Source organism: Salminus brasiliensis, chromosome 21, assembly GCF_030463535.1.
Source record: "Salminus brasiliensis chromosome 21, fSalBra1.hap2, whole genome shotgun sequence".
Taxonomy (NCBI): domain Eukaryota; kingdom Metazoa; phylum Chordata; class Actinopteri; order Characiformes; family Bryconidae; genus Salminus; species Salminus brasiliensis.
The window spans coordinates 30,989,725-31,133,903 of record NC_132898.1 but is presented as its reverse complement, the minus strand read 5'-3'; the positions used below and the strand labels follow the sequence as shown (position 1 = coordinate 31,133,903).

General features: G+C 41.1%; 6 protein-coding genes and 1 long non-coding RNA gene across 10 annotated transcripts in view; 3 read left to right on the top strand and 4 right to left on the bottom strand.

The window, feature by feature from the left end:
* dyrk3 (dual specificity tyrosine phosphorylation regulated kinase 3) overlaps positions 1–97 on the top strand; it is an 8,299-nt gene extending 8,202 nt beyond the window's left edge. The window contains exon 3 of the mRNA XM_072666282.1: positions 1–97. This exon is cut by the window's left edge and continues 4,302 nt beyond it. The gene's annotated coding sequence lies outside the window, so the exon portion shown is untranslated.
* A 37,218-nt stretch (positions 98–37,315) lies between these two features.
* Positions 37,316–84,485, top strand: mapkapk2a (MAPK activated protein kinase 2a). Its single transcript, XM_072665734.1, has 10 exons — positions 37,316–38,028; positions 71,242–71,381; positions 80,411–80,475; positions 80,559–80,638; positions 80,754–80,880; positions 81,017–81,092; positions 81,212–81,336; positions 81,437–81,522; positions 81,637–81,717; positions 82,007–84,485. The coding sequence occupies exons 1-10, from the start codon at positions 37,795–37,797 to the stop codon at positions 82,151–82,153; spliced, it is 1,161 nt and encodes a 386-aa protein (XP_072521835.1). The 5' UTR covers positions 37,316–37,794; the 3' UTR covers positions 82,154–84,485.
* A 6,113-nt stretch (positions 84,486–90,598) lies between these two features.
* Positions 90,599–93,602, bottom strand: il10 (interleukin 10). The gene is made up of 5 exons (XM_072665706.1): positions 93,423–93,602; positions 93,151–93,210; positions 92,671–92,826; positions 91,350–91,412; positions 90,599–91,229 (listed from the first exon to the last, which is right to left on the bottom strand). The coding sequence occupies exons 1-5, from the start codon at positions 93,588–93,590 to the stop codon at positions 91,140–91,142; spliced, it is 537 nt and encodes a 178-aa protein (XP_072521807.1). The 5' UTR covers positions 93,591–93,602; the 3' UTR covers positions 90,599–91,139.
* On the top strand, positions 92,098–95,847 carry LOC140542778 (uncharacterized). Of its 4 annotated transcripts, none has more exons than XR_011978158.1 (4): positions 92,098–92,224; positions 92,705–92,927; positions 93,660–93,757; positions 93,920–95,847. It is a non-coding gene; the product is annotated as an uncharacterized lncRNA (long non-coding RNA). The 4 variants fall into 4 exon arrangements; XR_011978157.1 differs by having other exon boundaries at positions 92,695–92,927; XR_011978159.1 differs by having other exon boundaries at positions 92,098–92,927; positions 93,920–93,980; positions 95,228–95,847.
* Positions 95,848–106,469: 10,622 nt separating this feature from the next.
* il19l (interleukin 19 like) lies at positions 106,470–110,126 on the bottom strand. Its single transcript, XM_072666536.1, has 7 exons — positions 110,074–110,126; positions 109,071–109,123; positions 108,416–108,582; positions 107,647–107,709; positions 107,143–107,295; positions 106,742–106,816; positions 106,470–106,553 (listed from the first exon to the last, which is right to left on the bottom strand). Exons 1-7 carry the CDS (start codon positions 110,124–110,126, stop codon positions 106,470–106,472), a joined length of 648 nt encoding a protein of 215 aa, XP_072522637.1.
* Positions 110,127–117,005: 6,879 nt separating this feature from the next.
* Positions 117,006–125,333, bottom strand: prelp (proline/arginine-rich end leucine-rich repeat protein). Its single transcript, XM_072666375.1, has 3 exons — positions 124,966–125,333; positions 119,720–120,699; positions 117,006–118,636 (listed from the first exon to the last, which is right to left on the bottom strand). The coding sequence occupies exons 2-3, from the start codon at positions 120,693–120,695 to the stop codon at positions 118,470–118,472; spliced, it is 1,143 nt and encodes a 380-aa protein (XP_072522476.1). The 5' UTR covers positions 120,696–120,699; positions 124,966–125,333; the 3' UTR covers positions 117,006–118,469.
* Positions 125,334–143,994: 18,661 nt separating this feature from the next.
* LOC140543327 (lumican) overlaps positions 143,995–144,179 on the bottom strand; it is a 7,664-nt gene continuing 7,479 nt past the window's right edge. The window contains exon 3 of the mRNA XM_072666402.1: positions 143,995–144,146. Within this exon, the coding sequence (XP_072522503.1) occupies positions 143,995–144,146 (152 nt within the window). The remainder of the gene's footprint in view (positions 144,147–144,179) is intronic.

The window sequence follows — 144,179 nt, the reverse complement described above, 5'->3', positions numbered from 1 at the left end:
AAACTGTGTATGTAAAGTAACCAAATGAGCTTGTATTAGTTTCTTGTTGTTTTTTTTTAAAGAAAAATAAGAGGAATTAAACTGTTATTCACTGAAATTTGAGTTTTGGTTATCAACTTCTGTCCTGTCTTGAGTTGCTGGGTTTGCTGGATTTGCTGGGGTCGCTGCGTTCCTCAATGTCTCCCAGGTCAACAAGAAGAGTCCTTCTCCACTAACCAATATTTGATTAATTTTTGACTCCACAGTCTGTACATAAAGAAAGCGAGTCACTACGAACGCAGATTCATATTTGCTGACATGAAGTTTCACTCCATGGCTGCTTTCACACCATGTTCACCTCTGAAGACACACCCGCAGCAGCGATACTCAGTGAGTTTGGGCTGGCGTTCAAACCGAAAGCCTTCAGGAATTTGTGGACAGGTGCATAATTATCATACCTAGTGTATTACAGCACAGCTTTAGGTATTCATGTCGAGTAGAAGAAGCTTGAATGTAGAAGCTCTGAAGCTCTGCTGTACTGGAGAAGATCCTGTCGTTTGACGCCATCTCCTGCTGCAGCCAGGAGTGTTGTAAGGGGGCGAAAAGTTTCTAGGGGCCTGTGACTAACGGGATCCCTAAACTGCATCAATTGAGTGTTTTGACAACTTGTTAAGAGCTGTGGGGCCCAGAGTGTAATGTAGCTTCACGGGGTCCAGAATCCCTGACAGTGCTCCAGACTGTGGGAACGAGTAAGGGACAGGACAGCCAGGCCAATCCGATTGATCCAGACTTCTTCCTCTGCAGGAGAAGTGAAGTTATTGTTAATACGGGATGAAAATGGCATTTTGGTTCACAGCCTCAACAGCCTCCCAACCTCTGGCCTCGTGCTCCTTGGGCCCCTGAGTTAACATCATTAAGCACTTTTCCATTCATCTCCTTTATAGGAGCCTGTTAGCGTTTTATCGCTGATGCAGCGCGCCTGTAAATGACCGATCTCTGTGTTTACGAGCTACAGCATCTACACCATCCGCCACTGCCACCAGACCCTTCGAGAGGGGTGTGTATGTGCGCAAGATGTGGAATCGAATCAGCGAGAAAGGCGGGCGGGCGGGCGGCTCCTGTGACCTGCAGGTCGTAATCCATTTCATGTGGATTTGGTTAGGCCTGTGCTGATTTCAATGGCTTTATTTATAGACGCCAGCTGCCTTCATCTTCTGCTCTTTTCTGCTTTGTGAGTAATTGTGAACCTACAGCTCTGAGCCAGGTACTGCAAACCAGCTAAGCTGAATGCTAAACTAAAGCCGGGGTGACACTAGACTAGGATTTCGTCCCCTGAGTCTCTGCTGGTTGGCTCTAATCTGCAGGTTTGTTCTGGAGCTGGAGCGATCTATAGCCAGGGTTCACACTTAGCACAGGAAGTGCCGTTTTAGGCAGTACTTAGGCTGCGTTCCACCTTAAATGACGCAGCAGCTACATTCTGGGGCTAGTCTATGGGGCTATGTCCCATACTGTAGCATTATGGCATTATTTAAGGTGGGATGGAACTTCATATAAGAAGCCCTCATCATCTGCCTTGTACGTAGGGCTGTAGCCCCCAACTCCACGCGTCTTCCTACTCACAAGCTAAAGCTACAGCCAAAGCCAAGGCTAAGGCGCTCCTAGCCAAAAAACTAGTCTGTCTAGTAAACCAGTCTTTTTCTAATCTGCTGGGACTTTAAATGTCCTGTAGTCCTTTAGCTTCACTAGTAGCAAAACAAAACAAAGTGTCATGGAGTGAGCAAGTAAGCCAGCAGTGTGAATGAAGGTTTCGCAACCCTGGCCGTGATCGGGACGTGCCTTTTTCAGACCGCTGCTTTGGCTAATGGAAAGATTAGATGACAATCCAGAGAAGCAGGGAACCGGTTGGTTGAGTGTCTACCTGACTACCAGACATTACAAACAGGTCTATCCTACCACCATGCAGTTTTTACGTCACAACATCAGATCAGGTTGAGTTTCGGGCACCAGCCTGCTGCTGCCTACGCTCTACAACAAAAAAAACAGGGTTTTTCAGGGGTTCTTTAGCAAAGGTGACATCCATGACACGTCAACGAGCCATCTGAGTGGTTGAATGGTTGTTCAGATACTGGGAAATGTCGAAGTAAGACGGCCTTATTGTTCTGAGTTAAGAACTTTTTTGCTGGAGGTAGTTCTCGTCTTTGCCAGATGGACTTTAGCACATTTGGGCATCATTATAAATAATTCTAAATAATTAAGATGCATCCAGTGGCTTTTTTTTTTTTTTTTTTTTGGCCTATTTCTTTGCGTTGCATGTGTTGTAAAGATGGCATATGCATAGACATGAGGTGGCAAAATATTCAAATGAAATGACGGGAACCTGACTGATATCATCTTGCATCAAAACCCACACTGAGTTCCAGCTAACTGGGACTCTGCAGTGGTGTTTGCCCAGGCGTGTAGCTTTCCCGAGCTAGAAGTCTGGCTTTATTAGATCAGATTCAGCATTTAAGTTCAATATTTGCTGCTCTTTAATTCTCTGCTAATGTTTGCTTTTGATTGTGTCCTAAAGATGACAGTATGAGTAAAGATTGCTCACTCCGAAGGTCAAGTTTACGCAGTTTATCCTTTACTCCTACTGTAAGCCATCAATTAGCATTTCTGGACATTGCATTACACTCTTAATCATCACAGTTAATCAAACAGACTTCTGTATTCAGAGTACATAGTACATACTGGGTGGGGCCAACCTGTACTCTAATAACACCCTCAGCTCTTCTTGGCATGGGTTCCACAAGATACTGGAGATGTTCCTTTGAGATTCTGGCCCATGTTGACATGACTGCATCCCAAAAATCCCTGCAGATTTTATTTAGCTTCACTGTAGCTTCACCTACCACATCCCTTCTGGGTTCAGAGCTGGAGACTGGGAAGAACCACCATTAAATCACTGAACGTTTGCTGTGTGTTGGAAATTAGAAGTAGATAGAAGCCGTTAGAAGATACAGGGTAATCTGTGGTCAAGAAGGGATGCACATGGTCAGCAACAATCGTCTATAGTCTCTGGCATTCAAGCCATGATCGACTGGTATTAACCTCCACCACCTCCACCAGCCAGGACTGTTCACACATGGCCGGTTGGGTCTATGGATGCTGATGCTGATGGTGCCAAGTTCTGACATCAGAGCAGGCTACGTTTCTCCAGTCTTCAGCTGTCCAGTGTGGGTGAGCCTGTGCTGAGCCACTGCAGCCTCAGCTTTCTGGTCTTGGCTGACTGAAGTGGAGCTAGCTTCTGTTGGGCTATCCATGGATGAGCTGTCTTCTGCTCACCACAGTTGTACAGATCGGTTGTCGGAGCTACTGTACCCACTACTAATCTTTATTCTCTACTATTTTTTAGTGTATTTTAGTGAGTGTGGCCAGGAAAACACTAAAACAGGGGGTACTCCAGGACCCAGGCTGGGAACCTGTATGGTAGATGATAATTGGTAAGCTAGAAGCCTCCGCTGCCTGTTGGCTACATCAGCTCCAAGCTCATTTTAGACACTGGATATGTTTGGTGACATAGATACTGTATTTGAGTCCAGGATCACTGCTAAGACTATCTGACAGCAGCCTCCAGCACCTCACAGGCCACTATATCAGGCTCATAAAAAAAAAAAAACGGGTCCAGTCTGTCAAGGTTCTGCCCCGTCCCATCTGTCTGTATTCTCCCTACTCCCTAAGATGCAAAGTGCAAGGCAGTCGTGGAGGAGAGCAGATTAAGGCAATCCCATTATGAGGTCCAACACACTGAACGCAACGCCCATATGGGCCCCTGGACGCACAGACAGAGAGTGGATGGCCTGTGCTGCAACCCCTCCACCCTTGTCCCATCCCCCGCCCACTCACAGCATCAGGGGCAAGTCCTACAGGCTGAGGGTTTTACAAAGACTTAGTCCTGTGGCCATATGGAGCCTTCAGATGGGATTGTGGGCCGCCTGTTGTGACCCGTGTGTGTGTGTGTGTGAGTGACTGCTCATTAGCGTTGATCAAGTATATCATGAGGGCATGAAGTGAAGCTCCCTGACGGGATACTGATCGAGTGTGACCTCTCTCTCTCCAAATGCAGGAGAATAACCTCATGATGAAGTCCTGATTCTTTCAGATGGTGCTCTGTATGTTCTTCAGAAAGCCTGGAAAGGTCAACTGGGGCCTGTTTTTATGCGGATGGTGCATAATTTTGACCATTGCTAAGCAAGGGATGTGATCTGTGTATCCGTGGTTCGAGTGCCTGAAAATTGAGGCACATTTAAGTCTAAGGGAAGGACAGAAAGTAGGCCAGAATCAAAACACCACGTGGGAGTTGTTTTCTGATGGTGACATTTACCTAACACACACCGTTCCAAGAAAAGCATGGCTTATTTGAAACCCTGCTAGCATCATGTGCTTTAGGTTGCTGATGCTCCTGGTGTCCTTTCTGCTCCGGTGTGTATTCTTGTCTTGTTTATGAGCTGCATTTATGACGTTAATAGCTTCAGTGAGGTCTCCTTAAATTCATGTCCTGAACTGAGATGCACCAACTGAGCACAGTCTGTCTGTTTCCTGGCTGATGATCACAGCCCCCTGGTTATGGTTTCTTTATGCCGACAGCCCTGTCACAGCGAACATGTCCATGTGCGGCCTGTATGGGCAGCCCAATTTGGAACCAGAAAGGTTTGTTATTGGGTTCCACGTTGGCCCTACATGTGGATGTCTACCAGGGTCAGTGATTGTTGGTTCCAGGAGGGGTTAGACATGGGTTCCTTCTGGGTTATACACTGCAAATGGGGCCTGGATGGGATCCATGTGAGATTAAGGTGGGCAGCCCAACTGGGGTCCCAGTATCAATGCATGTACAAACACATTGAGAGCCCAGGTCCACCTGGAACACACCTAGTGCATGTTCCACCCATGAGCATGTTGCTTGGGGTACAGGGTCAGGTTTTTTTAATACCCTTTTTTTCCAGAAGAAACAAAGAATGAGCCGATGTCCAAATACTTTTGTCCATGTAGTGTTTTTTTTAAAGGTAATGCTGGTTACCTACATAGAGACTTAATAATGAATGCATAAGCACTGAATAATAGGTTTGATGTAAGTCAAAGGTATTAAAACTCATTTATTGGAGGAGCATTGCTGTGAGGATTTGATTGCATTCAGCAACAAGAATGCTAGTGTGTTCAAGATGTTGGATGATGATGATCACCACTTCATCCCAAATGTATTGGGTGGAGCACCACCATCATCACCATTGTGTGTGCATTTGCACATCTGTGTCAGCAATGGGTGCAACTTCAGTGCTGCTTTATAAGTACAATATTCAGTGCCAATGCATGTGTCATAAAGTCCCTATATATAATTTTTTAATGGTTCAAATCAGGCATCAGTTTTACCAAGTAAATGACATAAGATACCCTAAACTACAGTGACGGACGTGTTATTACACTATGACGCATCATTTCCAAGTAACAGAACTAACAATACCTCGAGGCCTAGTAAAGAAAACCACACATCAGTTTTGTGAAAGCTGTCTGCGATGTCTCACATCATATATGCATACTATACACAGTCATGCCAGAACATTATGACCACCCCTGGTTTGGACTGAACTCATTAACCCATCCGATCAGCTCCACCTCCCATACAGGAGCACAGTGTAGATCTATAGTTTCAGACTGTCTCCATCTGTTTCTCTGCAGACTCTGTTATCAGCCTACTTTCACCCTGTTCTTCAATGCTCAGGACCCAACAGGACTGACCACCACAGAGCAGGCAGGTAGTAGTTGAGTGGTGGGTCATTCTCAGCACTGCAGTGACCCTGACTGACATGGTGGTGGCGAGTGTGTGTGTTAGTAGTGTAAGTGATTAGACACTCTTACCTAGCTGCTCCACCTTGTAGATGAAGGTAAAGTCAGAGACAGAAGCTCTCTGTATCTGCTGATGCACAGTTTGTTTGGGTTGGTCATCCTCCAGTCCTTCATCAGTGCTCACAGGACGCTGCTGCCCATAGGGCGCTGTTGGTTCGATATTTCTGGTTGGTGGACTATTATCAGTCTAGTGGTGACGCTGAGGTGAGGTGTTTAAGCACTCCAGCAGCACTGCTGTGTCTGATCCACTCATACCAGCACAACACACACTACTAACACACACACTCGCCACCACCATGTCAGTCAGTGTCACCCACCACCCAGATATCTGCTCTGTGATGGTCTGTCCTGTGGGGTCCTGAGCATTGAAGAACAAAGTGAAAGGAGGTATGTGTGTATATATATATATATATATATATATATATATATATATATATATATATATATATATATATATATATATGGTCAGTTTCTCTGGTTTTACTATTTATAGGCAGTGTGTTTTAGGATTGTATTTCATAAACATTTACCCTAAATTCCAAATAAAAATATTTGCTATTTAGGGCCTTTATTTGAAATGACAACTGCTCAAATTATGCAAAGAAATTATAATAATTATAATGCAAATAAGTTATTATTCATATTTAAACAACACAGCACTAATATCTGAACATTCAGAAATCACTATGGTGAAATAACCTCGACTGACCAATCACAGCTCTCATGTCTTGGCCGGCTCTCCGCTAGTCTTTCATATTGCTGTTGGAATGACTTGGGTGTCATCTTTTAGAGAACTGCTTACTGTTACAAAGGACAAATAACCCACACTTGGCTTAATGATTTACCTTATATCTCATTAACACTGCCATACACTGTTCCTTAATTCTACAGTACTGCCTTTAATAATAAATATACAAATGAATCATTATATTTAATAGTATATAGATCTAGTCATGCTTATGTTGGCTTTCAAAAAAATAATAGTTTGTTGCCCTGACATCGGGTCACCTTCACAGCCCGAGATTTACAGGGTTGCATGACTACAGAAATTGTAAATAGTGGGTTGTGATAGCGATCAGGTCAGCTGTCAAAATAAACAGTTGTCATTTGATGCACACCTGGGTGGGAGTTTATAGTCACATGGCTCAGGCCCAAGCTGGCCGCTCCGAATGAGTCAGTGTGGTAGGCCGCTTGTCTCAATAGGACATGAGTAACCGTGTTGTTGATGTCACTTCTGCAAAGCTGTCTGCTACACAAACTTCCTCATACCAGGGCAGCTGGAGGGAAGCCTGTCATTAGACTGCACTTACAGAAAAGGCGAGTTTGTTTTTTGCCTTGTGTTTATTGGATGATCCAGTCCAGTCCAGTCCAGGTCCAGGGTCAATATTACACATACAACCACTTAGAGTGTTAATCCAGTGGAGCTAAATGTCTTTTAACTTGCCATGTCAAGCTTTTAACATCCTGCTAGTGATCATGATTGACTACAGCTGGTAGCTTTTCTTTGCCCAAATAAAAAAGGACTTATTTCACAGCACTGTACATTGAACTGTACAATGGCAAAGGCCAAGGAGCCTAGCTAACATGTTCATGTGGGGCCTGTATGGGTAGCCCATCTGGAAACCAGAAGGTTTTGTAGAGTTCAACGTTGGTCCACTAATGGATGCCCACCAGGATCAGTGATGGGGCCTGGAGGAGTTAAACATGAGCCCATCTGGGTTGTACACAGCATATGGGGCCTAGATGAGACCCATGTGAGATTAAGGTGGGCTGTAATGATGGGGCCCATTTGGAAAGCTCAACTGGGTCCCAGTAAAAACGAATGTACAAACCCACTCATGCCAAAACCCACCTGGAACCCACCTGGCCCACATCCCACCCATGTGAGTATCATGTTGGCTGGGTATCTGACAAGGACTCTATACTAGATTTTGGAGGAGCATTGCTGTGTTAGTGAGGTCATGGTGTTGGTTGATCACCACCCCAAGTACTGGATGGAGCACCAACCATTTCACTGCTCCACAGCTCAATGCTGGGGGGCTTTATACCCCTCTAGCCCACACCTGGCATTAGGCAGCATGATGCCAATAGGTTCATGATGACCTGCTCCAGAGAGTCCTATGCATTTGCACATCTGTGTCAGCAACGGGTGCAACTTCAGGTAGCTGAATTCATTCATTAGAAGGGGTGTCCACAAACATTTGGACATGTAGTGTGCCATAGTTTAGATCCCCTTGTTCACAGTAAATGTGTCATAGATCAGCATGACGTTTCTTGTTTATGGTGCAGGTGCTTCGTGGGCGGGCTAGGTCTGCTCATGCTGATGACAGATACGGGTCACGTAAAATGTGAACCATTAAAGATCAGACCTACGTAAAAACCCAGCAATAAGTACTGAAATATGATCACAGCCATGTAAGAAGTGGCATGTCTCCATTCTAGTAATGCTTTAGTAAGGCTTTCTACTGGGTGGGGGGCATTCTTTGTGGCCCCCACGCCCCAGTCCTCACCATAACAATTATTCCCAACCACACAAGTGTGCACATGCACGGGCAGCACCGGTGTTACGCAGGCATCTGCCATTTAGAGATGCGCACAGCTGCAGTGCCAAATGTCTTCAAAGGTGGGGCTGTGTTTTCAGCAGCATTTGTCCCACCAGTCCCAGCATTCCACATTCCAGCGCAATAACTCCAAGCTCGTGGAAGCAGAAGAAACTGTTGTTCTTGGGGCCTGGAGGCGTGCCATGTGCAGCACAGTACACGGGACAAAGGCAAGCAGGCTTATGGGTTGGGGATGTTAAGAAAGAATCAATAATGGGAATATATATATAATATTTATATGTATATATGTATATATATATATATATGTCTAAATATATTTCATATATATATATATATATATATAGTGTGTGTGTGTGTGTATATACACACTCTTAAAATGAGCTTTAATTGGTTCTTTTGAGCGACGCTATAGAAGAACCATCTCCATAAACAACCATGTTTAATAGAATACAATATGTCTGAAGAACCTTCACACCATATTTGTATATATGTATATATATATATTCCCATTATTGATTCTTTCATTACATCCCCAACCCATAAGCCTGCTTGCCTTTGTCCCGTGTATATATGTATATATATTGGGAATATATATATATATATATATATATATATATATATATATATATATATATATATATATGGTGTGAAGGTTCTTCAGACATATTGTATTCTATTAAAGCACAGTACACGGGGCAAAGGCAAGCAGGGGTATGGGATGGGGATGTTATGAAAGAATCAATAAAAGGATATATATATATATGGTGTGAAGGTTCTTCAGACATATTGTATCCTATTAAACATGGTTCTTCTATAGTGTCACACAAAAGAACCAATCAAAGCATCTTTCATTGTAAGAGTGTGTGATATGAAGTGCTGAAAATGACAGACAGAGTGAGAGACTCAAAATAAGAAGAACCACTGGGCCTTGAAAGGCTCTGAAAATGATTTGGTAGAGGAGGATGTGTATCCAAAGCAAACAAGAGAGATTTTAGTTGGGACAGTTTGACAGCTTGTTCGTGTTCAGCCCTGCGATTTGTGCATTACTGTTGTTTTTAGAGTGTAAAACTAGAAACGGCTTCAGACCTCAGCTTCCCCAGATCTTAATTAGCTTGTTCAGGCTATGAAGAACTTTTCAGCAAATGTTCTCCATGCACGAGATGCACGTCTCCTCTTTCATCTAACCCTAGCCTCCTTGTTCTTCTCTCGTTTTCGGTGATTTGTTTACTCCTCAGAGCCACGTGCCTGGCCTGGCTCCGAAACAGCACATGACTGCTGCTGTGTTTCTCCACGGTGTCCGGCGATGTTCCGCTCTGGCCGTCAAAAGGGCTGCCTGGGAAAGCTCCAGACGGCAGTATGTCGAGTGAAAAAGGGGTTTCTTCCATGTGTTTTTTTGTGTCATTTTTTTTCCCCCTGTGGATCTTCATAAATAAACCACAAGGTCTGCTCTCGATTTTCTTGCCTTGTCCTGGTTTGCAAACTACTGCCAAATATTTCCTCCCTCCCTTCCTTGTTTTCTTTCCATCCCTTTTTCTCAAAGCTCAGCTCTAGCCATTGTCGCGCTGCATGTCCTGTCAAAACTCAAGCATGAGCTCCAGGGAAACCATAGAGAAAATGAAAAGGGCTTTGATTGGGTGGACTCCTTGGGGATCCCTGGGAGAAGAGGGTAATGGATGATGTGTTTTCCAGTGATACAGTGTAGAATTGGATGTATTAAGAAGCTGTAAGCTTTGGCCCAAAGCAGGCCCAACATTTTCTTCCCCAATTTCTTTTTGTCCAAATTGGTCCAACGGAGACGAGGTTAAGCAGCCTGAGGTCGTCAAAGCAGCAGAGGCTGGAGTCTCCGCCTAACTCGCTCTCAGCTAGCCTTCCCATGGCATCATATTTCGTGCCATGTAAACAGCTTCAGGTTCTGGCACTGGTGTCTTCAGCTTGAAGATCTGTCGCAGCATCTTCCATCAGCACCTTTTTCTTGCTGATATTTTACAGGTGTTATTATGACACAAATAAACCTGGACCGCACTGTTTATGGGCAGGTGAGGAGGGAGTTTCAGGTCACAAATCCAGGGAGACAGATCGCAGCCTTCTTCATGGTGACAGAGAACAGATCCTGGGAGAGTATCAACACAGACGTGGCTCGTGAGTTATGGTTGACCTCTCTGTGCACTGAACACAGTGAGTGCTCATTGGGCTGGAGCCGTATTCAGCAGTTCTTCCCTCAGGAGAAGCCTTTGTTCGGGCGTGAGTGGCATGAATGTTGCCAACAGCGTCCACTGTGTGCTCTTGTTTGTCCTTCTCGACAAAACACTTTAATAGAAGGAGCAAGAGGGAGCCGTGAATGAGATAGAGTTAGAGTTAGATTAGGCTTCACAATATAAACCTGTTAAACCTCAATTTAGGGGAAGTTATATTGGGCCTCATTCACCAGTATCTTCCTATGAATTTTAATTAAATTAATCAACTATGTGATATGAGTGAGAGACTCAAAATAAGAAGAACCACTGGGCCTTGAAAGGCTCTGAAAATGATTTGGTAGAGGAGGATGTGTATCCAAAGCAAACAAGAGAGATTTTAGTTGGGACAGTTTGACAGCTTGTTCGTGTTCAGCCCTGCGATTCGTGCATTACTGTTGTTTTTAAAGTGTAAAACTAGAAACGGCTTCAGACCTCAGCTTCCCCAGATCTTAATTAGCTTAGAGATAGTTAGATTATCTAGAGTTAGATTATCTAGAGTTAGATTATCTAGAGTTAGAGATAGAGTTAGATTATCTAGAGTTAGAGATAGAGTTAGATTATCTAGCGTTAGACAGAGTTAGATTATCTAGAGTTAGATAGAGTTAGATAGAGTTAGATTATCTAGAGTTAGATTATCTAGAGTTAGAGTTAGATTATCTAGAGTTAGATTATCTAGAGTTAGAGTTAGATTATCTAGAGTTAGATTATCTAGAGTTATCTAGAGTTAGATTATCTAGAGTTAGATTATCTAGAGTTAGATAGAGTTAGAGTTAGATTATCTAGAGTTAGATTATCTAGAGTTAGAGATAGAGTTAGAGTTAGATTATCTAGAGTTAGATTATCTAGAGTTAGATTATCTAGAGTTAGATAGAGTTAGAGTTAGATTATCTAGAGTTAGATTATCTAGAGTTAGATAGAGTTAGAGTTAGATTATCTAGAGTTAGATTATCTAGAGTTAGAGATAGAGTTAGATTATCTAGAGTTAGATTATCTAGAGTTAGAGTTAGATTATCTAGAGTTAGATTATCTAGAGTTAGAGTTAGATTATCTAGAGTAATTAAATGTTATTTAAACTACGTCAGATTCGTTCAGAAAATATTGGTTACAGTCTGAATCTTAGTATAAATTGGTTTTAAGAAGGCTTTTCTTCTTTTCTTAGAACGGTTAGTGAATCAGACCCATTCATTTTGTTCTTAGTCACAGTTGTGAATGTTGTACAGTCAGAAATTCCATTAGTCAGCCAGTTAGACCAGAGGCATCGGAACAAGGGTGCACAGGTGGGTCACATCCTACTCAGTATTCAAATGGATAACCTTTGTACCCCTCGACTACAAGACTTAAGTCAATTTCTTTTTGCAAATTACTTGTTATGCCCCATGGACTAAGACATGCCCCTGAAAAGTAAGAAAAAGATAATCCATTGTTTATGAATATAGTTATATATTCATAAATAGAATATATGGAATATATATACATTCATGGAAGTTTTTATTTATTTATTTATTTATTTTAGTATTTATTGTTTTTAATTGATTTTGCCAGCATAGCATCTCTTTAGTTATGTTTTGAACAAGATAGCATGGTGCTTTGCATGTTAATGGCCCTAGCCATTCCGTGATTGAAGTTTGATTGGGATTAAACTGATTTATGCTGAATAGGTGGACATATATAAATGCGTCGGTTTCTGTGACATCACAAAAACATTGAATTAAACTGGACATTTCTGCAGCTCAGTCACTGACTGGTAGTCTGCAGAGTAAACAGTACTGCTGAGTATATTTAACAATGTTTACAAGCTCTGTTCTTACTTACTACAGAAATCAGGAAAACACATGTTTAGATCATATGGGCCCTTTAATATTGTTCATCAGTCCACTGTGAGTTTGATATTTGGCCCGAGCTCCACTCCACTCTTCTGTTGCTTAACAAGGCTCTGCTGCATGTCATGTAAAAAAAAAATCTAACCACATTCAAAGCATACACGGCCTGGGAAAAGGCTGGAAAACAGAAAACTCCTTAATTCCCTGTCCCTGGAGAGTGCTGGGACACTGGGCTTATTTCTACTCTGAATCGCTTAGCAATGTATCTTTCTTCCAGGCCATAACTAGCCTTTAAATGATGAGGCGTGCTCGGTGATTCACCCACGGTTTCACCCAAAGCTGTGTACGAGTGAATCGGGGTTCTGTGGTTTATCCAGAGGGGCATTGTCTCAGGGAGATTGCAGCATCGAATGCTTGTTACCAGGGCTTCTCTGTTGCTAGGTAAACAGTTTATTTCTGGCCAGTGTCAGGTTTCGCTGGAGGGGGGAGCTGTGCGGGAAAACCATCTTGGGCCAGATTACAGGTGACATTCAGCCATGCCTACCTCCACCGTGATGAGTTTCCTGCTAATACACACACACACACACACACACACACACAAACACACACACACACACACACAAACACACAGGTGTGTCCTGTTCTGAGAACACTTTGGACAGTCAGGTGTCACCAGTATCAGCACACTGTAAACACATACACCGACTTTAGTCTTTTTTGTTGCTGACAACAACAAGGAAAAGGCTTCGAGCATCAAAAAGTGATGCTTGTTTACAGAAGGACTGACTCCAGAGGGTCCAAACGATCTACACGTATCAGTAGACTGATAAATCACTGTGCTGATCAGTTATTGATCTCAGTGTTATTGAGCTCTACTAAAGCCTGAGTAGACTGATAAATCACTGTGCTGATCAGTTATTGATCTCAGTGTTATTGAGCTCTACTAAAGCCTGAGTAGACTGATAAATCACTGTGCTGATCAGTTATTGATCTCAGTGTTACTGAACTCTACTAAAGCCTGAGTAGACTGATAAATCACTTTACTGATCAGTTATTGATCTCAGAGTCACTGAGCTCTACTAAAGCCTGAGTAGACTGATAAATCACTGTGCTGATCAGTTATTGATCTCAGTGTTACTGAGCTCTACTAAAGCCTGAGTAGACTGATAAATCACTGTGCTGATCAGTTATTGATCTCAGTGCTGCTGAGCTCTACTAAAGCCTGAGTAGACTGATAAATCACTGTGCTGATCAGTTATTGATCTCAGTGTTACTGAGCTCTACTAAAGCCTGAGTAGACTGATAAATCACTGTGCTGATCAGTTATTGATCTCAGTGTTACTGAGCTCTACTAAAGCCTGAGTAGACTGATAAATCACTGTGCTGATCAGTTATTGATCTCAGTGTTACTGAGCTCTACTAAAGCCTGAGTAGACTGATAAATCACTGTGCTGATCAGTTATTGATATCAGTGTTACTGAGCTCTACTAAAGCCTGAGTAGACTGATAAATCACTGTGCTGATCAGTTATTGATATCAGTGTTACTGAGCTCTACTAAAGCCTGAGTAGACTGATAAATCACTGTGCTGATCAGATATTGATCTCAGTGTTATTGAGCTCTACTAAAGCCTGAGTAGACTGATAAATCACTGTGCTGATCAGTTATTGATATCAGTGTTCAGAAGCTCTACTAAAGCCAGAGTAGACTGATAAATCACTGTGCTGATCAGTTATTTATCTCAGTGTTACTGAACTCTACTAAAGCCTGAGTAGACTGATAAATCACTGTGCTGATCAGATATTGATCTCAGTTACTGAGCTCTACTAAAGCCTGAGTAGACTGATAAATCACTGTGCTGATCAGTTATTGATCTCAGTGTTATTGAGCTCTACTAAAGTCTGAGTAGACTGATAAATCACTTTACTGATCAGTTATTGATCTCAGTGTTACTGAGCTCTACTAAAGCCTGTGTAGACTGATAAATCACTGTGCTGATCAGTTATTGATCTCAGTGTTACTGATCTCTACTAAAGCCTGAGTAGACTGATAAATCACTGTGCTGATCAGTTATTGATCTCAGTGTTACTGATCTCTACTAAAGCCTGAGTAGACTGATAAATCACTGTGCTGATCAGATATTGATCTCAGTGTTATTGAGCTCTACTAAAGCCTGAGTAGACTGATAAATCACTGTACTGATCAGTTATTGATCTCAGTGTCATTACCAGTCTCCACTTTTAAAATACTCAAATAATTACATGAAGACAATTTCTGAGCAGTAAGACTGTGGATCAGTGTGAAACAGGTATAAATGAGTACATTCAGTACAGCGTGTTCAGTTTACAGTCGTCACCAGTATTTCAGTGTATCCTGCCCAACTCTGCTGACGTGGTTGAAAATAAACAGGCAAGACACAGACAGAGGGAATCAGCTTCTATTACTCACAGGTACAGAGTGTTCACACAACAAGCCCCCGCAGAAACCTGTACTGAGTACATTTAGAACCAAGTATTCAGTATTTTAGTCAATAGCACTGTTTCAGTGTATCCTGCCCAACTCTGCAGATGGGGTAGAAGATACAGAACCAAGACGCAGATTGCCGAAGCTCATCCTGCTCTCAGGTACAGTGTGTTCACACAACAAGCACCCACAGAACCCTCCTTACAGTCTAATGGAGCCAATTTATGATTTTATGACAGTGTATGTTTTGTCTGGTCGGCCCAATTGCCTGGAAAATCGACTGTACTTTCCTCTTTCAGAGTTTGTGACACATTAACTGGAGCTATTGATGCTGATGTTAATACCTGACTCTACTGATATGACCTGATAAAAACAAGCAGAAGATAGTCAAGGTATATTTATTAATTTATTATATCGAGGTTAGCCTTATCACATCTTTTCGGGAAGGCTTTGGATCGACAGTTTTGCCTCTATCAGAAGGAGATGGTATTCCTATAATTAGCCTTTTAGTCCAGGCAAGCTCTTCCCATTAAAAATACCCAAAGCTCTCATCTGACGAGGCTTACCAAACCTCATTGGCCTAGGAGTGTGTGCATATGTGTGTCTGTGTGTGTGTGTGTGTGTGTGTGTTTGTGTGTGTGTGTGTGTGTGTGTGTATCTCCTGCTGTTTACTTTGGTACGTGTGTGTTTGAGAAGGGGACAGGTGGGCCAGAGAGAGGGCCAGACCTCCTCCCGAGCAGCTGCTGGCCTGCTGAGGGGCCTATCCAAGCTTTGTTTTCCGTCCTCGCTGACCACTGAGTGCTTTTCCATGTCAGCAGGAGCCGCCCAATATCCCATCTGCACGTGACAGGGACAGGAGTTCCCCTTCCAGGGTAATCAGTTTTACTGCTGCTCTTATAGGGTTTTTTTCTCTTGCGAGAGTTCCAGTAAGGTAAGCTGGTCCCAGGTCAGTGCAAAAGGGCACTATGCTAGAGTGAGGGAGTGTGCCCTATTAAACTCTGAAAGGCATGGCAGCCTCGGACACCTGATCAGGGATTAAACAACACCTACTGGACAGCCTCGTCTGTCTGTGTGTTGACTTTTAGCACTAGATGCTGATGGATCCTGCTTTGAGATTTAAGGATTAGAGCAATTACAAAAAAACACAGACTAAGGTCAATGAGGGCAAACGTTATTGAGTGTATGATATTTACTTCATGAAGTTAGGATATATATTTTATTATATATATTTTTATTAGTATTATTATTTTAAATTATTTTTTAAGGTTTTAGACACCAGTGAAAATCTGAATAACATACATATATATTTAAACAAAAATATTATATATATTATATTTATATTTATTATATATATTTTATTTTATTTTTTTACTTTGACTTTGACTTATAAAAAATCTGGTAAAAAAAATGGTCCATTCATCACGAAGTTAAGATATATATATATTTGTATTTTATTTATTTATTTATTTATTTTTGTTTAGGCACCAGTGAATCAATCAAATCAAGCTGCTTATCTGGCAAGTAAGTGTTTACATACACTTACCTTTTCCTCAGTGGTTTACTTTCACAAGACATTAGAAATTGTGGTTCTCCATCACTGTGTTCATCATTAGAACATCTCCAAAGTTCTCCTCATGGAGTCTAGTATTATTTAGAGTTCTCCTCAGATCAACACCTGGTTTGGTGGTAAATCAGGGCTTAATGATGGTAAATCAGGTGAGCTGCTGCTGCTGCTGCTGCTGATGATGGAGTTGCACACATCTTCACGCTGTGCTGGCTGAACTGGGGGGCATCCAGGAGAAACCTGGAGGAACCGAGCTCTGTTCTTCAGACTAGCTCACAGACAAGATCTCTCTACTTTCTTTTTTCTTCAGAATGAGAAGCTCTTCTTACTGTAATTGTATACTGGAAGTATGTTCACCTGCACCTGTTCTGATATGACAGTATCTATATTTTAATTTGGATTTAAACCAAGGCTGGGTGTTTTGTGTTTAACAGGTCCTTCAAGAAAATCAAGGAAAGGACGGCTCTGGGTGTGGCCCCAGATGCACAGTATTTTTTTTTTTTTTAAAGGTCCTTGAGGCGCTTTCTCCTGCCGGCCCCTCTCTGAGCAGGGCTTCACCTGGTGGGGTAGTGTTACTCACATTTCTCTCACTCATCATTTAAAGCACCTGTTTTTAAGCGTGTATCTTATCAGTAGATTCAGCTGACGGTACAACTGTTGCTAGATGTTCTGCACCACTTCCCCACAAATCATATAAAACCAGCACAACAGAGGACGAGACAGGACGCAGCCAGAAAGGGCCGCAAGAGAGCTGACTCGAGAAAGTGGAAGAGGAAACAGCAGAGACCCATAAACAGAGATCTTATAAATAATTTATCTTTCATAAAGATGTCCACAATTGACCTAGCTGGCTAATAACCCATGCTGTAACTGAAAACGGTGTTCTATTTTAAGAAACGAGGGACGAGGCACGAGGCGAGACGAGGCGAGGCAGCTATTCCATTTGGGCCTGCATCTTTAATGATAATGTGAATTACTGTTCATTTGTTCTGCTTGTGCTTGCATTCCTCCATAGCCATTGCGTCCAGTTCCCTTCACACCCAATTTCCCCATAATACAGTATACATTATATGTCCAAATGTTTGTGGACACCCCTTCTAATGAAGGCATTCAGCTACTTTAAGTTGCACCCATTGCTGACACATGACACAGATGTGCAAATGTGTGCAAATGTACACACACAGCTTGTCTAGCCCCTGTAGATAATAGCAATAGATCTGCCAATAGAATAGGACTCTCTAGTGGAGATAAACATGAACCTAATATTGGCACCATGCTGCCTAACGCCAAGCGTGGGCTAGAGGCGTATAAAGCCCCCCAGCATTGAGCATTGAGTATTGTTCTCTGGAATGATGGTCGTGCTCCATCCAATACTTTTTGGGATGAGTTGGGGATGATGAGATGGGGTGGTGATCATCCAACATCCTGAGCTCACTAATGCTTTTGTCACTGAATGCAATCAAATCCTCACAGCAATGCTCAAGCTCCAAAGTGTAGTAGAAAGCCTTCTTCTCTGGACAGTAGAAGAGAGGTTACTCCAACAAAAGCAGGATTATTTTTTATATGCTTGATTTTGGCTGTAAACGAGCAGGTGTCCCAATACTTTTGTCCAAGTACACTTAGTGTTCTTGCAGAGATGGCTTGAGCTGCTTTATGCCAATCATTTGTAAGACCAAGAAGTCCATATGGACTCTAATACAAGCTCTATCCCTCTATCCTCTCCTACGTCCACATTAGCGCTTAGCATTAGCTTGTAAATATTAAAATAACAGCTAAGTGAAATGGTTTGTTTTGGCGTCACTGGGTGCAGTGTATTCTCGCTCAAGGTTAGACTAAATCGAGGGCAGTGTGTGCATATCCTCGCCACGATCACATGCTGCTTCCCTGCTGCGGAAAACCTGGGAGACATCTGCGTGTGCTATTTGAGGTGAACTCTTAATTGGCCAAGAGGCCTTGAGTGGGGGAGAGGGGGTAATTTGGCTAGGCTAATCCTATTAGGCAGTGAAATTTACACTGGAAACGTGAGGCCAGTCCATAGCAATATCGGAAAGCGGTGGCGACAGGGACTTCGGCAGCGCTGGTGGTGTATTTATACTTCTCCCTTCTGGAAAGACATGAGGAGGGATTAGACCTCTCCCTCTGTGTCCCCGCCCACCCCCAGTCCTGGAGGATGGAAAGGGAATGGACCAGTTGGCCTTTGGTTCATATGTCCCAACATGGTCACGGATCAGGCGTGAGCAGAGGCCTGAGGCTGCAGGAGTCTCGTGCAGCTTGTCTAAAGGGGAAGCAACCGTTGCCAACTGTTTGGGCTAAAAATAGTTTGGGGAGCAGAGCATGCAAAATGCACCCACTTCAAAAGAACTGTCCAGTTTCTGAGCTCAGATCTATGAATCTATGGAGCCATGCATTTGGGGTGTCCATGGAGGAGCACTCAGCATGGCAGCAGCTAGCGGGAATTTCGCTATAAGGCCAGGACCGATTTGCATGGAAGTCATAGTAACATGCAAACGAGGCTTGAGCTCCGAAAAACAGACGACGTTATCAGTTTGAAGAGGTGCACAGAAAAGGAAGCATTATCTGGGGCAGTAGGCTGTGTTGTGGCAGCTGAGGGCCAGAAGCGTTGAAACCTGACAGGGATCAGACAAGCCAGGGGATTAGCGAGCTACCGCACTGACGTAGCCTCTCAGAGTACAGAGCTAGCTACAGTAGACCACCAATGGAGAGGGGGGATAAGGCCCCGGCAGGATCCCTTTAGACATGGGCTTCTGCAGAGTCACCTACATTATATGCCCAAATGTTTGTGGACACCCTTCCTAATGAATGCATTCAGCTACCTTACGTTGCACCCATTGCACACACACAGTTTGTCTAGGCCTCTCTGGAGTAGATGAACTTAGATGAACCTATAGGCACCATGCTGCCTAATGCCCGGTGTGGGCTAGAGGGGTATAAAGCCCCCCAGCATTGAGCTGTGGAGCAGTGAAGCTATGTTCTCCATGGTGAATGATGAATGAATGATGGGTGGAGCTCCATTTAATACTTTTGGGATGAGTTGGGGAGTTGGGAATGATAAGGTGGGGAAGTGATCATCCAACATCCTCTCCAACACTGCTGTTGCTGAATGCAATCAAATCCTCACAGCAATGCTCCTCCAAAATCTAGTAGATAGCCGTCTTCTATCATAGTTACTCCAACAAAAGCAGGATACACTCTTTTTTAATACCCTTGATGCCGAAATTAACAATGAATAAGTAGGTGTCCCAGTACATTTGTCCACATAGTGTATTCATGCTAGCTATGCTAAGATCCTGGTTCAATATCTAACCCTCAGGGCAAACGATTAACAGCATGACGTACCCCACAGCGCCATATGTGGGTGACTGATGTTTCAGGGGTAATCTTGCTCACAAAGTGGCTCTTTCACCTCCAGTAATCTAAAGGCAGGATCAGGAGGTTTAGGAGGATTTAGCGTCTGTGCTCAGACGCCCAGGGGCCTAGCGCACGGACCAAGATGGAGCCAGCGGCTCGTGTTTCCTTTCTCCCGCACCTGGCCAGGCCTGGGATGGGATGGGTGGGAGGGTGGGTGTTTGGCTGGCTGGCTGAAGGGGAGGGAGAGACGACAGCAGGTGTGTGGGCCTGCAGTGCGTCAATGCTGACACGTCACTGACCATACAGACGACGGACGGTGCCAGCAGGCTTGCACGTCACATGCGAGTTTCCTTAGTTACGTTAACGTAAACAGCACATGTATGACACGAGCGACAGTCATCATACCGAAAACAGATTGATCTGCGATGGCCGCTGCGTCCAGATGACGAGGCCTAGCCTTTTTAAATGTCTTGCTGGACAAACAGGGACACGCTCATGAATCACCTCGTAGAGGTCGAGGAGTTTTTGTGATTTGAGCGCGATGAAAGAAGGCCTTCTGTGATTGCTCGCTGACCAGACACAAGTCTGATCTTGTTTGTGTGGCCAGGCCTGTTTTGCCTTCGCTGGGCCTGCTGGGGTCTGTCCAGAGTATTGGGTTACTGTGGGTGGGTGGGGTGGGGGATGGATGGGGTTGGCTGGGATTGTTGAAACGGGTGTGGATGAATATTTTGCTTGTTGGGACTTCTTGGGCCCGAATTCGGTTGTATGTGACAACTGGAGCATCTTAGTTATGCTGTGTGTGACCGAGCGGTCCGGGCTAAAGTGGGGCAGTTCTTCCACTCGAGGGGCCCGAAATGACCTGGCACTGAGAAGTAGGCCTTGTTGTTTATGGGGACGACAGAGGGAGAGGATGACGGGAATTTCCATGTGACTCAAACGTGCAAGCATTGTGGTGCCCTACTAACCCACCTACCTATCTCTTTGGAGCAGTACCGCCAGTACCGCCATTGTGGGACCCCTGGGAATGTGACAGAAATCACTGGTTCAGTCTTTGCTCATGCAGTGTGAGAGTTAGGAGAGCAATGAAGTGATCTAACTTGTTTTTGATCATAAAAGACATCAATATGTGGAGGAGGAAGCAGAGAAATCAGATAAGCACACTTTTACAGTGGTGTTTTTACCGTGGCCGAGCCATAAAAGCACACTGCAGATCACACAGTGAACCTTTTGCCTCTGTTTATGGAGAGGGAAACTACTTATATATATATATATAAACCAGTTTAAGAGACGTTTGCTTTGGGACATGGTGCACCATCATGCTGGAAGTAGCCATTAGAAGAAGGGTGAACTGCAGTCATGAAGGGATGGATGCATGTGGTCAGCAACAATACATTAATATTAACGGCCCAAAGAGTGCCAAGAGAACATTCCCAACTCCATTACACCACCTCCACTGGCCCGGACTGTTGACACAAGGCAGGTTGGGTCAGGGATTCATGCTGCTGGTGAAAAATTCTGACCCTGTCATCTGTGTTCCTCAGCAGAAGTCGAGATCTTGGCTGACTTGGCCCTAGTGTGAGGATTACTACTAACTTTGCTTTGGCTGGCAGAAGTGGAATAATCTATGTATAAAATAAGTCATAATTATCAATATAATAATATACTAATATATTTGATACATGCAATATATATATATATATATATATATATATAGCTTTTCAGTCTTCAACTGACCAGTGTTGGTGAGCCTGTGCCCCCTGCAGCCTGAGCTTTCTGTTCTTGGCTTCTGCCGTCTGAAAAATCTTGTTTCTTCAAAATGAAAGTCAATGTTAAAAGCATTTCTATTGATCCATTCATCATGAAATGTTTATACAATGTAAAAAAAATGGAGCAAATGGAGATAGAAGGTTTCTGTGTGATAGTGACTATATGCATTTAACAGCCAAGAACTGAAAGCTGAGGCTGCAGTGGCACAGACTCACCAACACTGGATAGCTGAAGACTGAAAAGCTATGTATATATATATATATATATATATATATATATATATATATATATATATATATATATATATATATATGGCATGTATCTAATATATTATTATATTTATAAGATTCTAGATTCTTCCACTTCTGCACTTCTGCCAGCCAAAAGCAAAGTTAGTAGTAATCCTCACACTAGGTAGGGCCTCCCTTTACTGTTAAAACAGCCTCAATTCAGCCAAGTCAGCCAAGATCTCGACTTCTGCTGAGGAACACAGATGACAGGGTCAGAATCTGTCACCAACAACATGAATCCCTGACCCAACCTGCCTTGTGTCATCGGTCCGGGCCAGTGGAGGTGGTGTAATGGAGTTGGGAATGTTCTCTTGGCACTCTTTGGACCGTTTATACCAATGTATTGTTGCTGACCACATGCATCCATTCCTTCATGACTGCAGTTCACCCTTCTTCTAATGGCTACTTCCAGCATGATGGTGCACCATGTCCCAAAGCAAACGTCTCTTAAACTGGTTTCGTGAACATGGCAATAAGTTCGGTGTTCTTCAGTGGCGGTTCTTCCCAGTCAATGGATCTCAATCCAACAGTGAATCCAACCAATTCACTTTTGGGATGTGTTAGAAGATTTGCAGCATGAAGATTGCAGAAATCATGTCAGCATGGTCTGGAATCTCAAAGAATTCTCCTTAATGATCTAGACCCTTTAAAACAATGCCAGTAATCACTGATGAGGACTTCCATCCGGGATTTCCGGGACTTCCATCAGCCTGGCCTGTGTTAGCTTTCTCTTCAGGTCACGAGTCAAACTGTAAAGTGCTCTGATTTGCTGGGATGTTATTTTTCTTTTGTTCGTTCTGGGAAGGTGACATTCGTGTTCTTACACCCTCCCACCCTTCCCCTCTCTTCTCTATCTTTGGCTCAGGCCTGTGACAAAATGGCCAGCACACGGGAATCACAATGCCTTTCTTCCCCAGTCCCATCATCACGGGGAAATTCCGCACACATGACCACATGACCACATGACCGGCCAGAATGACGACTAGCAGTTTCATGGATGAGGAACCTCCTCAGAGGTTCCTTATTTCTGAGATACTATCATTTATGTAGGCCCAATTGTGGCTTAATGCTTAATGACCATTGCTGTGGGGGGTATAAGGGCTCTTTTGCTCTCGCTCTCTCATGTGCATGATATAGTGCAGCTATTTTTGCATGCTTGTGTACGTTTGCATGCTCCTGGAGTAAGCACAGGGCTTTTAAGGGATCAGCTCTGATGCAGAGCAGTAAAGGAAGCCTTGATTAGCGAGAAATCAGACAGCAGCGAGTAATCGGCGAGCATGCTCTATTGGAAAATACATTAGCACAATAAATAAATGATGCTCGCTTGGAGCTGGCCTGCACTTTCACGCAGCCAGCAGTTCACCAAGGAGACATTCCACTCTAAAAATGACACAGTATCCCAATGCAGGCTGGAAAGTGGAGAGCAGGCCCGATCCAGTTTTACACCATGCACACAGTGTAAAACTCAGTGGCCTTGACTATTTTTTGGCCGATTTATTGCTGGCTAATGGTGGAACGGTTTATGGCTATGCTGCTGCTTCTGTCTTTTGTCTCTTAATGCTAATATATCTCTGTCTCTGATGCCACCGGGCCTAAATTCCTCAGTCTCCAGAGAAATCGGAACACGCTGAACTCTGCTTCATCACTGAGGAGGCCTGTAATAAATCTGAACTGTACCTGAACCGTGATTGGTGGAGCCACTCTGCCCTCTTGTCCCTAGGTGGAACCGGGGCGGCTGTGGCATGCAGACAGGCAATGTCTGGATTCTCGGGTTAAAGCTGCTGCACAAACAAAGCCAAACATGCTATACTGCCTAAATGATCACTGCTGTAACGACGTGCATATATAAATCTATTTCCATTAAATGGAAAACTCGCATTTCTACCTGTACCACATATGCCAGGTATGCGGTTAAGCTTCTAAGGAAGCGTATAACCACTAATTAGCATTTTTTTAAACCTACAAAATACATTGGCCCAAACATACTTCTTGCAGGACTTGATAAAACAAGTGATTTGTCCAGTCAAAAATATTTTATGCTAAAATAAAGACACTTTTGCTGTGTCCGACCGTGCTAGTGTGCCCCCAAGTGGTTGCTGCTGCGTCTGTAACTCATGTGACACAGCTTAGTGAAGTGGTATTGGGACAAGTAGGTTGCTGGTTCAGTCCTCTGGACCAGCAGATAGTGGGGCTGGGCTAGAGTGAAGGAACAGCCCTTGAGCAAGACACCTAACCCCCAATTACTTCCTGGGAGTGGAGTTGGCTGCCCATTGCCCTGAGTGAGTGAGTGAGGGAGTGAGTGAGGGATTGAGTGAGTGAGTGAGTGAGTGAGGGAGTTAGTGGGTGAGTAAGTGGGTGAGTAAGTGTTCACACAGATGGGTTAAGTGGAGAGGTTGAATTCTGTTGTACTGCTGTGCAATAGGGATGTGACCAACATGATGAATCCCTAAAATGAGGCCTAGTGGTGTTTTAGCGTAGCTTTTAGCTCTTTGGGGCTGCTGGAGAGAATGACATATGATGAGGTTGGGTGACCGGGTGCAGTGGGTTCACAATGGTCTGTCCACACAAGCTAGTCTGCTCCCTGTATAGACTACACATGAAATCAGATCTCCTGCTCGACCCAGATATAGACCCAGAGCCTTCAGCCAGCTGGGCATGTTTTGGGCTTTTGGGAAGCGAGCGAGCCTGGACGGAACTTGCCGTAAATAGAGGCTGCCGAGAAGGCTCTAGGGGCAGCCGAGAGTTTCCCCCACGTGCCAAGTGATCACATCTGAAATAACAGAAAGAACGGCGCCCCCTGGGGCTCCTTTATATTTTGAGAAGTTGTTTACACTTCGGAGGCGCATTGTAATGAGACACGTAGAGAGGGCATTAGAGGATAGGGAGGGTATTACGGGACGTGCAGGTAAACAAGGAGGGGTCTTGGTTATAAGATCAGTTTGAAAAGATTGTAAATAAGTGTTTTTATTTCAAACTGCAGTAGCTGATATTAGTGGCAGACTGTGACCTCTAGACCCAGGCCTTCAGTTTAGGCCTCAAATGGCAAAACAAGTTTAAGAAAAAAACTAAACTAAAAACAATGTCAAGGCAAGTCAAGTCAAGTCAAATGTATTAGTATAGCACTTTTTACAACTGTCGTCGTCACAAAGCAGCTTTACGTTATTAGTAATTAATAAAAGACCGAAAAAAAATCACATAAGAAGACATGAAGGATCAAAGACCCCCAGTGAGCAAACCAACGGTGACAGTGGCAAGGAGAACCTCCCTCAGAGACTCACAAGGGGGACCCGACCCGTCCTCCTCTTATCAGAACTATTTATACATTATTGTTAAAAGTTACCAAACCATCTAAACTGTTGAACTGCTCTGATCATAATCATAATATTTTAATAATGTTCTAGATTAAAAATGAACATTTAAAGGTTGTGAACGGCATTTTATGTTTCATTTGGAGCCTGAAACAGACATTAACATTGAATTTGAATTAAAAAAATATTTAAAACATATATGTTTACAAATGTATATGAAATAAAAATAAATAAATAAATAAATAAAAATATTGAAATTAACTTTAAAAATATATATATATATAAATGAATAAGGATAAAAATAACATATAGAAATAAAAAATATTATATATATACATATAGAGGATATAGAAATAGAAATCTAAGAGGTTTGAGATGAAGCTGGGTGTATAAAGAAGAAGGCTTTTAGCTTGTATGTTGTAGTTTAACAGTGACTCCTTCGAGAAAGAACCCTGGTGCAGAGCTGCTACACTGTTTTCCAAAAGCTGATGGAATCAGTGATGTATTTTGGACCTCCATAAGGCCTATAGTATTTTCCCCCAGAAATAACTGGTCCCATCCACTGGGAAGTAGAAGGCCATTGGTTTCACACTCTCTCGGCTCCTACCTGTTTTTAGTTGTTTAATTGTTGTCAACCAAAATCCTGAATAAAATAAGAGCAGTACAGTAATCATGCAAAGTTTATACAGAAAAATTATGAACTACTCAGAGATCATTAAGTCTTCTCTGAAGGCCTTGAAGGCCCTGAGGGTTCCCCGCTGCAGAACAGGAGTCGTGAGGTGAATGTAGTGGCTGAATTTCACAGTAATTCAACTAGTTTCACCGTCTGCTGCAGCCCGGATGATGTTGTCTTCTCCAGTCTGGGATCCTCTCTGGATTTCTTTCTCAAGCTCTCAGGGACTTTTTCACTGGACACACCCACAGCTTAAGGGTCTGCACCTGAACTTCCGTAAAGCCCCTTTGGGACAATGCCTGTTCTAACAAATCTGGGCATCCCTGGTTAATTGTCATGTTTTGGTGATTATTGTGAGAATATATACGTATAAGTCATCTACTGAGAACACACTTCTCATGCACGCTCATTATAGTGCTCTGTTAATAGCATTTGTACTTGCCACATTTATATGTATATGCTATGGCAAACATAAAAGCAATGTTTATTTGTTTTTTTAGCAAATAAATATAAATTGAGCTTTGAAGGGTGTTTAAAAAAATGTAGATTTTTTTCATGTAGAGGATTTGTTCACTTATTTTCAACAAATCTTGAAATTTGACATTTTAACAGAGCTGAGCTATTGTGTTTTTGCCATATTTGGATAAAAATTGGATCAGAATTTAACTGTTTAATTGTGTTTTATTAGCTTTTCATTCTATTAACTGCCTCCACATATTGAAAAGAACTATATATGCATGTATTTCTTTATTACATTTCAAATATTGTGTATTGTTTAATTTAAATTGTATTTCAAACAATTACAGCCCAAGGAAATATATTTATGTCCATTTTCATACGTCCATCTACATATTTTTATTTTTAGCGTTGGAATACCGACTCATTTTCTAGCAACTCAAAACCAGACTGTATCGCATCGGGTTGCGTTTAATTTAGCCGGCTGGATCGGAAAGCAGCTGTTGTGTTTGTATTTTTGTTGGATTTTAATTTCATAAAATTTGTAATTGTGTGTACAGCTCTGAAGAAAAAACTGTCCTTATATTTTGGCCATGTGGGCGTGTTGATTCCTGATAAATGGAACAAATACAAAGAGTCAGTCTCAAACTTAGATACAAATGTGATTGACTATCTGCAATTAGTTGTGTAATTCATGGTGTAATTTTATTTATTTATGCATAAAGTATAGCAAACTCAAAAGTAATAATTCCCAAATTCTTAGCGTCCGCTCTGTTGTCCTAAGTGGGTCTGTAGGGTATAGCTAGCGGGTTTAGACTCCACCAGAAACTTTTAAAAGACCACATTTCAATTAATTAAAACAAATTTAATTGAAGCAGAGTGTTGAGCTTCAACTCCTGATTCATTAGTGTGTCAAACCCACGTAACACACCTGGCCGAGAGGAGAGGGCCGACAGGAGTAGACTTTACCTATCGGCTAATCAGCGGGCCATGCAAACTTTACAATGCAAAAACCTCTTTTTGAGAAGTTTAAACACAACATACACGTAGAGTAACATTTAAATAATACTTTAGTTTGGCTAAAAACTTTCAAACCATGAACAAAAACCTGGTATTCACCATTTACAACTGTATTTACTTTTGTTGTTGTTAGCTGTGCAGGCTTTAGCCTTTGTAAGCATTTGTAAGCATTAATATATATAAAAACAAATGTAGTGGTTTGAATGTTATGATTTTGAAATAGTTTGAAGTTGTCTACTACTAAAAACATAACTTATAAAATTGTGAATTTATTTGGGAAAGGAGGTCATGTCAGATAATGACAGATCAGCTAGCATAGCTGAGCAAGATCTGCTGCTGACGTTAGCCAGCTGACACTTCCAAGGGCTCCTCTAAGAGACTTTTAGCCATGCCCTTAATGAGCTGTGGCCCTTAAGACGCTGTGGAGGGGGTCCTTGAGGGGAAAGGCAGAGGCTTAGTAAATAAGGGCTTGTTAAAACCAGTAAAGGCGATGGGAAATCTGGTTTGAAGGCAGTTAATGACTAGGTAGAACGTGGTCTTAAATAGGGTCTTGGCTCAGTCTCGCTTCCTCTCTTTAAACTCGGCTTTGACTATGATCTTGAGTAGTTATACACCGATCAACCGTAACCTTTTTAAGCACTAGGTGAAGTTAAAAAAACATTCATTATCTGCTTTTACTGTGGCATCTGTCGAGGGGTGGAGATATTAGGCAGCGAGTGAACGGTCAGGTCTTAAGGGTGACGGGTTCCAAATGGACAAGCATAAGAATCCAAGACAAGAACCAACCTGTGATGGCTAGGCGACTGGGTCCGAACATACAGGAGACTTTATTTTGTGATGAGTCACACACACACATTAGTTACTGAAAAAGTCAATTAGTAAATAATTTATAGTAAATTATGGATAATTTATTATAATAACTGAGTCATTAATAGTAGTTACTGAATAATTTATAGTAATTAATGGATATTTTTATAGCTCTCTTCAATTAAAAACCCCATCTGTCGAGGGGTGGAGATATTAGGCAGCGAGTGAACGGTCAGGTCTTAAGGGTGACAGGTTCAAAATAAGATAGGTTCAAGCATAAGAATCCAAGACAAGAACCAAAATGTGATGGCTAGGCGTCTGGGTCCGAACGTACAGGAGACTTTATTGTAATTTGCATCACATGTGGACCGAAATTGTGATCTCAAGGTGCCAGTTACACCCAAAGAGCAATATTAAATAAATAAAACAATACATTATAATAAAATACAGAACAGATAGACATAAATATAATTTAGACATAACATAATATATAAAAGGAGTGTAGCAGCATGAATGAATAAGTAGCAGTTACATAATACTCATAATCCAAGTGTAGCAGAGCTTGTGGGGCTTGTATATCTAGCATGCAGTGGTCAGTGCCTATCAAAAGTGGTCCAGGGGAGGTCACCCGGTTAACCAACAACCTAGGCCCCACCTCACACTTCATCAGGATCTGCTGCTGCTAAGTTAGTCTTGATGCCAGATATCACAGGACACCTTCAGAGGTCTTGTGGAGTCCATGCCTTGAATGGTGAGATCTGTTGTTGTAGCGGCACAACAGGGATCTACTCAACATTAGGCAGGTAGTGTTAATGTTATGGCTGGTATAGCCTGTAGCTAACAGCTCAATGTGGTTTAAAACAAGTACACTGCTGACACACACCACAGTGATTTAGCAATTATGAGCTTTTCCCTCCTTTTCTTTCGCCCAGCTGTATGTGTGAGAGGCCTTAGAGAAGGACGCAGAAGGCCTCTCTGTCCAGTACAGGGTGTTCTCAGTGGTCACCTCTTCTGCTTCATTAGGAGACGGACAGTGTGAAATGCTGCTGGTTCAGTAGAGGGGAGTCGACCTTTTGACTGCAGATGAAGGCCGCAAAAGCTTGTGTGCCTTGGTAAGTATGTTGTAAGTTGGGGAAAAAGAGAGAAAGTGTGTGTGTGTGTGTGTGTGTGTGTGTGAGTGTTTCAAGACTGAGCTGAATGTTCAGTGGAGCATGTGAGGCCTGGTTACATAATTGCTATCATAACACTCAAATCTGGCCAACAGGGGGTACACAGTGGAAAGTACGCTGTGACAATAGCGGCTGGGCTTGGGATTCTGTGTAATCTCGAAGGGTTACAGTCAAGCTCTTCCACGCCAGCTTTTCACCTCAAGCGCTCTCTCTCTCTCTCTCTCTCTCTCTCTCTCTCTCTCTCATAATGCAGGTTCGTTCTTCAGTGATACTCAGGGCCGAGGGCATCAGTGTGATCAGCTAATGGCTGCGTCACAAAAAGGTGAATCTGAATAGAAGTTCAAAACTGGGCATAAATCTGTAGACATAACCTCGTACTGTAGGTTTATGTAGGCCTATGTTAAATGGAGGCCACTTATTTTTCGTAAAGTCAACAAATGTAATAAGTCATTTGGAGGGGTTTGCTGTGATTGGTTTGGTTAATTGTAGAAACCGTGCTGACCTGTAGGTGTTTACAGTGGGTTGTAATGCCTACAGCAGAAATATAGCCATTTTATTTACTATCAAAAACAAACATGTGAGTTTTATATGTAATGTATTATTATATTTGTATATGTTTATGTGTTATAGTATTATGTAGTATATGTATTAGTATATGTATATTTATTGCAGGGACAGTGTTCCTATAAAGAACCATGACAACCTAGACAATCATTTGGATGCTTAAATGGTCCGTCTGGTTGCATTCATCGTTACAGTGAAAATTCATGTGCTTTATGCACGTTAAATGACTGTGTATATTTAAAGGTCTGGAGTTCTCGCTCTCAAACGCCACAATATTTTTTTAAGCTTAACAGCAGTAGCTGAATTATTTACAGTAGTCACAAAATTAACTATTATAGTAACTGAACAGAGATTATTTATTAGTTTATAGTAGTTACTGAAAAAGTCAGTTACTGAATCATTTATAGTAAATAATATATATTTTATATTAATAACTAAATCATTAATAGTAGTTACTGAATAATTTATAGTAAATAATAGATATTTTATATTAATAACTAAATCATTAATAATAGTTATTGAATAATTTATAGTAAATAATAGATGTTTTATATTAACTAAATCATTAATAGTAGTTACTGAATAATTTATAGTAAATCATGGATATATTTTATATTAATAAGTGAACCATTAATAGTAATTACTAAATAATTTATAGTAAATAATATATATTTTATATTAATAACTAAGTCATTAATAGTAGTTACTGAATACTTCATAGTAAATAAAGGATATTTTATATTAATAACTGAATCATTAATAGTTGTTACTGAATAATTAGTAGCTGTTGAAAAAATTGCTGCTGGTGCTAAAATTAAAACTCAGAAATAAGCATATGGCTTAAGTGGTTAACCATTTAATTATGCAGAAATTAAAAATAAATAAATCAAAACTATATTTTTTAACAACAACAGTTATGCTCTACCCTTAGCCCAATGTAGCCCAGCACAGCGGAGCACAGACAGACAGGAAATTGATTATACTGTAGCCTTACTTCATTAGTTACTGTATTTAGTACTGTATTTCTGAATAAGGCCTGCTTTGTTTGTTGGTTCATTTGACAGTTAAAGTGGGAAACGTCATGTCTGTGACAGAATTAGCTCATTCGTTTCCCTGTGTCTGGTTCTCAACAGTGTCATAATATGTACAGTATTTATTGGGCTCCTCTGGTCTGACCTCTATTGCACTGGACTCATTTCACACTCATTAAGACATTAAGACGTCCTGAAACAATACAAGCAGTAAACACACTACAATCAGATTTCAGAGATTTCTTAATACAGAACAACAAACTACTTGTCCCAATTAACGTCAGTTTTGATTGGCTAATGCTGTGTTGTGCGCACCCTCTAATAATGCTGTTTCATAACCAGAGGTGTGGAGAGAAGCCTAAACCTCTACTCAAGCTATTACGTCTGTTCTGAGAAGAAGTGGCTCAAGTAAAAGATCAATTACCTTTACAATTAAGAAGCACAAAAGTCAGTAGAGTCAATAGAGTCAGTACACTCAGCACCAATCAGCAAAGACTCTGGCTTTTTCAGGCCCAAAATAAAATAAGTCTTAACAGTTTGTGTAACCAATCAAAGAAACATGAAAAAAGGGCTAAAATATATTTGTTAAAAAAAAATTCATGTATTTAAAAAAAAACTAAATATTTTAATATATTTTATTTAATGAATTTTAAATAATTTGAATATGTATTTGTTTTTGGTACATTAAAAATTGGCCAATTGTTTATTGTTCATAAATACACTTCAAAATATGTTTCTTTTAAATGTGGATTCAAACAATAACCAAAGACAGATTCAGCCACATCACTTTATTCATTTGTATTATTTTAAATTTGAAATAATATTTCAAATCCTTCCAATTTATTAATTGATTATATTTCTATGGATTACTGAATTTAATAAATTGTACTAACTTCAGTGTTGGGTATTGAACTTTGCATTGACCCCTGTATCTGGTGAGAATGACCTCACACTAAATGTATGTAAAATAGACAAGCTCTCAAATCATCCAACTTCATCATCTTCAGTCAGTGCACCTGTACACCCTTCAGTAAATGTTAAAGTATTACCATTGGCCATTCTCACACTTATTGGGGTAAATTAGAGTTTCTGTGAGTCCAAACAACCAGAAAGTTATCTCAATAATATCCTGGGAGTCAGAGCAAAGACACGGTGTAAAGCGCCCTCTTGTGTCTGAGTGCATGGAGAGTCAGAGGCTGGGCAGAAATTGACACTGGGTTAAATTGGCCTGATCTGTAGGAGTCTTCTCACTTTAGATTATTTGAATTAAAAAGTGTTTAATTTGTGCTTATATCATTTTGTAATAAATTGAGAAATGTTAGCATATCTGATGAACCTAAAAAAGGTTAAAAAATAGTAGCTTTTAAAGTTAGGAGTCGAGTTTTTGATTTAGGAGACTATGAAGGCCATTCCTTTAGCTAATGCTTCTCGAAAGAACTCATGATGGCTATACAGGTATGTTTTGGATCACTGTCCTTAAGCAAGCCTGGCTGTTTGTTGAATAGGTCACTTTTTCTCTTTATTTATGCTCTTTATTACTTTTAGTACTTTTTTAACGTATTGTTCTTATCCTATTTATTCTGTAGTGTATTTTTATCTCTAAGTGTAAAACTTGTTAACAGTTTGTTTGGTGGTTAAATGTCATACCTGTGTTGCTCACACTAAGTAAAATTCCTTGTATGTGTAACAAACAAAAGCGAAATAAAGAGATTCTGATTCTGGGTATTGCTAGGGATTTTTGGCCCCCATGAAAAGATATTACACTGGGTCCCACAACTTCCCACAACAGCTATTTTTAGGCCCTCAGAATCATCCTCCCCCCTATATGGGCAGCCTGCCTGTGCCACTGGCTGCCGCACAACCCCAAAGAATAATAGATTCACGCTCATGCTGTAACAGTTGGTAAGGTGTTCTTTGTATGCGATGCTCCCCAGCCATTGTATACGTTTGTTCAAAGCCAATGCTGAAGGCCCAACCTTTTGAAGATTTACTTAATTAAGCTTATTAAGATGCTATACTTGGCTTCCTTATGGAGAGATTTGGATATGTTTAGGGGAACATAATTATTACTAATAATGAATAATTACTAATTATTGTAGTAATGTTATTTTTTTAGACAATGTTACTAGTCCTGCCAAGATATGTAGCTTTTTTATAAGGTTAAGATAAGATAGTCCTTTATTAGTCCCGCAGTGGGGAAATTCTCAAATAATTCCTAATTCCTAATTCCTAAAACACATGAGCATATTTATGAATATATAGTATATATAGTATATATACATATACTACTGTCCTTAACTGGACACAAATCAAGCCTGTCCCATGTTATACTGCTGGGATTATTATTATTATTATTATTATGAGACCAAATGAATCTGTGGCTCATGTGAATGTAGGGCACTGTTGTCTACATGCACACAGCGCCATCGTGTGGTAAAGCACATTACTGCTCTCAGAGATCAGTGCCAGACACAGGCACCTGTTCATTCAGAATGGGCCGAGTTCCCGGAAAGGGATTAAGTCTAGCCATGGACAACATTTTTCTTTAAAAAGACAATTTCCATTCAGAATGCTGTGTAGTCCAGGACTGGGCTCAAGCCCTGTCTGGGAAACCAGCACTGTATGGCCAAAAGTATCTGGACGTATCTTTCCAGGCATACCCCCACAGTTTGTAGAATCTCCACAGGAAAGTACTGCCAATAGAATGGGACGCTGCCATCTGGAGCTCCCACACCAGAGCCCAAGGCCACCAACCGGTATTAAAAAGTATCAGGAATTACAGTTATGTTATTCGTGGTGTTGTGTTGTATTCTGTACCACAGCACTGTACCTGGCGGCCTTGTCGGCCTGACGGAATTCACAATCTCTGCTCTTTCTCTATACTAAACTATTGGGACCCCCCCCCACACACACACACACACAACAGTGATAAAAAAATCCACTGATGTAGAAGTGATACTTGCTTTCCAACTAGTAATGTTAGCTATCTGTCCCTAAAGTCCCTCTCTATCTGTTAGCTAAAGTCCCTCTCATCTTCAAGATATGTCATCAGAAGAAAAGGAGGGGAACTTCTTTAAACCAGAAAATCTTTTGACAGAAAATATGACACTGCTGTAAGATTTGAAGTAGGAGACTCCCTTAAAACTGGTCTCGAGAACAAGTACTCATTACTTCAGTGAAATCCCCCTTAAATAGCAGTTACAAACTGAAAGTCTCAGATTTACGAAGTCGCAAAGTCAGCATGTTGTTTGGTCTGATTGTCAGACTTAGGCTTGTCTAATGCCTTTTGATCAGACATACAGTTTCTACAAAGCATCATTTTTACCCCTTTGTCCCACTGAAACGAGTCCTCTTATGTTGCAGTGACACAAATACACTATGTGGTTGGTGTGGCGCAACAGATAACACCATCACCTACCATTGCGTTACAACAACACCATGTGGGAGACCAGGGTTCGATTCCCGGTCTGGGTGACTGGGTGCTGTGCTACACCAATAAGAGTCCTTGGGCAAGACTCCTAACACTACATTGGCCCACCACCTCTGTAATACGAGTAACCTTGTAAGTCGCTCTGGATAAGAGCGTCTGCTAAATGCCATAAATGTAAATGTAAATGTAAATATGTACACCCAACCAACCAGATGGAGTACCACAGCGACAACTTGGGAACACCCTAGCAACCACCTGAGACACCATAGCAGCACCTGGGATAACATAACAACTGCCTAGCTACTACAACCCAGCAACAACAGCAACTTCCTGCGATACCATAGCAACCCTATTGCAACCACCTAGGGGCTCACCTTAGTGATGACATAGCAACAGCCTAGCAACTGTCTGAAAGTGAGAACCACTCCAGCTGTGCAGCTTGAAAGTGAGACTTGTAGGCCGGAGTAAAGCAGCCGAGGTGCCACAAGCAACACAACAGGATGAAATAAGGTGAAAAAGGAATTAGGGATTAAATATAGGACTATGATGAGCCTAAGTGAACAGTTCTCATCTTTAAGTAAGGGTATTATTATTAATTTTAAAATATTTAAAATAATATTTTTCTCTACTTACTTAAAGATGACAACTGTTCACTTAGCTACATTAGCTAGCTAGCAAATATCTCTGAACGTTGAAAACGTAAAAAAAAAATATATCAGTATTTTTTATAAATTAAAAAGAACTGTCCAGTATTTCCCCCACATATCTATTTTTTTTAATTTAGCAACCAATTATTATTTATTTAAAAATAATGTTGAGGGGAGAACATAGCTATATTAGCTATATTAGCTAGCTAACTATGTTCACCCCTCGACATTTGTATTTATTATTATTTATTTGTTTTTTAATAAAATAATAATAACTGCTTAAAGATGACAACTGTTCACTTAGCTACATTAGCTAGCTAGCAAATATCTGTGAATGGTGAAAACAATATAAAAAATATATAACAGTATTTTTATAACAAAGTATAAGTGTAGCAGCGTAAAATTCCATATGTCCAGTGTTTTCTCCACATATCTAATTTTAGTATTTATTTAGAAAATATATATATATTGAGGGCAGAACATAGGTAGCTAGCTAGACTGGCTTGCTAGCTATGTTCTCCCCTCTATATATTTTTAATTATTATTATTTATTTATTTTGTGGTAAATAATAATTTCTTTAATTTCTTTAAAGATGACAACTGTTCACTTAGCTGCATTAGTTCTAGCTAGCAACTAGCAAATATCTGTGAACGGTGGAAACGATATAAAAAATTACCAATTTTTTTTTTTATAAATTAAAGTGTAGCGGCGTAAAACTTCATATGTCCAGTGTTTACCCCACATATCTCACTTTAGTTTTCATTTATTTACTGTTTTTAATTTAGCAACCAATAAATAAATAAATAAGAAAAAACATCAATATGCCCTCGACATTTTTATTTATTATTATTTAATTATTTTGTGATAAATAATAATTTTTCTTAGCTAGTTGCATTAGTGTTAGCTAGCGACTATCTGTGAACGATGGAAACGATATAAAAATATACCAATAATTTTATAAACGAAAGTGTAGCGGCGTAAAACGTCATATGTCCAGCGTTTCCCCCACATATGTAATTTTAGTTCTCAATTATTAATTGTTTTTAGCAACCAAAAAATAAATAAATAAGAAAAAGATGGATTTAATATTTTTTTATATTTTTTATTTATTTTAATAAAAGGGTATTTATTTGACAACTGTTAGCTGCATTAGTGCTAGCTAGCGACTCTCTGTAAACAGTGGAAGCGATATGAAAAATATATATATATATATAAATATATATATATATATATATATTTTTTTTTATAAACAAAAGTGTAGCGGCGTATAACTTCATATGTCCAGTGTTTACCCCACATATCTCATTTTAGTTCTCATTTATTAATTGTTTTTAGCAACCAAAAAATAAATAAATAAGAAAAAGATGGATTTATTTATATTTTTTATTTATTTTTATAAAAGGGGATTTATTTGACAACTGTTAGCTGCATTAGTGCTAGCTAGCGACTATCTGTAAACAGTGGAAGCGATATAAAAAAATTAAAAATATATAATTTTTTTTTTTTTTTTTTTTTTTTAATAAACGAAAGTGTAGCGGCGTAAAACTTCATATGTCCAGCGTTTGCCCCACATATCTCATTTTAGTTCTCAATTATTAATTGTTTTTAGCAACCAAAAAATAAATAAATAAGAAAAAGATGGATTTATTTATATTTTTTATTTATTTTAATAAAAGGGGATTTATTTGACAACTGTTAGCTGCATTAGTGCTAGCTAGTAAATATCTGTAAACAGTGGAAGCGATATAAAAAAATTAAAAAATATATAATTTTTTTTTTTATTATTTATTTTAATAAACGAAAGTGTAGCGGCGTAAAACTTCATATGTCCAGCGTTTCCCCCACATATCTCATTTTAGTTCTCAATTATTAATTGTTTTTAATTTAGCAACCAAATAAATAAATAAATAAGAAAAACATCGATAGGGGATCATAGCGAGCTAGCTATGTTCTCCCCTCGACATTTTTATTTATTATTATTTCTTTATTTTGTGATAAATAATATTTTTTCTTAGCTAGCTGCATTAGTGCTAGCTAGTAAATATCTGTAAACAGTGGAAGCGATATAAAAAAATAAAAAATATATAATTTTTTTTTTTTTTTTTTTTTTTAATAAACGAAAGTGTAGCGGCGTATAACTTCATATGTCCAGCGTTTCCCCCACGTATGTAATTTTAGTTATTAATTCGGGGCAGTTTTCTCCGTTTTCTCGCTTCTCCTTTAAGAAGCGGCGTGACGTCATGCGGGAGAAACGGTCGAGGCGGAGAAGCGCTGGTGGAAAGTAGCGAAAGGGCAGAGCGAGCGCTGCTGCCTCCGTGCGCCATTGTCGTCTTTTCTAACAACATAGTGCGCGTTTTAATGCCGTTCCACTAATATTATGAATATCCAACGGGAGCTGGAAGCCACCGGCCTCTAAAACGCGTGGTAGTGTTAGTTTTTTCGCTTCTCCTCAGGCGGGAATCGGCGGTTTCACTCTCGAAATGGATATGAGCTAGCCGGCTAGCTAACGAGACACCTACCGAGAAACAAGTTGCCTGCGCCGGAGGAAGGAGTCGCTTTCCTGCCTTTTTTTTTAGCCGGGTACAGTGAATGTGTGGAGAAAGTGGGTCTTCTACTCGGGCCTTGTCTTTTTTTTGTTTTGTTTTCCTGCTGTTGGGTGGAACGGAAACTTTAGGAAGCCGTGTTAGCCTGTTAGCTAGCTCCTCAGCCACAGCGAAGAGGGAAGGAGCGTCGCCTCCTCGCGCCTCTCTCCGGCCACGATGTCCAACTCCCAGAATCAGCCGGTGTTTCCCAACCAGCAGCAACAGCAGCAGCAGCAGCAGCAGCAGAACCCGGCTCAGTTTCTACAGTTTCACCAGAAACCCTCGCTCCAGATTAAGAAAAACGCCATAACTGACGACTACAAGGTCACCAGCCAGGTGCTCGGCTTGGGCATCAACGGGAAGGTGCTGGAGGTCTTTCATAAGAAGACCCTCGCCAAGTATGCGCTGAAGGTGAGCTGTGGGGGGCTGTTAGCTAGTTTAGATATCTGAGAAATAACAGCTGGGAGTGTTTTTATTTATTATTATTGTTATTATTATGATGTATTTGTCTGATGTGCCTCCATTGTTGCTTGAGTTCAGCAGTGTCTTTAGGAATTTTAGGACCTCTATGGATTTAACGAGGGAATAGGAAACTCCACACTGGTCAGAAATGGGCTTAACATCTTGCATCATCTATCTATCTACATTTGGCCATGAGAGGAAGCACCTCTCAAGCCAGATGTTTCTGATTTGACGCCTTGTGTGATTTTGGCCTCGTTTAACAGGTGAATGTCTGTGGAGAGAGAGGTCTGCTTGGCTTGTCTTCTTCAGGGGATTTGTTTGGTGGAAATTCACTTAATCGTTCATTTGAGGATGGCGGTTCCTGTCGAACGGCTCGAGTCGAGTCTTCATCTCCGGTCCATAATTTGCTGCTGCGTTTCAGATCGGTGGAGATCCGACCAAGGATTAGCAGGTCCCGGGGAGAGTAATGAATTGCAGACTTCGGAAAGACGTTTATTTGCTTTAAAGTGACGCAGATCAGAAGGTTGCGTAACTGGGAAGTGATTCGGTGTGTTGGAGCACGGACTAGATGGAAGCTTTGACTTTTCTTGGGTTTGGAGCTCCAAGAGAGTCCACTGCTTATCCTTTCTCCATTGGCTTTGGCTTTGAAAGCCCTACGCCTGCATTGTTCTTCGCAAAGCCGCCTCTTCAATCGCGTCCCTATTAAAATAATAGCACTCCATTTGAAAATGAGTCAGGTGCTGCTTCCACCTGTGGGTGTTTTTGAATAATCAAAGGTCAGTCAGCCGGATTGAGGACACAATTTGTTTATTTGTCTCAAAGGTCAAAGCACTTGCACTGCTGTGGTTTGCCTCCTCCCACTGGCTGTCTGCTCCCAGTCGCGGAGTGAGGAAAGCAGAGGCGTTCATTCACTCCTTCGCTTCTAAATAAAACATGGCGTTGGCAGACAAGTGATGTCTGATGATGAATGCACTTGATTGCACTTGTTTACCGCAGCGGGAGAGTTGTTGTCTCCGGGTCTCGTATGTAAAACCTCAAAGCTTAGGGTGTGACTATGGATGTAGGCCGCCAAAATTGACTTTTCCCCCCGTCGACTTCTTTAACAATTAGGACTCAAGCAAATCGATTGGAAGTCGTCCGGCGGAGCCAGCGCTGGCCCGTCGAGCTGTTGTTTGGCAAGTCACCGTGAGCTGCTTCTAAAGGGAAACCCTGTTGCTTTAACAGTGACAGTGATGATGTCAGGGCCCTGGCTCAGTTTCTGTCATCGTGTGGGAGCTTTCTGCTCTCCGGTGTCAGATCTGGCTCCTCACCACATTCATCACCTCCTCCAAGCCTGGCTGTTTTTAGCTGCAGAGAAGCACTGCATACCACTGTGTGTGTATATCGGGGGAAAGGGAGAACGAACGAACGAACGAGTGAGGGAGAGAGAGAGAGAGAGAGAGAGAGAGATTAGCCCGAGAGATAGGAAGAGAATGTAGATGGGGAGGCTTTTGGACAGTATGTGTTTCACAAGTTTCACTAGAAGGAAGGAAGGAAGTCGGTAAATCTTGAATGGCTGTGTGCTTGGGGAAACGTGAATTACAGCTTATATGAAGTTGATTTGTAAAAACTAGTTTTTGAGTTAAAGAGCGCGCTACAGCCTTGAGAGACCGTAAACACATGACCATGTGGATCGTGGAGAAACACTGGAGAGCACAGATGTCAGTCAGGGGTAGACTTTTTGGTTATTGTGTGGTCCACCGGCCCATAGCATGTCACATTTGGGCTCCTACAAATGCCCAGTCTGTGGCCTGAGTGGCCCCTATTACCGATTAGACCAGTTGAATTTTTACAAAAGTACAACGCATCACCAACGACAAGTTCATACCAAAGATCGGCTTCTTTCTACAGCTCTAAGCATTTCCTCACAGCATGTTTCAGTGGCTGTGATATTAAAAAAGGCAGTATTGTTATTGGCAATGCTGAGAAGATAAATTATATATGTTTTTATATTTAAATCTGTTGATTTTGGTCACTCAATTCTTTGGCTTTGGCCCGAGTGGCCAGTGCAACCCACACCAGAACTTGCAGTCCCACCTCTTACCTTCAGTTTCATTAGTTGATGGGACAACAACAGTGGCAGTGAGTTTTCTTTAATTAAAATTTGCTCAGAATATCACTAGAATATCTAAGTGTGAACCCACTGTTGGGGTTCACCAAATTGTGGGCGCTTTTATGAATCTGGCAGTTGTTCTTTACAGTGAGCCAAAATCTCCAGTGTTGACCAATTGGGATGAAGTCTTATACATTGGCTTCCATTGAAAGCTTTTCTCTATCCTGTGAATATTGATTTTTGCATTTGTAGATGTGAAGTAGGGATTATAGTGGCTCAATATCTGGAAATACGTTGAATTCATTATACACGCTAAGCAAAAAATGATTCTATATAGTACAAAAAAATTGTTTTTTGATTTGTAATAAGGGTGAAAACTTTCGGGGATTATACAGAACCGTTTTCTTAAAAACAGTCAATAAAGAACCATCTACAGATGTTTAGGAGAACCCTATAACCAGGCAAAGTTATTTGAAAATGTCTTTTTTCACACTTTAAAATCAGCCACCGTCCAGAGTGATGTTTACAGTGAGGACTTGGCTAGTGGGAATGTAGGCTTTAAATTTGTAGGTAGGTAAATCCTTCAAAACCCTTCATAAAGCCCATCCCATGTGTGTTGAATCACTGGGACAGTGCTGCTGCCAAGGAAGCTACAGTGAAGCTGTGTTGCATGTAGTCGTGTGTGTGCATGTGGCACCTTGTTTAGACTTGCGAAGACAGTTATGTGTTCTCGGATGAAAACCTGCTGGATGGAAGTAAAAGGCTTGCCCTTGAGTTGAGACCTCACAGGAAACCACAGAAAAGGAGGGATGCGTAAAGCCCCTGAACTCGGACATCACTGCCGTGGGCGTTGAGTGTCAGAGGTTGTGCTCTTCAGATAGCAGGTTGTGACCTGACTCATGCACGCCCATCCTGATGGGTGTTGCACCACCAGGAATGCCATTCTCCCTTTCGATGGCCCGCATTGCCAACCAGATGAACTGGTTGCATAGCTGCATGCGCTCCAGACAAGGTCATGTATTTTATATACAGTATTGTTTTGGATCGTGTCACATGCAATAAAGTCATCTAAGCTTCTGTTTTTTTACACCCCTGATTTGAAGTTTGACTCAAGCCTCTGATCTATTGAGCTGATTAAGCAAGGGGATTAAACAGCCGTCAGTTTAAGCTTGTGTGTGGTCATCACTAGCGTTCTTGATTATCTGTAGTTAGGACAGTCCAGTGATGCTCAGCTTTGAACTTAAGCTGTGATGGATCCTGTCCTCTAAAGCCTCAGCTATGTTACTCTTTGTGGCTTATTGCCATGAAAAACAAATGCTGGACTTTGATTTTTTCATTAAATATTCTTTATAGCCAGTAGTTTATTGCGCTTTCAGAGGCACTGACATTGTCCACGATATCCTCAGTCCTACTACTATTATTCTATTGTTGACAACTTTTGGTTGTCAACAAAAAGGTAAGATCGAACAACTAAACAGAAAATTATGATTAAATTGGTCAGATGTATCTATGTTGATGTAGTTAAAGTTAAAAGTAGCGCTCTCGTTGGTTTGGGGCGAGTGGAGGTGAACGATATCCACAATTAGGGATGCACCTATAACCACCCTCTCATTTCTGAGACTGAGTACCGAAACTGATACCCGAACTCGACTTAATTACTTAATAAATGGTTGTAAATGTTGATATTTAGTGTTCCACTTTTTATTGGTTGTATTTTTTGTATCTTATCCCAAATAAAATATAATAATTTTGAAAGAAAAGCATTTACTTGTTGAGAAACTGCACGTTTGAAAAGATTCAGAATGCAGAAATTTTGCTAAGCTTCACCAAACAGCTTTTTAAATAGTGTTTAAACTTCACATTTCAGAGCAGTAAAACATGCTAATTTGGAAACACAGTGCTTCAGAACCAAAAAAATAACCCACCACATGGTAACAAAGTGCTAAATGTCTAATGTTTAATGGTAATAACTTTGTAACTGGCTTTTACTATTTGTTAAAATGTTTGGATTCATAACAAATTATGCAAACAAATGTTACACGTTTATTAAAAAAAAAAAAAAAAAAGTGGCGTCAGTAAGCTTTATGGTAAGTGCCAGTGTTTGTGTCGATACCAATACAGTATTGCTATCGGTACATCACTGTCCACAATATAGGTAAACTGTGACACAACAAGGCACACAACAAAATTACCCCAATAGCTGTAAAGTTCCAGGTTTATCTTGTTGCACTGTAACAGACAAGGTAAAATGTCTGTTTTAGAAGCTTAATATAAAGCTCTGAATGATTGTATTTGATCTAGAACAGACATAACATGTTAATGTACATTGCTGTTAGCTTTGTGTTGACGTACTACTAGAATCCCTGATACTGGCCATGAAAAAAACAGAGAAAATCTCTGACGTTTCTGGATGTTTGCATTTTGAAAATATTCAAAGTATGCGGTGATGGTGATACAAGCGATGGGCGCAGTACTACCTTGATTGCTGTAGATTTTTGAATGAACTTGTACCCAGGGTTTGTATGCATGAGTGAAACTGATACTACATTCTAGTCGGGCATGTAATAACCTCTAGCATGTGAAAACGTGTGCTCACTTTGCTTTTTGCTCTTTATTATAATTTGTTTACGAAAGCTGCACTGGAGACGAAGGCATTGAAATACAGTCCTTTAAGCATGGTGAGAAGAAAGTTAATTTATTAGCTTATTGATTAGGGTTACTGGTAGTGATCGGTTAAGGGTGTATGCAATATGTGTGTGTGTGATTATAGTCTGGCCTGCAACCTGGCTCACCTTTTTATTTTATTTTATTATATATAAGTGATGTAAAGAATGACTTAAAAATAAATAAATAAATTAAATGTAAATAAAAATATACATTTCTAATCATTCTGGCTCTGGGAGGTTGCACTAAAGCCATTTGGGCATCTTATTTAGACTTGTGTAAACTGCCAAGGCACATTCTAAGTCTGGTCGGTTCTGTGATTTATTTTTAAATGATTTAATTTTATATTAATTATAAAAATTATTATTTATTTATTTATTTATTTATTTATTTATTTGCGAAACTCTAGTAACTACTTTTACTCCAGTAGCATCCACCCCCTTCCTTGACCTGGCCACATTTATAGTTAAAGTTTGTCTTTTAAAGTGTGTTTTTCTATTTTTAATATACGTATTAAAAAATGTATTAAAATATATTAATATTTTCAAGGTTCAAAATGTCTGGCTACTCTTCATATGTTTGTCCCATCCCCTGCAGAAAAAGCATGGTAAATAAATGTTAAAACCTCAGTAAAACTGCAGTCAGAATTGTAAAATAACTTGTGTGCTTATGCACACTTCTTTGTCCAGCATGTGTTGGACTCTAGACTATGTGTCTGACATGTCCGAGGTTTTTGTGGTGGATTTGATTGCGTGTTTTTACTGACAAAACAAAATAATTACTTTATTTATTATTGAAATTGAATGTGCTTTATCAAAGTAGAACATTTAAATGATCTGTATAGAAATAAACCTACTTCTGTTAAAGTACTTAAATGACTTTTAAACTATGTAAAATTGTATATTTATTTATTATTATTTATTATTGTGTTGCCATTGATAAGTTATTAATGTGTATAATGAGATTTTGTTAGACTGTATGCTTTTTGGATGTTGCGTAGGTGCTGCTTGCATTGAATTCTTCAAATCCGAACACGTCTGGCCATTAGATCATCAGCACTTGGCTAGTTTCGATTGACCTCCCAACTTTGAAATTCGCTTCCGATTGTGAAAGTTTGTCATAGTGGCAAATTGTTAAAAATAGTGTGTGCTTGGCTTTGCTCAAATTTCTGTAGAAATAGTGCTGCAGAGGTTTTTTTTATTTTTTATTTTTAAAGCAGTGCCATGGAAGAACCACTAAAGAACCGTTTAACTAAAAGAGATGATGCATATGTGAAGACCCATTTTTTTTAATGAGGTTGATGTAGAAGTTTTCTCACAGTTGAAACACTCTTCACGTTTTACACTTTTAATTTTTAAACAATTATTTAAGAAACCAAAAGTGGTTCTTTATGGCATCACTCAAACAACCCTTTGTAGCACCTTTACTTTTAAGAGTAATTGTGACCTGGTCAGGAGTATGCAACAGCCTCCACTCTTTTGGAACATGGCTGTGAGGAGTCACATGAGTATTGGTGACAGTAAGTGCTCTGTGCAGGACAGTCTGGTTCTTCCACTCCAAACTTTTTGCAATCTTGCTTTGGGCACAGAAATCCTTGTTCCTGCTTTACTTTACTAAACACGTTACAGTTGTCTCTTGCAGTCGTCCAGGAAGTGTTCTCCTGGCATCTGCCAAAAATCTGATTCATCTGTCAGACTGGCAGATGGTGAAGTGTGATTCACCACGCATTTTCACTTCTCCAGTGGTGGTGTGATTTATGCCACTTCAGCCAACGCTTGGCATTGCACATAGTTATAGTTTAATGTCGAAGGATTGGCATCAGCCAATTATTTTTTGCTTTGGCCGAACTGCTGTAATTTTATATCCTGATTGGTGAGCAAGGACTGTATTGCAAGGACGTGTTAAATGCATCTGTCATTCTGTTCATTGTTTATATACATTTTAAATTATATATATTTTTATAGTTAAAGAGCAAAGAATTATCTTTTTCACAACAATTTTACAACAAAAGGGCAAAAATTGTGGCAGTGTTTTCTGTGTTAATTCATTCCACATGAATTGAGTGCCCAAAATTGTCCATTGGCCAACTTGGCTGTAAAGAAACTGGAATCTGAAAATTCATGATTGGTGTATCTCTGGTGTTTGTAGGTTAGTTTGTGACCTTTAGTCATAAAAACGTTTTCTGTGACTCTCTTACTGAACCTTTATGTCTTACAAATCTTACAGATTTTGTTATTGTATAGCCAGTGTTGACCTAGGACAGCAATGTGATGTAGTAAAGTAAAGTTCTAGACCCTTCCCCTTCTAAGGTAGCACTTACAGTTCACTGGGCAGCTCTAGCAGTAAAATCTTGACTTGTTAGGTCAGGTACTGTAAGTTGGAAGGTCTGTCCTTTGCAACTTTCCAATATGCTGGCTTGGTATCAGTGTCCTTGCTTTGAATTGTGCATCTACATTGAGATGGGAGGCTATTTCTGTTGGGGTCTTGTGATCATGCTTGTTTATTTTTTGTCCTTGCCTGGGGTCCCTATGTTGCTTGGCACTTGCCCATAACTGAGACTTTCTGGGACAGTCTTGCTCTCCTGCTTTCTACTCTGTTGTTCTGTGATCTTAAAAAAATTGCAGATTGATTACTGGTTTTTGGTGAGTCGACTTTATTAAGTCTTGCATCTCTAGAAAAATCTAAATTTAATATGTCTCGCTTGTTAACGTTTAGTGAGATGCTGAATCATTGACATGGTAGGCTTTTTATTGTATTTTTTTTTTTTTTTTTTTTTAATCCCTACCTGTTGATTGAAGTGTGTCCAATGCGATGTGTGTGTATTATTACTTTCTTTTGGATGGGATCAGTTTTGCATGGGAATTTGGGACGGTGTAATTTTTACCATGGATGTCTGTGATTGTTAATATTCACAAAGAATAAGAAATCAATTTTGATAGAAGACCTTTGGAAAATGTTATGGGGTTGAATGTTGCATCATCTAAAGCTTGAGGTTTCTCATATTGCCTTTGTACTGACTTGTAAAACACACCTGCTTTGTGCTACACAAGTTACAGGTTTCACTTTTTTTCAATTCGCCACGTTCATGACAATTAAATTCCAACTCCAGCACCTCTCTACTTGGGAAAAACCTTAGACTCCTTTTTCACAGAATTTCCACAGAATATTTACCAACATGTCAGTTCACACAGGATTTATATAAGCTTTTTTATTATTATTTATTTATTTATTTATTTTTTGCACACTATGCTGGACGGCCATTTGTCAGTTCCAGTCTTATTGCCTACATGCTCTGCTGTTTAAGCTTTTTACTGGCTTTGTACTGAGAGATTCTTGCCGAACTGTTTGTTGTACGCTAAAGCCAGGGACTATGGTTGATTTATGTTTATTTTGTGTGTCAGTTAAAATTCCCTTCCTGTCAGTGCAAGCATTTTCGCCACATTCTAAGCCACAGCTTTCTCCTTCTCTGCTGATAAGTCGTGGTAAGTGTCAAAACGGATGAATAGCATTCATCTTAACACGTGCTTACAGATGTCATTTGATTGTAAGCTGTTAAATCAGCTGGACTGGATGTTCACTTAAACCTTTACCCTGCTCACAGATGTTGAAATGCACATTTTAACTATATATTGCTGATTAGCATTAGTTTAGTTAGCAGGATAACAGTTTGCTCACCTCAGGACAAATTCAGTTCATTTGATAAAAGCCTACTTACAAACATTTAGACGAGAATGATCGTTTTGGATCGGTCACCACTCGCTAAGCTAGACCTTGCTTAACTAGCTCTGCCACAGCTCCACTGACTATCAGAAAGCCCAGAGCACTATCTGCTGAGCTGGGGTTTGGAGGAACAGAAAGACTCCTAGCTGTGTTTGGACTCCTAGCTGGCTGTCTAGGCTTGGAGAAGTTAGCTAGCAGGCTAAACCACAAAGCACAGACCGTTTTCCAGCTAACTCGGGCTCAAATCACACCTGTTTAGCAGGTAAAGCCTCAAACCGGAGAGCACAGAGTTGAGTAAATAATCTTAGGGGTATATTCCACCGTTCAGGCACTTTGGTTCCCCTCATGGTTTCCTTGCTCTGCCTTTCAGTCAAACTCAGCGTTGCCAAACTTGCAACTACGATGGGCTTGCATTCAGGGTGTGACCTCACTAATCGGCGAACACCCACAGTACCCTCACCCTGTGCTCTCTTAAATGCACATGGGGAAATGAGCCTATTTGGCCATGTACTAGATCTAGACACTGCCAGAAATCTGACACATCAGGTGTGTTGTAATTTAGAAATACCGTCCTCATTTTGAGAGGCTGTCAACATTTTATGTGGTGTTATTCTGCCCAAGCCTAATATATACGTAGTTTTGGATGTTACCATTATGTGGTCGTAATGATCTCCCACTTTTGCCAGGCTGGAAATGTGATCAGCAAGCCAGTCTGTGGGGCCATCTGGTTGGCAAGGTGACTTCATCAAAAGGAAGTGATTGTTGCAGGGGTTGCAAATGATCGGGCTTCAGGAGTGCCTTTGGCTATAGGTAGCACTCCTTTGTGTGGTTACTCTGACAAATGTTTTGTAGACTACACAGATGACTCCACTCTAGTTCATCAGCTTGAGGGCAGCCTGTAAAACTTTACAGTTGGCTCTACTGGGCCACATATGAGAGAAACCCTGGTTTGATCTGGGGTAGATGGTTAAATGCTTCTGGATGGAAACTGGCCATTAGGGATGACCTAATTCAATCTGAAGGATCACGATCAAAGCCGGTTTAGGCTCATTTAATGGATCGGTATCTGCTATGTGAAGCCTAATCCAATTCTGAGCCTTTGTGTTGTGCGTCGCCAGTGTGCCAGTGTCCTGCTGTGCTGCCGTTGTACCAGCCATGCCATGCTGCATTTTCAAAGTTGATACAAATAATGTTGTGAAGCTGAATAGGTTGTGTTATTATCATCCACTTGTCAGTCTAAGCTTGGATCCAATGTGTTTATTCAATCTTTGAACTTAACACAAAGGAAGGTATGACTTTTGCTTTGATAATTGTCTTGATAAGGAGTCAGTTCTCACAGTCCAGGAAGGCAGAGGAAGGAAGGCTATTTGTTAGATTCTTGGTTAAGGCCTGAAATTGGCACCAACAAGCCAAAATACAACACTTTGAAATAGAGATTAAAGGGCCGATCGGCTGCGTATTGGTATCTAACTTGTCCGATCCTGAAAGCTGATCTGATTGTATGATCCGTTAGAGAGTTGCTGCAGCTCTGTTGGTGGACTTTCTCACTACAGCGTGCATGAGGCAATACAGACCTGTATTGCATGGCCTGCAATGCATGCAACCAGAGATGGTCAGGCCGATCAGTGTTTTTGGCACCAAATGCTGATCGTCTTTCAGAGGGCGGGGCTGTCAAACTCTATAAATTAGAGTAGCTCAGTGTCTTTAGTGTGGTTTGCTATCTCTGCTAGTACTCACTGTACAGGGCTAAACGGATGTACTCTCTAGAGGCACATTAGTATGTGATTAAGAAGAAACAGTAAAATAAATAAATAAATAAAATCATTCTGTCCACACGGTGAGTGTCCACACCCATTGACTTTAATGGGTGGCCATGGTTGATTGAGGAACTGCAGGGTCCTGTGACTAAGGGGCTTTGTGCAGCACTGCAGCAGCTCGTAAAATATGGATCTGAAATATGGATATGATCTGACTAGCTCTCAGGATCCACTAAATTATCAGCTCATTGCTGAATATCAGCCGATTCTGATACATAGTCGACCGATCATTCAGTCTCTGCACGTAATATTACAAAAACGATTCACAGTGGTGCATTACGAAGCTGTCTGGAAAGGTTAATGTGCCCAGCCTTCGATTGTTATCGAACTGAAAGGTTCAAATAAGAACGTGACTTTTTTTTTTTCTTTTCTTTTTTTTTATGTAATGCTTTTTAGATATAGAATAGCACCAAGATTTGTTACCAGCAATGTAGAAACATTGGTTTTAATTGTAAGAAAATATGCTGTCTAACTTTTAAATGGTGTTATGGGTCATATTGAATGTGTGTCAACATCTGGCCTTGCTAAACGAGAGCGGCAGGGCGGTTAATGCCATATGACCTCAAACCGAAAGCTCAAATTTTGCTGAAAGAAGTACTAATGCCTGTTTACGTTGGAGTATGTTCACAAAACCCAACACTTCTCAAATGGCTGGGAGTCTCTTGTTATCATGGAATGTGTAGTATCTTGTCTTGGGCAACGTGGTGCGGTGTGTGTGTTTGGTTGATGTAAAATATTTCTAGAAACGTTAGATTTTCTTTTGGTTTAGGTTCTGAATTGCAGTAGAATAATATTGTATATCGCATTAATATTCATATTCACTCCCATGCACATGTCCTACGCATGATATGCTCTCAGCTGTGGACTCTATTAGCACACAAGTTGCAAATATAGCATCAACAGGAGATCACTAACGCCCAGAACGAGTTCCACAAAGGGAAGGTCCAAACAAACATGTTGGCACGTCGTTCACTGAGGAGAAAAAACTGTATATTCCTCATTGGGATCTACTTATCAAAAAATAGTTGGCTATAAGAGTAGCTGGACATTTGAGCGGTGGAGGAGGCTTACCACTCTTGCTCCTGCTGTGTTGATTTAGGCTCTGGGTTGAAGCTAACAGCAGCCTCTTTGTAATAGCATCTACTATTTAGATGTTTAACATCTTTTGCCGCACATTATCCACCTGGCTATAGTTCCTATTCCACCTTAAGAGACCTTGCAACCTTATTCAGACACTTGCACAGTGTTTATGTAACTTCGGCTCTCTTTAAGGTGGTGTGGAAAATGCAGATAACGCGCTGACTTCAGCCTTGTGAAACGAGGAACAGGAAATGTTCAGCTGCTCCAGGATGAGAACTTTAGTGGTTTTCTGGTATTTTAAAAGAATTTTTACTACATTTATGACTTCCTCAGTACATTCCTCAGTACAGTTCCCCTTCACCCTGTAGCTGCTTGAACTTGCGGCCCCTTCATATCAGCTTGGTTCAGGCTTTCACCAAAGCTTGAGGATGGATTGTACGCTAAATGCAACGGTGCAACGTTTGTTACATATGCTAGCGTACATAACACGTTAATGACTGTAGATGAGTAGTGTGCCGAGTCATGTAAAATGTTTAATTGGGAAGTAAAGGCCAGTTTGTGCTTCTGCGGGTCGAATCTACAGCGTAAGCCGTACACTGTGCTGTGCCATGCAGATCATCTCCGACGTCGTCTTGTGTTGCAAAAAATGGACAAATTAAACCCCTATTAACAGCTCCTATGTAATCCGCTCAGTTTAAGCCGCCATTGATTGTAGTGTGCCAAGGAAGTCGGCACATTAACATAGAACCTCTATCGCCAACTAGTGTTTCGACGGTGTCATTGCAGAGTGACACACACACACCAATGCACAAGTATGAATGCTCACAATGCCGTAGACCGCTTGCTTGGGTTACAGCGTACATTCTACATAGTTTTCGACGCATTAATCAGCCTTTAAGGGTTGTTGTTTATTGTTAAATTCTTTTAATTTAAGGATCTCTCCTTAAATCAAATGCCCTCCCTCCGTTATATACCTTCACTATAGGGCTATATTTATCATGATAAATGTAACATATATATATATATATATATATATATATATATATATATATATCAGTATGTCACAGACTGAAAACATCACTAGCGACAGATCCTTACTTTTCACTTCCCCTCCATTTCTGAATTCAGTGATTTCTACTCAACATCTGCTGCTCTTCTTCTAATTAAACCAGTCTAATTACACTGTTAGTAATGAAAACTGCTGCTGATCAGTGTTTATTAAGCACCTTATTAAGCATTAAGTCTCTTCCATATGCTTAGAAAAGCTTATCACAATAACAACATTTATAACGATACAATAAAATATTATAATAATATCCTATTGCTCAGCTCTACTTCACTGTTTTAATTCTCCATCACTTTACTACTGTGGTGCAGCAGAACTGGCGGTAGATGTCTGCAAGTTAAAGGTTATGTGGCTGGACTGGAAGGAACCTGGTGTGCTAATGTCAGCAGGTCTTCACACCTGCTACAACTCTTCCCCTCCTGAAATCAAAATAATAAATTGTAAAACCCTCTTTGGTTTCTAGATGTAATAAGACTAAAAGTTTGTGCACCGCAGCTGTTCTTCCTGTGGAAAGGTCATGGGCGGGGAAGTCCAGGGGTAGGGCAGTGTTCAGGATGTTTGTTGGTGCAGATTTGAGTACCCTACTTTTTTGTGAAAGCAACACATAGACTAGGTCAGTGTAGCCCAGACTGTAACATGCTGCTGAGCTGAAATGCAATATCCAGAAGGGTTTGATGGTGTACATAGGGATACACTGATACATAGGGACGGAGAATATTAATGAATGAGGCTGAAACCAAAAATTAGTCACTCTGCAGTTTGCAGAAGTTCAATAAATGAGGTCATTTTATTTGTTAAATGCAAGGCAGGATTTTACATGTATATGGTACAAGTAAACAAGTTTGTACTTGTTAATGTTTGAATAAATAATATGGGAATTTAAAGGGAAATATGATTGGGTAATTCTGTTAGAATGTATTTGTTACGTTAAGCATCTAACCTTATCTTGTATGTATTTTTTTCTTATTTATTTTTCAGACATATTTTTTTGGTGTAACATTTTAATGATGTAACATTATTACATCAACTGCAGCCGTAGCTTAACTGTTGAACGTAATAGAGTACAGTAAATTCACCATGTTTTAATTGTTAAACTAGGTTTCTATCCTGATTTTGTTGGAGTAACTATCTAAACTGTCCAGGGAAGAAGGCTTTCTATTTTTAATTTTCGATTTTGGAGCAGCATTGCTGTGAGATTTTGATTGCATTTAGTGACTAGCATTAGCGAGGTCAGGATGCTGGATGATCGCCACCCCACCTCTTCCTAAAAATTTTTTTTTTTCTTCCACTGCTCCACAGCTCAATGCTGGGGGCTTTAAACCCCTGTAGTCCACGCCTGGTCCTTTTCTTTTGGCAATACCTTTACAGAGACTAGACAAGCTGTGTGTCTGAGTGTACATTTGCACATCTGTGTCAGCAATTGGTGAAACTTAAGGTAGCTAAATGAATGAATTAGAAGGGGTGTCCGCAAACATTTGGACCTATAGTGTCCTAAATTGTTTTCTGCGTACAGCCATGTCTCTCCACTGCTGTGTTCTCTCTTCACTGGCTTCCTGTAGCCGCTGCCCGCATCAGATTCAGACCCCTGACTCTGGCCTACAAAGCCAAGACTGGACCAGCCAGCCCCTCCGTACTTGATGGCAATGGTCAAAAGCCGATCCGCACCAAGAGCCCTTCATGCTTCAAGTACGGCTCGGCTTGGCTCGACCCGCCATCCCCCAAAATCCGCGGAAGACAAGCGTCCAGACTTTTTACTGTCCTGCACCAAAGTGGTGGAACAAACTTCCCCTGGGTGTCCGAACGGCCGAGTCGCTCGCTGTCTTCAAACGCAGACTGAAGACCCTCCTCTTTAGGGAATACTTGGACGAATAGAGTACTATTGTCACCTTATTGTCTTGTGTTTAGTAGAGTCTAAGCTCAGAGGTATCTTTGAACTATTCTAACTAGCTGAGGTTTTCTTGGGTAAACAGTGAAGCACTTTGTAAGTCGCTCTGGATAAGAGCGTCTGCTAAATGCCATAAATGTACAACTATTTTCATGAGTCAATTAGGGTCCCGTGCTGCAGATTCAACTGAAGGCTGTAGGCTGACTGTGAAGACACATTCATTGAAAAGAGGAACCGTTTCCTTCTGGTTGCTTTTGGTTTGAGGCAGATAGGCCAGAGAAGCACTTCCTCTTTCTCAGGGTTAAATTTGTACTGCTAAGTGTGTTCCGTCTACAGCCCCCCCGGCGTGACAGTTTTGTTTCCACACAGGCACATTTTTGTGAATGGCTAGCCTATAAATCAGCGCTCGGAAGTATTGACTAAGGTGAAACGTGACTTCTGTGCTTACCTGATGCCGTTCGTTGGAAGTGGTTTTGATAATGTGGTAATCTATTTACTTGTTTGAGACTGGCCACAAGCTTGGCAGAGCCTATACCGTACTGATGTGTCACCGACTAGAGCCGCAGTGGTATGAGATTTTCACTGTATGATCACCATCTCAGAAAACGTCTTTTACAGTATCAGAGTATACAGTATTTCACTAATTTCTCACTTGTCCTTCTCATTCTTATTATACATTCACCCTCAAAGGAATATAAACTTTATTTATTTATTTTTTGAGTTGAACAAATGCTTTACTGTAGTTCTGTAGTTACCATTATGGAATTGTATGTAAATTTCATTAAAATCCCTTTTAAAAATAAATGAGCGCTACATTTGCGTTAAAGCTCTTTTTCCAGCTAATAATTATTTTTATTAAGGATTAATCTGCTGATTGTTTTCTTCATTAATTAGTAGATTGGTTTTTAAACTCTGAAAGTAGTAAGAAATTGGTGGGCTCTGTTTGACTGCTGTTTTTTCAGTACCAGAATTAAGCAAATGTACACATTATGATAATCCTCAATTTTCATACCATGGTATACCTTATAACGGGAGACGGCTGCAGTCCTAATGTTGACTTGAAGGTGTGTTGCAGGAGCACCGGTCAGGATTAAGATTTATTACGCAGACAATTAATGGATTATGCACAGTCATTCTGAAACTTGGAATAAACTAATTTGATTAGTTTGAGTGAAATTACTGAGGTGTTTGTTCTACACATGCTTCTCCTTAGTCTGAAGTATTTGAGTTTTGGCGAACTGCAGGTTTGTCTTGTGAATCGAGACTGGTACTGTACAGCGTCACGATTTCAGTACTTTATGAGAGGAGAAAACAGAACTGGTCAGAAGAGTTCTTTGAGGAACCAGGTGTCGCATCATAACTGTAAACTTTTTAAATTACATAAAAAAAATATTAGATATATTTATATATTTAAGATTGGTAGTTTTGGGTTTTTAGGAACAAAACAAAAAAAATAAAGGTCATGTGAATTTTATGATTTAGGTTGAGATCCTGGAAGCTAGCTAAACCTTCCACAAGTTTATGGGTTGTCTTTTTTTTTTTTTTTCATCTTCAGGAAAGGTTCAGATAAAGTTGTCTGATATATGTATACGTTCAGGCTGTTTCCTTTTTGTTGACTGCCTTATGAGGTTTATAATTTGTTTATAATTTTGTTTAGAATGAGTCTAAATCGTTTTCCATATGCAAATTCTGACTGGGTGGCGTTAACGTAACAGACATTAAAACCAGATATATTTAAAATTCAGTAGTATTTGTGTAGCTTCCCTTCCTCATTGCAAATGTGGTGATTGGCCATGTCCATTGAGGAATTTCCCGCATCTTGACCACAGAGGTGCGTGGAAAACCCCTAGGGAAATGAAATGACTCAGCCAATGAGGAAGAGAGTTTATAGGAATGGCCTAATCTTTGACTCAGTTGTGCTCTGTTCTTCAGGGTTATCTGATAACTTGCTGTGGAAAACACAGCTTTAGATATTCAGCATATATAACGCAAGATGTCAAGTAAGTTGTTAAGAGTAGTGGAAAAACAGTAAGTCCGGGTGGGTAGCACAGGAACAGTCAGTCTGTGTGTAGTACCCTTTGTGGTTGATTAGTCAAAGTGAAACCTTTGACGTTCCAGCTTCAGACGTCTTGTGTTTAAAGGACATCTGGCGGATAAATTTATATTGCTACAAGGGCTGCATCTCGCAGGTGCCTTAATAACCATTGATCTAATGGCTCAGATATTCGTACAAATGTCTGCTTGCCATTTAAATCTTGAGAGGTAAATGTGAATGTCTTTGAAATTCATTTGTAAGTACTTTTACTGAAATGCAGTGAAAATTATCATTTAAATTTTTTGGCCAATGCTTATCTGTACCTTCTTTTTTACAAGCTAGCTAGCATTTATTTTGACCATAAATCTACCTGTTTGTTCTTTGCATTTGTTCAAAAAATTCAATATAAAATTGGATGCTGCCTAGATTTTTAGTTATGGATCGAGCGTATTATTTCATAACAAAAAAGCTGAAAAAGATGGTACTTAATCCAATAGCTTTAATCATTGGAGTTTCACTGTGACTTTTATTAAGTTTAACTGTAAATCCAATGAGTTGTACTGTTCCTTTCACAGAGGGCCTTACAACATGAGACATGAATGAACTACAAAATCCTTATTCCAACATAGACATTGTTAAAAACACCAAAGACAGTTTCATGAGACCAGTATTATGGCCTAATAACAGGCCTATAAGCTGTGATTACCTGGACACACATTTTTAAAACACACAGTTTTATAATTTTAACAGACTGACTTTTAGCCCTTGTTTACACCCTTGCCCCTTCATCCAGTATCAGGATTGTATCTAATCATAATAATGCCACGTCCTTAAAAAAGTGCAAGTGTAGATGCACCCATTAAAAAAGTGTAGACTAATTTAAAACATACAAATATGATCACTTTAGGAGGAGGTCTGAGACTCATTTGAGGCATGTTATTCTATACGTTACTCTCCAAGACTCCCTAAACAACCGAAACTCCTCCCAGTACAACCGAAACACCAGTAAGAATTGTTGCACAATGAGCATATTTGCATATGCCAACCCAAGCAGCAATCGGTTTCCAGTCTGACTAACTCGCAACACATTTGACTACCCAGTGTAAACGCATGTGGCTAAAATCTGATCAGAATACGATCAAATACTAGTTCACAAGTGAGCAGGTGTAAACGCAATCTTGGGCTCTTAAAAAAAAAAAAAAAGATACTCGTTAAATCTTTACAAAGGACTACCAAACCAGAACTAGAAGCATGTTCTGTTCGGTACTGTTCTATTTCTCTCCATTTCACTTTACGTAAGACGAGCGTCTAAAAGTAGGCCATCCTGTTCAAACCGCAGACACTCTGCCACCTCACAGGGAGAAACACCCTGCTGACATGACATGACATGAATGTGAGTGTGTGGCCTTTCAAGTTAGATTTATTGCAGGATTGGATTCATTATTCAGCATTTTCTTCTGATATCAGCCTGATACTGATATGTGCAAGATGTAAAAGATGTGTGTACTGTGATCTAATTTTTATCTCTTAGTCCAGAGAACATTACAGATTTTACAGGTTTTCAGAGGAACAGAACAGCACAGATAAAGAAGCTGTTTTTTTGGGATCTAGATTTTCCATGTTTTTTTTTTTACTGATCCGATACCATTGTTTAATTAATTAATCATATGTCACCATGAGACTTCAGGATTGACTTAAACATTACTTTACTAACTTTATAAAACATACTATAACGAACGAACACGGGTAGAAATGAACCCAGTTTGATATAATATAAAATATAAAATTAATAACTCTGCTGAACCTCGCCACGGTGTTATCTGGGCTCAGGGCTTTTATTCTGAAATTCGAAGTCTGAAAAAAGTGAGACTTCTCGGTTCTCCTTTTATGGAAGACGAGCTGGATTATTCGCTGAGAGATGCTGACCGGTCGAAGGCACCACACTTGCTGTTTTACTATGATATGTGTGTGACATCTGTCTAAGTTACTCTGATCCTGAGTTGTGAAGCCTAGAATATCGCCAGTGCGAGGATCGAGTTCCGTGAATGGATCGGTCCCGTGGATCAGACTAATTATCCAATACCTGATACAGCTAAATTTGTTAGTATCGGGACTGTTATCTGACCCTAGTATTGGATCGGTGCGTCCCTAATCTGATCATGTTCGAACATAACTGGACAGTATGATCCACTCAAATCACACGTGAAGATGGTCAGATGCTGATTTAACACACATCCAATTTTTTGTGATCGGAAATATGCAGATTTAAGAAAATGAATGTGTAATAATAATTGGGGTCTTGGTTAGGGCTGGTCGATATGTTAAAAATACTATATTGCGATATTTAAAGACATCATGATACATGATATTTATTGCAATACTTATATATCAGTATATATCAGATATGTATTGCAATACTTAAATATCAGTAGTGACATTGACTTAAAAACTACTATTCAGATACTCTTCCGTGATTTTTATTCAACATCTGCTGCTCTTTGTTTAATTAAATCAGTCTAATCACACTGTTTGTAATGAAACTTGCAGCTGATCAGTGTTTATTAAGCACTAACAGTACTCTCCACATGCTTAGAAAAGCATATTGTGCATCACAATAACAAGATTTACCACAATACGTTAAAATTGTCATATTGCCCAGCCCTAGTCTTGATTTCGCACTTGCTTGATTAGTGTGTGTATACCTTTGCGTGTGCATGTGCTAGTGCTTATTTACTGGTAGATAGAGCAATCTTTTCAATGGTCCTTTGCATTTTCTGATTGAGACATTATGGGGATGTGAGAACCGTCTATTGTTCTACCATGTTCTAGAACCCCACGTTACTCTAAACTGAGTCTCCTGCAGCAGGACCATTTTGAAACTGTTGTTTACAGGAAATCAAATAGAAATTGGGTACATTTTGAGGGCATGTTTATTTATTTTAAAAAACAAGCAAAATCTGATCTTCTCTGGTCACACTGGGATGCATTTTAGTGACGACTGTGAACAGAATAAACAGAGACTGAGTGCCAGGTGGTAATGCCAGGTGTAAAATGGCTCTGTAAGAAAACCAAGCAGCCATTGTTCCAGTCTTTAGGCTCGGCAGTACTACTTCATTCATACTGAGTGATCTGAGAGAATGAGCCGCTATATTTGTTTGCACCACCTCTTATCTCCTGTGAGATTACCTAATGATAAAATCTATTATGGTTGGAATGGCTAATTGTTATAGTCGGTTGGCATAAAGATAAAAGCCTACTGCTATAGTTGGAACTGGAATGCACAGTGTATCGTTTTGGCATTGTCATCGCAATGTGCACAGGGAGCAATAGCAATAGTCATATCGCAGGGCGTACAGCGTCCGGTACAATGTCAAGATATGTAAAATACGTCATGCTACATTCTTTTTGCTGCTTGATGGAAGAAGAAAAGTTTCACTGCTTATTTTTCATGACGTATCTACCAGATTATCTACCCAGTACCATTTATTTTACTCTAGAGTGGAGACTTATGGAGTGCATTATTATCTTTATACCATGTTGAATCACTTTCACATCAGTTCTGTTGACCTTTGGTGAAATCTGATGAAAATATTGGTTTTATGAATATTGCATAATATATAGTGCAGAGAAAGTATTGAAAATTACATTTTACCCAATATCATGCAGCACTAGTTGTAATGCCTGGTTGTTTTAGTTGTCTAAATTCGCTAACAGTAATTCTGAAATGAAGACTTTTTATATATATATCTATATCTTAAGTGGTAATTTCTAATTGCCTCAGAGTTTGGGCTGGGCGACATGGTAAAAATACTCTATCACGATATTTACAAGACATTTAATGATGCACTATATTTTTTTTCCCCAAGTAATCACAGACCAAATACATGAGTAATGGCAAAATCTTAAACTACTTTTCAGATACTGTCCAATTTTGAATACAGTGATTCTCATTAAACATCTGCTGTTTAATGAATTAAACCAGTGTAATTACACTGTAATGAAACTTGCAGCTAATCTGTGTTTCCTCAATGTGCTTAGAAAAGTATTTTGTCCATCACGATAACCAAATCTATCCCTATACAATAAAATAACGTCATATTGCCCAGCTCTAGTGAGTCAAGTTAAATAGATCCTTTTATATTTAGTTAACCAGTTATTTTCACATGCTCTTGGGCCATCAGGCCTTGCTGGTTTTTAAATGCATCCGACATGTGCCCCCTCCCCCCCCCCCTTTTTTTTTTTTTTTTTTTCAAAGTCAGTCTGGTGGCCTGATGGCTGTAATGACAATGAAAGCCCGAATAATCTGGCAGGCAGGGGTGTCATGATCTTACGAGGCTAAAAGTCAAAACTTACATTTACATTTCTGGCATTTAGCTGACTCTCTTATCCAGAGCAACTTACAGGGTTACGTGTATTACAGAGTTAGGCCAGTGTAGTGTTAGGAGTCTTGCCCAAGGACTCTTATTGCATCGTAGCTCACCGGCTTTTAGTGGTGTTATCTGTCGCGCCACACCAACCACTAAAACTTGAATGTTGGCTACTGACCATGATCTCCAGCCACCCAAAATACCTTGCAATTAATATTCCACATATGCTCTTTCTTTTATGTTTCTTCTATTATTCTCTCAATCAGCACCTCACTCCATATTGATGTTATTCATGTTGTTGGTTTTGTTTACGTTGTGTGTTTTAACAATCTGATCAAGTGGACTATTCTCAGGACATACGGTCAGAGCTTAATCAAGCCCAGCGAGCCTTTCCTTCCTTCCTCTTTAACATGTAATTTAATTTGTGTCTCTAATCTGCGGAATCACCGAATGCTTCTGAGACGATGGACGAGACACTGGAGAGTTGCATTTGCTTGATACAGCTTAAGTAAGAAGCACCGCTGTCTTTACTGCAGTCCTACAGCGCACGAGACCCACTGTAAACCGCCCAAAGAGCATGCCCAGGAACCGACCTCAGGGTCACAGGAAGTGTCCCAGTGGAGGACAGTCTGATACTGTTCCGAGAAGCAGCGTGTTCTTTCTGCTAATGAAGTGGGATTAAAAATGCAGAGTCATCATGCCAAACAATCCCACTGCAAAGAGGAGGAAGTTCTTGGAATGTTCCTTATTAGGTTTCGTGGCTTAAGACTCCCTGTTGTGTTGCTGGTGGTGGGCTTGTCTTATTGGCAGTGGAGTTTACAGTTCTTCGTCTTTTTCGATGAGAAATGCTTGGTCATTACCCTACCTTCTCTCTGAGAGGGAGGTATGAATGGATGTCCCTTGTTGTTGTTGTTGTTGTTGTTGTTGTTGTTATTAGGTTCCATGGCTAATGACCCCGAGTTGTAGCCGGTAGTGGGTTAAGCAGGGGTTTGCAGGCAGATGTCTTAATCAGATCAAGACACTTGCATACACACAAACATATAGACTATAGAATCAGTATAAGAAGCTTTGCTCAACCACCCCAGCCTGTTGTCTCCTAGCTCTGTAAACAGAAGCAGGTGGGAGATGCTGTGTCCACCCCCTCCCCGTCCTCCTGCAGCCCCTCACCCTGTTCCTTTGTGCTGGCCTCGAGGGTTTCCTTTGTCCGGGCCTGGGGTGAATGGTCCACATCTGCCATCCTCCCACTGAGCGCATGATGGCCCTGCCTGAAAGGACTTGGGCAGCAGATGGGGCGTGATTGCCTGCAGATCTGCTGGCATTTGCGGAAAGAAAGGCACTTTTTTTTTGGTTAAGGTTCTGTATTAACCGCCGACGTAAACCCTTCAAGGTGGTTGTGCAATGCAATGAAATTGGGTGCATTCAACTTTTCACCTACACAGTCGAATGGATTCGCAGATGTTGACAGCCAGCAGTTACGTCAGTAGTGCTAATATTTGGAAGAAGGACGCATCTTGTTCTGCTTATTCCTACAGAAAAGCCCAAATTGACCAATTTTGCTGCTCAGCTGGGGCCGGTATGCAGCAGACAGCACTGGTTCAAATGAGTGAACTTCTGCTGGAATAATCTTCTGGCCAAAGCCATAATACTGCTTGATCATATGACATGTTAATGAGGTTTTTATAGAGCCGGCCTGACTGTGCGCCAAGCCACCAAAAACAGATTTATTCATATGATTGTTGGAGCAGATCATCTCAAGAGCTTTTGGTGGTATCAGCAGCAAATCCTGTAAGGCGAACATTTTATTAGGTTTAGATTTTTATTTATGTACTTATTTGGGCTGTGTTCCTGCTGTGTTGTGATGTTGCCAGAAGTATAGGCAGTTCTTTTGTTGAGCTGGGCATTGGCAGCATTTCAGAGATGGTGGTATTCTCTCTGGGAGAGAGGAGGATCTCCAGACTCCACCTCTCATTTCATAGGAGATGGCTCTGTGCCATCTCAGCTCTCTCTCACACCACTTTGCATGTGACACTGCTTCTACATCTAAAAACTCCCGCTACCTGCCTTTTGCTCATTTATTTCCCAGTCCGTAAAAGCATTGCCAGCTTTAGATTAGACAGTGAAATTTAACAGTAGTCAAACTGTCAGTTTCCATTTCCATGCATCATACGTCTCACTGCTGGACAGACCTTCATGGCTGATCTTTAAAACTGTGTGCCTCTGTTGCAAGCAAGCTTGTGTGTTCTTGCACTCTGAGACCTTCTATGACGCACTTGTTTGAAGGGCAGCCTCGTTTGCCCAGCCATTGCGTGCCTTTTCCTTTAACCCTACTCTCCCCAGAAGAGCTAAACAACAAACAACATCCGGATAACGGAGAACTGAGGTAATGTGTGGTGTCAGCCCTGAGCACCGCAACATTCTCTCTGCACAAGTAGAAGAATACAGATCTTTTGAGACGGGATTGTAATCCTGGCCTAAACCAGATACCTTTTTAGAGTGTTTTCAGACTTTGCCAGTTACCACCCACTAGCTAAGTCTTTTCCTACCCCGTGATGCCACCTGTGCTAAAAGGTTGATTTTTAAAAAACGCTGTTGAACAGCTGAACGTGCTGTTAGTTTCTATTATGATGGTTAAAGGACGTCCACATTGGCCGACATCAAACTGAGTGATGGGAAGAGGGAGATCTATCCGATCCAACCAAAGAGAGCAAGGCCATTTATGCTCTCTGAGCCTCCGGATATCACTGAGATCAAACCCATGAACCAGAATCAGCTTAATTAAAGTGAACCTGCTGCAACTGGCTTCAGCGCTTTGAGTTCACAATTGAAGCAGATTAAGAGTGGACTTGGTTTGTTGGAGATAGGCCTGTCACGATAACAAGATTTTCTGGACGATTAATCGTCTCCTAAATTATCGCGATAAACGATAATATTGTAATATGCAGAGTAAAATGTGATGTCTTTTATCTCCTTCAGAATGCCGTCTTTCACTTCATTATATAAAGCTGGAATGGCAGTTTGAGAGATGTATGTTTTCTTTGGTAATTCGTACTGCCTGTCAAACGTTTTCAGCATGTTTTTGAATGCTGTTTTTTCCACCGTATTTAACGGCAGCATCTCTTTGGCTATATAGTGAGTTACACTGTTTGTAAACGTGCGGCATTTCACGCTATCACGTTTATATTTACACTGTTGAGCAAAGGCATCCGTGATGGTCACCTGCTTGGACGCCCCCTCTCCAACCGGGTTCTTTGTTTCCAGCTCGGAAAATTTAACTGGATGGTTGTGCTTTAAATGGGCTCTTAGGTTAGTTGTATTACCACCTTTTGTTGCCACTATTTTTAGACAAAGACGACATACCGCCTCGTTAAAGCTGATGGGCTCTCCGCGCTCATTTGTCTTAAAGTGTTCCCACACTGGAGCAGTGCAATGTGGCTTTTTAACCAAGTCCATCTTGAATTACGTCTCCAAACTTTCTTTCTGGATCTGTGTAACTTTTTTTTGCAAATTCCTATTAGCCTCGACTATGTTCGCCAGCTAACACGCCTCCACCTGCATCTGCCTCCTCTGTGTGCAACGCGTCTTCGCCTTAGATAGGGAGCCGGCGAGAGAGCAGCACCGTGCGCCTTGCAGAAATCTTGCTGCGTTTTTTTCTAATGTAAACAAACTCGCGTGAAAACCAATTGGCTATTATCTGCGTCTGCTAAACTTATCGTGGACACGTCCATTTATCGTACGATAAGTCGATAACGTAATTATCGCGGCAGGCCTAGTTGGAGATCTCGTTAATGCTGGAGGATCACGAAGACCCTAAGGATGCACAGATCCATATTTTTCGTTCGATACAGATACATAAACTTTGCATATCGGTCGATACCGATCCGATACAATTGTTAACTTAACAAACCTTGTACCTTAGCATGTGGAAGAGACTTAAGGCATCGGGATTGACATGATTTAAACATGACTTTACTATCTCTGTAAAACAAAATATAACAAATTAACACATAGATAAATGCACTAAATTGCTATTGATTTGTCACTAAAATAAACAATGGTGCAGGATCTTGACACAGTAGTCAAACTTCTTAAAATATATTAAAATAAATCAAATGTATCAGCCAAACCTGAAAATGAGCAGCTTCACTTTGTCAAAGTTTGAGGTTGCCTTTATTGTAAAATACTTGCTAGACAGAGTTTTGTACTGATGCACCATGTTATTACAGCCCATTAAGCCATTATGGAAACTGATGAAGTCATCAGTGATTATTGCTAACAAACTACAGGGCTTGGCAGAAGTATGTTTGTCCCTCACTTAATGTGTGCCTCATATTACCATTTAACCATGCAAAATCACTAATACATCACCACTTATGGCTTATTTCTTCAATATGCCAGAGCTGCTGTCTCTCAAACGTATGGGCAAAAAGTCTTCTGACTAGCTTGTTTTTACCTGCTAAATACTGAAAAGTGTGGCTGGGTATTTTTGAAAAGCCTTGAGGTTTTTTTAAACATAAAATAAAATGTCTCAAATTGGTGCGAACTTGTGAACCACTTTTGGGTGGGAATTTTACTTTAATTAAAAAGAGGACCACGCGGCTTGTTTTAGGGCGTGTCTGTGTATCTTTGCTATCGTAACAACAGGAAAAGTTTGCCTTGCGCATCTCGGAAAGTGCAAAAAAAGACATGTACGAAGTCTTTTAATTAATCATGGGTGTGTTTTAGGCATGACGTGCAATAAACCAATCAGCAAGTCACTCGCCATTACCTTAAAGAGCCAGGTGTGGCCTGACTTTGGCAGATTGCTATTTCAGTGGTGTAAAGCAGGGGAGTACGAGCGTCGAGCTGCACGTGTCTGTGTTGACAATTCACTGCAACAAATGTCTGACTGTTGACGTCTTCAGTCAGTGGCGCACCTGCCGTGTTTTCTGTTGCCAAAACAGCAATACGCCAGAAATTGACCCGAACACACCATTTCAAGACCACCTCGCCCATCTGCGTAGAGATATTCACAAGCAGCGTTGCTGTTTAAACGGGACAGGCGGAAGGCGTGAAAATGGACTGGTGGCTCAGCGGTTAGAGCGCCGGGCTATCAATCACAGGGTTGTGGGTTCGATTCCCGGGCTCGGCAAGCTGCCACTGTTGGGCCCTTGAGCAAGGCCCTTTACCCTTGGCCCTTGGCTGCCCACCGCTCTGGGTGTGTGTGTACTCACTGCCCCTAGTTCTAGTGTTCAGTGTGTGTGTGTGTGTGTGTGTGTGTGTTCACTACCACAGATGGGTTAAATGCAGAGGACACATTTTGCTGTACAGTGACAAATACAGGTTGTTGCGCAGGTTGTAAGATGTGGCCCTAAGTGTTCAAATTCAGTTTTACACTAAATTTAAGTGCACTCGTTTTACCCTTTTGAGCGGTTTCATCACTTGGTGGTCTCAGACCTAGAATCTCCTGGATTACTTCTATACCCAGCACATATTACCAGTTACAGTGCACGTCATTACACTCCAACAACAAGGTTGTCGTCAGTAGAATGAGTGTATACGCATACACACAGTCTTCACGAAAACAGCAAGGCACGTCTCCTGCTTCTGCCTGTGGAACTGTTTCTACTGTTACTGTTAGTCATTTTGTCCTCTTTGCCAAACGCAGGTACAGGACAGGTGTCTGCAGGAGCTGGCGTCTCGCTGAGCTGCGTTGGCTTGGCAACCTGCTTTTCATTTGTAGGCTGAGCATGTAATTGTGTGTGTGGCTTAAATAATAGGACATATCTCCTTACCAGTCTGTTACCATGCCACACAATGGTCTTCGTTCTTTCCACAGAGGCTTAAGTTGCTGCTGCACCATGTTTCTCATTTTCCTTCTTGCTGTTTTTTTATTATCTTATTCCCAAAGAGGCAAAACTTGTCATGGCTGGTCTGGAGAATACTTGTAGGGAAGCCAAAGAATTTGAATATTACACATTTGATGTTTATGTGAAGCTCGAGTGGCAATCCATAGTGGAAAAGGAGCCCAATCCTGTGCTCTCAGCTCAGTCTGATCCATACTCTGACCACAACAACCCATGAAACCTTTACATTAGTGAAAGTCACCTTGTGAATTATTCTTCTTCTTATTATTATTTCTAGCTTCTTGTAGATTATGATGAAAGGGAGAGAAAGGAGGTGCTGAGAGGAGGACGTTGTGACTGGCAGTGCCTGTCAAGCAATGTGTGGGTGACATCAGTCTCTTGCACATGAATACGTTAACACATAAAACACACACACACAATCAGTGCTCATATATGTCGTTTTAGATTAATCATGTTAATGCATGTTAATCACAGATGGTAGAGGATCAGTTTGGTGTTATTAAAAAAAACGCTCTAAATAAAATGTCTTGGGTCAATTATGGAAGATCTTAGAAGTCAATAAGAAATTAACATGCCTACATTGTTAATGACGGCTCTCTCTCCTCATAGTAAGTGTATAAAATCACTGCCTTGCTCCTGCAGAGACCTTTTGAGCTGGATTATAATGAATTTGGCTGCAGAGTGGAGCTTCTCATAAGGTGTAGGTAGCCTGCAGCAGCACTGCACTTTCTGCTGATCATTGGCTGTGAGAATTGAAATGGTCTCGGCCTGTTCTGTTTATTCTATGGGGAGAATAAATATGCCCACAATAACCAAAATGTCCACTTAAAGTATTGTATGTTTGTATCCTAAAATCACTCCCAGATGTCTCTAACCTTCAGTTTTTAATGCATTGCTGATATGATGGTTATCAGCTTATATAAAAGTTCTCACTAAGAGATTTGAGGAGACTAAACATTTGCTCAGACTCTGAGAGAGACTCCATTAAATGAGCACCCGCTAAAGGCTGTAGCTGACTCATTAGCTCTGCTCCCACATGGGCAGTGGTGGGCAGGGAGAGGAATCCCGAGTCCTCTGTTAGAGCGACAGACACCGAGAGCGAGGGAGAGAGAGAGAGAGAGAAAGCGAGAGTGTCTCCCTGCGAAGGCCGCCGTCATTAGATTCTTTCCACTGACTGTCATGCATAACTGTGTGGTGCAGTGTACCATGCCTGTGTGTGCATGTGTCAATAAACGTGGACATTCAGAGTTAAGTCCAGCCTACGAATGCAACAGCAGTGAATGTGCTGAGCTGCGTGATGTGTAAACATAGTCATACAGTAACGTATCTGGTTTTGCGTCTTTGGATTTGTGAGCAGAACCGATTTAGATGCTTCTGGTGTTTGTGTATATCCATAAGCCTAATCATGTGTGGCTATGGCTGTGATAATACCAGAAGCTCATATTGCGATACAGGAATGAATATATATATATATATATATATATATATATATATATATATATATATATATATATATATATATATATATATATATATATATGAGAGAGAGAGAGAGTAAGTCTGGGTGATACAGGAAAATTTGCATTTGGCCCTCAGCATTTATATAAAGGTACTTTGTGGTCAACTGTTGAGAACTGGTCAGCGGTTTGCACAACCTACACTGTATGTCCAATTATTTGTGGACACCCCTTTGAATAAATGCATTCAGCCACTTTAAGTTGCACCCATTGCGGACACCGATGTGCAAATGCACAAACACAGCTTGTCTAGCCCCTGTAGAGAAGTACTCCGGAGCAGATGAACATGAACCTATGGCACCAAGCCTAATGCCAGGCGTGGGCTGGAGGGGTTTAAAGCCCCCAGCATTGAGCTGTGGAGAAGTGCAACTGCCGTGTTCTCTGAAATGATGGTGGTGCTCCATTCAATACTTTTGGGATGAGTTGAGGGTGGTGTGGGGTGGTGATCATCCAACATTCTGACATCACTAATGCTGTGTTCACTAAATGCAGGCGCTACATCCTCACAGCAGTGCCCCTCCAAACACTAGTAAGTCACCACCTTCTTAGAAAGTCACCACCTTCCCTGGACAAAAGCAGGATAAACTCACAGAATATAACTTTATTTCTATATTAGCATAAAAAGTGTCCCAATACTTTTGTCTATATATTGAATTTTGTTGTATCGCACAGTCCTAGTTCAAATGCTAAACTGCTTTGCATAAATACTAAATATAGTGTATGCTTGTGTTTAACAGGTGAAAAGAGCACACAGTTTATAATGTTGTCTTTATGATTCTCTTAAGGTTTAATCTCCTCCTATTGCTTTAAAACATTTTAACATCAAGCATTTATTTTTTATTATTAGCATCAAGACAATCTCATGCTCTATTTGAAGCATCTCTTTAGCATCAGTTGTTGTGGGATGGCGCCTTTGCGGAAATGCCTTTCATGCACACGTCTGTATCTGTAGTCACTACATCCTTACCGTGGTCACCTGCTATTTTTGTCTATCCTCTAAGTAAAACTCTCAGCCTGAAAGATTGTCTCTTAGAAACCTAGTTTCTGTTTGCTTAGATGAATCAATTTGGTAGCATTTATCCTTTCCAAGTCAAGAAAAAAAAAGGTTCAGACAATCTGGCCTTTGTTTGGGACTTGGTTGCTTAGCTGTGAGTATTCAGGATGGTGCCTGCTTGAGCTTCTTGTGACGGTTGAGAAATAGCAAGTACGTCCTCTTCTCGGGCCGTAATGAGTGCACAAGGAGCTCCTGTACTATATTTCAACTTTATTTCGCAGTGTAATGCGACATGAGGACACACAGGAGGTGCTTGTACTACAGATGGGATGTGAATTTGGTTGAGGCTCATTTCACTGAAAGTGTTTTGGGAACAAACTGTCCAACATGTCTCTTCTGTCCCCCTCTACATCTCCATGTTGGAGAGCCGTAAGGCATCAGGATAGATTTAAACTTGACTAATTTAAACAATCTATAACAAACGAGTACGGATATAAATGTGTTTTATATGTGTTTAATATGTATTTGCCCAAAATATATTTATAATATTTGTGCTGGACCTCGGCACAGTGGACTTTTATTCTGAAGTTTGAAATCTGTGAGACTAAAGAGGAGCTAGCAGCTCCTCCCTTCTTGGTTCTCCTTATATGGATAACGTGCTGGATTACTCGCGGGAAGATGATGACCGGTGAAGGACACCACACTAGCTGTTTTACTATATGTATGTCACATATGGACATGTAGTAAAACATAGTCATTATTAGTCAAATTAAAAATAGTCTAACTTGGTCAGTCATAAATACTGATAATTGCTGTACTTCTGGTGTATATATTTAGCCTACTTTCACAGACTGTTACATTTATTTACATTATTAGTCTTAGATATATTTAAGTTATAATTGTGAGCTATTTTTATTATTCATTTTATTTTTTACCCTTTTCTTACAGGCCAGTCTTTTAACAACCACTGGTCAGTGATTTTCAGTCACACAAGGCCAGCATTTCTCTAAATGAGGACAGACAAAATACCGGAAACTGGAGTTTCATTAATTAAATTACAATTTTAAAGAAATGTCACTGATTAAATCAGACAAAACCTTTATGAGCAGTTTGTGTAATTTGGCTCAATAATTCACATAAAATTACATCATTTACGTTACAAATTACATCACATTACAAATTACATACATTCCAGTTATTTTGTCACCCGGTCTGTTCCGAATCTCTTAATGCTGAATATCAGCTGATTTTAATCTTTTGTGTTTTCTAAATTACACAATATATAATATATATAATAATATAATATATAATATTATATATAGTAATATAATATATAATAATATAATATATATATATATATATATATTATAATATTTTGTCATCTTATATTGTGAAGAACTTTAACCTACATTTAATTCACGATGGCTGAAACGCAAGTATGCGTTATTTATTAGTTTAGAAGAGTTGCAGTACTGTTTATGATAAATAATTCAATGCGTGTTGGAGCTCACTGTTTGGTGAAGTAACTCTTTGAAAACAGGTGGTTGGGGGGGCAAGCCCAGTTGTGAATTTAGTGGCATGCTAAGTTTGATTTAAAAGGGAAAGCCAGTCTGCTAAATGTGCCTGGAAACAGTGGAAAACACCCAAGACCATTCACACCTTTGTCCTCCCAGGTGTGAGGTATCCTATAAACGGGTGTGATTTGAGCCTCAGTTAGCTGGACGTTCCTGGCTGCACATCAATGTCATTGGTTCTTTGGTTATTTGGATTAGAGATGCACCGATCCTACCTTTTCTGTTCCAATATGATACATAAACTTTGCGTATCAGCCGATATTGATCCAATACCACTGTTGAATGAATAAACCAGAGAGACTGGAAGAGACTTAAGTTATATGGAGAACCAACTGAGACCGTGACATCATTACCCCTACAGGCGCATGTCTGTACCGTCGATGCAGTATTCGTGTTCAGTGATGGTATCAGGACGATATCTGATTGTAGTATCTGATCAGTGCACCCCTAATGTGAAGAGACTGGAGCATATTTGTGGAGTAGACCTAGCTACCAGAATTTTATATAAATTTATTCAATCTTGATGTGATGCCAGCTAGATGGTTTAGAGTGAAATCTGCTTGTGGGGTTCATCACTAGTGTCTGTCATAAATCCCATGTTTTGCCATGGTAGCCTTTTGAAAGGCTCATAAACAGTCCTGCAGCAGCTGTGCTCCTCTTTCTCTCTTTATGGGCTTCTCTGTCTTGTCTGACTTATGGACACAGTGGAGCACTAATGAAGGAACGTTGTGACACAAGCTGTGTTATTGATCTGCACTCTGAAAAAAGGGAAGTGTAATTAAGCAGCTTTTCCTACAGAGGGAGCCAAAGCTCTAGATAATGAGCATAGCGCCTCAGCAGAGGCAAATGCCTGCTAGCATGTCTCTGTGTGAGTCATTATTCATATGAGTCAACTCTATAACCAAAACTTTTGCATAATGGCAGATCTACAATTTTATCATAAGGCTGATGGCGGGGTTGTCACAACTTCAAAACAGTACTGCAAGGAACTGTGATTCAGTTATGTAACTAAATATCTAGTAGCTGAATGATGTCCCCCAGCTTTGAAGTCCAGTGTTGGTGAGCCGCAGATCTAGTAATTTAGACCTGGCCAGTGTGATTGGATCGGAGCTTGCAGTGTGTGCTTTGAGCTTGCAAGCCATGCTGCCTTCCAGTGCATTGGTGATTAATGAACATCCCAGAAAGAGAGAGACTTAAGCCCCTTTCAGACATGCACAGCATCCCAGAACTTTTTCAGACATTAGTGGGATTTGTTCCTGCATGTCCAAAAGATACAAAGTCTGGGAGGCCGGTCAGAATAGTTATAATACATGTCCCAGAAATATTTGCGATAAATACTATTTTTGTCTTTCGATCATTTAATGCCACTGATAATATAATAATAATTATTATTAAAATAATAATAAAATATCATAATGTATTAGCACCTTTAGTATTAGACTTTTGATGATGATGATAATATTCAGACATTGAAATTGGAACATACCTGCATGCATGTTAATGGGCTCTCCTCGCTCATTTGGCTTAACCCCTAAATGCTCCTAAGCTGTGGACTGAGGTTTTGAAACCAGGTCCATTTGACTGGACTTCTGCAGTCTTTGGGAAAACAGCTATAAGCTGAAAGACTGACGTCCCTTTCAAAAATGCAGTGAAATACAACATGGCGCCACACCCCTAGATACCAGTCACAGTCCACTCTGTGTGTGTGTGTGTGTGTGGAGGCGCCTTTGTTGATGCATTATCTAAAGCAATGTTAAGGTCAGCAAATAATGTTGAAGTCATGTCCATACGTTTTACGATAAGTCAATAACGTAATCATTGTGACCGGCCTAATCTTTTGGAGACTTCACAGTGGGTCATGCCATACTTTATGCACGCACTACAAGGCGCTGCCACTGCCCTGCCTAAACCTTTAGTGGGTGCTGGCCCCGGTGTGGATTGTATATCATCTATACCAGTAAAGTGTAATATTGATACAACCTCATTTCAGCTGTGAAGCATGGTGGTGGACGCATCATGGTTTGGGCTGCTTTGCTGCCTCAGGGCCTCGATGCCTTGAGACCATTGAAGGAACAATGAATTTACAGGTGGATTAAGAGAAATTAAGGACTGCAGTCCATGAGCTCAAACTGAAGAGAGGTTGGGAAACCAACCTAGATGCTGTGGCATGACCTGAAAAGTGCATCCCGGAAATGCTTACGAACTGAAACGCGTGCAGGGAGGAATGGTCCAGATTGCTTCTTCTGTGTTGTGCAAGTCATATTAACAGCTACAGGAAACAGGGGGGGGGTCTACAGGTTATTAAAGGAAATTCAAGGGTTCACTTACTTTTTCTAACCTGCACTGCAGATGTTTGGTCAATGTGCACAGTAAAAGCAATAAGAAGTACAACTATTTGTGTTACTAGTTTAGTTTAGTACAGATTGTTTATCTGTAATCGGGACTTAGATTGACTTCTTAAATTGTGTTTATTTGTATTAACTGAGATGTAATGCTGTTCTTTCACAGATGCTACAAGACTGTCCAAAAGCCAAACGAGAGGTAGAGCTCCACTGGAGAGCGTCCCCCTGTTCTCACATTGTCCGCATCATTGATGTGTACGAGAACCTCTACCAGGGCCGCAAGTGCTTACTCATAGTCATGGAGTGGTGAGTCACCCATTTACCCCATCTGTCTGTACTGCATCACAATCATGCCTGCTCTTATCGCAATGAGTGAATGTACTTGCAGCGTGCATCCCCAGAGTGTGTCTTTGTGAAGTGAGGAATTTATATATGTAGTGTATATATACACGCACACATATATATATGTGTGTGGTGTCTGTGGAGTAAAGAATTTTTATTATATATATATATATATATATATATATATATATATATATATATATATATATATATATATATATGTGTATATATATATATATATATATATATATATATATATATATATATATATATATGTATGTATGTATGTATGTATGTATGTGTATGTATTATTCATACATACACAAAAAAAAAAAAAAAAAAAAAAAAATATATATATATATATAATATGTGTATATATAATGTGTGTGTGTATTTATATATATATTTTTTTGTGTGTGTATGTATGAATAAAATATCGACATATAGAAAAAGTTCATAAGGCCTCATATAATTTTTTAAAACATTGAATCATTTGGGTACCTTATAATTCCCGAGCCAGCTCATCTCCGGTGCTGTGATGCTGTCAGGTGGTTTCGTTGTGCCTTCTGTGTAAACCGAGTACTAGCAGGTGTCTGGAACAGCAAGTTATGGTAATTGCATGGCTCAGTACTGCTCTTCGCTTCAGTGATCGGAAAAAAGCATGTAGAAAAGCACGCTTCCTGAGACGGTGACCTCTTCTCCATATAATACACATACTGAGCAAGCTTAGTCTTAGTCATATACGCCCATTTTACATATTGGTTAGACGTGATGCAACTCTCATTAGCCTGCAAGCTGTTCATTAATGCCTGTATTTAAGCCTCTGCACCGTTGGTGGGTAAGATGCGCGGTTTCGATAAGCCGGAAAGCCAAGTCAGGCTTTGCTGGTGCCTGGAGGATGAAATTCTCATTCGCAAAACCCGTATCCCGGTCTCGTGCATGGTTTCGACATGACATTTACACAGCAGACCTTCTGGCTTAGGTGTTTCACACTTGTACACACAGGCGCTTTTTGTTCTTTCGGTATTACCTGACCTCACTCAAAGTTGTTGACACCTTTTTCTCACTCTTCCACCCAATGCAGGGAGGTGAAAATCAGATATCGCACATTTGTATCTCAACTGTTTACTTTCCTAAAAGCAGGTGTTTTCCTGCGTCTGCTGATCTTTTACTAATGATAAGGACGTCTCTCTAGGCTGAAGACACACCTAAGCATGTTTCGCACCTTTAAACAGCAAGTTTGTAAGTCTTTCGTAGCTCAACAATGGCTGGTTTTGTTAGATAGAAATCTAAGATGTAATAAATAGGATCGCAGCGTGCAGTGAGATTACTGTACTCTTTAACCTTCAAGGGGTATATACGTATACTAAAGGAGCTCTTCATGCAGCATTACTGGTGATATACACCTAAAAGTGCAGTGCAGTGCAAAGATGAACGTGTTTCGAATTTTGCTCGTCTCTGGTTGGTTGCGGTCACATTATGCTGTAATCCTCTCTGGATAGATGTGAAGCTTTTGTTGTAATGTTGCATACTTGTTAGTTAGAAAGCATTCGATCAATATTTCATAGGCTTTTTTTTTTTTTAACTAAGGATTTTAAATGTGTCATTCTGGTCCAGTGTTAAGAGCACGGTTGCAACGGTAGGAATTTTTCATGGTATGATAACCATCTTAGAAAAGGTCACGATTTTATGGTATCGCAGTGTAGATGATATTTTGCAGTTACGCCATATTACTGCAGTTCTTAGAGGAATGAAAACCACCGGATTTGTTTTTGGTTGAACAAACACTGTAATGGAAGTTTGGGTAAAGTGTTCCTTTAGAAACTAAATAAAATAAACCTAGAAGAAACTTGGAATTTTAGAATCCAGCTACGTTTGTTCTTTAAAAGTTTGATGATGGTACATTTAATGAAGTCTCTCTTCAATTCATTTGTTATTCATTAAAACTGGCATTAGAAAAAGGAACCTATTCTAATACTAGAATACACCAAAAATGTATTTACATCTGCAATCCTAGTTGAGAGCCTATTGTTTGCATTTATTGTTGATTGATTGATATATATATATATATATATATATATATATATATATATATATATATATATCTTTTTTAATGCATAAAGTAGACCCTCACTATATAAAGGTTGATTTTTAGATGCAGCAAATATGTTTGTTCTCAAATGTTTACATGCATCTTTTACCTTTGCTTAAACATTTTGTGCCAACTGTCTGTATATTTTCTCTCTATGATCATCTCCCTGCAAGTACTTTTTCTTTATTTGCCAATGTCAACTACTTTTATCTTAGTCTTTCACAACTCAGCCTGCTGCAGGATTCCTCAGAACCTCTGAAAAAGGTGCTAAGGGATGTCCTGTCTCAAAGATGACGCATCCTCGTTTACTCTTCACCCGAGATCCTCACGTGATGGGGAAGTAACCGTAAACCGATACTGGGGGAAGCAGGGGACCAGCAAATCCTCCCCATTTGGTTTTTTTGTGGTCGCCCCTTGAGGCACGCATTGCATTAGAAACCCTCTGTGCATGTGAGTCATCACAGACTAATGAGAACTGGAGAATAAATCAGAATTGGAATCCCCAATTTACGGATGTTTATGGAGGGGGGGGGGTAGTGATGAAGTTATTTTGTTTTTATTTTTCTCCAAAAGTATAAATGGCAGATGTGGTGCATTTATAAATGTGACTCTGCTTTTAGCTGACATGGCAAACCTATAGATTAAAGCATGAGTGATTAACTGTCAGTGGTTAACGGTTAAAGTTCCACAGGCTTCGATGAGGCCAGCTACTACAGGTTGAAACGGATTACAAGAAATCAAACCAAAATCAAGCACTCAGCACATGAGGCGTCACAGGAAACAATGTGGAGGTCATACACGTTAAACACAGTGCAGGTACAAATGGAAACTGCTAACATTGTCTTTCTAGATTTGCTTAAAGTTCTTTTTCCCTCTTGAAGCTTCTAAAAATGTCATTATTAGGTGGAAAATTACTAAATATGACAGTGTTGATTTAAAAGTATGGAATTAGTTAGTCCATTCATCAGGTTCTAAAATAAGCTTGTTTTCCATTTGTGTGGGGTAGATTAAACCAGATCAAACACAATTAAACATTCACAGCAGCTCAGACTAGTGTGGTAGTAACGACTGGACATGACGTTAAGAGGACCTGTAGGCTGTAGGGATCTCATGTGAGCTGATACTTTTCTACCAAGCCGATACCAAAATGATAGACATGTGATAAGACTTGCTGTCTGTGGTGCTAAAGATACTGAAACTACTGCACTAATCATTGGCTCATGAGCTTGTGATTTTTCAGGAGGAAGATGACCACAACACTTGGAATAGTGTCAGGAGCAAAAAGTCTGAAGCAGCTTATGGAGGGGTAGGGGAATCCCAAATGTTGTGTATTGAGATGCACTAAGTGGACAAAAGTATTGGGACACCAGCTGATTCAGTGTTTCTTCTGAAATCAAGGCAGTCACAAAAGAGTTAATTCTGCTTTTGTTGGAGTAATGGTCTCTACTGTCCAGGGAAGAAGAAGGAGGCTTTCTGCTAGCTTTTGGAGAAGCATTGCTGTGAGGATTTGATTGCATTTAGCGACAAGTGCAATAGTGAGGTCAGGATGTTGGATGATAACTACTCCACTTCATCGCCAACTCCCCAACTCATCTCAAAAGTATTAGAGGACATTTTCATCATTCTAGAGAACACCGTTCTTCCACTGCTCCACAGCTCAATGCTGGGGGGCTTTACACCCCTCTAGCCCACGCCTGACATTGTGCAGCATGATCCCAGTAGGCTCATGTTCATCTGCTCCATTGCATTTCAGTCTGTGTAAAACTTGTGTATGTTGAATTATTAAATTCATTGTTATCGAGAATCCCAATAAATACCAAATACCAATGAGTTTCAGTGGCATTGGTACCACATACCAGATGGTATTATGCCATCCCTAGTAGTCTGGTGGGGGGGTTGGGACATAGATGGGTAATGTGGCAAAAATTTGATTTATCATCATGTACATGATCCCTGTCGAGGGGCGGGATAGGGCAGGGCGGTTAATTCGAATATTAATTGAAACAACATTCAGAACCTCTGTCCCCCTGTGATGGCTAGACGACTGGGTCAGAACACCTCCAAAACATCAGGCAGCTCTTGTGGGTCAGTACCTACCAACCGTGGTCGAGAAAAGGACAAAGTTGCAACAGGATTATAGGCACATAAGGCTCATTGATGCAATCCCAGGATGCCCCACCTTTTACAGGACTTAACACGCTGGTGCCAGATATGACAGGATTCCTTCAGAGATCGTGTGGAGGTTATTACTCAATGGGTCAGATTTATTTCGGCAGCACAAAGGAGAACTGATCAGTATTAGGCAGTGCTAATGTAAGGGCGGATCGCTGTATGTGGTCACGGCTCAAAAGAACACTGACCAGCTGTATGTTTTATTACACAGCCCATTATTAGTCCTGTTTAATTGCATGTAGTTCAGTAAGTTTTGAATTCAAGTACTGTAGTCTAGCAAATTTTACTATAATGGGACTCATTGGATCTAGGTGCAAGAAATTCGGATCAGGACATGTTTAGTCACTTGTCGCTTCTTGAAAATGTTTTGTGCCTGTTTGTCAATTTATTAGATGTTCGACTGCTGAGATGTTAACCACAAAAACTATTTCCTTTCCTTCTTCGGTCTGACTTGGTGGGAGCTAGCTGACTACAGACTCTGCATTCGAGTGATATTGAAAGTGGTGAAACGTGTTGTGGCTTTTTTCTTATAATAAGGTCTTTACTCATGCAGAAGCATATCTGCATTCGCATACCTTTTTCTCATTTCATGTCAGCTGCCTGAGTATTTCATTGGAAACCTCTGTAGGTTATGTGTAGTAATAGAAGAGAAAAAAAAGTGAGAGAGCGAGCGAGAGAAAATGTTAGCTAGGCAAGTTTCAGAAACAAATGGGACCTGTGCAGATTCTTTTTTCTCTATACACTTTCTTTGACATACCGAAAGTTTCTTAATTAAAACATTGTGTACATTTAAATAATTTAGAAACCAACAGCGATGCTCTTGCATTATGTCACACCTCTTCTGCTCCTCTCTGCCAGACACTGCCCAAAACCAAAAAATGGGAAGATCAGTTGTGATCTAGTTTTACAGAGGCTCATAGACTAGACGTCTAAACAGGAGTATCCAAACAACAGTAAATATTCTGCTGCAAATGAGTGTTTTCAAGTTACTCATTCATAACCGTAAAGGATACACTATAAAAAGAGGGAGAAAACCCACAGATTTCAGGTTTAATTCATAAATCAGGATTGCTGTTCACTTAGTAAAGTGCAAATTAAAAAACAGAATAAGAAACTCGAACTTACTGATCATTTAAATAAATATATTAAATAAATATATGAGCATTTACCAGGCAGTCTTTTTCTTTTACTTAACACTTAAATTGGCTGGCTACTTGGCTAACTCTCCTAAAGGCTGGTTCACACCTAGTGTCCCGTCCACATTGCTCGAGGTTTATACATCTTTTGTCACTGCCTCTAGTGACCACAGACTTTGCCGCCACTTTGACATATTCCCATGACCCATAAAAACACATGAATCACTAAATGAATAATAATTATTTTTATTTATTTATTTATTTTTAATGAACAACCCATCCGTTGTTCATTACCTGAGCAGCCATTGCTGCATCACCTGGGTAGGGTGAATGGGTGAAGAACCTTGCCCAAGGGCCGACAGTGGTCGCTTGCCAAGCCCGGGTATTGAACTCACAACACCGTCATCAATAGCCCGGAGCGCTGACCCCTGAGCCACCACTGCCCCATATGATGACCAACATGGTGATTTTAATTTAACAATGACTAGGAGTGCATTACAATTGAGTACTAACTGAGTATGAAGTATGTAATGCATATACGTATCAAAGTTGAGCATATATAGATATCATACTCACCGAACCCATCGATTTTGACTGTGGTTTCGATGAACGCTGTTCTCCGATAGGCAGTGCGAAACTGTGAGGTGAAGAGCTTCTCACGCCTGGAACAATTATCAGATAACAAAGGCAGATGATAATGCAAGCCTGCTGTGACTTCATTTCCTGTTAGTACAAAATGGGTTAGCTTGTTAATATTTTATGTATTAACCTGCTAAACCAGCTTTAATAAGATTGGCATATAGTGTTAGTGTGTAGTATCCTCACTAATGGTCTCTTGGTAGGCTTTTTGCCACAGAGCACTGACGTCACTGGAAAGCCTATAATTATAACACTGAGATCTGAAACACTGGAAGTCATTACTTCACTTAAGCTCATGTTAGCTGCTTATTTGAATGTTCTATATTAAAAAGTGCAGTGGTGGCATTCTGGCACATTTATAGTAAGAATCAGAAGCCATGTAACTTCTGCTCTGTTTAATTTAAGCCAAGTTAAATAAGGGAGGCAAGGGGCCCATAAACATGGATTTTTGGTGAGCCACAATTCATAATGATAACTCTTTCCTTGCCAGTGTTGCCCTTGACTTGCTCATAAGAGGCCTGGACCTGGATCTCTGTAAAGCTGCTTTATGGTTTGTGTTGTGAAAAGCGTTATATAAATAAGTTTTTTAATTAACGAATTTAATTGAAAGTCGAACAATCAAAAGCTCACTTAAAAAGTGACTATTTCTACATTTCAAAATGGTAATTGTGCTTCATATCCATGGCCGTTGAACGTCGTCGATTCAAGGAAAGTTGTTGTAGCTTGGTTTCAGGACTTTGATTTGGCTCTAATGTGTAGTGTTTACATAATCATGTGAGAGTTTTCACTGCAAAGATGAAAACAAAGGTGATTCAGGCTTGTATTGCAGATTGCCGTGTTGGAATCCATCTGCATCTATTAGTTTCGTTGTCTGTCTACATAAATGAGCCTTCAAAGCCTAATGACCCAGTTCACTTCTTCTCAACTGGCAGGCTTCCAAGAAGGACAGCCCACCCAGCCAGTACTGGTTCACACTTCTGCTTGGTTTAACCGCAGCGATAAAGCGGGGGGTGGTTGGGTCTTACATGACACCCCCTTTATGTGGTTTGGGCAGACCTCTTGTGCTACCTTTAAGATATTCTAGGCTCTTGTGGACAGAACATTCAGTATGGGGTTATGGTATAGCTTTTTTTTTTTTTTTTTCTCTTTTCTTTTTAAGAATTCCTTTAACAGTAATAGGCAGGCCTATGAGTGTTAAGAGGTGACTCTGTGGTACTTGGTAGACCAAGTTCTGAGTGTCTGAATTGCTGAAGTGCACATCCCTTTAGATTCTTATAAACTGCCATGTCTCTCTTCTCTGAAGAAAGGGTGTTCCTTATAGTTTTTAGAGGACATGCTGACAAGTGCGAAAATGTGTTAAAAATAAAACTTGATAACTTAAAGCCTCGCTTGATAGAATAACTTGAACCCTTGTGGACAATTTCCTTTATCATATATTAAAGAAACATGTATTTTATTTTATAGGATATATATTTATTTTTTTTACCCTTCGTTTACAACAAAACATTTTGGAATAAAAAAAGCAAGATCATTTAGTTAGTCAGTGTTTATTCTGTACTATAAAACATTTGTGGGTGAAACTCTGTATTAGTGAGGTATCAGACATAGCTGCTATGATTGATTGATAAGTGGGTGCTGTAGGAGGTGAGCATTATTTGTCCCTCTGATGTTGAATCAAAGACAAAATCAAAAGAGACTTGAAAATATGCCAAAAGTCATTAAATAATGGATGATTACAAAGAATATTTTGATGTGTTTTGTAACGTGATGAATCATGCTTAGTATGACTAATACACAGCATAGTAACGGGCAGAAAACCCACAGATTTCAAGTTGGCTTTAATTTGTAAAACAGAAAGACTGTTCACTTATTAAAGTGCAAAATTAAAAACACTTTTCTTTTAATAAAATGTATTTTCAGAACTTTTATAAGCATTTTTATAAATTGTTTTACATGCAGTGTTTTCTTTTCCTCAATAATAACTCTTGAGATGACTGGCTACCTAGCTTACTCTCCAAATGGCTCATTGCTGGTTCATTCTTAGTGCGTCTAACTTTTTGATGACCCATAAACCCCCATGAAATCTTTATTTTAGTAACATTATTTTGTTTAGCTGTTCTAGTTCTTGGCTGCTACATTATAAAAGGCTTTCCTCAAGTAAATGCCACTTTGTAGAGGCTTGTCACAGGCTAGAAATGCAGCCCACATCTGGATCGGTTTTGAGGATGCAAGCGATGTTTAAAATAAATAAATAAATAAATAATAATAGTAACATGAAGAAACAAGAGGCAGCAGGAATGGAGCAGGCTCCTAGTTTCATGTGTAGTATGAATGAATATCTGTTGTGCCATTAAAGCACGCACTGATCATGCATTGTCAGACACGGTGGAGCTGGTTAGTTGGCAGTTGTTCATCAATGAACAAGAGGAACTTTTGTAAAAACTTTTCAGACGGAAAAGGCGGTGGCATTTACGTCCTTTTACAACATACACGTGAACTTGGCCAGTGATCGTGCATATGCGTCACCTCGCGGACTGGCCGCATTGTTTGAATTTTCGAGTGGTGCATGACCTCTGCGTCTGGCCGCTTCGTCCGTAATTACGTCACTTTGGCTGTGCGCCTGCATTAGGCATGAATCAGCCTTAACACGCCCTTTCGTTTGTGCTGTTGAGCTTGAATGTCTGTCATCATAGTGAGCACCACCTTATGAACTGAAGGCACAGTTGTCCAGTGTTGTAACATCTGGTTTAAGGAACGGAATAACCTTATGATGTCATGGCCAAATTGATTATTTGTGAATATCATTTTAGTCTGTATATAATAATCTTTTGCAATTGCTTATATTTTCACAATAGTTTAGAGTAATATGTAGGCATACTTTTATATTTATCTTCACAATAGTGCTAAACCATGCTGATTTATTTATTTGTTTGTTTGTTTGTTTTAAATGACAGTATGGAGGGAGGAGAGCTGTTCAGTCGGATTCAGGACCGAGGGGACCAGGCGTTCACTGAAAGAGGTAAGCATATAATGCCCTGCTTAAATACCTCTACCTTTAGCACCAGACGTGGATACTAATCACTTTCTCTCCAACCATTACAGAGGCCTCAGACATTATGAAAAGCATAGGAGAAGCCATACAATATCTTCACGGCATTAACATCGCACACCGAGACGTCAAGGTATGAGCCTTAACCTCATGCATTTGAGCAGCAGGTGATATTGTATGGCCCAGACACTTAGAACCGCATGCCCTCTCTGAGCTCCTACAGTAACTTGTTCCCTTCTGTTTTTCAGCCAGAGAACCTCTTGTTTAGCTCAAAAAGGCCCAATGCCCTTCTCAAACTGACAGACTTTGGATTTGCCAAGGAAACAACCACACACAATTCGCTGGCCACTCCATGCTACACTCCCTATTATGTTGGTAAGGGTCATAGTCTCAAAGAGCTCACACTGTAGAGCCCACTTTCCCCTTTCATTTGCTTGCTTTTGGTGTTTGCATCTTCTGTGATACATCATCTCACTTTTTTATGTGCAACTGTTCTCTTTTCATGTTGTAGCCCCTGAGGTTCTCGGTCCAGAAAAATATGACAAGTCCTGTGACATGTGGTCTTTGGGTGTCATCATGTATATTCTGTAAGTCTCATGCTGTCTTTCATCAGCTTTTGGTGTCCTTTTCTTTGACTTCTAAAAGTGGCTGCCTCTGTTGCATTATTTATTTATTTCTTAACACTCTTTGCTCTTTGGCATTTCAGACTCTGTGGGTACCCACCTTTCTATTCCAACCATGGGTTAGCCATATCACCTGGTATGAAGAGGAGGATTCGCATGGGACAGTATGAGTTTCCTAACCCTGAATGGTCTGATGTCTCAGAAGAAGGTGTGTCAGATTGACATATATTTGCTGATTTTCTCTTAACTAGTTCAGTAATAAACTTCATACTAACTGCACTATGCACCTGGTTGGTTTTCCATTGCAGCCAAGCACCTCATCAGGACGTTACTGAAGACGGAGCCCACGCAGAGGATGACCATCACAGAGTTCATGAACCATCCCTGGATCAATGTAAGGTCACATGAGAGCTTAACTGCATACAAACTAAACTCATGCAAATTAGTGCTGTTCAGCGGTTCATCCGTCCAAATGAATGACCTATGCCTGTGGCGTGTGTTCATGTAGCAGTCGATGGAAGTGCCACAGACCCCCCTCCACACAAGTCGTGTGCTAAAGGAGGAGAAGGATACCTGGGAGGATGTCAAGGTGAGGTTCCTCTGCTTGTAATTGTGCTGTTGGATGTTCCTGGATGTTCTTCTTGGGGTATTGCTTACGGTAAACTATGCCTTGTGCTTGTTTCAAGGGTTTTGAGCTTAGTCATTAAGACATTTAGCCTTACATGCTGACCTTTTAAATAGCTGAAGTTACTTATAGGAATGATACTGCTCAACTATTTTAGGAAGTGTGGTCTGCTTTGGAGTAAAAAAAAAAAATAATTGATTGATCTCTTAGTATTTTCTGTCCACTAATGCCTTTGCTGTTCTGTGCATCACAGGAAGAAATGACTAGTGCCTTGGCCACAATGAGAGTGGACTATGAGATGATCAAAATCAAGACCATTGAGGACTCCTCCAATCCGTTACTGATAAAGAGGAGGAAGAAGGCGACCCTGACTGCTGAAAATCAGACACCCGCCTGCTGAGGACAGTGTTTGCCCACCTCCCCTTCATACATACACATACAGATATACATACAGATATATATATATATATATATATATATATATTATATATGTATGTACAAACACACACAAATGCACACATCCAAAAAGACGTACGTGAACACATTCAAAAGGTTGTAAAAAAAGGAAGCAATAATTCATGAAAATGGGAAAGAGTGAGAGCGAATGGAATTTTCTTAAAACAAAGTTTGTCTTCGATTCTAATCTTTTATCTATTTTACTGTTTTTGTTTTTAAAGAAGCCTTTGTTTTTATTACTCAGACTTTGTAACTAATCAACCACTCTGCACAACCCCTTCACCCCCACCCCCAATCCCTCCTCCTCCTCCTCCTCCACCGCCGAGAAGGGGTTATGAAATTCAGAAAGCGATGAGATTATGAATACGACAGAGAGCCAAAGTCTGTTGTGGCTTGTTTGTGATGTCATTTTACTTTTCTCACGTGGTATTTTGGGTTGTCTAAACATTGAACATCATTTTTTCCCTTTTTTTTTTTTTTTTTTTTTTTTTTTAAATCAAAGCCATTGGTCATGCACACGTTGTCACTGCAGTTTAATGTCGTACTACTCATTTTTGTTATGGGATGGACTTGCAAACCCAATTGCACTGTATTGATGGGGGTTACCCAGCTTTCATAGGTATTAAGTGTTCCTTATGTCCTTATATCGGATAGGCCCGAGGAACTTAAGCCTTATGCAAGTTTTCTCACGAAGTGCGCCCCCCCTCCCCCACCATTTCTCAGAAACACCCCTGCACTTGTATGTTGTTTAAAAGGCTAGTTCCAAAAACTGAAATGCTATCATCGCCACCGTCGTGCAGATAGAGCAGAAGAATTTCTGAAATGACTTGTCGAATGTAGACAAACTGTTACTTACTGTGAAACCTTTTGAACATCTGTCTCACACTGACTCTCAAAGTCCAGGCACTCAAAGCGTTGGGATCTTTCAGAGCTTCAGATTTCGTTATTAGTGGCCTGTGTTGCCGAGGTTTCATTTATTTTTATTTTTTTTTAAACATTTGTTTTATTTTATTTTTTCCTCCGCCAACCCGGGTTCGACTGTGGTGGACACTCTCTCCTCTGTCCTTCCAGCGGAGTCTCCCAGCGAATCTCGCCCAGTCCTTTGTGAGGAAGTCCCTCCTACACGTTTGTTCTTTGCCTATTTCACAGTTGAGTCTATGCTTTACTGCTTTGCGCACCATGTTCGGGTGTACCTTGATTCGCCTTGAAAAGAAAAACGCTATGCATATCGTTTCCTCAGTCACCTTTCTCCCCCAAAGGTATTTTATAAAAAAAAACAACTAAAAAAAACTAAAGTTAGTCAGTGTTCGTTTTAAAATGTCTAGAGTGATTGTACATGAACTGCTGATTTTACACACTTTATGGCCCTCTGTAGTGAGTTGCAGAATTGCAAAGCCATTTTAGCCATCACCCAAGTTGACCTAGCAGTGGATAAGCATGACTGGAGGCCTCTTGAAGATGCTGTGGATGGATAGTAATGGATGGACAGTTTCTGTTGGAGTATAGCAATGTTCTTTCCTATGGCAATGCTTTTTTTTTTTTTTTTTTTTTTTTTTTGGTTTGTTTTTTTTATATCCAAGATAAGTGTGCAGTGTCCATGTCGAAATGCACCTGCTATGTGAACAGCTATGTGAAAACAGTTGTATGATAATCAGAGAAACGTAACCTCTCACCTCAGGCGCCAAGTGTTACTCTAGTTCTCTTTTAATGTGTCCTTATGTGGAGATGAGGTTTTGAAAAGACACAGACTCGCACCACACAGCATGTCTGCTGGTTTGATGGTGGGAAGCCTCTTGCTTTATGGAAAGATGTACGAGAAACCTTCCAGCCAACCAGGATCGCTGTTGCCTGTAGCACTGATAAGTGTGTGGCGGTGTCTCATTTCTCAATCCATATCTTCAAATTTGAATACACTTCTGTGTGTTTAACGTCCTGAGCGGAAGCAGTGGACCCGTAGGCCAAGATCTCCAAAAGGATATCTGATGATACTTAAGTTGTTTTTTGTTTTTTTTTTTCCTTTTTTCTGTCTGGAAATTTAAAGAATGTTCTTTGATATTCACTTGTTCATTTATAAGTCATTCGTACTTTCTACTTTTTGTTTCTTCAGCACAAACATTGCTTTTTTTCGTGCCACAGATTTGACAAATGAGATGTAGAGATTGTTGCCTAAGCCCCAGGTTAACTCACAGGGGAGTCACAGAAATGTATTTTTGGTGTTCAGCTGCTGTACCCAAGTCTTGGTCTGCTTCAACTTTGGATTAAAACACATGAAAATCTCCTTTTTTACTGTTTTGTTTTGATCAAATATTGGCCGTGTGTTGCTTTGATGAAATCTGTGCATGCGCTTGATTTATATTTGAAGTAGCGTGTTTAATGTATCTAAGATGTCTTGTTCTGACCTACTATACTGTAGTCTGGATGCAGATCAGTGCAATAAGCCGTTCTCTGTATCATGGCCGGCACCGGTTGTCTGGAAGTGACGAAGATAACCTGAGGTGTCTTGAGGTTTTGAGAGTAAACTGAGTTGAGGTTTTTGGGTTTGGCATTTTTGCAAGTCAACCTGAGATATTGGCAGTTTGTCAAAGTGTGTCATCGTCTAGGTCTGATGATGCCTGGAAGGTAGGTGCTGACTGTACTCGAGGGGACACCAGTTTAAAGGGGGACCATGTTTAAACTGTGAATGCAACTACTCCCAATAATAACTGACTTAACTAAGAATACTCAGAAAGCTGCAGTGCAGTTAAAAACCTTGGAGAACCCTGATGGTCTTGGAGACCTACCTTCTTGCAGAAGTTGGCTCCAAGCCTCATCCACCACACTTGATCCAGCAAGTGATTGTCTTTCTTTAGAAGTCACTAATTATCTGAACCAGGTCTGATACCAGGTTTTTTACTTCCACATATTCTACAAAACCTGAATCTCCAAGGCCAGGATTGGGCACGATTGACCAATTGACCATGATTTTTTATTGGCCGACCTCAAATGGTCTCCTTTTATTAAAAAAAACAAAACTGGAATTGTTCTCTGAATAAGGAATTGAAAACCTTTTGCTAGGTCTCTAATGTTCTTCTAGGATTCTCTGAACTCAGCTAATGCAACAATGGATTTCAACACTGTCTAAAGTGGTTGAAACTGCTGATGGTCTTCATTTATGAATGGCCTATCTTCTGCTTCCTCTTCACCAGCACCCTCCTTATTCTGTCCCTCTTCTGATTCATTTGCATTAAAATTTGCATTAAATTATGGTTGTTCTGGGGATATTCGCATGTGATTCTGATGGTAAGTTCTGCTGGCATTACTTCAGTGTCTTGCCATGCTGAAGCTGCAGAAGCAAGCTGATTTTCTGTTTCTAGCAGTACAATTTGCATTAATTCTCAGCAGTTCTGCTGCTGGAAACAGAAAGCAGAAGCACTTGCTAATGTCATTCTTGTGTCTTATGTAAACATGCATGTTGCTTTTTAGACGGTGCTCTATAATGGGTTGACCTGAGTGGAGGATATTGTAGTGGAAAGTGTAGCCAGGTCCTGGTGATCAGCTGACCTCTGGACCCTAATTGAGCACCTGTTCAGGTAAGTTCTTCAGGAGCAACCAGATTATTAGAGCTCCAGAAATAGGCACTCCTGGCCTTGTTCCACAGTTGCTGAAGGCCTCAGTCTGAACAATGACTTTGAGGAAGTCACCTCCATGCTGTTTTAGCTTGATTGCAGTCTGATCTTGGCTTGACTGAAAACGATCTGCTCCTGAATCAGTTTTGTTTCCAGAAGCAGACAAAAGGTGCTTTTATTGTTGATCAACATGGTGATCATAATTTGGTAGTGACTGAAGTCTTTGCCAAGCTGTGAGATGGAAACCTTTTGTCTGTGCTCCACTTTTTAGTTCTAATCTGATCTAAGATGATCAAAAGATCTGTTGACTGGTTCAATTTGTACCCGTTCACTGTGTGATGTAATACAGGATACGTCTCTCCCCTTTCATGTATGGGGGAAAAAAAAAAAGAGGACAGTAGACATGCTAAACTTTCCGAATCCTTCCTATTCGCCTCAGAATTCTTTGAGATCTGATCAACGGATTAAAAGAATGTTCACTGGAAGTTCACTGGATCCAGTGGAAAGTATGAAACTGCATAGCGAGCACACTTCCAAATTCTGTGACCGGTGCTTGCTTGTTTCAAAATTTACTGCATCTACTCAGAAAGATCACTATCAGGCCATCTGAGATGCTGAGAACTACGCCTTTGTTTTTGCAGTTTCTGAATTTGTTTTATTCCTGGCAGTTTCTCCAAATGCACTGTCTGCACACTGCTGTAGTGCGAAGTGCGGACGCCTCGCAAAAGCAACGAGTTCGCCTAGAACATCAGCATCAGCAGCACGCTTTCTAGAGGTTAAAGGCCTTGCTATGCAATGACTGATGCAGTGAGTTTTACTTCTGCTGAGGCATATTGTGAGTAAGATTAGATATGAGCAGGCTGGTACAAGTATTCAGTTTCAGTCGTGCTAAAGTTACACTAAAGTACAATTGAAACTGAATGCTTTTACTGTACTGTTACTCCAAGAGATCAAAAACACAGTAACCCAGCAACCCAGTAACCTTGTACTTTCTTAGATCTTCAAAGTACTGCTTACAGACCTCAGACATTCAGAATTGCTCATTTGCTGAGCTGTTTTTGTATTTTAAGTAAGTCAAGTTAAGGTAAGTTAAAAGTCAAGCCAAATTCATATCAGTGTAAAATTGAACCGTGCACATCTATGCTAATTTATCATTGTATTAAGACCAAACACTGTTCGGCCAAGTCACCGGTGCTTCCTTTTTTTTTCCCTTTGCTTTATTATTTTTGAAATGGAAAACAATAAATAAAACTGATCAGATTATCTGTTCACAGTATTCTGTGACACACCAGGCTTTTTTTTTTTTTTTTTTGCACAGGTCGAGTAAAATTGGAACGTGATCCCATCAGAGACAACGCAGAGACTTTAAATGTACTTGAAGCTGTAGATAGTGCTTTCCTTTTCACTCAGGAAGAATTTTAGGCCCCATGCTTCCTCTTTTATCCAAGAACGGTCACGATCATGTTGATGCAGTAACCAAACTCTCACTTCAGTACAGTTTCTCTGAACTTTACAACCCTGGAGGAAGTCGTCAGAAAATAGCTACCAGAGAGAAAAAAAGCTAGGTGCTCTACAGAACCGCAACCTCCAGTGCATCCAGCTTCTAACCAGGCTTGTTTGGTCTAAGGTTAGATAAAAGTGTTCAAGTAAGAGAGAAGGTAGTGTCTGAGCTGAACAGGCAGAAGACCAGAATGAAAGTAAACCCAATTAAGGCCCTAAATGCAAATAGCAGGCATGACAAGGAAGTTCCCTGTTCTCAGAAGTAGGCTTAAAACTATGCTCGAGAAGAAGCTGTCAGTTCAGAAAAGGGGAAAAGAGCAAATCCGACGTGTAGAACTTACCTCTCATGCTTTAATCTCCACCAGTGATCTTCAGAGACGGGCCTTGGCTTCAAATCCTTGCTTACTTCCTGTCAAATTAGAACCCAAATTAAGCCTAATTGTAAACTAAACATGTTGACATGGTAATTTAGTCCTTAGCCCATGTCTGGGAAACCAACCTATTCATGACAGGTGGGTAAGCTATAGTCACCTGCTGACCAGAAGTGGTTGAACCTCCCAAAGGTGGTGTTGCGTTTTGCTGCACTGCAGCTTTGAGGAGCTGAGGGTTTTTAGCCAGAGGGCTGGGTTTATTCACATTTTTGGGACGTAAATATGAGCCCAGATGTTGCGTAACAGTGTGTCAGTGCCTCGAGGCCAGCTATGCAAATCTCGGACTCTGTTTTGAAGCTCATGATTGGCCACAAAATGCTTTTTGTTAAATGTTTTAATGTGGTGTAGGTCACTCTTTTTACAGCACTACCATGAATGCAAATTATGCTTTTAGCCCAATCCCACCTTTCTGGACAAGGTAGAGTAATAATTCTACAAAACTACACACGTGACTCGAGTTATGCAGCGTTTAGGCCCGGAGCAGCCATGATGGACAGAGGTGTCAAGTAGCGAAGTACAAATACTCTTATCTTAAGTAGAAATGTTGGTTATCTAAACTTTACTGGGGTTTTACTTCTACTTCTCACATTTTCTCCCAATTATCTGAACTTTCTCCTCCTTACATTTTAAAAACAGCCTCGTTCCTCCTATTTCATTTCCCTTAGTTTTCATTCCGGCTCGTCATCAATAAAAAACCCTCTCCAGATAAATCTCTCCATCCGGAAAGTGAGAGTCTGATCGTGATTGGATGAGAAGTATAAACAGACTCCATTCTGACTCCCTATTGGTTTATAAGAGATCCATCACACCTGCACACGTCCCGTCACTCTCCAGCAGCTCACAGCAGACGTCTGTAGTCTAGTATGAAGACTGTGTCCGTGGCAGAGACTCAAGAGACCTGCAGTGAAACGTCCCGACTGAGCCCCACATTTACATTCCAATAAAGCTTATTGATCACACGCCTCTGAAGTCTGACTTTCTGCAGCTTTACAAAACTTCTAGACAACGACTCCTCATATTTTCCTCCATGAAGCTCATGTTGATGCTCAGTAGAGCACAGAGACGCTCCTTTAATAGAGCTGATATTACTGAAATGCTTCATTTTCAATGGGCAGATCTGCAGCTGAAACAGGAGCCTAGTGCAGCCCAACATTTTTAACATCAACATTTTAATAGATCATTCTCCTCATTATGACTTTTAGAGAAATGTGCTTTTTTGGGGGGGGGGATAAGCTTTCAGTCTTTGTTTTCCTTTCTATTACTTTTACTTTTCTACTTGAAGTCGTTCTGAAACCAGTACTTTTACACTTTTACTGGAATAAAAAGCTTCAGTTGATACTTTAACTTCTATAGAAGTCTTTTTTTTTTTTATAAACCCTAGTATCTCCACTTACTTCTACCTGAGAAATGAATGTGAATACTTTTGACGTCTTTGATGATGGGGGCATCATTCTCCCTATTAGTCAGTGGAGCATCAACACGATTTTGAGGTGTTTTATGGTAAAATTGCTTCATAATGTTGCTTAACGTAGAAGGATATTGTCACATAATTCTAATAGTTCTGAGATCTTCAAGGCACTGGTAAGTACTTTTCTGGGTATGGTAACACGGCGAAAGCCTTCTCCTCCGTAGAAAATCAAAAATGTGAAAATTAGTAAACTTAAGGTTGAATCCTATTAGGCAAGTTTCTCAGAAGAAGCAACGGATAAAAGTAGACGACCGCAACAAGCATGCTAGCTTTTCCTCTTTGGTGAAGAGATGATGACACTAACATGGACTTCAGGAAGGATGTGGAGAGTATGCACTTCCTCCCAGAGGCCAGACCCTCTACCTTGGCTTCTTGTGTGCACGCCACAGAGGAAACTGGTAACGTCGCTTATACAAAGTGTTCCCCTGATTTCCTTCTCGTACCAGCTTCAGCAGAAATGCACCCAGCTCAGTTCTGGGTAAGTGGCAGTCAGGACTACTGTAAGGATGCTGATGGGTGGCCCAGGGCTCTGCATGGCGTATAGGAACACACGTGACTGCGATGTCGCTTTATCAGGTTGCAGAAAGCTTTCGTTTTCCAGCGCTTCAGCGCTTCAGCGCTAACTCTAACCAAAAGCTCGAAGCTTTACTCAGCACCGGCATAACTGAAACCCTGTGTTTTTTTGCTGACACAGCGCGCTACACTTGCATGGCAGTTAGAGGTTTGCTTTCTTATACAGTCTGTGAAGTGAGGCCTGCTGCAGGAGTTTACTGTAAAGAGGTGACAGCTTCGTTGCTGGAAATTGCTCTATTTAGGTCACTTCTGAGGTTAGAGGAGTCATTCTTCAACAATGCATATACACAGGGTTTTGACACACCCTATTGTCACCACATGTGCAGATGTATGTGTAAGATCAAGTGCATATAGTGCTGTGTTATTGCCACAAACACTTTGCGTACAGCCTGCCATCTCACTTAAGAACATAAACACTAACACCCCAGTTAGAAGGAGTAACCGTCCACCCGGCCCATGACTTGGCAGATTTTCTCACGATATTCTGAAGCAAATTCTAATGGAAATAAATAATGGCTGTATCCAGATGTTGCATAATCTACTAAGATATATAATAATAAGAAAAAACCCCCAAAACTTAACTTTGAGGTGGGAGGAGTGTGACGCATGACAATGAGTGTGCTGGAGTGGGTTGTTGATTGGCGGTGGTTGTTTATGTTCGATATCAAATATTATATCATAGTATTGCAATATCAGGAGTTTCGATGCATTGGTGCAGACCTATTAGTCAGCAAAATAAGACAACATAGGCTTCAGCAGGACTGTCTTTTACGGTTTCTTTAATAAATCTAAAGTCAAATATCAAACAGCATAATTTGTGTGTGTGTGTGTGTGTGTGTGTATAGATATATATATATATATATTAAACAACAAAATGATAAACAATAAATTACAAACACTCAAGTGGCATTTCAATAAATTCAATCTGACAATAAATAACAGTATTACAAAATACCAAGCTTTTTAACATTAATTGCAAATAGCAACTACGTTCAGGAATAGCCTTGGTCAATGTGACGTATTAAGTTATTAAGTTCTTCTGAGAACAGTTTTACTTTGACAATGTTTTCAGACCTTATAGATCTAAAAAAATAAAATAAAATAAGATAAAAAACAACAACAATTGGAGCTCAGTGCAATAAACAGATCAAGTAGTGTAGCGTAGCAGAAAGGCGTCCTGAGATCTTGACCGGGTCAAAAATTAAATAGATATCTGTTTAAAAATCCATTGCATCCATGCATTTTTATAGTCATCGTCCGTTTGTTCGTTCCCCCACATTCGCTTCTGCTCAGAGAAGCTGCTGAGGGTTCTCCAGTGTGTTCTCCAGTGTGTTCTCCAGTGTGTTCTCAGCCCTACTGTCGCTTTGACGCCAGATAATCTTCAATGTAGTTGAACAACAAATCGAGCTCCCCCATGGCTTTGTACAGTCCTTTCTCCTTCATCTAAAGACAAACAAAAAAAATAGAAAGACAGACAACGCATTAGCCCATGACCTTCATCCTATGTGCATGTTGGCGCACCGTGGTTGTTTTATACGTAACCCACATGATATTGACACTTACCTGACTGTAGGAGTTCCTGATCCTGGAGATTTCAAAGGGTTTCTTGCAGGCGAAGTAAGCTTTCTGTAAAACAAGGATCAGGACTTGGTTAATTGGTTTTGTCGGATATAATGCACAGACCTATTCCCGAACGAACTCCAGAAATGAAAGACCATAAGCAAGGCCCACTTCCACTGGCTTTCTAATTTCTAAATTCTAGAGAAACCTGCCTAGTAGGAATTGTTCACACTGGTAATAGGAACCAGAGGCATAAACCTCGCAGAAACCTGTTGCTTAATGTCTCAGACATGATTAAGCCACGTTGGAAAGTTAATAAAATCGCAGTATTTACACTGAAAGCACTACAACCCCTGGTTCCTAACACCAACGCAGTACTAGCCTTGACTTGGCAAGTTTCTCCACGATTATCCATTTGAAAAACATGTGTAATAATTCATCTTTAAGTGTGTATAATTAATAAATAACACCATGATAACGCTGTACTGTGACTCAAAACACACTACGTAGTGCCCTAGATAATAGGGTAAACTAAAGAAAAACAGCTTCTCCACCCAAATATCTCCACCCGATCTCCTACAACTTCTAAAAAGCCGCAGTGAACTGAATCCACTGCGTTTATGGCTATTAATCCCCATCCTGACAGATTCCAGTCCTACAGTGCGCCATACTGTGCTCTGTAGGGAGTAGGGAGTAGGGCGTAGGGCGTAGGGCGTAGGGCACAAGGGCGCTCACTTGAGAATGAAGCGCACCCACTGCCCTGACCACTTTGCAGAGACTGTACTACGCTAGCGAGTGAAGTGGACTCGGGATGTCGAGGGACTGACCTGTAGGCTATTAATGACCGCTGTAACCTTGAATTACACCTGCTGGAAGATGTAAGTGCTAGTCTTAAGTAGTGGCTACGCTTAGCTTAGCTCGTTTTGAGCTTATTTGGCTAGCTAGCTAGAACCTAGGGAGCCACACGCAGAGCCCGTATGGAGCAGGAGTGAACTGAGCTAGCTAGCTAAGTGAGCTAATTTGGAGCTTTTAGTGGCAGGATAGTCATTTTAAATAAATAAATAGTGAAAGCTAGCTTGTTTCTGAGCTGACTTGGTGGTTTTCGGACAAAAACAGGCTAGCCAGTGCTAACCTAGCTAGCGCTAGTTAGCTATCTAGCTAGCTAGTAGCTGCCGTGCATGACTAGCACTAGTTCACTTTTTAATTAAATTAATTATTATTATTTTTTAATTTTTTTTACATTTAAGGACATTTTCGAGTATATAAACGTTGTAAACAGCAGATAATTTTTTAAAATGTGTAAATAAAGCGTTTTAATACTTACGCATTTAACTATGTCCCTCTTGAGCCCATTGAAGATATTTCCAATATCGTCTATGGACGTTTTGAAGCGTCTGGTCTCCTGTGTGATCGCCGTGGGCAAAACGGTGTCCAGGTAGAAGTGCAGAACCTCGTTCATTACATGGCAGCCGTAAGGGCCCTGCAAACCAAACCAGACGAGACGGGTGGGTCAGATCTCGGGTTCGGCTCCAGTCAATCAACCAACCAGCCAACCAGCCAGCCAGCCAGTCCCCAGCACTAGTAAGCGCCTTTCCCCCCCTTTTTTTTAGTGATACAGACACAGATGCAGCCCTTCAGTTTCGATATGATGCCTATTGTTCATACGAGGCAGATCTTTGTTTGGGGGAAAAGCTGTAGTGATAGTAGTAGTAGTAGTAGTAGTATCTGCTGCGAGTAATGGGCTGAATCATAAACACAGCACTGGCATCTGTGGTGGAGAGCTTCAGCTACATCTCATACTCACTTTGAAGTTCTCCAGGACTGTCCTGTTGAATAGTGCAAACTCCAGGTCATCATTGGACTCCTGCATGAACAGAAACAGAAAGCTCAGCCCCGTGCTTCATGAAGACACAAAAACCTTGCAAAGTTCCAGAGCTTTGACTCCAAACATCTGGAAACGTCTCGCAACCAGCTTTCCTCGAATTTCTGCACCATCCTTTGCATAAAAAGCAGCGCGTCTGCACCAGGTCTAGCCGAGCATGAGTTAGAAGAAAAGCAGGTCATAGCAGTACTCACGTAGTAGTCTCTTATCTCCTGGTATGAGGAGCGCAGCTTTCTCAGTTTGACAGGGAAGCTCTCCACAAAAGAGCAGCAGTTGTCTCTGCAGTCGACTCTTCTGCACTGAGCGTCCTCGGCCAGCAGCGCCACCAGAAGAGCAGGCAGGAGGAACCTGAAGATGTGCATCCTGGAGGTCGGAGTCTGTCACTGGCTGGTTGAAACCCTTTAACCCTTTGTTTTTTTGGTATGTTTCAGCTGAACCCCCAAAGGAGGAGAAGTGCAGATGATGTCTTGAAGGTGTCATTTTTATACTCTACCAATGAGAGAAATTCCTCACTGTTTCCTGTGGGGAGGTGGGTTTTACTGGCAATGAATCCAAAGACTGTGTCGTCATAATCATCATGATGTCTGTCACACCCTCACATAGATTGACTTTTTTTTTTTTTTAATACATTACATACATGGAAATGTCTTATTAATGAATTCACACCTTGTCTGATTTTTCCCTCTTTTAGATTCTGTCATCCAGGATGCTGATATTGAACTTTCAGAGATTTCCATTTTTTAACAGAAAAGGTTTGACAACTGCTTTTTTCTTGATTGATTACAAAGGTAGTACAACCACTTTTGACTGATATTATAGGTGGTTTAGGACATTTCCACATTATTGTGATAGAAGTAAACAGTTTATAGGAATATCACAGTTTATTTTATTGAGCTGCTAATCAGGAGATCTCCAAATCTCTAACCGGGAGCTATAATATCAATACTAATATCAGTGTTGGCCTTCTAAAAACATGCCACCTAGTAAAGTTACTCAGCTTGAGTTGAGATCTTGCTTAGACATAGCTTCATATACCAGCCATACCCATCCATCATTAGGGGTCAGCCTACCCAGGCCTTCAATAGACCCTATAGACCTCCTCACCATGCTCAATACAGTTAATCTCAAATTAGATCTTGGAGGACAACTGGAATCATTGTTGATGTTTTCCTCCGAGCATGTTGAGATGCTTCACACAGTTAATTTCTAGTAGTTCTGGATGATGGCATTTGAATTAAGGTATGTAGGAATATGCAAGGTACGGTGCTTCAGGTAACAGCTTTGAAAAGACAAGTTATTAAAAAAAATGGACCAAAACAAAAACAAATGATATCAATAGGATGATTGATGCTCACATGTCCTCCTTTAGATTCAGTGGCTGGTTTACAGTAATTTAAGCCAAAGCTTTGAAGCTTGTGAGGTTTCTCACCTCATCTCTGAGGTAGGGGAAGGGAGATAGGCATTTGCATCATGGGTTGGGCCACATCACTCAGCTCTTTCACAGGCAGGCAGGGTCTGCTTTATCATTATATCATGGAACGGCATGTTATTCACACTTGCCCTGTTTACCAGTTCCAACCCATTTTCTGTGAAATCGCCTGGACTGAGAAGAATGAATTTTTTAAATTGGCAGCTGTGCAAAAGGGGCAGAAGTGTTGTATTTAATGATGAGTCACAGTCCAATTATAGAACTGTCAGAATCTGCTTAGCCACCATCTCGCCCATTTTATAAACACATTATGTTACCAGTGTTGCCCAGGCCGAATTACTGTGTATACAGCTGAACGTCAGGTGAGCATGAAATATAGCTTTAACTGCATTGAAATGCAAAGTCTGCTAAATGCCGTAAATGTAAATGTAAATGTAAATGTATTATTAGACTCATAAAATTCAGTTTTTAATATCTCAAAAGTATCCAGTCTAATCTAAAGCTCCTGGTATAGATTCCTAAACCTCCTGATTATCGGCTCAATGTAATAAACAGCAATGCTTCCTGTAGCTGCTGCCCAGGTCATCAGATTCAGACCCCTGACTCTGGCCTTCAAAGCCAAGACTGGACCAGCCAGCCCCTCCGTACTTGTTGGCGAAGGTCAAAAGCCGATCTGCACCAAGAGCCCTTCGCGCTTCAAGTACGGCTCGGCTCGACCCGCCATCCTTTAAGATCCACGGAAGACGAGCGTCCAGACTTTTTACTGTCCTGCACCGAAGTGGTGGAACGAACTTCCCCTGGGTGTCCGAACAGCAGAGTCCAACGCTCGCTGTCCTCAAACCCAGACTGAAGACCCTCCTCTTCTGAGAGTACTCAGGCGAAGAGAAGAGTATTATGGTCTCCATATTGACTTGTGTTTAGTGGAGTCTTAAGATTAGAGGAGCTCTGAATTTTAGTCTATTTAAACTAGCTGAGGTTCTTCTTCAGTAAATAGTGAAGCACTTTTGTAAGAGCATCTGCTAAATGCTGTAAATGGAAATTCAACCCTTATTTCCCCTTATAATCTTTGATGAACTCCTTTTCAATGTTCTTAAACAATCCGTATTGAAGCTAGGCTGGAAAACATCTGCGTTTCATGTCAAGCTTATTTCAAGCTCTGTTTAAAAATAAAAATAAAAACAAAAATCTCAGGAAGTGTCCTGTCATTCTGGATAACAGGTTGTACGAGGGGGAAATCATCTGTGGCGTACATTCATTAACAAAGCAGGTTTCTTTAGGCTCCTCTTGCCTTCTGGTCTGGTGGCGCAAATCGAAAGACTAATAGTTCCTTAACAGCCCAAATTAACCTGTCCCATGTAATCTAAAAAAATGCCTTGATTGGGCTTTTTTTTTTTGGCCACTGAGAGTGGTCAGAAGAATCTCACGTCTGTGACTGGGGAAGTTGACCTCAACGATGGGTACGACTGCCCTCTGAGACCACGTCTGAGCAACAAGTCTCAACACAGGGCTGCAGTAGCTTAACTGGGTTGTATGTTTCTATGAGGCCTATGCTTACATCTCCAGATTGTTTTTCCTCATGACTCTCCATGTAAAGGAACAATACCCAATTGGAGACTATCTAATAAGTCAACCCGGTATGTATTAGGAGGTAGGAAAGTAGGAAACTAGTAATGACTAGTCTTGAATCACTCAATGAAACTTCTAGAACTGACTTGCTGTAAGATTATCTGTGCATGGTTTTTCCTGCAAAAGCAGCAATTCTGCGCTCTCCTGATTTTGCTCCAGTGCAACCAAGTCAAACCAGTATGTTTTATGTCTTTTAGGTCTTACTGGAAAGCATGGAGGATCTCTAGGGAGTTGTCGAGGCCCTTGTTCACACCTGTCATTATCATGCGTCCTGGGTGAGGATGACCTGTAATCTGATCACTCGAAGCACATCGGAAATGGTGGGCGGAGACGCATATGACACCAAAGCGTCTCGAATCGCACCGACAGCAAAGCACTGCCCGTGTCACTACCCCTGCCGGAAAATACGTTAGTGACTGCGATAACAATAACAACCGGCTACAATAATAATAACTGGCTAATGGATCAAGGCGATAGGTCGTCCCGATTAATTCATAGGTAATGTGCACCATGCCCCTCCTCCAGCAGAAATAATGTGGGACATCAGATCACAAACACTCGCAGGAGACATGTTTACAATGGTCGGTGTGAACAGCAGTCACCTGTGACCGGATCACCGGCGTTAATGAGGCCTGAGCGGCCTGAACTAGCAACACCATCAGAACAGAAGACGAGAGGAACCTAAAGAGGTGCATCCTCAACTTCTGTAAGATTCAGCTGATTCCTTAAGGCAGGAGAAGTGCAGAAGAGTCTTGGAGGAGGTCTTTCTTTTTTCTAATGACATTTTGCAGTTAGTTAAGCAGCCTAGTTTTGTCCAAGAAGGCGATTCTTTGCTTTGCTCTGTATTTACGACGCCAGAGTTCATCTTACAACCATTGCTTAAGATGTTCTTCAAGATTCATCAAAAATGAAGTTAAATAGATAACAGAAGAATGTGACCATTACAGTCCTACTTCGATTCCCATCACTGATAAACAGCTCTGGGTCACCTTGTCTGATCAGCTGTTGTTTATCAATGAATGGCTATAAAAACACAGCATCTCATAAGACTGACTGGAGTTTACAGTTTAGTTGGAGGTACGTTTTGATGGTGGTGTTGCTAAAACATTATAACAGGCCTGATAAAATCTGAGACTTTAGCACCTCGAGTTGCGATTTGAAGATAAAAATACGCACAATGCTGCAGATAGTCTGGCCAGTAGGAGAGTGATGATATCTGAGCTCTTTATTTCTCACTAATGACAACACGCCGTCAGTCACTGCGAGGTGACGCTCTTGTGACCGAGAACCACCGTAGCTTTATTCGCTCAGCGTCTTTCGAGGACATTCCTTGAGAATGTGAGAGAGGCGGGTGGACGGACAGCTGACTCAAAAAGCTGTCAAAAGAATTGTCAACTTCACTGGAATCCGACTCCCACTTTCACGTTGTACAAAAATACATGCCTTATGAAACACACGTCATCAAAGATGCTGAGTGTGTTGCCTAGTTTAAAGCGTTTTCCTTTGAGTCAAGTGGCATGACCTCAATCGTGACCGTCTGTGTGATGTGGTTTCCAGAGCGTTCAAGAGGTTTTGAAAGCTGGATTTGTTTCAGTAACACCTGTAATTGTATAGACTGTACAAAGGAAGCTGGTATAGTAGCGTAATATTGGAGTAGGCGTTAGCGTAGGCGGTATCATCTCTGAGCGATTAATGCCAGTTTCTTTACCTTAAGTCTGTGTAATGTAGCAAATGACACGTCATATTTAGACCTAACACTAATGAGCAATGCCGTTTCATCTGGGGTTTGCTATTGTTTACTGGAAATATCAAATTGAGGACTGCCCGTCTTTATTCGTAAATGTAAATTGCATGTATGTAAAGCTGCTGTTTGTTCCCTCCAGAACTTCCAGTCTGTAGAGCGTCATCCTATTTTAGGAGCTTCTCAATTTCTCTCAGTTTTATTAAAAATGCTAAAAAAACCAAAAAACACGCTAACGCCCAGGCGTAAGGCGTTATTGTAACAAATACAAGAGCTAATGTATAGCTATTAATAGTCACAGGCTGTGAATTTGTGCAGGATGATGCCGATGAAATTTTGTAACAGTCCTTTTTTTTCTTTTTTTGGAAGCTGAGGATTACTCATGGACATACTTGTGAATGATGAATGTGCTGAAATACGTGGGTTTTTAGGAAGAAATAGAGGCCAGTCATAAATCATTACGTTAAGAGAATGAATGCTTTTAAGAGAGTTAATAAAGTTTACAAACAAAGAAAACTAGCTGGCTGTTCAAAAGCCCTTCCACATTTCCTCCAGATATGCCATCTTATCATCTGTGATATACCTTTATATCTTTAATGCTCTTGATCTTCCAGAAGAGCTCTGAAGCTCAGCTCAGCTCAGCTTTCATATTGTGTTCGGTACTTTCGGTTTTGCATAAAAAACGTTTCTGGCTTATCTCTTTGAGTGAAGTCCCAAATTTCATGCTAAGGGGAGTAGAGTTTCTGTTTGGCAAGAGTGAGTTTCAGGCGAGAATGTGCTTGAACTTATGCCTCGAAGCCACAAATCGGATCATAACCATACATTTAGCTTGGTAATGATGGAAAAGTAGGGTTGTCCCTATTTGTCAGCTGTTCTCTGATATTTTATGCAACTTTGCATTTTATTTTTGGGACATGTGATTCAGCTTCTCAGGCAATCACCAAGACCTTCCAAAATTATACCATGTACCAGGTGCCGTACAGATCTGTCATTGGCATTTTATACAGATTAGTCAAAGAACAGCAGAAGTCATATTAGAAAATGCCAACCTGTCACAATTGTAGGTTTCTAAACGGTCCTTGTCTTGACTCAGAGCATTTTATTGAAGACCCTGACCTCCTATACACATCAATGTCAAAACATAACAATAAAAACTTCTCTAATAGAGTTATATTTCCACACTTCTATGGTGTTACTGGGCTTTTAAATATGAAATAATGAATTATGTAGGCATACAAAGTAGGATGTAGAGTTGTTTGTAAAGGTTTAAGGGGCATGCGGTTTAGTTTTCTTATTTTATGCATCTATAGGCACCTATTCTTAGTCTTCGAGCCCCTTTCAGTCTTATGGACTGGGCCCCCTATGCGTTTGATGATCTTGGACCCTCTGGAACCCTCCTTCCATTAGACCAACGACCCAGTTTCCACCCTTGCTTCAAATATTCATCCATTGTAGGGGTAGTGGGGTGGGCGAAACGCCAGTATTTTATAGTTTTGACAGTTTAACTGGATTTAGTCTTCACAAAAAGCTAAATATTGATGTATCTTCTGCACCGTGAAATGTTCCTCAGGTATTGTGACCTTACATTTCTGCCATGCGTCCTAAACGTGTACTGAAAAGTTCTTTAGGGAACTAACAGTGCTTGTTCAGTAGCCAGGAAAATTGCAAAATACTCTGGACTAGACAGTGCACTTTATTACTTCTGTGCAAAGCAGCCCTATGTATGCAGTTCAACAGAAGTCAGCATACGGTGGACAACACGCTACAGTGCAATGCTGGAAATGGTGGTACAACATGGCAGAGGGGGGAAAAACCCCAGTGAATGTCTCGTTCTTACTGAGCTGATTCAACCCCTAAGAATGAATCATAGTTGAACCAGTTGAAGATCGTAGAGTTGTTTTTCTTTTCATATAGACCCAACAAAGGAGCTGGCTAAAGTTGATTGTGGATAGTGTTTTACCCAATACTGGGTCAACGCGGGGCCTCTCTGTGGCCCTAGCACGCGTATGCTCTTTGATCCCTTGGCGTTTTTAAAGGAAACAATCTTTTTGAACAGTAAAACACACCACATCGTTCTCTGCGGTGGTTTTAGTTTCACAAGACGTCGTCTTTTTTTTTCCTTTTCTGTTTTTCACCAAGCTCTGATGTAGGGTGTCAAGGCTGCAGTTTACTCACAGCCGCCGCTAATGACGCAGAGAGAACGGTTGCTTCGCTGGCGGACGTGTCTATCCGTACAGAGCAGCGGGGGCTGCCCATGCCTTTTGCGGGCGGGTGGTGAATGCAGCGCACATGACTTGGCCCTTGGCTCTGTGCAAAGGGGGAAAAAAAAAACAGACTTCCTCAGTGTACCATAACATACATGTTTTTGTGCAGCATGCAAGCCCTGCATGTATGTTTCTGTACCGTTTTTTTGCACAGATCTTCAGGCTTCCTGTCTTTGGAGATGCAGCGTGCTCGGTTGTTTTTCCGTGCACCATGGTGTGGTCTTGTGATGAACCTCAGATGGTATATTTGCGGCAAGAATTTTTGCACAACTCATCAGTTCCCACCGTCGGTGGCTACTCTGCTTGGCCCGCCGATGCGCCAGCAACAGCGGCCCTTCTGCGGGCTTACCTATAAAACATACTTGATTCATTTACCACCAGCTTCCACTGCTGTCATTTGATGTGGTTTGAAAAAAAGTGTTTCGTGTCAAACGCCCATCACCAGCTTCTCACCAGACGTCCCTTTGGGTTCGGGTTGAGAGACGCTGCAAGTTTCAAAACAAAAGAGAGGTGGAGGGTGGGGGATGCCAAGGGGACTTGGCACGGAAGAGTCATGCTATTTTTGCAAGCCTGCTTTTATTTTTGTTTTTCTTTTCAGCATCACATCATGATGCGTCATGCACCCTAGAGACCCCCGGAGATGGTAACTCTCTCTCTTTGTTGCAGAGTTCAGGAGAAGCTGCCGTACAGTAGCTGACGCAGCACACTGTAAAATAAATTACAGCAGACGCTTCACTTTTTAAGGCGTGACCAACAGTTATTAGGCAGAAGTCTGGACAATACTGTTGTGGGCGTCAGGAAGACCAGAAACCCACGTATTTTCCCCATTTCCTGTTCGTTCTAATGGCAGAACTGTCGAGCAGAAGCCACAATCTGAAGACCTGACTCTGCAATATTTAGCCGTCTTATATATTCGGTTTATTTTGCAATGCTCTGACCTGGTTTGGGATTTTTGCCATTGTTAAATAGGCAGTACTTGGGAAGTCGTGTCGCTGTGGACGCTGCCATAGTCCAGTACAATCTGATCAGTACTGTAAAACTGCATTGGACACTGTCTATTATGCTGCAGTGTACTGTTTTTATTATATTATGCATCTGAAGGCACCTATTCTTGGTCTTTGAGCCCCTTTCAGTCTTATTGATTGGCCCCCCTATGCATTTGATTGAAGTTGGACCCTCCTTCCATTAGACCAACTGCCCAGTTTCCACCCTTGCTTCAAATATTCATTGTATAATATTTAATTCATATATAATATGCTACAATATTCCATTGTAGGGGTGGGTGATACACCAGTATTTTATCATTTTGACAGTTTAACTGGATTTAGTCTTCACAAAAAGCTAAATATTGATGTATCTCCTGCACCGTGAAATGTTGAAATGGTATTGTGACCTTACATTTCTGCTATGCGTCCAAAACGTGTACTAAAACAAGTTCTTTAGGGAACTAACAGTGCTTGTTCAGTAGCCAGGAAAGTTGCAAAATACTGTATAATAATGCATAGTCGAGTACAATCTGATCAGTACTGTCAAACTGCATTGGGCACCGTCTAGGTATTATTCCGCCATTTTTAGCACGAAACAGAACTGCGCTCTCAGTTTTGCTTGTAGTTTCGCCATGCTGAACGTGTTAACCACACTTATCCATACTATGACAAAAATTGCACCAAATTTCCATTTTGCAGAAGCAAATTCATTTACCAAGCAGAAAATGATAAGCTAGTGGTTGAGTGAATCATAAAATCCGTGCAAAGCCAGCGAATTTTTATCTTTTGATCTCATAACTCTGATCACCTACGGCTATTTTATGTGCTCACTACTTTCACAAAACGGCTGCCGAAAGGCGTGAAATGTGAACTTTGTGTTTAAGCATGCCATGGTTCCTTCAGTGCTCTGGACGCTTCTGCTGCTTGGTTTGCTATAGAACAGGATTCCTCAGTGTCAGCTCAACAGGGCCAGTGTTTCCATCACAGTTTGGGCATGTTCTTGCTCTTGCCACCTAAACCTGGCAGTCCACTAAGGAGTGGAATGGTGTGTTTGAGCCGGAAGACCACCAACCTTTACTTGAAGAAGCTGAAGAGCTCCATACGCCCTGGTCTACACTTGATCCTGTGGTGCATCCTGAGGTTTAACAGTTAATTCCTGTTGTCTCTGTGTCCTTGTGGCTTTCCTTACAGGTGCCCTGGTTTCCTCCTGCCTCCCAAAAATACACATGGCAGCTTGGCGATGGATGCTCAGGTTCCCCAAGGTGTGTGTGTATGTGTATGTGATAGGCTGGTGCATTATTCAAGGGGTGTGCCTGTCCTGCACTCCAGACTCACCACCACCCTGACCAGAAAGCAAATAAGATAAGGAATGAATGACAGACCGTTCTCCAGCCTTTCTTTATCCCCACAAAAAAATTTAACAGGATAGTTCTTTTTTTTATTTCTGTGCCTCTGTGACTGATATATGCAAATGAGGTATGTTCTGATTGGCTGCACTGTATTGCACAACAAGGGCTAGGGCTAATGTGGTACCACAGCTCTAGCAACTGAGTCTAAGAGAGCACAGTCGGCCTGGGTCCCACCGGGATGGGTAGATGGTGCTCTCTCCCAGCATAGAGTCACCAGAGTCTGTCAGCTGATGTGGTGGAGCTGGGGACCCGGCGCTTTTCTGCCTGGCGGTGGCTCTCTCTTTACAGGTGTCGGAGGAGATGTGTTGGGAGAATTGCTAGTACTACCCCCGAAGCCACCCCCCCAACCTCCTAATACGACTCTCCTGTCTACATCCATGGAGCATTTCGTTTTAGCCCCCCTGACTCTTAATATTCAGATGCACCTGATCTGGATCTGGTGTTCATGGAAGGCTGGAGCTAAAGTCTGGTTTACAGCGCCCTGCATGAAAAACTTCACCATGAATGAATAATACTAAAACTGATGGTTGACGGTGTCTCTGGCGTCACGCAATGCCTTCGCAACCGTTGTATGTAATAACTTTCTGGAATCTGGACGTCTGGTGGTTGTCAGCCCTGCTGTTATCAATTCTGACTCAGTATGTTTCTCTAGATATGAGCATTTTGCAACAAACATCACTGATTGACGTCGTTTACCCATCTTAACCATTTCACTGGATCATTTCTGGTTCTCTGGAAACCGTATAGGCCAGGGGTGTCCAGTTCAGTTCTGGGAGGCCTTTGTGCAGTAGAGTTTGTTGAATGGCGGTTACCAGATGTAGTAGGTGTGTTTGAGCAGGGGAATGCCTAGTCTCTTTTAAACTTTAAAGGTTTTTCAACAGTGGATCCTTCGCTTGAAGACGCCATGTAAGTGTTTGAAGTGGCTACTTAGAAAAGAAACTGTGCCCTATTCACTATCCCCTACATACGGAAATCCATAGTGCACTATTATAAGAAACATAGTTCCTCTTCTGTCTGCCAATATACTTCCTTTGGAAACTAGCTATTGTGGTGCATTTTGGGATTGTTACAGTGCACTGTTTGTGTTTTGGGCACCTACAAATTGGCGGAACCCTAAAGTAGTGCACTATGAAGTGAATAGGGCGCAGTTTCAGTCACAGCTAGTGTTTAACACTGAATTTAGAAGGCCCAGGAAGACCACAAATGATCCACATCTGATGAGATTCCCAAATTTGTGGAATGCAATGGTTATGAAGGATCCAGTGATCCAGGGTGAGACTCAGTCATTGCATTCCACATTCCCAAATTTGTGGAATGCAATGGCTGAGCCGCTCCCTGGATCACTGGATCCTTCATGACCATTGGATTGTCTTAACCAGGTAAGTGTAGTAAACAGTACCCTCCCCATGACATCAGGGAGCTTCAGCCACCTCTTGGCTCTAATGCTTCTAAGCATTTAAAGCCTAGCTGGACCAAGGTGGGTCAGGACTCTGTCTAAGGGTTTTCTGTCTTATTGAACTTCCACCAGTTTCTGTGTTACTGATGCATTTGCAGGACATTAAAGCGAGCTTCATCACCATGTGCTCGCCCAGTTCGTCTTTCTTGTTTCTTGTGCACCCTTGTGTAACTATTCCACTCTTCGCTGTTTCAGTTTCATAAAAAATAAATCCTGTTGAAGTGTAGTTGTGAATGGCTGTATTGACCTGTAGTCAAGCCCATACCATCTTTGACCACCAGAGGCCAGTAGAGACATCATTATAAGTCTGGGTCTATGTCTCTTTTTCCCAAACAAAGACCACGCTATAGCTGTCTTCCAAAAGCTAGGCTGCAGCTGAACTTCCTCAGTGGCACTGAAGTCTTATGAAGGCTTCTCGTTTGTGCCACGTTATGCAAAGCGGTCGAGATGGCCTACCAGTGCTACCAGTGCTGCTTTATGATGTTATCAGAAACCAGAAAAGGAAACAGCATGCTGTATTCAATACTTTGTGTTTCTACAGGCCCTGACTAGAACATGTGCAGTGCACCAAAGGGTGGCATTCTTTGGGCTAGATCAGTGGTACCCAATTCTGGTCCTGGAGGACCCTCTGCTCTGCACATTTGAATGGCTTCCTGCTGTAACACAATGCCTTCAACTCAGGATGGGCTTGTTAATAGGCGGATTAGCTGGTTCAGGTGTGCCGGGAGCAGGGTAAACACTCAGATGTGCAGGGCAGGGGGTTCTCCAGGACCATACTTGCTAATTCGTTTTTACTTTTGAACTTTATTCCGGTCAGATGAATGGTCATGCCAATGCCCCTTTTTCTTTTTGTTGATCATACTCCTACCAATAGAGGCTAATAAGTGGTTCTTGGCTTGTTTTTTGGTTGTTGTGGTAGTTTGTGTTGAATTGCCTGACAGCAACTTGGTAGCTGGTTTTGGATGGCATTTGATGACCTTTCATGGTCATTAGCTAGATTGCTTTTGGTCAAAGATAGCCTAAGTGGATGACCAATTGCATATCCAGCTGGACCATTCAGAGAGACCAGCTTGGTTAAGCTGCCCCAAAGTGGTTTATCATCCGCTGAAAGATCTCCTCAGTCTACAAGCCCTGACCTTATTCAAGTCAGACGAATGATTATGGACGACTGCAGAGTGTGAAATACTCTTTGATGGTGTTCTCGAACACTGCCCAAATCTAGGCTGTGTTTCTCGGCTGTGTTCTAATTGGAACGTCCTTCGATGATGTAGCAGTCTGGAAATGCAGCCCACCTAGACTGCAGCTACCAGTTCTTACGCCTGTTCTCCAGAGAGAACATAGCATGCCTTGTAAACACGTGTAGTGTACTTACAGACAGATTTTCTGTAGCCAGAGCTCTCCACCAGACTGACTCAACATATACCACCCCTGTACATAAGGGAATACACGATGGAATTGCTTGTAATGATCATTTATCTACTCCTTTATTACAATTAAAGACCTCAAAGGTCTACTTTCAAGCACAACGGTTTTTTTTTGTCATGCACGCAAACATAAATTAGGCCACAGGCATTACAAAATAAATTAAGATCACAACAGCTCTAATAGACATTAAATAAATATTCAATAGTTATGCTGCATTATGAATATAAGGTGTATAATGGCCTTCTGGCCCACAGTAGAGTCATTTCCAGGAGCTACCATTAAGGTCAACTAGGCAGTGGAGGGTCTTTCTTTGCTGTTTCCAATAAAAAGCTACATGTACAGTGCCAGTCAAAAGTTTGGACACACCTGTTTGAATGTGTGCTGACCATCATCTTAAAAACATTTGGGTGACCATATTTCTGTTTTCAAAAAAAGAGGACACTGGGGACACATGGGCTGACAGTGGGGTTTTAAGCAGGCCCACGTTGCAGGGCCATGGCAGTGGGTGTGTGTGTGAGGGTGGAAATACCTCTCAAATCCTGCAGCTACAGTTAATGAGCATTAATACACACACATTTACTCATTTAGCAAAACCAAGAAACCCAATCCAATCATGACCCAATCATCTCCTTTCAATCCAACCTACAACTTACGTCTATTGAAACTATGGTGGATAGCCGTGTGTCCCCAGTGTCACCTTAGCATTTGAGTCAAATGTTAAAAGGTGACCAATGTGTGTCCAAAATTTTAGTTTTTGGTTATAAACATGTTCTATGGTAACAATAAAGTGCGGTAATTATGAAGCTCCTTCAATGGATCAGCAGCATGTGATTAAATGGATGTCCAGGGAATCCAAATGTGTAGCCGTCACGATGTCCAGCACGCCTTCGTTTTCAGCTGTGGTCTCAGTTGCTGTGGAAGCTCTCCAGCCACTCCAGCAGAGAGTCCAGCTCTCCGATCGCCTTCACCGACGCTGCCCCCATCTCCAGCTGGGAGAAAGGACAAGTATGGTGAGGAAACACAGGCTCATTGACATGCGTTTGGTCTCCGGATATAATCTGGATCTGTTTACCAATCTAGGATCAGGTACCCCTCTTAGATATAACTGGATTTTTGGAGGTATATGATGCAAAAAATGATCCTTTAGAAATATAGGGTGTCAAATAAGGCCAATTACCTTGTCATAGTTGGTCTGAATGGCATCAAACTTCAGGTTGGTTTCCTCGCTGCAATGGCAGTGCATCTGAGCGTGCTTTTAGAGAAGAAGAGGTTGACATTAACATACGCTGAAGACGGTAAGGACCTTTTCTACTCCTTAATTGAGTTGTTTATTGAGATTCTCTTGTGTTAAAGCAGCTGGATTGGATTGCAGATAGATTAGCTTGATTGTTGCTGATCTAACATAGCCAAGGTGGTTGACCTATTGGATATCCAGCTGCACTTTGCTAATCGGCCAGCTAAACCCTCAATATGAACCCAAGTGGTTAACCATAAATCTATTGGTTCCTCAATGACATTGCTTCAAAGAACCAAGATCTGTAAGTGTATTATAGTAGTGTTGCAAGTTAGGTGACATACGCATAATCGCAGGTCCTTGGTGATGCTGAGGAAAGAGTTGGCCAACACACTGGTGGTTCTCCGGTGGAGGGACTGACTGCTTGTGTAGCTGCTGAAGACCTTCTCGATATAGAACCGTAGGACCTGTCTAAGGAAGCAGCAACTCTCTGTGGCCTGGTAGGGACAAGAGTAAAAACAGTAGATTTTTTAGAACTACTATTCACTGCTATAAGTTCCTTAAAACTGTAAACAGTGAGCAGTACCCAGCCAGCATTCTCATGTCTGGCTCATATGGATGGAATATGGGCTAAGTAGGTTCAATAGGGACCCAGTTGGGCTTCCTAAATGTTCCTAAATCATTAAAGCCCACCTTAATCTCACATCTAGACCCCATATGCATTGCACAAGCCCATGTTTAACCCCTCCTGTTCCCATCACTGGGCATCCGTAGTGGGCATCCACATGTGGGGTCAATGCCCATAATACCCATGCAGGCCCCACCTGGACATGTTTGGCATAACTCACCTGCAGGCTCTTCATCATTTCCCCTTTCAGCAAGCGAACACCCTTGTGGTTGTCTTCTGTGAGCTGTAGAACAAAAAGAGATCATATCAGGAAAGTGGATTTCAAACAGGTCGGGCCACAGAAATTCCCCTAAAGAAGAAAGGGGTCAAAGGTTAAGTTCTCTCCTGAACTCTGTGCTGGTTCACGCTGCATCGTCATGATGAGCTTGTGATTTATTAGCCCCAGGCTGTGCTGCTGTCTTGCACAGTACCAAGGAAATTCTTACTCCCTTATGTCAGCAGTTATCTCTGGCTGTAACTCATAACATCAGGGTACCTTTTTTGTGTCCCTTTGCCAAAGGCAAGTCGAGGATTTCCCAGCAAACTCTCATACCAGGTTTTCTGTCATGTAGCAAGCTTGGATATGGACGAGACGTAGATTCGCAGCAGTGTTTTGACATGGCGTGCTCTGTTATACAAGCTGCCGAACTTGTTAGGTGAGCGAATCAGTAACAGGAAATTGGTAGCTGCTGTTATTACTAGAATTAATGTGCGCTGTGTAAGATCTTCAGTCTAAGAACATGTCATAGCGTACTGATTGAGTCATTTATCTAATAGCCGTGGAGTACAGATCTTTCAGCAGCTCCTTTATGCCTAACTCATTACAAAGAATCTGAGTTACAAGTCGGCCTACGATGCTGTTGGATTTTCTCCTTCTGTTATGAGAAGGAAACAGCTCAGCTCTTTGAGGCCGGCAGCTCTAAGAGCCCCGAGGCTCTAAAAATGCTCACCATGCTGTGGCGGATTTGCTGGAAGTGATGCTTGAGCTCATGAGTGTGGACGGTCAGCGTACAGGTGCCCAGGTGGAGTTTTCGGCCCAGAACTGAGCCCCACAGAATGACCAGCAGGGTGGATACAAGCAGGATGGATGTCCTCATTGTGGTTTTGATGGTGTGACCTGAGGGATGAACTGTTATTAGTTTTGGTTTAGTTACCAGGTCCACCTACTAGGTAGCCCCCCACCCCCCCCCCCCCCCCGTTCCGTCCACATCAGTCGATGCTACCAATGACTGGAAGGTGAAGGCATCTTGTTGAACTGCTGCTAATGCTAATGTTAATGGACAGCCAACAGACATCTGAGTAAACAGGCAGAAAAGGGTCATCCTAACCACCAGGGACATCAAGGCTCTCTTCCTGGATTCCTGCCCACGAATGGCCTGAACTTGCAAGTCACCACTTGGGAGACCCTAGTCTAGAAACTAGTCTAGACTGAAATCTGTCTAATCTGTTTGATATCACCCTCCACCTACTACAGTTCCCCCTTACCTTCTAGTCTCCTGGTAAATGTCTTATATATTTGGCCCTACTGCCAATTAACCCACCCGTTCATAGTTCCCCCTAGCACTAGCATTGCCCCCTGATACTAGGGATATAAAGTCTTAACACATGCCTCCAGGGCAGCCAACATGTTCAGAGGACAGCGCTGGGTCTCCAGCATCCTGTGCCGGCCAACATCACTTTAAGAAAGATGAGGGGACAGAGCCCCGTCTGTCCACCCGGAGAGATCACAGCTAATTGTTGCTGATCTCCAGACATTAGACCACCGAGCCCCTCGGAGTCCCTTACTCTAACCTTAACCACAAGCCAAAACCGAAACCTGACTTGAATCAAGACGGTGTGTCTATTGTAACAGTTGTGGAACCAGTTTTTTTTATTTAATAAAAAGTGATATTATAAAAATATTCAATAATCTGGAAAAACTCACATCAGGGAAGGCCTGATTTAAGGACCAGAATGGTGCTTTGAGTTGTCATGGCTCTAAATAGAAAAGTTAACTAAGGAACGTTGTCCTAATACTGTGGCACAACCAAAATATACTGGTTGACTGAAAAAAAAAAAAAGATGGGTGATGTTCAGGACCTGCAGTTTTATTAGTATTGGTAAAACTTTCACTCGTACTGTGCTGAAAACCACAGTTACCTGGATAGTATAGTAAGTGTTTCAGACAAGTAAACAATGAGAAGCATGTTTTACCACGTATATTTTTAGCAAGACAATCAATAAAGTTAACCAATAGAGTTAACCAACATATTGCAACAGTGCAAATAATTGTGGATACCTCTGTCCCAAAAGTGTGATTGATCAGAAAGTTCTGATCATATATTTCAGTATGTTCCGTAAAAATATAAATGAGTTTTTTGCCAATATTTTCAATTATTAAACCTATTAAACCCCTCAAACCCCAATCTGTATAGCCACAGCATGTTTGTACCAGTTGAACCTTAAATAACATTAAATTTGGTCCAAATAATATTGTTGCATTAGACAGTTTAACAGTTTGAACACCTAAAGAGAAGCTGTGCCGTTCCTAATGAAGTGAGACTGGAATCTTTGCTAACTGATGTCTGAGAAAGGTCTAATGATGAGCAGGTGTGTGCTGTGTTCTTACCTGGTGAGATCTGATGCGTGCTTTTGCTCAGAGGAAGGCGTGTGTCTCTCCATGCTGGCCCTGGGTGTCCTTATATTAGGATGGAAGGGGATTTCATCAGGTATTCCTTGGCTTTCACTCACCTTTACTGTAAGAGGAAGTTGTAGCCGATCTCAGCATCACAGCGACGGATGCTTTGATGCTAAACTACAAAGTAGAAAATAAAGTGCCTCACCTCAGTCACCTCAACCTAAAAATAATGACATAATGATTCATATTTCAATTAATACATGAATAAATCATCTATTTAAATTGTTTATTTGAGTTAAATTAATCCAGTTCTAGTTTTCTAGCATATAACCTTTTATCTTTTATTTATTTAATTTATTATTTAAAAAAAATAAAATAATTCTACTCATTAAAAGTTTGAATGGACCTAATGCACTATATTTTTTTAATCAGGAGTGTCTAATTCAGACATACACTGCATGTAAAGACAAACCCAAAGACAAGAATATGTACACTATGATCTACACTAGAAGCCAATTGTTCGACAGCAACACTAAATTAATGTGAAAATGTCATGGTACTGGGCAACAATATTGTTATTGTCAAATGAAACCCTCTGAACTTTTTCTTTTAGCTGCTTTGGACACATTTGAATACATAGTGATGAGTTATCCAATAGAAATTAATTTTAAATTTACAATTTACATATGCTGAGCATATTGTTTCATTCGTCTCAGAAGTTAGTAAGTATTATAGGAGATTCTTAATTGCCTTATAGTATCTTAATTTTTAATACAATATTTTGGGATATTGTGGTCTATTCCTAGTAGTCTGTGTAGCATGGAAATTTGACACAATGGAAAAGACAGCAGAATGTATAATTCTTATAATTCTTATATTCTTATATTCTATATATAATTGTAATTTATGTAAAAAAGTAACCAATAAAAAATTACCTTGTATCTCAAAGAAATTGAGATACAAGGTAATGTTCTGACAATGAGAATTAGTTAATAAACATGGAAGAATATGTTTAGTAATTGTAGATTTAGTCAATTTTTTTCTCTCTGATTCTTTTTATTTATTTGATTGCAGCTCTAATCAGATCCACCTGATTTCCTCATTCAGATGGTCCTTGAGGCTTGATGAACTGAATCAGGTGTGTTGAATTAGGAGGCTGTAAATAAGTAAAAGGTAACTACAGTAAACCTATATTTACATTCATGGCGTTTAGCTGAAGCTCTTATCCAGAGCCACCTACAAGGTTACTTGTTAAACAGAGGTGAGCCAATAGAGTGTTAGGAGTCATCGAACCCCAGTACCCACATGGTGTGGTAGCTCACTGGCAGGTGGTGGTGTTATCTGTTGCGCAACACCAAACTGCGTTAACTACAGTGTCATAAACAAAGTTTGTGAGGGTGTTTCTGATGGCATATGAGTAAGAGCGCACCATTGGCTGACTGATTTTTGGATTTCTGTTTTTGGAAATGTCGGACATGGCTGCTGTTTCTTCATTTACGGTCATGTATGGAGTTTATATTGTTTATATTGTACGAAGCTTTGCGTTTAATGTAGGAATGGGATGTATTTAGATTTTTTTTCTTTTTAAATGAAGAAACAAAAACTGGAAGTTCAACCACAGGAACATCCAAACGGTTTTCCACTTTCCACACAGTATTTACATCGTAGAACTGGAGCTCTGGCCTTTGTTTAAAGCTTTACGTCGATCTGTGTAAAGATGAGAACAAGAATCAGATCTATTTTAAATGAAACAGTGGATTTTTCCTCCAAATGAAGAAAAAAAAAACCTGGAAGTTCTGTTTTGTCAACCACAGGAACACCCGGCGTGTTTCCAGCGCATTCACACAGATTCATTCATTCATTCATTCATTCTGGCAAAGCGTCCAGTTTGTGAAGAAGCTTCTTTCTTTTCTTTTTTTTCTTTTCTTTTATAAACAGACTGACTTCCTAGCCGGTTTCTCACTGTTGTACATGCCAGGCCTACTTCCTCCATCTGTGAGTTCCTCTAACTCCTACCTGCTATTCATGACAGCCATTCATATTATCATACCAGGACTTTCTCACTTCTGTTCCTTATGGGCACGTTTCCAAGTGCAGTGTTTCCATTGCATCACTTGTAAATGTACATTTTCTATACAGTGTGCTTCCCTGGCTGCAGTGTTTTGTTTAGTCATTTCTTGCTGAATCGATACTCGACTGTGTTTTTCTTTCTTTTTAATGAAAACAGAAATTTCATCTCAATCTCTGTGTGCTTGCTGTGAAAGTCTCCAGACGTTTCCCATCAACCATTGTTTTCTTTCCGACGTTTATTCAAGTAAACAGGTAATGCATTTCACGTCATCCCCCGGTCTCTCGTTTCCTCGCACAGAACGTCTTGCCACGGTTGTTCTGATTTTTCTCATCAAACCAGTCTGTTTCTTCAGTTCTTCACTATGTGTCCTCATGCCAAGTTCTTACCACACCTCACTGCAATCATCGTGCACTACAGATATGAACAAGCTCAGCGTTTATGTTTGGATTTATAATTCACTGCCTTCAGCCTCGGAGTACACAAAGTACACAAATCCTGTAGCTGAATAAGAATACATATTTCCCTGAATACTGAAGTTTCAATGTAACTTCAGTAAAAGTAGAATAATTTGTACAAAAAAAGTTTTACTTGATCTGATTTTATAAAAATGAAAACAAGTTATTTAAGATATTATATGTAGTTATATTATTTATATATATATATGTGTGTATGTATATGTACATATTACATTCATATAATACATACGCACACACTATATATACATATACACACACTATATATTGTCTACAGCTCTAAAAACGAACATACTTGATGGTCACAATTAGGGAAAGCTTTGAGAAGAGAGCTTGTGTGTTTTTAGCTTACTGCTTTTAAGAGAAGGTTAAGAGATGGCAGTTCAGGGGAACTGTGGAGGTCAAGATAAGAACTGCTTGTATGCTGGTAAGCACCAAATGACTCCCAAAGAATGTGTATGAAAGTTGATGAGTCAAGACGGTGGTGCGCTGTTTCACTGTGCAGTGTTGACAGCACAAATGTAATCTTTTTGGCAGCCTCATCACAAAACTACAGACCCGCTAAAGATGCCAGTGTAGGCTGAAGTCGGCAAAATAGAACATACGCCACAATCTGCAGACAGTCTGCATTTAGAGAAAAAATAGGATATGTGGAAAAGTAATGGCCTATAAATACATATGAATTAATTTGAATATGAATTAAGATTCTGTCTACTGTTAAATCACCACTGGAAAGTTTTAAATCAGTGTTTTCAACAACAAAAAAAATCCTGTTCTGTTGCTCCACATAGTTTAAAAGTATAAAATGCTCAATATTTACCTAATTTAAGAATCTGGAGAAAAAAGAGGAATGCCAGATGTATCATAAATGACCCGTTTCAAACGTGATCATTTCTAAATCTATAATGATGTTGTATTGTTTGTCATTGTATAATTTCTTGTAGCTCCTAATAAGCTCCTTTTATAATTAATAATACAATTATTAAGTAAAACATCTAAACACACATAAAAAAAGACCATATAAACAAACGTTTGAGTGATTTATTAGAATGTTGAGGGATTTCTATTAATATAAATATTTTATGTATTGTAAATTCCTAAATATATGAGAGACTAAATATATCTCATAATGTCATATGATGACATCGTTAGATGATATTTACATTTTTTTCATCTGGACAACTAAAAAATTAAAATCTAGATTTTTAGATCTCTTGTGGGAGGAAGGAAGTGCCAAGGGCCTGTGCTCATGATGTGGTGTTGTCACATGTACTTGAGGTTGAGATAGAAACACACACACACACACACCCACACAAACGATCTCTGCTATAACTATGTGTGTGTTTTGGCAAATGTTGCCTTCGATTGTCTTGTCTGTGGTTTTCCGGCCACCAGATGGCGAAAGCCAGGCACCTACGTAAGCAGCAGCATCTTCCTAAGATACAATCTTGATTTAGAAATATTGTGGTATTTTAGGATATTATCAGGACATTTTCATGTGTCATGGTCGTCAACAACCGCTGAGTCATCTCACCTTGGTGTTTTAACAGTTCTTCTTCCTTCAGAATAAGACCTCCTCAAAGTGGAAGGGTTGCTGTGTGGAAGAACCAAATAAACAACTGCAAGCAGGTCTTACCGGAGAGCACCATGGAAAAGAACATCGTTTATTTATACAGAAGAGATGCATACCAAGAGAATGCAGTAAAATCTTACATGTGACCCTAAAAACACATTAAGGCATATTAAGGACATTTCAACTACATGGTAGTCACGTTATCCCCCTTGTCTGTTTTCATCTTTTCAGGTAGACTTCAAACTGTATCTACTCGGGATGTCCCGACCCGAAACCAATCCAGGCATCATTTTTACAATAGATCAGGAATCAGCTTCAAAGGTTCCGATCCACTTCCGAACCACTTCCTTAGGTTTGCTGTAGCAGAGCGCCATCTGTCGACCTCTAGGCGCCATTAATAGACACGATCTTTAGCTGCTGCAGATGAACGTCTCATTTTTTCTAAAGCTACCCAACCAGACAGAGTTCATCTGTGACCTTATTTCAGTGAGGAAAACCGAGCAGAGGTTTATTTAAAGGTAAAGAGAACGGTGCACGTATTTGTGACTGTGCTAGGTACAGCTACAACAGAAGCTAAGGCTGTTTTCCCGTACATGGAAATAATGTCCACGTTCCAAGACATGGAAATAATGTCCACGTTCCAAGACATGGAAATAATGTCCATGTTCCTGGATATGGAAATAATGTCCACGTTCCAAGACATGGAAATAATGTCCACGTTCCAAGACATGGAAATAATGTCCACGTTCCAAGACATGGAAATAATGTCCACGTTCCTGGATATGGAAATAATGTCCACGTTCCAAAACATGGAAATAATGTCCACGTTCCCGGATATGGAAATAATGTCCACGTTCACGGACATGAAAAAACATCCACGTTACTGAACATGGAAATAAAGTCTATGTTCGTTTCTGGACATGAAAAAAAAACGTCCACGTTCCTGGACATGAAAATAACGCTCACGTTCCTGAACATGGAAATAATGTTTACGTTCCTGGACATGGAAATAACGTCCACATTCGTTCCCGGACATGGAAATAACGTCCACATTCATTCCCGGACATGGTGATGACATTGATTCATGTTTGGTTATTGAAAAGGGAATGCTGTGTTCAGCAGCATCTGAAAGAACTTACAGGTAGGTGTTTGGTCGGTGAGTAAAAGAACATTCTCATGAATTCTTTAAAGGTCTGTATGGATTCACAGGCTTCTCCATTGAAGGTTCCAGGTTCAGGTTGTTTGTTATGGCCTTAAGTGCACTAAGCAGTTGAGACTGCGGAGGAATCTGTAAAGGAGAGCTAATATAGGATCAAATACAGCACAGATATTTTATGTTTTTTTTTGTTTTTTTGTTTTTTTTCTGTTTCCTACTTTTTCATGCAGCATCATCACTTGTGAATTTTGACAGTTATTCAATCTTTTAGTTCAGTCTTTTATAAAGATTCACTCTGAGGACTGTTTTTCATTGTTCAGTGGATTTGTAAAACTGGGCACCCCTGCTTAAAATGTCTTACTGTGAATAGGTGTGTGGAGTTTAGCATGGAGCACCCCAAAAAAATTGGCCTCTTGTAACTTTTACCAAGGTCTCAGACATGAATTAGCGTGTTAGGACTATGGCTTGTTCACGGTCATTGTTCGGAAAGGTCAGGTGATGCAAAATTCAAAGCTTTATAACATTACATCTGAACATTGCCCACAAAGGAATAAGAAGGAGCCCCTGGGAACAGAGCAAAGCATGTTCAGGAAGCCACTTTCTCAGTTTATTATATCACTAAGAAATGTCAGGTAACAGGAACAGCTGGAGGTCAAGTTGAGATCTGGAAAGCCAAGAAACCTTCAGAGAGAACTGCTCATTGCTGGAAAGGCAAGTCAGATCCCAGAAAGGCTGCAGAAGACCTTTAAGGAGATTGATCAGGCTCTGGAGTGGTGGTGCACTGTTCTACTGTGCAGCGACGCATGCACCAATATGACCTTCATGGACCAAGCTAAACATCCAAACTCTGGATGAACCTCAAAAAAAAAGCAGTGGATGGAACTCAATGCTCAAGAATCTCAGACCTAGAAGCCTTTTGCTAGAAGAAATGAGAGGACAGTCTCCCAAACATGACTAGAAAGATCTAAATATTTTTGGGCCATTTTTTTCCCTTATTATGAAAAAAGCAGATCTGCCAAATAGTCAAAAAAAGTAAAATAATCTGGCCCCCTTGTCTGATTTTGTGACCCTTGGGGTCAATCGGGGGCGAGTTTAGACGACTTCAGTGTTTCAATAACTCTCAAATTTCGATTGCGTTAAGATGTTGATGGCATGTACTTCCAAAACTGTGTGTGAAAAGTGGTGATTTCCAATGTGTTGTTTTTATAAACAAGGGCATCTTGTGGGAGGAAGGAAGTGCCAAGGGCCTGTGCTCATGATGTGGTGTTGTCACATGTACTTGAGGTTGAGATAGAAACACACACACACACACACACACACACACACACACACAAACGATCTCTGCTATAACTATGTGTGTGTTTTGGCAAATGTTGCCTTCGATTGTCTTGTCTGTGGTTTTCCGGCCACCAGATGGCGAAAGCCAGGCACCTACGTAAGCAGCAGCATCTTCCTAAGATACAATCTTGATTTAGAAATATTGTGGTATTTTAGGATATTATCAGGACATTTTCATGTGTCATGGTCGTCAACAACCGCTGAGTCATCTCACCTTGGTGTTTTAACAGTTCTTCTTCCTTCAGAATAAGACCTCCTCAAAGTGGAAGGGTTGCTGTGTGGAAGAACCAAATAAACAACTGCAAGCAGGTCTTACCGGAGAGCACCATGGAAAAGAACATCGTTTATTTATACAGAAGAGATGCATACCAAGAGAATGCAGTAAAATCTTACATGTGACCCTAAAAACACATTAAGGCACATTAAGGACATTTCAACTACATGGTAGTCACGTTATCCCCCTTGTCTGTTTTCATCTTTTCAGGTAGACTTCAAACTGTATCTACTCGGGATGTCCCGACCCAAAACCAATCCAGGCATCATTTTTATAATAGATCAGGAATCAGCTTCAAAGGTTCCGATCCACTTCCGAACCACTTCCTTAGGTTTGCTGTAGCAGAGCGGCATCTGTCGACCTCTAGGCGCCATTAATAGACACTGAACGTCTCATTTTTATGAAAATAACCCTAGACAGAGTTCATCTGTGACGTTATTTCAGTGAGGAAAACCGAGCAGAGCTTCATCTGAACTGATAAGAGCGGCGATGTTACCAGTTAGCAGCTAAAACAGAAGTTAAAGCTGGTTCTAATGCTAACTCTCCATTCCACCTTAAATAGAGCTGCAGCTACAGTGAGTGCATCTCAGCAGCAGAGCGGAACTGCTGCCTTATTTAAGGTGGAACGGAAAGTTCGGGGAAGAGGGAAACTTTAGCTTAGCGTTAGCTCAGAGCCTCGCTGTAAATGCTGTGACGCAGCAACGGCAGACGGCCACAGAGCCGCAGGTGAGGAGTGAGTTAGATCATCTGTCAGAAGAGGAGGATCTGAACTCGTCACTCTTCCACAAAATGTTGCTCAATTTTTCTCCACGCTGCCAAAAAAACGACGACTAAGATATTTTACTCAATTTTCTCCATTTGGAAGATCTAACGTTCCTCCATCCCGAATTTAGAATTAGAATTTAGTCTGATTACAGAAACTGTTACTAAAACAGTTTACCTAAATAGTGGGCCTGTAATATTCACAGAGACTCTGAGATCAGACCGGATCAGTATCGGCCGCTAGGCAGCATTAAGAGCCTCTGATTGGATCAGGGGGTAGCAAACCTTGATCAGGACATCCCGACTACTGTCTACCTGCTATTTTATTGGTCCCTGTACTCAGGTTAGGTCCTCCAGCACATTCTGATTAGATGCTGTTCTAGCTTCGTAACTCCAGTGTGGATGGAACGCTGCCAATGTCAGTTAATGTACCTTAATTTCAAGGATGTTTTACAGCATGGTTGTTAATACTGTCGCATCACGAGAACATATATAAAACTTTAACGTATCTTAAATGCAGAAATATCCATGCTCAAAAGTGATATTCCTATTTGATATTTAATAAATATTTTTAAAGCTCAGAAAAAAAAAACATTCCTGAAGTAAAAAAAAAAAAAGGATTTTGCCGTTTCCTTGTGTTTCAATAGTACTGCTTGATTCAATCAGTACTGTCAAGTGGACAGGACCACTGTGCACAGCTATGCAAGAACTTCAATTTCAAGGAGAATCCAGACTTTGCTCTAGATCACTATGGAGTGGAGATGTCTAAAGCACATGATGACCTCCATGGGGATGGGGGGACTCAAGTGGTTGCCATCCAGCCGCAAATACCTGAGCTTGGGCATGTTCTCAGTGTCGTGCACGTCCTCGCTCTGCTTAAAGGGACAGATCTCCGTTCCGTTTATGCCTAGGAGAAGAAGACAATGGCATTTAACAAGCAGACCACTGGAGAAATCACATTCACGTCTGAGGTTCCTAAGCAGTACCTCCAGTTAGGAGGTACTCTAACTAACTGAGTAAGGGATCTCGGTTGCAGTTGAAAATACCCCAAACACCCTCAGGCTGGTCTGGCCTGGTCAAAGCAACCTCAGCTCTTCAATGGGCCATGCGATGACTAATGGGTAAACTTTCCTGGAACTCTAAGAAAGGTTCGTGTAGCACTGAAAGAGTAGAACCTGGTACTACACCCAACCATCTTCACCATCTTTGGCTTTTTGTCATAGCCTTTCCTAAAGAAGGACTCTTAAAGGACTCCTAAAAGGGCGTTGTTTACCATTCCCTACATACAACAAATGGACAAAAGTATTCAGACACCTGCATATTCATTGTTCCTTCTGAAATCAAGGAGTAAGGAGTTTGCTTTCTACTAGATTCTCGGGCATTGCTGTGAGGATTGGATTGCATTCAGCAACAATAATGTTAATGAGGTCAGAATGTTGGATGAGGATCGCCACCTCACCTGTATCATCCCTGACTCCCCAACACATCCCTAAAGTATTGGATGGAGCAAACAGGTCAATACCAGGGGGCTTTATACACTTCTAGCCAGTGCCTGGCGTTAGGTTTGTGATTTGTATTTGGACGTAGAGTATAGTTCCTGTCCAACAGAACATGGTATGTAATCACCCCTAAGATGTCTGAATGGGATCTACCAGGGCAAACAGTGTTCCTTAGGTTTAGAAAGTGTGGAATGCAGTTGAGAGAATGTGTATTGATGGTGATTGATGGAGTAACAATGCAATGTGCAATGTGCAATATGTTTTTAAGGGTCAATTTGCAATTATCTTATGTTTATGTTTCTTATGTTTTTCCTCAGTTTTTTAACTTCTATTATTTATATTGTGTATTTATTGGTTATTTATCTATGTTTTGCATCTATATGTCTTGCTATCCCTCTGCTGCTGTGACACTGTGAATTTCCCCACTGTGGAACTAATAGAGGATTATCTTATCTTTGTAAAGGCAGGAAAGACAGGCTGCTGTAACTTACTCTCGATGTTGTTGTTGTTGAGATGTAGATGTTCCAGGTGGCCGTTAAACAGTGGAACAGTGCTCAGCTTGTTGTGAGCCAGGTGCAAGTCCAGCAGCGTGCTGACGTTAAACACCATCTTCGGGAGGCCCTTGTCACTCAACTGGTTATAGTTGAGTCTAATAAATGCTAGGTTTGCAAAGTCCTTGAAGTAGTTCTCAGGAATGTCCTCAATGTTGTTCCTGTCCAAGAACAGCTGGAAGATGGTGCTGGGTATATTTGCGGGCATCTTCCTGAGGATGTTGTGCGCCAGATTGAGCTGGATGAGATTCTTAAGATCCTTGAAGACGTTCTTGCCCAGGTTGCTGTCACTAATCTTGTTGTGGTGCAGGTCCAGGAGAACAAGGTGTTCCATCTTGCTGAAAGCTCCAGGAGCAATCTTTGAGATTTGGTTGCGGCTGAGTCGCAGCTGCTCCAAGCCAGATGGCAGGTCGTTGGGCACTTCCTTTAACTGGTTTCTCTCCATGTAGAGGTACAACAGGCTCGGAAGCTTCTCAAACACCTGCTTGTCTATCGCGCGAATGCGGTTGTTCCCTAGATTTATCCACTTGAGCTCTGTGGCGTTTTTGAAGGAGTCTGCAGTCATCTGGTCAATATAATTGTTCTGCAGGTAGAGATAATGGGTGCGAGACGGGATGACTGGGATCTTGCGGAGGTTGCGGTTCTCGCAGTACAGGGCGTTTGGATAGGAAGGTGGGCAGAAGCATTCCCTTGGACAGTCTGGGAATGAAGATGGTGGGCCAAGGATGGGAGGGGGGAAATCGGTGGGCTCCTGAGGTTCGAGCTCCTTTTTGGGAGCTGTGGGAGGTTTCTTCGGGACCGACGGGGAAGGTTTCCTTGTGGTGGGGGGTTTTGGTCGAGGCCTTGTGCGCTGCCCCAAGACATCTGTGGTCAGGAGGAAGAGTAGCAGACAGCAGTATCCAAGCCCAGCCTTCATTGTCCTGAAAGACAGATTTCATTGTATCAGTATTAGCTTAGACATCTGTTTATAACCTATAGCAGGGGTAGGGTTCTCTGGTCCGGAAGGGCCGGGTTCCAAAGTTCAAGCACACCTGTTTTAAAGGTGTTTGAGCAGGGGAAGCAGGCAAACTGTCCAGACCCTGGTTCCCCACCCTTGACCTAGAGTCTCAACTGACAAGTAGTTCCTCACTAGGCCCAGTCACACACCTTTTGGCATTGGCTTGAGTTCCTATACCATGGTTGACTAACACATGTGGCGTGCCCTTTCCTGTTCACGGGGAATGAGAACACACCAGGTGTTGACAGCATGTCTGTGAATGTGTGTAAGTAGTCCCTCGATGCTGTAACAGTGGTCAAGGCATGCCGATATGCACTGCCCCACTCTGAGTTTGACTGGATTGCAACAGCTTTTACAGGCTCTTAAATAAACACCTCAGCACCAGCATCTTTTTTTCAGGTTCCTCTCCAGTCTCAGGGTACCAAGCTCCAGATAAAGGCACCTTTGTGCAAAGCTGAACCTGAGAGCGAGAGACCGAGCCTCAATGAGAGAAACAGAGTGTCCCAAAGGACCTGGAGGTCTTGGAGGAAACCAGCGTCCGCCAGTCACAGCATCGCTATGCATTCTGCTTCTCCAGTCACAAATGTCTGATGCACCATTTGCCAAAGTTAGCACAACTTCAAAGGTGGATTGATCTCTTGAGGAACATGTGGGACTGAGTTACCATTATTACCGCGGAATATCTCTGTGGAGGTATGTTCAGCTGTGCCAGGAGGCTCAGGCTCCTTTGCTTCTTGCTGCTTCTACAGGAAAAACCTGCTTTTGTGCACAAGTAACTTTGTTGGACATCTTTGCTGGTCCCATGGTAATCATTAGAGTTTCAGAAGTAGTAGATTTTCTATGTCTGGTTCAATTTTATTTTTTCCAAAATTGGTAAGTATGTTGGAATGATTCACAGCAGAGGCACTCAGACAAAAAAAAATATCAGCAGGACATTTTTCCTGCACTGGAGCTGATACCAGGTTACGCAATGGAGAACTAGTGAGGTTGGGCCTGTCACAATGACTGTTGCCCCAGAACAAATGTGAAAAACAACATCTTTGTCTTTTTTGCCACTGATAGAATAATAATAATAATAATAATATAATAGCATCATATTATTCATGCAAAAAATATCTGATGGAGCTCCAGCTTTCTAGAGAACACAGTTCCACTGCTCCACAGCTCAACGCTAGCTCTAGCCCCCTCCTGGCATTAGACATTAGCTGAATGCAGTCATTAGAAGGGGTGTCCACAAACATTTGGACAATAGTGTACATTTTAATATGTGCACAGAACTGATAGCAGGTTACACAACTGAGAAGTAGTGAGCTTGTGGGTCTGTCATAATCACATTTCTTTTTTGACAATATATTGTCCAGGCCAATATTGATCAATATTGATTTTTATTAAATTAATTTGTAATTTGAAGGTAATTTTATGCTGCTTGTATAATGATACGATATATAATAATATAATAGCACCATAATAATAATGCAATCACACCCTTCTAAGTTAATAATTTGTTTAATTGTTAAGAATATTCAGACCTTGAAATATATTTTAGTGTTATATATAAACACTAAAAATATATATATATATTATATATATACATATATATTTTAAATATATATATATATATATATATATATATATATATATATATATATATATATAAAACAAAAAAAACCTCAGATTTTAAACTAAGTGGGCTCAAACTGGCTCATTCACAATAACAATACCTCCTCATTAAGTAAACATAATGGTCAATATGGAGGTCAGCAAAAATAATATTGACCAGTTAATAACATTTAGTCTACTCAGTTATTTAACATAAACTCTGCATATAACTCATGAGTCTGAGTTTCTGATTTCACGGCTGGTGAAAGAGCGAAGTCTGGGGACTGTTGTACAGCATACTGGTTTCCTCCTACTGGTTCCTAATAAAGAACTGTCAAAGGACAATTTTACGGAATTCAGTGACAAGAGCGTTAGTGAGGTCAAGATGATGGAGGATGATCACCACCCCACCTCGACCCAAGTACTGGATGGAGCTCCACCACCATCATTCTACCATTCCACTTCTACTGCTCCACAGCTCAATGCTGAATGTATTGATTAGAAGGACATATAATGTATATTTCAATATGTGACAAATGCATGTTGGATATAAGGGGATTCCGTATGTAGTAATATATGCTATATATTAGTTTCCATATGGGAGTATTGAAGACCCGGAGACCCTACTGCACATACTGCAAGACTTCAGGGCTGATCTAGGGTCAGCTTCTGCCATTACTGAACTAATAGATATGAGAGCTGATTCCAGTCCAGCTTTCAAAGTTGCCCAGGACATACAGTACAAGTCCTAAGAGCCTATTTACGAATGATTAAAATCAGATGTTTGGCTCACGCCATCTGGCTGAGTGACAGCTGCCTCATCGCAAAGAGCAGGGAGCAGGGGCGGGGCCTGGAGAGCAAGGAAACCTGGGAAAATGTGGGCTTGTTTATTAATTCAGCTGCATGCCTGATTTAGGTGGGGCACAGTGGAGAATAGCTGTCAGTGAAGTGAGCCAACCATTTGCTAAAAAGTACTGTATGCATCTATGTATGAAGACCCCCATTCAAGCCTTGCCTTACTTTCTGCAGATACATTCAGGGTACCAACCATCTGGCACTGGCTGACATGATGTCCTGTGAGAAGCTCAGTCTGCTTTTTTGGTGACTGCCAGCCCAGCGGTCTTAAAACGAAGCTTCAGAGGGTAATGAGCTAATGGTTGGAGAGGGTTTCGCTTGTAGATCAAGTTGACTTAACCTCAGTAAATAACTTCATGGGCTTAGGGGCTTTCTGCTGATCCAGACTTGATACACACAAGTAAATATTTAGTGGCTTTCAAAAAGAAGAGAAAATATGATTCTTGCTGAGCCAGAATAAATACAAATGAACTTTCATTCCCAGTGGGCTTACTGCTGGCAGCTGCCTGCACTGTTTATGCTTTCTTCACATAGTCCAGAAGTCTGAAATAGCACTGTTGTCTGAACGTGAGACTGGAAACGAAGAGGTTCAGCTACAGGTTCAACTGATCAAAGGTCAGGATGGACAATCAGGTCAGATAATCACATAATCTGGTCTCTGGTCAGACTACTGTGTTAAGACCTACACCACACCATTCCAAATAAAGATGCTTCCAATGGTTCTTGGAGCGATGCCATAGTAGAACTACTGTTACTTCCATCGAGAGCCATTTTTGGAATAGGATGGAGATGAGTGAGTGTGAGGAACCTTTGAATAGGTCAAGCGATCAAAAAGGTTCTTCCCACTCCTCACACATCTCTAATGCAGTCCTGCTTCTTTGTGGCATGGCATCGCTCAAGGAACCCTTTGAAGCACCTACATTTTTAAGAGTGTGGTGAAGTCTTGATCCTGAAAAGGAGCTTTTTCTACTCAGTTGAGAATTATTCAGAACATATGTGGGATCTCTGACGTTCACTTTGCTGTGATGGCCAGACCCTCTACACAATCTTCTGTTACATCCAACAGCAAAACATACTTATACAGTTTCACAACATGAAGGGAAAGAACGACTCCTGTACATGTTCACTCTTTGGAAATGAACACTGTACTGATGTGTCTTTACAGCTCTGAGAACTTATATGGGACCAGCTTGGAAGCTAATTAACTGAAAATCCATGAAGCAAATTCTGGTGGACCGCAGGATTCTGGCAAACGCAGTTTTTGAGGGCTAGAGAAATGCTCAGCAATGTTGCTCTCAAAAGCTGCAGAGATCTTTGGGTGTATGCACAGCCCAAGTAAGCATTCTCTTGCTTTCCGAACCCTCTACTGAAACTTACAGAAGATACATGGATCAGCAAGTTCAGTCAAATATCAGGTTAATCGAAAGTACTTGGAAAAACATGGAAACAGAACCAAGTAGGAGAGCACTGGTGTTTAAGACGTTCCTACTGAATACTGAATATTCCTTGATGTTCCCAGATGTTCTCGGAGCAAAGAACAAAGAGCTTGGAGGAGAGTACCAGTACCAGAAGGTTTCTATAGAAACAGAGAGGCACTGTGCAGCCACCTTCTTCTGCCAAGATCCAAGCACCAAGCCTTGGTAACTTGTTTCCCTGTAGGTTTATCCTCTACAGCTCTTCTTAGCTTCTCTGGGTTTTCCCACCTTGAATGAGCAACAGAGCAGATGTTTCTTACCTGCTGCTGGTACCTGCCCTCTTCTTTTATGCCTCTTCAAGTTGTCTCCTTCACACTCTGAGTTTCTCTCCTGCTCTCCCTCCCTTCGTTCTCTCTCCCTCTCTCTTTTCAGTCGAGCAGGCTGGCTATTGGGTCTTTGCTGCTCTGCTTCTCTCTCTGAAGGTCAACAATGTTGTGTGAGTGGGTCTCTCTCCCTCTCTCTCTCTCGGTCTCCCTCTCTTTCCCCTCTCCGCCCTAAAGAAAAAAAAAGTGGTCAGAGATTAAATCTGAATGCCCATCCCTCACAAAGAGGATTTGCTCTCATCACCTTCCCTGTATGGGTTTGTGTGAGGGTGGGTGTCGGTGTGTGTGAGAAGGAGGGAGGGCTGGCAAAGTGAAAAAATGAAAAATGCGTTCGGACAGTCTTAGCAGTGCTGTGTTTTGGCCAGTCACGAGGACACTTGGCCAAGTTTTCGTCGAGCTTCATGTGCCTTTTATTTCATTTGGCCAAAGATCTCACGCAGTCCTTGAAGACTGCCCCCCTCCCACCACAGTCCACCCTGAACGACCTTAACAAATAAATACCCTTCAAGGGCTAAAACAAACCCTAATTGCACGGCTTCCTGTGGGGACAGCGTCCCTCTTTCCCTCTCCCTGCAGCTGAAGGCCTGGCGTTGAGAGCCTTTAGCAGAACATTGGGGTTTTAGGAGTTTTATCTGCAGCTGGAAAGCTGATGAGAAAAACACATGGATGCTCTGTATGTGCACCCCCTCCCCACCCAACCCCTGAGGCCCAACACACCCCCATCCCTATGAGTGGTGGGTGAATGTAAGCATGGTGTTGTTGGGAGTGTTTCAGCATCTGGACATAAGGCATAGCCTCCTGTGTGGATTTTATTAGATGTTTATTTATGTATTATGTATTTATTGTTTATTAAGTATGTGGGTAGTGACCATTTTTGTAATTTGGCATCTATACATCATCAGTGGATGAGGAATGAAGCAGTCCAGATGTTACTGATGTGTAGACTTTCAGCTTTAATTCAAGGACTTTAATCAAAATATTGGAATAGCCATTTTGCAATTACAGCCATTCCTTGCCAATGCCATAACCGTGCCTCCATCATGTTTGACAGCAGAATGGTCTCAAGAGGAATTCTTACATATGTGACTAATATGCATTCCAGGAATTGTACAATTGCTGTTTTTGTACAATGGTTTCTTTATTACCTGAGCCTAAAACTAAACTAAACTACTAACCCTAATTCTGAGCCTAATTCTAACCTTAACCTAACCTACCCCTAACCTAAAGGTAACCTACACCTCAACCTGAACTTAACCCACTACCCCTTAACCTAAACGTAACCTCAACCTGAACTTAACTCACTATACTTAAACCTAATTCTAACCTAAACATAACCTACTACACCAAAACTTAGCCTAACCTACACCTCAACCTAACTCTAACCTTAACCAAACCTACTCCTTACCCTAAACACAACCTACACCTCAACCTAAACTTAACCCACTACACCTAGACCTGATTCTAACCTTAACCTAAACATAACCTACACCTAAACCTAATTGTAACCTAAATGTAAACTAAACGTAACCTACTACACCTAAACCTAACCTATCCCTTACCCGAAACCTAATCTACTACACCTAAACCTAATTCTAACCTAACCTAAACTTAAACTACCCTACCCCTTAACCTAAGCGTAGCCTACACCTCAACCTAAACCTAACCTTCTACACCTAAACCTAATTCTAACCCAACCTAAACTTAAACTACCCTACCCCTTAACCTAAGCGTAGCCTACACCTCAACCTAAACCTAACCTTCTACACCTAAACCTAATTCTAACCTTAACCTAAACTAAACTTAACCTACTACACCTAAACCTGAATCTAATTCTAACCTTAACCTAACCTACCCCTTACCCAAAACGTAACCTACACCTCAACCTAAACCAAACCCACTACCCCTTTCCTAATTCTAACCTTAACCTAAACCTAACTTAACCTAATGTACCCCTTAATCTAAGCGTAACCTACACCTCAACCTAAACCTAACCTTCTACACCTAAACCTAATTCTAACCTTTACAACGCCTCCGGGCAGTTATTTCCAGTCATACTAGACCAGAATATGTTTTTCTACCTGTGTGAATGGGGAGTGACCAAAATACTGGAAACTTTAGGTCAGATTACCATTTCGGAAGCAGATTTTAAATCCTTGATCAAATCTGATGAAACCTGATGAACAGTTTGTAGCGTTCGGCTTGCTCTGGCTACTGCGCTTTAGACGTAAACAGACGCCATGCTGAGCGTTACATAAACTCCCATTCATATTTCAACCAGTGATCAGTCCCCTCATGTGGAGCGTCTCTGTTCTAACCCTAATCCTACGCTAAACTCCACCTAACCCTTACGCTAATCATAACTGTGGTGGAATGTGAAGTTCTTACCATTTCTGTCCAATCAAAAAGCTGTACACAAGCCCTTGTCACGCAATCAAGTCATCTAAAGTCATCTCAAATATATTAATTACATACAGAACATTTCTAAACATATTTTCCATGGATCACGGTCAAACGTATCCAAGTACTTTTTGATGGATGTTCACGCTTGTTTCTTTCTAGAGAACCAGCCTGAAGCTCTCTGAACCAATCAGTCATTGGTTAAAATGGCTTTGTCATTTTTCAGCCCAAGTGTTTGGAGTTGATGTACGTGGTCCTGATCCAAACATGCTTTCTCCACTGACACACAGTAACTCATAGCAAAGAAACGGCAAAGTTAGGGGTGGATCTTTCCCCCCCATCTCCTCAAAGATCTAAATATTCTCTAGGGATATGACTAACCCCTGCTCGGCAGATCCAAAAAGCAATCAGTTGGGTTTAGGTTTTCTCAGAGTCTCACTACCAGCACTGCTAGATCAAGCAACAACTGGCTTACATTACGCTCAGCTCTCTCCGTTTGAGTGAACATGGCTAGTTTCAGGGAGCTCAATGTATGACTCATTCTGACATTTTAGTTCTACTCCATGAGATAAATTAGGTCAAATCATCCACCCTTTGAGCGCAGCGATATTCACACCAGGGGAAGCGCTTTTAGGCCGAGAACGTCACATTCATTTGTAAATGCTCATCAAAGATGGTTTACCGCCATCAAAACACATCCTCAGCGAAAGCAAGTAGAATATCCAAGTAGTGTTGGCCCTAGAAGACTATTTAACAAAGCACTTCAACATGTGTTCCTGTTTTGACTACACTGGCAGTCAGAAGGAGCTCCTGAAATGTTGTTTTTCTCAAGATCACAAATCCACAGAACCATGACGCACACACCTCTGAAAAGTGGTGGGGCAAAATGTATCGGCTCTAAAAGCTCTAGAACGGTTAGTGGAGCTTCATCTGACTTCATCTGGCAGCCTGTAATAGCTATAATATAACAACTTATCCCAATAGACCTATTCATGACCAGGATCACTTACTGTATTATTTTGACAAAAGTATTGGGACATTCTTTGTTTGTTCTGAAATCAAGGGTATTAAAAAGAGTTTCTCCTGCTTTTGTTGGAGTAACTGTCTCTACTGTCCAGAGAAGAAGACTTTCTTTTATATTGTGGAAGAGCATTGCTGTGAGAATTTAATTGTAATTGATGACAAGAACATTAGTGAGGTTAGGATGTTGGAAAACCACCACCCCACCTCGACCCCAACTCTCTAACTCATTCCAAAATGCACTGGATGGAACATCATCCATCATTCTGTGGGACTTTATATGGTGCCAATGGGTTTATGATGGTTATCTGCTCCAGAGTGTCCTTCTCTACAGGGCCTAGACAAGCTGTCTATATCAGCAATGGCTTTAGTAGCTGAGTAGCTGAATGCATAGTTAGTTAGAAGGGGTGTCCACAAACATTTGGACATGTAGTAACTATATATGCCCTATAGAACCGTGCCTGGTGCGTTTTGGGTGTTTGCATGATGCAGGGCTCTCTAGGCACGAACTCTGCTAGCTAACATCTCTGAAGAACGACTAACCCTAGCTTTATTAATAAAGCGTCAGATAGAAACACTGCAGTGACACTGAATATGTTGGAGAAGTGGGTGTGGGAACACTAGAAACTGTGTCCAAGTGCATGAATATTCATTCGTACATCGCAGTGAAAAACATTTACTGGATTAGTGAGCGACCGTACTTTGCTCACTGACCACATACTCATGTAAGTTTCGCTGTTTGGGAAATGTGCTGGTCCTATCCCTCCCAGTGCCCTAAGCAAAACCTGACTTGGGGCATCCCCTCACCCAAACCACAGCTACATCCTCTACCAAAGAAACATTTACGTTTAATCACTTCCCGTAATTTTCCCCTAACAATCACCTGATCTTAATTTTTTGTGATAGCTCAATAGTTCTGCCGCTATATGAACCCTTGACAGTTCTTATCTTTATATTTACAGTTCAGCTTTTCTACATTTTCTCATAGCAAAGTTATCAATGATGTTATCATACTGCATTAAAGCTCACAGACAGCCTGTTGGTTAATGTTAATGATGGTGACTCACCTCTGGCCATGTTGGCTAACTTTACTGAACAGTGTTGATGACAGCCATCCCCAGCTTATTAACCAATATTGACCATATTTTGCTTTTCAAAAAAGAGGTCACTGGAGACACACTGGTGGCGTTGGGGCAGGGGGAGCTTCAAGTAGGCCTTGTAGTTGTAGGACTCATTTACCCAAACTACTAAATAACTTTAATGAAAAAAACACCTTCTTTCATTTTAACCTGTGTGTCCTAAATCAAAGAATTAAAAAAAACAACATTTTACCACCCTGTTACATAATGTTTTTTTCATGCCATTGTAAAACAAATAATAATAAAAAGTCAGGAAAAGTTAAAAACATTTTTAAGCTGTGGTCAATCAGCAGTGGTGAAAGCAGTTGGACCAATGGTTCATGCAGATGCAGGTACATGTAGACCAATAGTGGCGGTGAGAAGGTGGAGCTTAAACAGATGTGCATACAGAATGTGTGGCAACTGTAGACGCGAATGCTGACCTGAAAACAACCCGAAATCCCGGCTGGACGCATTTTTCACATCTCAACAACTGGACGCCACCAGGAAAAGGCAGTATGGTCACCCTAAGTAATGTTCTCAGAGCTAGAAAGTTCAATAACTAGTGAACTGATGAACTGGAGAGTGCTGTCCGAGTTTGCCCATAACTCCTCCTTTATATGTATTGAATGATGCGTATAGTGAGGTCTGTGCACACTATAGCTAAAATACAAATAGCTACAGTGGATATATGGGTGTATTTTTAGGGGTGTAGAGGTCATACCATGTGGCACTACATATAAAGTATGGAGTCCTTTCAGATTCCCCCATGAACATGAGCTAGCATAGTCCTCCTGTGAACTCCAGCAGCAACAAACGGGTGACTGAGTGCTTGTTCACTGTTTAACGAGACCATGATGATGATTTTCTTTAGGAGTGTCGTTGCCTGATATAACAGTTTTTCCACTTGGTTTTTAGCCCAGGGCTGGTAGCAGCACTTTAAAGCCCTCTTGTCATGTCTTCCGTTGGGATGATGGAAAAATAACCTGGCCCATTGTGGTTGTACCCAGTCCAGTCACACTTTGACTAACTTCACAGACTGCATAGTGCACAGACTTACTGGAGATATCATGTGCTCTCCAGAAATGTATAGTAGGCTTTTTATTTTTTACACATCCTCAAATCCTGATTTGCTACTCACAGTCCTGTTCCACTGTTTTCAGTCACATAAACCACAGTGCTCGAGTGAATGGGAGGCTAAAATCGAGGAAAAGCTACACTTAAACTGTCCATATACAGTGAGTCCAAGAAGTATTTGATCCCTTGCTGATTTTCTTCGTTGGCCCACTAATAAAGACATGATCATTCTATACTTTTAATGGTAGATGTATTCTTACATGGAGAGACAGAATATTAAAAAGAAAATCCAGAAAATAAATCTAAGGAATATATATTAATTGATTTGTATTTCATGGAGTGAAATAAGTATTTGATCCCTTAGTATTCATTAGCAGTTCTGGCTTTTACAGACCAGTTAGACACTCCCAATCAACTTGTTACCTGACCTGAAGCCACCTGTTCTCACTAATCACTTGTGTGAAAAACACCTGTCCACAGAATCAGACAGATCACACAGATTTCAAGTCTCCAACATGGGTAAAACCAAAGAGCTGTCACAGGACCTCAGAGTCAGAATTGTTGACCTTCACAAAGCTGGAATGGGCTACAAAAAGATTAGTAAGGTGTTGGATGTGAAAGTAACAACTATTGGTGCAATTATCAGAAAGTTTAAAGAGTATAACATGACAATCAACAGACCTCGGCCCGGTGCTCCAAAGAAGATTTCGCCTCGTGGGGTGGCAATGATGCTGAGAACAGTCAGAAATCGTCCTGCAACCACTCGGCAGGAGTTAGCAAATGACCTGAAGGCAGCTGGGACCACAGTTTGCAAGGAAACAATTGGCAACACTTTGCGCAACAATGGATTCACATCCTGCAGTGCCCGAAAGGTACCCCTGCTGAAGAGAGCACATGTGGAGGCGCGCCTCAAGTATGCCAATGATCATTTGAAAGATGAACCAAGTTATTGGGAGAAGGTTTTGTGGTCAGACGAGACCAAAATTGAACTTTTTGGCCTCAACTCCACCCGCCATGTGTGGAGGAAGAAAAATGCTGCCTATGACCCCAAGAACACTGTGCCCACCGTCAAGCATGGAGGTGGAAGCATAATGTTTTGGGGGTGTTTCTCTGCCAAGGGTACAGGGCTACTTCACCGCATCACTGGGAAGATGGATGGAGCCATGTACCGCACAATCCTGAGGGACAACCTCCTCCCCTCTGCCAGGGATCTGAAAATGGGCCGTGGTTGGGTCTTCCAACATGATAACGACCCTAAACATACAGCAAAGGCAACAAAGGATTGGCTCAAGAAAAATCACATTAAGGTCATGGAGTGGCCCAGCCAGTCGCCAGACCTCAATCCGATCGAAAATCTATGGAGGGAGCTGAAGGTCAGAGTTGCCAAGCGACAGCCCACCAACCTTCATGATTTAGAGAGGATCTGCAAAGAAGAGTGGGCCAAAATTCCCCCTGGTGTGTGTGCTAAACTTGTGGTTAACTACAACAAACGTCTCACCGCTGTGCTTGCAAACAAAGGCTTTGCCACTAAGTATTGAGTGTGTTTGGCAAGAGGGATCAAATACTTATTTTCCTCATTGAAATACAAATTAATTAAAATATATTCTTTAAAATTATATTCTGGATTTTTGTCTTGATATTCTGTCTCTCCATGTTAGAATATATCTACCATTAAAAGTGCAGAAGGATAGTGTCTTTATTAGTGGGCAAACAAAGAAAATCAGCAAGGGATCAAATACTTCTTGGACTCACTGTATGTGTAGACCGGGCCAAAACTGCATGGCCCACCTGCCAAGGGGTCACCTATTGCCACGCATGAATTATATCAAACATTTTATAGTTATTCACTGGATAAGCCTACTATAACTATGAAATGTTTGATATAATTTATGTGTGGCAATGGGTGACCCCAGGGCAGGTGGGCCATGCAGTTTTGGCCCTGTCCACACATATATGGACAGTTTAAGTGTAGCTTTTTCTCGATTTTGGCCTCCCATTCACTCAAGCACTGTGGTTTATGTGACTGACTGATCTACTGTGGACTGTAGGTGTAAAATCAGGATTTGAGGCTGTGTAAAAAATATCTGTGTCACAGTGAAAAACGTGCCGTGTATTTAGGTCTGTTTTGGACGGCACACTTGCGTGTTTAATTTGTCACCTCCTGCTGGGCTGGCATGCTCATGATAGTGTTTTTGGGCCGTGTTGTGTGGAAATTCTGCTGAAGACAAAGAGAGAAGCGTTCGAAAACGTCTGGATACCTGTGGACAAGGTCTTGGGGCGTTTTCACACTTGTTCTGAATACATGAGTCCGATTACAGGAATACAGGACCGACTCTGACCATTATTGCTGGTTTGTTTTCATGCAGCAGAAGCAATTTTGCAAAATAGTCAGACCTAGGTTCATCTGTTTGTTGCATTTCCGTATTTTCCTTGGATACAAACACTCACGCAGAGAGGAACAGCTCTTTCTGGAGTCATGTGATGGCATTTCACTGTGAGGACGAACACCTGCAAATACTATGCAGTCATGTGATAAAATTAACCAATCGCACGACTCTATACGCAGCACCAGGAGCGGATAGCTTCCACACCTGTAGCGGTCTTCACTAGAGTCCACTAGAAGCGAACCCCAGACCCAGATTTCAGGAGGACCAGAGGTCAGTGCTCCGTCTTGCTGGGGTTGAGTTTGAGGTGGTGAGCTGCCATCCAAGAAGAGATGAGATGAGGGTGGAGACCTGTGTGTCAGACGGTGGGAAAGAGAGCATGAGTTGAGTGTCGTCGGCGTAACAGTGGTAAGAGAATCCATGGGAGGATATCACTTTACCAAGAGAGCTAGTGTAGAGTGAGAAAAGAAGAGGACCAAGAACCGAGCCTTGTGGAACGCCATGTTACCTGGTATGAGCGTCCCTGCAGGTACGATGCAAACCATCGCCATGCAGAGCCGGTAATTCCAAGGCCGGCAAGGATAGACAGGAGGATCATGTGGTCCACTGTGTCAAAAGCTGCAGAGAGGTCAAGAAGGATCAGAACTGAGGACAGTTTGGCAGCTTTAGCTGCATGGAGCTTCTCTGTAACTGCAATGAGAGCAGTTTCAGTGCACTTTAACAAACGTCCCGAACTCATAGAGCAAGCGGACCTGCGTAAAAACCTCCTTAGAAACCTCCTTTTTGCCGACATACATGCCTGCACTCCTACAAAAAAAATTGGTTGGCCATCGTCCCCCAGTATTTTGAAAGTTGCACAAAAATGTATCAGTATTAGACCGATTCTTCCTCAGACTATGTATCTCATTTTTTGTCATTTTTCAGTGTTTGTCATGACGTGAATCTGGAAGTTGGAGGTTGTGTCCAAATTTCATGATTAATGGACCAATAGAAATGCTCCAAAATGACAAAAGTTTTTTCCTTCTTGTAAAGTTGCCAATTTGGAGATGCATGTTTTTGTATGGCGGTGAGGGAGGATCTGTAAGCCTGCCTGCAAATCTCTAACACAATAAACATGCTTCCTTGCCTCATTTCACAAGTCAGCACTGACAATTTTATGGGCACATTAAACTTCATTATTTATTTAAGAATTTATTGTTTATCATCAGTTACGACACACTAATGCAATGCAGTTAATTAGACAAGTATGGAGGCCGGTGCTAATCTACTTCAGGAGGATGGGACGGCCATTCCTCTGCTGTTACCAAGCCGGATGGATTAAGCATGTTCGTCAGATGTCAGTAATGCGACACAGGCTGACTTGGATCAAGTGCACTCACTCGCTCGCTCACTCACTCACTCACTCTCACCTCCGTATTAGCGTAGTCTGCTGGATTGAGGAAGACTGGCTTCGGCTGCCTTCACACACACGCACACGCATGCACGCACACACATGCAGACACTCAGACACGCAGATATTGTGTGTGCAGATGTTCTGTACATGTGCGAACCGCATCTACCCACACACACACCTTCAGACTCGTGCTGTTTCTGTCTGCCGTACAGATGTGTAGACGTGTGGACGGCTGAAATTGAAATTGCTTGTGCTTGTTAATGGATCTCATGCAGCCAATGCAGCTTGGGCTCCACCCAACAATGATGCCATTAACCACATCCGATTGGTTCATGTGAATAGTGTTCATGAACGGAGTTCATGTCTTGCTTCTATCCACTATAATGCCCAGCTGTCTCTTTTGTCCCTTACTTAATGGGCCCGGCCCAGCCCAGACCCATATATCTCCTGTACAGGCCTGTTTGTGTGATTCACCAGCAGATGTTTAACACTGGCGCTTTAGTCATGGTGTTTCTGGACTTTCTTATGAACAGAATATGTTTTCCAGAGGTTTAGATTCATCTGTAAAGAGCTTAGGGGTGCAGGGGTGTCTCGGTTTGATATAATTTCTATACGTTGTGTTATATTTCTAAAAACAGAGGTTTAAAAGCCACAGGGAAAATGCTAAATGCATGCATATAACAGCATAAGATGACCAAGTTTAAGTTGGTAGACCAACATAATCAGTTTACCTAAGCTGGTTGGCCAGTATGACTAAGGTGGTTGACCAAAATAACCAGCATGACCAAGCTGGTTGACCAACGTAACCAGCATAATCAGTTAAACTAAGCTTGGTTGACCAACATGACCAGCATGACCAAGCTGGTTGACCAACATAAGCAGTTTAACTAAGCTGGTTGACCAACATCCCCGGCATGACCAAGCTGGTTGACCAACATAACCAGCATAATCAGTTCAACTAAGCTTGGTTGACCAACATGACCAGCATGACCAAGCTGGTTCACCAATATAAGCAGTTTAATTAAGCTTGGTTGACCAACATGACCAGCATGACTAGCATGACCAAGCTGATTGACCAACATAACCAGAATGATCAGTTCAACTAAGCTTGGTTGACCAACATGACCAAGCTGGTTGACCAACATAAGCAGTTTAAGCTGATTTACCAACATCACCAGTATGACCAAGCCAGTTGACCAACATCCCCGGCATGACCAAGCTGGTTGACCAACGTAACCAGCACAATCAGTTCAGCTAAGCTTGGTTGACCAACATGACCAACATGACCAGCATGACCAAGCTGGTTCACCAACAAGAGCAGTTTAACTAAGCTGGTTGACCAACATAAACAGCATGACTAAGCTGGTTGACAAACATGCTAGTTCACCGGCATGAACAGCCTGACCATGCTTGTTCTCCAGTTTGACCAAACTATTTAACCTGATTCACCATGCTAATCAAACAGTATGACCAATTTGATGCCAAGCTTGGTCAAGCTGGTCAGGCTGTTAGACCAACAGTCAATCAAACTCAGGTGAAGACATATGCAATGCTGTCTAAGCAGGTCAACATGCTTAACCAGTTTAAATAACAGTACAGGCTTTATTTTTTAATCTGAAAGTCCAGCTTTTCAACCATGGTGACCATCACAGACCAACTTAGACAATCTGAAGCCAGACACCAGCAAAAACTGGTCTTTGGTTGGTTATACCATGAAAAAATACTCTTGCTTAATGCTTAATGCACACACATCAAAACTGAAGCCCTTCAACTCATTTATAGAAGCCGATACTTCATTACTGTCATAATTGACATCAGTTTCATAGGCCCTTACATAGAACCCTGAGGGACGCCACAAAATCTAGTAAGCTTAATGGTTAAACAATAGCTTTTGCTTCAGGATTATTAACTGAATCATTAAACTAGAGTTTAAGGGATTAATCAGATGAGTGTGTGCACGTGTATTAAGACTTGTTTGTGTGACTGAACGGGTTTGAAACCTTGAAAACCTTATAAAAACGTAATTGAATCCATCTTGGCCAATTCTGCATTACCCTCCATTCCTCTCAACGTCATGGTAAATCTGGTGATGCGTATCATGGATCCCCCCCAGTGAGCACAACCCTTTGTGCCACATGCAATAAAGAAGGATCATGAATTACGGTAAAGCCCTGACATAAGCCTTGCCGTCCACTGTATGCAGCCTTTGTAATGTGGCTGTAGGCGATGTGAGCACGCTCATTACATCAACCAAGGAGGTCTGTTCCACGCATTCAACTGAGTTTCATTAAGCCCTGCTAACTGCTAAGCTCCTTCTCCACCTAGGAGACATTAACCACAGACCTCCACCGGCTTTTGGAAGCGTATAGGTCAGCAAAAACCACCAGCCGTCTCCTACTGAGGGGAAAGCCTTAAGGCCTCATCAGTCTTGAGGAAGCACATCTCTTAAAGAGAGATTAGGCTGAGTTGTACTGGGAAGCAGTCCAGTCTTATAAATCTCATCTACATGATCTTGCTCTACATCTTGCGAGTGTAGCAAAACTGACTTGAGACAGTGATGACATGCCAGGGGCCTTCATGCAAGTCCGGTTGAGAAGCGTCGACCCGTTTCGGGATTTCCTTGTATTTTTTGCTTTAAAAACAGCACCTTTGGGGAATTCTTTGGTCTCCTGTCGGAAATGCTTTCCAATGTCCTATTCCATGTGGGATCTGCTCTTCCTTTGGAGGCGATATGAATCTGCCTCATGCTTTACTAATGACTCTACCACCACAGGGCTATATATCATTCCATTCCCCATGATGTTCCTGATGGAAACAAGCTGGGTCGGGCGATCTTCTGGCCAGTTGAACTTTTCAGCCTGTCTCAAGCTGAAAATGTTTTCCTTCCAAATATACAGTATATTACCTCCAGGAAAACTCAACAAGAAGTGCAGTGCATTGCAGTGAGCATACAAGCAAACATACGTAAGTGCCTGGTTGCTCAGAGAGTTCGGACGTGGCCCAGCAGTAGTTAACAGGAACTCTGTAACGGTCAGTTCTGAGCTGAACTGGCTGCAAAGGGAATCTGTCTGTCTGCAAGAGAGCGGAGAATCAGTGGGCTGCAGCTTCAGGCCTGGAGACCATTCCTATTGTCATTTCTCTGGTGATGGGGGAATGCAGGAGAATGTTCTGCTGCTGCACATCTGCAAAAACTTCCCCAAGAGCTCGCATGGGAACTGAAGCAACTCCAGCAAATGCCCCATTAAATTTAGAGTCTGAGATATGGGTGGGTGGGTGTTTTTGGATCCAAAGTCAGGAAGGCAGCTAAAATTGACTAATTTTCTGCTGTCTGAGCAGCAAAATATGAAACCTGACTTTTTTCCAATCAGATTTTTTAAAGTCAATTTTGAATGTGGTTTCAAATCCGATTTAGACCCGATTTCCGGATTTGCGAATCCTCACTAATCAGATCACATTTTTTTTTTACATCTTTCAGGGCACGCCAGCTCTTGCTGACAGAAAGTGTGAGCACAAAGTTGGTACATGTTGACATATTCTAGCTCAAACCGACACTTATGGAAGGTGTTTTTTATGGTGTATGTTGTAGATGTAAATGACTGCCCACTTATCTGGCCTGACCTGATGGAAGACTGACTGCTGGGCTCCCCTTGTGAGTCTTGGTTCCTGCCAAGGTTTTCTCATCCAGCTCTGAGGGAGTTTCCCCTGCTACTGTTGCATTTGGCTGTTCGCTGGGGGTCTTTTTGGGGGGCTTTTATGTCTTGTTGATCTCTTGTCCTTTTACTGATTCCTGTAAAGCTGCGTTGTGACAAAGTCAGTTGTAAAAAGCTATACAAATGAATTTGATTTGATTAATGTTTGAAATTAAAATCTGTCTCTGGCATGGCCAGTGAGAGCCAGCCATCCAGCTATCAGTGTGTGCTAGCTCAGGCATATGTGGGGCTGAGGGACTGTCTTTGACCTCAGAGCAGCTAAAAGGCTAAAAGCTAATGATAGGCTGACCAGAGAAAATAGAGGGCTGACCTCACAAAGGCTTGTGTGTGCAGCAGGCTAAAACAGTGGCTAAAAGGCTAACAGCTAACAGCAAATGTTCTTTGAGATGTCCAGAGATGGTCGGTGGTTGGGGGACACATGGGCAGCCGTGGTGCGGGGCTTTAAGTAGGCCTAATGTAGGCCTAATGCCTCCTGTGGCGATCAATGTAGGTACCTGCGCAACATGCATGGCTCAGGTAGAAGTGAGTGGAGATACGAGGGTTTAAAAGACTTCTATAGAAGCTGAAGTATCAACTTAAGCTTTTTACTCCAGTAAAAGTGTAAAAGTACTGGTTTCAGAACGACTTCAAGTAGAAAAGTAAAAGTAATGGAAGGAAAACAAAGACTGAAAGCTTAGGCTGCGCCACAGGGGTCTATAGTGCACTACCCCCCCCCCTCCCCAAAAACCCATTTCTCTAAAAGTCATAATGAGGAGAATGTTCTATTAAAATGTTGATGTTAAAAATGTTGGGCTGCACTAGGCTCCTGTTTCAGCTGCAGATCTGCCCACTGAAAATGAAGCATTTCAGTAATATCAGCTCTATTAAAGGAGCGTGCTTGGGATTAAAGGAGATTAAAGGAGTGATTAAAGGAGTGGGCTTGCTTTTTTACTTGGGGTCATCTTTAGCTTGTAAGGTAGGCTGGTTTTTAAATATACTTCTAACTAGATTCTGCTAACACTCTTGTCTTAAGGTTAACATAGAAGCTTGGTGCTCACTAGAAAGTCAGACTTCAGAGGCGTGTGATCAATAAGCTTTATTGGAATGTAAATGTGGGGCTCAGTCGGGACGTTTCACTGCAGCTCTCTTGAGTCTCTGCCACGGACACAGTCTTCATACTAGACTACAGACGTCTGCTGTGAGCTCGCTGGAGAGGGACGGGACGGGTGCAGGTGTGATGATTATAAACCAATAGGGAGTCGGAATGGTGTATGTTTATGATTCTCATCCAATCAGGATCAGACTCTCACTTTCCGGATGGAGAGATTTATCTGGAGAGGGTTTTTTATTGTATTTTATTTTTTATTAGAATGAAAACTAAGGGAAATGAAATAGGAGGAACGAGGCTGTTTTTAAAAAAGGAGGAGAAAGTTCAGATAATTGGGAGAAAATGTGAGAAGTAGAAGTAAAAAGTCTGAAAAATTAATAATTACTCCAGTAAAGTTTAGATAACCAACATTTCTACTTAAGTAAAGTAACGAAGTATTTGTACTTCATTAATTGACACTTCTGCTGCACAAATACCTACAGTCTGACCATACACACCAGGCTTCACTCACATGTGACTGGAAATCTGAACACTGCGTCTAAAAAAGTCACATTCAGGAAACAGGAAACTGATGTACAGTGAACTGTTTGAACAAAGCCCATAAGGAGTGGACTGGAACCAGCTGAGTTGGGGATTACTGTAGCTCAGTTAGTGTGAGCAACCTTCAACAGAACCGGGCTCCTGAACTGAAGCCTCATAGCTTTCTTTGGCTGAAGAACGACAAGAGCTCAGGAGGTGTGTCAGGGCCTTGTTTATGGGCTTATACCCTATTCAGCAGTGTGTACGTCAGGGCCTGGAAAGAATGAGCTCCCTTCTAGAAGGTTCTGAGCATGTTCACCTCCCTGAAACCTGGCCTCAGTCGGGCCTGGCTGGCAGAACTCTTGGACTGGGTTTATTTGGAAGAAGGCGGAATAACTCTTGCCTGTAGGCCTCAAAAGGTTCTGGCTTCGTTCTGCGCCTCTTCACACTGCCCGCCACTCAACACTGACAGGAAATGGAGGTCAGTGAACTTGCTGAGTAAAAGCTGCCATGGCTGCAGTCCTTTGAAGCCATTTGGGCTTACTTTGAGGATTATTTGAGAAGGCTTCACCTACAGTACATCTCATATGAACCCAGAAGAGCCGTCTCGTGCTTTGGTCTGCTATGAAGGAGCCACTGTGACTGGCGGCCTTATGCAGCGTTTCAATAAACCCTATTAAAACAGAAGTGGTAATATGAAGCCAGGTATCAATACGCTGCATAAGAAGCCTGATACCAGCTCCTAAAGAGGTTTCTCAGATGTGCTATTCATTCCATTGGTAAATACGAGTCCAGGGACCTGCTCTCACTTTCTGGAAATGTGATTCAAGGATGAAAACAATGTTTCCATGGCGCTAACAGCCAATCGGTCTTTGCCGGTGATTAAAGGCCTTATGTCATTGCAGTGGAATGTTTTTGGGACCAGAACGTTTTGTGATCAGACGTTTTCCAAAAGGAGAGGAAGCTACCTTTGTTCTAATTCCTCTAGATTAAAGCACTGGCAGTGGGTTGGAATGGAACGGCAAGCAGCTACTTAAAAGCTACGTAAAAGCATGAACACGAGATCTTACGAGATGTTTGCTAGGATCCCAGCTAGTTGCTCAGTGAGTGCTTCACTACTGTACCATTCATTGATTCATAGATCTTCATATTTGTTCTATTTTCTGAACTACCCGAACATCTGAGGACAGCTGAGAGGATCATTGGAGTCTCTCTCCCCTCCGTCATGGACATTTACACTGCCCGCTGCATCCGCAAAGCCACCAGCATTGTGGATGACTCCACCCACCCTTCACACAGACTGTTCTCCCTCCTGCCATCAGGAAGAAGGTACCGCAGCATCTGGTCCAACACGACCAGACTCTGCAATAGCTTCTTCCCTCTAGTCATCAGACTTCTCAACTCCAGAGACTGAACTGATGGTTTTTTTCTGTTCCATGCACACTCTCTCTCTGTCTCTCTCTCTCTCTCTCTCTCTCTCCAACCATTTACCCCAGATAATATGGGAAGCATTTTTGGACAAATAACTTTACTACCTCACTGGACTCAATATTTATTACACACTGCATAATTTGCACACTACCCCTAATTATTTATTATTCTCTGTCTGTACTGTGTTGTGTCGTCTGTCTGCACTGTGTCTGTGTTGCACCATGGCCCTGGAGGAACGTTGTTTCGTTTCACTGTGTACTCTGTATATAGTTGAAATTCACTTCACAAATGGCAACAATGAGGATGATGATGATGTTCAGATGTTCTCTTAAACTGCACATTCCCATTTGCTTTCTCTAAAAATTCCTTAAAAAGTAGAAGAACATCCAGTGCTGGTCTTAACACTAAACTTTAATGGTACATCTAATCATCACCCAGTGGTTCTTCTGGTCTGTAATGCTTGCCATAAAAATGTCCCCCTAATATCGGCTATTATCCCCTCATATAAAAGCTATAAATGGAACAAGTGTGACTCCTATACACGAATACTGCATTACACATTGTTTATGGTTAAACCACAAGTGACTCTAAACACCTGCTGAAAAACCAGCTTTTTTGGCTGGTAGCTGGTTTCAGATGCTCTAGGCTGTTTTTTGATGGTCAAGGTGGTTGAAAAGCTGCTCATCCAGATGAAAACATACGCTATGCTGGAAAGATAACCAGCTTTTGAGCAGCGTAGTGTACAGGGTATATGGTTTTGAACTAAGCTGGTCGAAAAATAGCATAACCCATTATTGCTAAACATAAGGCCTTAATGTTCATTTATGAACATCCCAAATTGCTGGCATTTATTGAGTCTTCTAAGCCATTCTTGAATAATAGATTTATGAACAGTAAATAGTTAGTGTGTGACTTACTATTTGGAGTGGGGTGAAAAATGCTCAGATGCGTTTTTACAACCCTGTTATTTTACCTCAAAATAAAACTAAAAAATAGAAATAAACTTTACATAAGTGATGTAAAATAAGTTTTACAATACAGTGACAGCCCACAGTCGCCTAGCCTAGCCTGGCCTAGCCTAGCCAAACACTGTAACAAGAACCTATTGAAGGACTACCTTCCTCTGACTTCCTTCCTACCTTGATTAGCCAGCTGAAGAGGTTGTAGTAAGGTCTGAATGGATTAACTTTTTATTTATTTTGATTTTATTAAAAAACACAAATCAGTTTAACTTAATCTGATTTTTTAATTGTATTGATTTATATATTTTTTTTACATTTTATGTAAACTGTGTTTTTTTTTTGCTTTTTAAGTGAATTTAAAGACAACTTGAAGACATAAGTTAAACTGCAAGGAGATGATTTGATCATACAGGCTATTAAGGCTATTAATTAGTTCTGGTAAATGCTGCATAGGCGGCAGTTTGATAAGAAGTGGTGGTGTATCGGAGGAGGCATGTGCTAAGCCCTTAACCTTGTAGTGTCTGGAGCATTGCTAGTGATGGGGGAGCTTTGTATGGGTCTGTAATGGGCAGTACCAGTCTGAATAAGGGAAAAATGAAAAAAAAAAAAAATGGTGCCCCTGCATAACAGGCTTATAACATTATTCTTGCCATGTGGGTCAACTGCAGCAGGTGAGGAGCTCTACACAACTTGCATGGTTTCCATGAAAGAATAAATTGGCACAGAGAACGTCATTGCGATGTCTTGGCCCTTATTTAAATCTCAGATTGGACTGGTCAGCGCTTTCGAAGGGGAAAGTGTGGTATCACACGTCCTTTTGTAAGCAAAGCTGATGACTTTGTTTGTCTTGGGTTTAATCGTCTCATAAACACAGAAATGCTCTTCATTTTTCAGACACAATGTTTTGAAACGTGTTTAGACAGAAAAGATCTGAAAAAGCTCCTCACTGTGCATGAATGCTAAACAGTGTACAGCACAAGACGCATGTACAGTATTAGACAACAGCACATATCAATACAATCAATATAATCAATACAATCAATATAATCAATACTAAGTAATGTTATGCATTCTACAAACATCTGATACATGGTGTGTATATTAAAGCTCTGAGCCTTTTTTTGCAGCAGATATACAATGTAGCATTTCCACACTACATGGACAAAAGTATTTGGACACCTGCTCATTCATCATTTCTTCTGAAATCAAGGGTATTTTACTTTTTATTTCTATTTTTTTTTAATTAATCAAGCTTTTGTTGGAGTAACTCTCTCTCTGCTGTCCAGGGAAGAAGGCTTTCTACTCGATTTGGAGGAGCATTTCAGTGAGATCCGAATGTTGGATGATAATGATCACCACACCACCTCACCTCATCACCCTCAACTCCCCAACGCATCCCAAAAGTACTGGATGGAGCTCCACCGTCATCATTCCAGAGAACACAGTTCCATTCCACTGCTCCACAGCTCCTCAATGCTGGGGGGCTTTACACCCCTCTAGTATTAAGGATGGTACAGGTATCTTCATATTTACCTGCTCTGAAGAATTGTATTATATTGGCAGTAATTCTCCTCAAGGACAACAGACAATCTGTGTCATCAGTGGGTGAACTTAAAGTAGCTAAATGCACTCATTAAATGGGGTGTCCACAAACTTTTGGACATATAGTGAGCAATACCATAGAAGGACCACTTTTGGTTCCATAAAGAACCGAGGATCTAGAAAACAGAGAGAAAGCAGAGCTATAATAGAGATGTATGAGTGTCACTCTCACACAGCTCCATCATCATCATGCTACTTTATAAAAACCAAAAGTAAGACGTGTAAGAAGATGAGAGCGAGAGCTAAGATAAACCCTGTGGGACAGCTCAGATGTAGATGTTGTGAAGCACTCTGAGACAGTACACCCAGTCAGGAGGCAGCTGATGATAAGCCATCTTGTTGCCGTCCAGCCTCAGGATCTTCAGGCGTGAATAGGACGTTGGGCCCACCGCCCTGCACAGACTGCTCACGTTAAACTCTGGAAGAAAAGACAGAAGACGTTAGCGCTCAT

Bases quoted from the DNA above. Each gene is read 5' to 3' on its own strand.
- mapkapk2a (XM_072665734.1), top strand. From the start codon at position 37,795: ATGTCCAACTCCCAGAATCAGCCGGTGTTTCCCAACCAGCAGCAACAG. The intron at 38,029-71,241 runs GTGAGCTGTGGG...GTTCTTTCACAG, and splicing joins TCGCCAAGTATGCGCTGAAG to ATGCTACAAGACTGTCCAAA. The intron at 81,718-82,006 runs GTGAGGTTCCTC...TGTGCATCACAG, and splicing joins ATACCTGGGAGGATGTCAAG to GAAGAAATGACTAGTGCCTT.
- il10 (XM_072665706.1), bottom strand. From the start codon at position 93,590: ATGCACATCTTCAGGTTCCTCCTGCCTGCTCTTCTGGTGGCGCTGCTG. The intron at 92,827-93,150 runs GTGAGTATGAGA...TTTGGTTTGCAG, and splicing joins CAGTCCTGGAGAACTTCAAA to GGCCCTTACGGCTGCCATGT. The intron at 91,413-92,670 runs GTAAGTATTAAA...CTTGTTTTACAG, and splicing joins AGAGGGACATAGTTAAATGC to AAAGCTTACTTCGCCTGCAA.
- il19l (XM_072666536.1), bottom strand. From the start codon at position 110,126: ATGGAGAGACACACGCCTTCCTCTGAGCAAAAGCACGCATCAGATCTC. The intron at 109,124-110,073 runs GTAAGAACACAG...TGGCCGGCACAG, and splicing joins CACGCATCAGATCTCACCAG to GATGCTGGAGACCCAGCGCT. The intron at 108,583-109,070 runs GTGTTAAGACTT...TTCATCCCTCAG, and splicing joins GTTGGCTGCCCTGGAGGCAT to GTCACACCATCAAAACCACA.
- prelp (XM_072666375.1), bottom strand. From the start codon at position 120,695: ATGAAGGCTGGGCTTGGATACTGCTGTCTGCTACTCTTCCTCCTGACC. The intron at 118,637-119,719 runs GTAAGTTACAGC...TTCTTCTCCTAG, and splicing joins CAACAACAACAACATCGAGA to GCATAAACGGAACGGAGATC.